The sequence below is a fragment of the Phyllostomus hastatus genome, unplaced genomic scaffold, assembly GCF_019186645.2.
Source record: "Phyllostomus hastatus isolate PE091 unplaced genomic scaffold, TTU_PhHast_1.1 phas_scaffold_501, whole genome shotgun sequence".
In the NCBI taxonomy this organism is placed as follows: Eukaryota; Metazoa; Chordata; class Mammalia; order Chiroptera; family Phyllostomidae; genus Phyllostomus; species Phyllostomus hastatus.
This window is the reverse complement of record NW_025334033.1, coordinates 43,782,069-43,926,247: the sequence shown is the minus strand read 5'-3', so window position 1 is coordinate 43,926,247 and position 144,179 is coordinate 43,782,069. Positions and strand designations below refer to the sequence as shown.

The 144,179-nt window shown below is 44.8% G+C and overlaps 2 protein-coding genes across 6 annotated transcripts; one reads left to right on the top strand and one right to left on the bottom strand.

Moving 5' to 3' along the window:
* Window positions 1-42,301: 42,301 nt before the first annotated feature.
* On the top strand, window positions 42,302-66,446 carry MAX (MYC associated factor X). 5 transcript variants are annotated; one of them, XM_045823320.1, is made up of 5 exons: window positions 42,302-42,553; window positions 43,278-43,304; window positions 50,609-50,716; window positions 63,560-63,689; window positions 64,946-66,446. In XM_045823320.1, exons 1-5 carry the CDS (start codon window positions 42,518-42,520, stop codon window positions 65,131-65,133), a joined length of 489 nt encoding a protein of 162 aa, XP_045679276.1. In that variant the 5' UTR covers window positions 42,302-42,517; the 3' UTR covers window positions 65,134-66,446. The 5 variants fall into 5 exon arrangements, with proteins under 5 accessions (XP_045679276.1, XP_045679278.1, XP_045679277.1 ...); XM_045823321.1 differs by having other exon boundaries at window positions 42,307-42,553; window positions 63,566-63,689; XM_045823322.1 differs by lacking the exon at window positions 43,278-43,304 and having other exon boundaries at window positions 42,305-42,553.
* Window positions 66,447-77,994: 11,548 nt separating this feature from the next.
* On the bottom strand, window positions 77,995-140,364 carry FNTB (farnesyltransferase, CAAX box, beta). Its single transcript, XM_045823421.1, has 12 exons — window positions 140,153-140,364; window positions 126,518-126,582; window positions 118,236-118,308; window positions 115,847-115,938; window positions 106,274-106,420; window positions 106,088-106,171; window positions 101,963-102,049; window positions 94,196-94,325; window positions 91,283-91,415; window positions 84,847-84,958; window positions 83,863-83,977; window positions 77,995-79,555 (listed from the first exon to the last, which is right to left on the bottom strand). The coding sequence occupies exons 1-12, from the start codon at window positions 140,294-140,296 to the stop codon at window positions 79,424-79,426; spliced, it is 1,314 nt and encodes a 437-aa protein (XP_045679377.1). The 5' UTR covers window positions 140,297-140,364; the 3' UTR covers window positions 77,995-79,423.
* Window positions 140,365-144,179: the final 3,815 nt, after the last annotated feature.

Below are 144,179 nucleotides of genomic sequence, written 5' to 3'. Positions count from 1 at the left end.
ATGCTACTATTATTATTTTTTTGAAGATCAGATTGTCCCAGATTTGGCCCGTGGGAGCTCCTTGCAGCTGTTTTTCTTTTTCCTTTTTTTAAATCACAGAGCCCTGAATCCCATGTGTACAGGCAGAGCTATTATATATTTTTTTACCTTCAATTTTTTTCTTTTTAATTAAACTTATTGGAGTGACCTTGGTTAATAAAATTATATTTGTTTCAGGTGTACAACTCTGTAATACATCATCTGTTTATTGCAGTGTGTGCCCACCACCAAAGTCAGACCTTCCGTCATCCTATACTTGACCCCCTTTACCCTTCACTGCTCCCACCCCCTTCCCTCTGAGAACCACCACTCTGCTGTCGGTGTCTGAGTTTTTGTTTGTTTTTCTTCTTTGTTCATTTGTTGCTTTCAGTTTTATATCCCACATATGAGTGAAGTCATATGGTTCTTGACTTTTTCTGACTCATTTCACTTAGCACAATATTCTCAAGACCTACCCATGTTGCTGCAAGTGGCAGTATTTCATCTTTTCTTACGGCTGAGCAGTACTCCATTGTACACAGGCACCACACCTTCTTTACCCAGTCATCTGTCAGAGGACACTTAGGTCGTTTCCATGCCTCGGCCACTGTGAATAATATTGCAATGAACGTGAGGGTGCATATATCTTCGCAAATAAATGTTTTCAACATTTTCAGGAGAGGGGTTACTGAATCATATAGTAACTATTTTTTTTTCCTCCTGGTAACTCTGTACTTAATTTTTTGAGGAACCTCTATACTGCTTTCTACAGTGGCTGTGCCAGTTTACATTCCCATCAGCAGTGAATTAGGGTTGTTTTTTTTTCTCCACAATCTCTCCAACACTTGTTATTACTTGTCTTATTGATTATAGCCACCCTAACAGATGTGAGGTGGTATCTCATTATAGTTTTGATTTGTATTTCCTGAATAGTTAGTGACACTGAGCATATTTTCATATGTGTTGGCCATTTGTATGTCTTCTTGGGAGAAGTGTCTGTTCAGGTCCTCTGCCCATTTTTTAAATGGATTGTTTGTTTGTTTGGTATTGAGTTGTATGAGTTCCTCATATATTTTGGATATTAACCCCTTGTTTGGAGTTGTCGTTTGCAAATGTCTCCTCCCATTCAATTGGTTGTCTTTTTGTTTGTTGGCAGTTTCTCTAGCTGTGCAGCAGCTGTTTAGTTTAATATAGTCCATTCATTTATTTTTCAGGCAGGGCTATTTTCGAGAGAGGATGTTCTGGAACTGTGGTCCAGAATATTTCTCCAAATCATGAAAATTTAAACAGCATTCAAGAATCTCACTTTTAATATTATAACAAAACACACATTATATGCTGATGAATTTCAGAGTCCCAATAGAATAACAACGTTCATTTATATACACGCCACTGTCTTTCTCTACAGCAGGCTCACTTGGTTCGACCCCCAATTGCGTCTCCTAGTCCTGACCTGAGGCCAGTCCGTTCCACAGAGGACCTACTGAGGAAATAGCAGGGCAGAGAAAAAGAGTCAGAAAGTGAGGGAAGGACAGAGGAAGGTAGAGAGGGAAAGGAGAAAAGGAAGGAGGAGCTCCTCTCCTCATCATTCAGACGGGTCTTGTACCTACAGCTCCTCGGGTGCCTCATGCACACTGACCCCTCCGGGAAGTCAGCCTTCTGCTGCTGCAGGCATCTGTGCGGGAAGTACACAGCATGTGGTGTCAGAGGTCAGGAACAGTCATCTTGGAAAAGTGGCTCTCTGGGTTGTACTGAGGGAACTTAAGTTTCCTCAACACAGAGTACCATTCAAAGGGATGGTGGGGAGAAACATTGGGTTTGGGATGCGCGTAGCCCTCCCCTCCCTGGGACTTGGCACCACAGGCCAGATGTGCTTCTGGCAGAATTGAGTGCTAGGGAAAGCCTGCAATAAATCAGCTCTGTCTTTACTAGCCAGGGGTTGCTATGGGGATAGGAATACACTGTAGGTTTTAAGAGATGTAATTTTCTGTGATTCACTGTGTATTTTTAGCCATTTTTCTTCCTGTATTATCTCCCTGTGGCAATTGCCTATTAATGTTGGTCTGCACCAAGGTTGGACTAAATGGTCCATTCTAGAAATGATGAAAACCCTAGAGATCAGTAAGTACAAGAAGGTTATGGCCCGTGGACTTAAGGGTAGCCCAAGAGAACAATTGGGTTGGTTCAGGATACAGATTAATGTGGGCCATGCCACATATCGAGTCAGAGGGAAACTAGGACCCAGGTTTCTGAACAAAGAACTGTAAAAACATCCAATACTTTTGTTAATTAAGCTCAAGTCTAACTACAGTTTATTATTCTTTCCTTTTCCTTTTTCTTTTCTGTTTTCCTTCCTCCCTTTAACGGTATTCATTTTTTCAAATCTTGGAGGAGAAACTGAGAAGAGGTGAAAACTCAGTCTACTTGGCTATTTGTCAGTAGTTGTATCAGGATTCTTGCCATTTCAGGCAACAGAAAACTCAACTTCAACTATTAAAGCAGAACGAGAGCTCACTGTCTCTTATAACTGAAAAGTCACAGGGTATGAGCTGGGCTCATGCACAGCTGTGTTCAGGACACCAGATGACATCATCAACATCTGGACTCTTTGTCTCACCAAGTTCTACTGATGTTTCGGTGTTTTGGCTGCAAAAAGATAAAACTCAGCTAATGCAGGCCTCAACAAAGTGTGATTTGTTATTCTCACATAAGAAATCCAGGGATAGGTTTCTTTTTCTGAGATAATAAGTAGCCCAGAATAGGTAGACATGACATGACTATGCAGCAGCTCAGTGATGTTATCAAGAACCCAGACTCTTTCTTCACTTCTGCTCTACCCTCTTTAGAATCCCAGGAGGACTGCTCCAGTTCCAGGCGTTCAAGGCAGAAAGAAGTAGCTGTGTCTGATTCTTTTATCCAGAAAAGCAAATCTGTCCTCTAAGCCCCCACAAATCTCTGCTTCCAATTAATTAGACATATCGGGGTGACATGCACATAGCTACTTAACCACTGAGGAGGCTAGGAAAGCATGTTTTTAGGTTTTTCTGGACCCTACAGTAGAGGCAGAGGTTTTTTGTTTATTTGTTTGTTTGGTTGGTTGGTTGGTTCATTGGTTGGTTTTCTTCATATAGTGGTCAAAGAGAAGCCATACTCAGGATTGTGGAATGATTCTGCCTTTGCATAACTGTGTCTGACTGGTTGATCCATTTTGTCATTTCCTAGCCAGGAGGGGAGAAAGCAGAAGAGAAGAGCAAGAAGCTTCTTTTTAAGGATGTGACACAGAAATTACACTCATCAGTTCTACTTCTCTTCTGCTCACATCCCCTTGGCCAGAATCTAGTCACATGATTATAACTAGCTGCAAGGGAATCTGGGAAGTGCACAATTTGGGTATCCATATGTCTAGCTAAAACTTGGAGAGTTCTCTTTCTAACACGAAGGGTGGGTGATGTATTACAGGATAATTAGCAGCCTCCACCAGGACAGTTATGGGAGAAAGGGTATGAATTGATTTATATTAGCCAACCAACTATTTCTCTCTGCCTCTGTCTCATTCTTAAGGGGCTTACCTTTATGTAGGTAAGACAGTTTCAGCATCACCAGCCTCACACCCTCCCTGATTCAAGCCCATTAGTAAAAGAGCCCAACATCTTTGCAGCTTTTCTGGCCAGTGTCATTATATCTCCTTGGTTCTGAATGGGTCTCCTGCACATTTGTGAACCAAGGGCATGCATTGCAATGATTTGATTGTTCATACCTGAGTCACTTGCTCCATTAAGTCACCAAGACCCTTCTGGGCCTTAGTTTGCTCATCTGTAAGATGATATAATAATAGAACCTCACTTGACCTACTGACCAATTTCACCTTAACAATGTCATTTTAGTCCCTGGCTGGTGTGGCTCAGTGGATTGAGTGCCAACCTATGAAGCAAAGTGTTGCCAGTTCAATTCCCAGTCAAGGCACATGCCTGGGTTGTGGGCCAGGTCCCCAGTAGGGGGTACAAGAGAGGCAACCACACATTGATATTTCTCTCCCTCTCTTTCTCCCTCCCTTCCCCCATCTAAAAATAAATAAATAAAACCTTTTTTAAAAAAGAAGACCTCTAAAAATAGGAAAATTAAAAGGTTATTCGGTAGACAGACTGTATCTCCTCTCATAGTACATTCTAAAGTAAAAATATTTATTCAGCCCTTGTGAGGTACGTGGCACTGTGCTAAGCACTTGACATACATTCTGTAATTCTCACAGCAACTCCATAGGAAGCTACTTTCACTATTTTTATTGAACAGGTAAGGATATTTAGCTCCTTACCTAAGGTCACAGCCAGCACAATGGCACAGCCACAAACCTGGGACTAACATTGAACCCCTTGCTCTGCTTTCCCTTCTTCTGTAAAAATAAGCAACACCACACATGTATGGAATCATGGAAATCTTGCTGATTGTGGCCAGTCACGAGAGAGCACTGTGACTCACTCCTTCTGAGTGAGAATCTGCTGCAAGCGGTGCAGCCAGCTGACTGCCTCCAGCCACGCCAGCTCCAGGCTCCCTGCAGCGCTCACACTGAGGCCAGCACTTCCCAGCAGCCTGGCCAAGACTTTCTTGGAGCTGTGCTACAGTCTGAGGTTCTTCCTGCCCAGCTCTCTTTCCTGGCCTCCCTCCTTTGGCAAGTAGCAGGCTTGCATTGTTGCCTGAAGGCTCTCCTCTCCTTCCCTCCTCCCTCACCCGTCACCCCTCACAGGTGTTCTCCACAGTACACTTATTACATACCTAACTCCATCTTGGCATCGGTTTCTCAGAGACCCCAAAATGACACACTTGCCTCATTGCATGGGCTACACCACAGATACGTGTGATTCCAGAGATTCTTGCCTGTCAGTGAACATATAATTCGAAATTTGGGAGTGGGGATGATTTAATGTAGACCAATGAGGAGGCTCCCGGCCTGGCACTGGAAACTGGAACCTCCTTCTCTAAGCAAGTTTCTGAACAGAGGGGAGAACAACAGCCATGGCAGATCTTAACAGGGCAGAAACCCAGCTGCATGGGGTGTGTTGGTGGGAGAGGGGGGAAAGGGGCTAAAACTTGCCTGAAGGAATACCACTGGGTCGCAGACAGATTCCACTCATTCCAATTCTCCCTTCAGAAGCTTCCAGCACTACAGAGACAAGAAATTGATTCTTTACAGAAAGAGCAAAGACTGCTACTTAACTCAGCCAAAGGGAGAAAATGATCAATTGAGCAAAACACACAGGCTTTTGAGACAGGGCTCTCCAGACTGAAGCGGGATTACTTTTGTCACCCCTGGGGACACAGACCAGGTGTCACGACTACCCCATCGCACCCCCACTGCCGCCCCCACCAAAAGGCTTAGCCGGCGATCGCTAACTGGTCGCCAGAGTGGATGCAGCCTACAAACATGTGTGCTGTGGGTTCCATGGTTAAAGTTCACAAAACTTAAAATTAGTCGACAAGAGCTATTAATTGGGATATTTCACACAAAAATATGGAGTCTCATTCTCTTGAAAAATCAGAAAACCTGACCATACTCAGCCACCTACCCACTTCCTACTTCACTCAGGGCCGGAATCCCCACAATTTCCACTTTACTGTGCCTGCGGGCACTGAAGTCACTGGCGTTCACCAGGCCGGGCGCAGCCTGCCCGGGACACTGAAACCACTTTGAGGACTTTGAGCGGTCACACTCAGGTCAGGGGGCCTGGAGAGCGCTGGCTTCAGTTAGCTGTGAGGTTTTCAAGGAAAATGAGTTACTAAGCCAATTAGTAGCATATATGGGATTTCAAGGGGGAATTTTTAAAGAAGTAGTTTTCAGACACTTCAGCACATTAGCACATCTGGGAGATTGGTCGGCAGTGACAACTGGAGAGTCAGGGCTGGGGGCAGGCACAGGCAGAGACCCAGGGGTGGAAGACGTGGGACTTGTGTCCTGCCCTCGCCCTTACTAGTGATGTGACCTTCAGCGTTTCCTTCACGCTCGGATCAGGTGCCTGGTGTTGTAACAAGAATAGTAAGAGCTAACATCTGCTGAGTGCTTCTTACCTGCAAAGCAGCCTGCTAAGTGCTACGTGTGCATCTTCTCATTTCACACCAAGCCCAAGGTCAAATGCTAGTGTTATCCCAAACACAGAAAGGTGTTGTGACCTAAGTCAGAGAGTGGGTAATGGACAGAGTCAAGGTCTGCAGCCCAGACACTGACCCCAGAGCCCACACATGCATCTGCCACTCCGAGAGCCTCCCGCCCACTGTTAGGGTTGTTGTGAGAATTGCACAAGACAATCTAGGCCAAGTGCTTTGTGTAAACTGTAAAGCACTACAGCATTGTTCACTATTAGCACTTGAACCCTACTTCTATGTTTAACTGATGCTTTTCCTAAAAATCACCAATTCAGTTTGGCCCCATCCCAATTCATTCAAATTAATGATCTTTTTTTTTTCCTTTTAAAGAGAATCAGAGAGAGCTGTAACTCCCAAACCATCATCAGTCCTGTAGTGCCCTCTGCTGACGACAGTCAGGAAAATTCTGAAATTCTAAGGCAGGTGATAACGATTTCCCCAGCTCCCTTCAACCACTGTTCCTACAGCGCCTGCTTTGTCCTGGGCATTGAACTTGCTGCCACACGGCCCAGAGAGAGTAGAGATGGAGGACACAGCAGGCCTTTTCAAGTCTACTCTCTGTGACTTCGGTATAGGAAAAGCAAAACAGAGAAAGCTACAGTCAAAGATGCCTCCACTTCCCATCATGACATCACAAGAGAGCAGGCCGGCCTCACATTGTTGTCATCATCTCCCTCTAAAGGCCACAGTGAACCCCCAAACCATGAGGTAAACTGGACTCCTGCCCAGCGGTGTTCAGGTAAATGTTTAACACCAGCTCCCTGGCAGAGGACAGCCCTGATTTGTAGTGTTTGCCACTTTCCATGGTGTAAATACTCCCGTTGTGACCAATTTCAAGCTTCCAACATGACAACTCATGACATGATTTCATGAAGATTGTTGAAAATTTAACAATGGGCCTCTTGCAAGCTGGTAGGAGCTGGCCCCAACGTACTACTTCTTTTATCTTGGGAAAAAAATATACCTCCTTCCCAGTTGACTGGACTCCAGAATTATTCTAGGTGGTGCACATGCGTGATCAGGGACCAATCGGCCTCACCCCAGCAAGGCTGACCCAAACAGAGAATGGGGGGTGCCACCTGGAGTGTCCCCTCAGCATCCTCAGGTGGCTGTAGCCCATGGTCCATTTCCTCTCCTTCCTTCCTTCCCTCCCTCTCTTTTTTCATTTCTTTTCATTTCTAACCAACTGTGGAAAGAGGGAATGCCCAGAGCATCATGACCCAGTGCCAGAACAGAACCTACTCCACCTCATCTCCAAACTTCCTCCCCATGATTTAGGGGCACAGGCCTGCCCAGGGCCAGAAGCACCCATGGCAGCAGAGGGCACCTCCTGGCTCCTGGCTCCAGAAGCTTCCCATGGTAGGAAGCTGGCCAACCCCGGACCCTGTGCCTCTCATTGTGTCACACACACAAGGAAGGAGGCTCTGCTCTGGGCCCAGGAGAGAAGGAGAAACGTGTAGAGCCGTGCATGACCTGGGGAAGCAGTTCCCAATGGTCTCCAACCAGAGAGGTGAGCCAGGCAGAGACCCAGCTCCTCCAAACCCTAGAGGATCGATCTCCTGAGGGCAATTCTCCTGAGTAATTTCTACTTAGCTGAGAAGTTTCTGGGGCCCGCCAAACAAAGCCAGAAGTATCATGACTCCAGTTATCCAAAGGGCAGCTGCCAAGCCTCCATGTCTCGTGAGGGTGGCATTTCCCTTGCTTTTTCTCCACCTGCCTTCAGACTTCCTTCTGCAGCCTCAGCCCACTCCTCTCAAGATTTTAGTAGCCCGGTGAATGGGGAAGCTGCAGTGAGAAGACTGGGTTCTCTTCTGGCTCAGCTACTTGGAGCTGTGTGCCCTTGAGAAAGCTTCTAAACCTCCAGAGGTGTGTGTTCTGGAGCCTAAATAGAAATAATCAGCATAGACAGCTGTTGAGAGGATTAAATTAGAATGGGTGTGAAAAGGACTTTATAAATTAGAGTGTTATATAAATGTTTAGTTTTCTACCTGAGAGAGGTATTTACAATGTTTTCTTTTTCTCCTTATAAATGGAACCTGCATTCTTTGTGGAAATTTTGAAAAATACACTTGAGCATTTAAAAAAAAATCAAAGTCACCCAGAGTTAATCACCACACACAGTCGGTGTTTTCTCTGGGTTTCTTTTTTCTATGGGTGCATAGACATACAATGTTGTTACAAGAAAGGATGAGGACACTATACTTACAAGTCAAGTGCAGTGGTCTCTCCCTTCACCAACCTGCAGGCTTGTGTGTCCCCTCAGCATCCTCACAGGACACCCTCCTGAGGATGGCATTTCTCTCCCTCTCTGAGGGAGAAAGAGGGTGGAGCTAGTTTCCCACTTAAAAAAACAAAAAACAAAAAACTGAAAACAAGGCTGACCAGCCCCATATAAGGAGACCTTGGAGCAGAACCTGTTCTTCCTGATGGGAGCCCTTCAAACTTTTTACTCAGCAAACCATTTGGAAGGACCATATGTCCTTATTAATCACCTTGACTGCCTCTCCTAATTTGTCAAACACATTCTCAAAAATTAAAACTGGGAGGCTTTCCGCTTAGTAAAGCACATGCTGCTGCGGCCGTGGTGTCCCGGTGCTCGTCCTCGGGCCCTGTTCAGTGTGGAACTGAATCTGCTGTAGGAAATACTTTCAGAAACCTCACACATTTTTTCTGTGGCTGGCCCATGAATCACCAGAGGGACCCATGTAGAACAAAAGTGCAAATGTATTCCACTGGCTTCTCTCAGTATCTGAAAAAATGTCATCTTTCCATCCATGTTACCAAGATTTCCCCTCCTGTCAGCCCTCAGGCAGGTGTGCCTGGACTGTCGGAAACAGGGTGGGTGTCTCCTCTCCGTGATGATAACAGCTGGCCCTCCGCCTGAGTCCCCCTGCCCCCGACTATTTCAATATTCCTGTCCAACCTGCAGGAGGGGAAACTTCAGGTCTCCAAACCTTTGTGAGGGGCAGTGGATGCTTGCACGACATACAGTGGCCTGTTGGGAGATGTCCTAAAAGCCAGGTCTGAAATGTCACTTCTGGTGGCTGCATGTGCTAGAAAAGCTTGTGGCTAAATATTTCCAGACCAGATGTGTCAGGCCAGAAGGTGTGAAAACTAGGGCGGGCACTCTCCCCTCACGCGCCTGGGACAAGTCCAGCAACTCCTTGCCGCTGCTTCTCTCCAGGTACACGGAAGCACGAGGAGCACAGAAGGTCTTCTCTGCTCCTGCAAGGAAGAAAGAGTCTCTGTGACTTCTCTCTCCTAGGAGAACGTTTAGCCCCACCTGAGGACAGGTCCTGTCTTTCTTCTTCAGAGTCCCTCACAGAGTGTGCCAGGTCACTGGTGTTTGTGGGGGGGAAAAAAACAACAACAAAAAAACCCCTGGGCCTTCACCTCAGGTTGACCTGGGCTTGAATCCTGGCTGCCCTACTCCTCAGGAAGTTTGGCCTCAAGCAAGTGCCCCTCCCTCCTGAGCCTGAAGAGGGGGGTTGTGAGTCTGTCCCGAGATTATTTGTGAAAGAATGCTCACAATTCCAGAATATTGCCTGGGGCGTACTAAGGACTCAGGGAAAGGTAAGGAGAGAGGAGGGGCTCATGAAGCAGGCCACTCAGCTCTTGTGGGCCAGGGCCCCGACGGAGGGGTCTCACTACTCTCACTCCCCTGCTGCCAACGTCTCTTTTCACTGCAGGTTCACGGCCCATTGATTGTTGATGGCAGCCCTTCCAAAGTCAGCCCGGACCAGCCAGGACTTTCCTCTCCGGTTGAACTGAGGCCAACCCTGAGGCCTTCTCCCCCCTCTTAATCTCATCAGGTGTTCCACCTAGGTTAAGGCGTAGGGCCTTCTCCAGCTCAGTTCTGGGGAAAGCCAGATCACCTTCTTACGGTCTTCTCTTTGTAAGCTCGCTTCCCAGCGCCCTGGTACAGCAGGAATTCACTGGTACCACTGGTACCACTGGTACTGGTATACATTCCAGAGCTCTGGAAGCTGCTTCAAAACAGCTCCTGCCCCATCTCTACCAACATGCACTCAGCCCCCTCCCTTCTGGAGCAGAAGTGAATGCAGAGGCAGGCGTCCCCAGGCCTGAGATAATCAGGACAATTTAATGACATTTAGAACCACCAGAACCCAGGACAGCCACTCATCCCTTATCCCCAGTTCTCTCCTCTGTAAGGCCCAGGTGTCACTGCCAGCGAGGTTGCCCCTGGAAAATTACACCTTCCCCACTATCTCCCGTCTCCCTGATGAATGCAAAGTCAGATTTTCCATGAAGAAAAGTTTTTAAAAAGCACTTCTTCCAAATTCTCCTGAGATGTGACTCAGCCAATGTCACCCTGCTAGCTTCTCAGTGTCCTCCCTAACCCTCAGGAAACCAGACTTCTGGCCCCTCCCCCAGCCCTGGGAGCAGCCAGAGGCCTGTGGGGTCAGAAGAACCCCTCGGGAAATGGCCATCGTGGCCCTCGGGGGCTCACATCTTCCGGGCCAGAATAACCATAAGGCAGAGCCTTTGTCAAAGATCCAGACCTGACAAATAGGGAGCCCCGTGGGCCCACTGAGTGGTAATGAGGGATAAACCCTTGCTGGTTCCCCACTTTAGACAGTCTCCCTCCTGGTGACTGAGGGCCCAGAGGCCTGTGCATGGGAACACAGCAGAACTGAGAGGAGCAGCTTCTGACTGCGAAACTGAAAGGGACCAAAAGCCAAAAAGCTCCAATGACTTGTAGAGGCTGGTCTGGGCAGCCACAGCGAATGCTTTCAGCTCAGAGGAGATGCAGGAGAGGGTGTGGAGACCAGAAAGGGAGGCAGCCCTTTCATTCCTCTGGCCTCCAAAGCCATGGCTGCTGATGCCCTGCTTGCCCACAGGAAGGAGGAAGTCACCTGCTACATCTGTTTCGAATACTTCCAAAGTCATCACCGAGTGTGGCCACAGCTCTGCCAGGCCTGCCTCTCCCACTGCTGGGAGGGGCCCTCGCCCTTTCTACCACCTTGTCCCCAGTGCCACCAGAGCCTTCAAGCCAAGAGCTTCCAGCCAGCATGCAGCTGGATGTCACCAGGCTGCTGCTAGAGCTGGAAGAGGCAGAGTCCTTGCATCCCCAGGGCTGTCAGCAGCACCTGGAGGACACAGTGAGGAGGCGGCCCCTGCTCTGCGGGTTTTGCTTGGGCCAGCTGAAAAAGCGAGGATTCCTGCTCACATGGCCAGTAGTGGTTTGGAGGACAGGGATGCAGAAGGGAGTGACAGGTGGAGAGAGAGGGAGGGAAGGGAACCTAACAGGCAATGCCTGCTTTTAGGAGACTGGACTATCCCCCCAGTATAAACTACCAGAACATGTTCACAGAGTTACCAATAAAAGCTTTACAGGGAAAAGTCAGTTTTTCAAGTGGCCTAGCAGTTAGAGTCAGGGATCTGGAGTTAGTCGTGCAGATTCAAATCCATGCTTTGCCTCTTCCCCTGGGAGTCACCTTGGATAAGTATCTTAACTTCTCTAAACCTCCATCTCTTCATCTATAAAGTGAGAGTTCCTACCTCTTAGGGTTGTTGTAAGGATTAAGAGAGGTGATGTTCATACAGCATTTAGCACAGTGCCTGGCACATAGTAAATTGTTAATAATTGCTACTCTTATTGTTCATTTCTATTGTCATTAGGGGTAGATGAGCATCTGAATTAACAAATCCTGGTTCCCCAACACCAGCCCTTGCAGAAGAGGCATCTCTAGTCCTAGGACAACTAAGACCCAGGAAACCAAGACTGAGAACGGCCCATGGTAGGGTGCTAATGGTTTCGCCTGCAGTGTTCGGTGGACTCGGCTCGATCTGAGAAGTTGATAGCCAGACCCACTGGGAACCCAGACCCTGTTCAGTGGCCAAGGAGGCCCTCCTACCAACATAACATGCTCCGTTGTGACAAAAGCAGACCACTTGATTTTCCTATTTCTTGTTTTCTTTCTTTCTTTTTTTAATGGTAAATTTTCTCTGCCTCCCTCTCAGATAGGGTCTGGAAGGACTGGGTCTCCTGAATTCACAGGAAGGGCCAGCAGAAGCAGGGGGAGCATCACACAGCATGGCCCAGTTTCCCAGACCTGTTCATGGCTGTAACTTAGGCTACAGGCCTTCCCGCCCCTCCCGGAAGATGCACGGCAGGTGTGAGGATGCCACAATGCACCTCACAGTCTGAGGGCTTGCTGACGGTGTCAGGTCACAGACCCAGCACTGGTGGCACAGGGCTCCCTTTTAGCTTAGTTTTCACACGGTGGCCTTTCTATCTTCATATCAGGACAGGATCACAGGCACAACGCATCAGTGGGGAGCCCCTGACTCACAGCGTGAGTTTCGAGGTGCTGCAAGGTCTGCCCTCTGAGTCTCTCTGCCACACCCCTGACCCAACACCTAGACCAGGAAGGTCAGTCTTTGGGTCACAAGGATGGCAAATAGGTTTAATTGCAACTCCAAATTTTTGAGAGCAGATTTTTTTCCCTGAAAGGTTCTGAGGCCTTTTCTTAGTTCAGCAGGAGGACAGTTGGATCAGTTAGCAAGTGTCTGTCATGGGCACTAGAAAAGAAGTGCCAATAGTTCACCATAGGTTGTTATACTGAAAAGAAATTTGTTTTTACATTTACAGTGCAACTACATGTCCAGGAGAGAACACATGGACCTGCCTCGGCCAGTGACCCTGTTGGCAGAGTCCTGGGGGCACAGGAGTCAGGACAGGGACTTTCCGATGAACGTGGTGAGGTGCCGCCGACCTGCTGTGGGCAGCTGAGGAGGACGAGCCCAGATGGAAGTGCAGATGGGACGCCGAGATGGCCTTGGAGCAGCCCCAGGCCTCGGGTTTCTGGGAAAGGAACCAAGATGGAAGTAGCAGCCTCCAAATAGGTCGCCCAGCAAATTCTAATGCAACGCCGTATTTTCCGCCTCCAAGCTCTACCCTTCTGCCAGCGTCAGGCACCCCCATGCCCTCTCCAAAGCGGAGCGGCTAGGATCCTGCCTCCCGTGGAAGTGGCATCACCTGCCTTCTGTCCTCCAGCTCCAAGCCTGGTGCCTTCACACATGCCATCCACCGCTAACCCAATCCTAAGTGGAAGGATTTTCCAAAACCTCCAATATTATATGTTGTTATACATTTATTTTTAAAATGTCATGTGCTTATAATTTTTTAAAATTAAATAGTACAGAAGGATCTAACATGAAGAGTACTCTCTGAGCCCTGGTACCACTTTCCAGAAATAACTACTCCAAAAAGTCTCTTACAGGACAGCCAGGTTCGTAGTGACACTATTCACAATAGCCAAAAGGTGGAGACGACCCAGGTGTCCATCACAGATGAGTGGATTAACACGGTATGGCCTATATGTACCATAGAATATTATTTGTCCATAAAAAGGAATGAAATGTTGACACATGCTCTAACATGGAAGATCCATGAGGGCAGTATACTGTGTAAAATAAGCCAGACAAAAAAGAACAAATAGTGTTTGCTAGCACTTTGTGAGGTACCAGGAGTAGACAAATCTGTAGAGACAGAAAGGAGAGAGGTGGTTGCCAGAAGCTGGGGGGTGGGAGAGAGAGGGCACTGGGGGGTTGTGTTTAATGGGCATATTCAGTCTGTATAATGCAAAAGTGCTGGAGATGAATAGTAGTGATGGTTAACACAGCATTGAAATGTGCTATCATTTAATTGTGCACTCAAAATGGTTAAAATAGTACATGTTATGTTGTTATGTATATTTTACCACAATTTAAAACAACAAGAGTCTGATATGCACTGTTCCACAAGGAAATACAGGGAATCCCTACCCTGCACGACAGTGCAGGACCATAAAAATCACTGAGCACACTGACACGTTCACAGATACTCAAAGAGTAAATGGGAAAATCACGATCGTTCTGTGACCTTTAAATTTTTTGTGAAAACATTAAAAAACCTCTGTCAGTTGTAAATGTAGAGAGATATTTTTAAAATAGTAACTCTAATGTTTATATAATACATTGTTATTCAAAACATTAGAAATGTTGAGAATTAATGTGTTCTATTTCTTTGTAAAAAACCTTAACCTTACCAAGAGTAGTTTAAATAGTGCTTACTTCTTTTTCTCACTATAGAAGTATATAATTTAAACACAGAGTAAGTGCCATTTACATGCCCTGGTGAATTTTCCTACTATTTTGGATCTTTCCAACATTTTATCCACTGCACTTTCAATGTGGCGAAATATCTCTAAGAGTTCTTTTAACATCAATTATTTATTTTTGCTGATGTCACTTTCTCTGGGACATCTTCCTCATTTTTGTCACGACCTCTTTCCTCATTTATAGCAAGTCCGCCTTCCCTGAGTTCCTCTAACCTCATATCTAGAATCTCTCTCATGACGGTGTGTCAACGTTCCCGAGGCCAGCTACTTTTTTCTCTAATTCCATTTATATGAGATTCAAATCCTGCAGTTATTTGCACACCAGAGTAAAAATTACTACCATGCCGCTTATAATCTAAGTCAGAAGTAAATGTTCCCCTTCAACCATAAGCAGCTTTCTGTTCCTACTGCACTTGAACTAAAAGATGTGGAAGTGACTTTAGCTTGCTTTTATATTCATCAGACTTTTTCAGTACAATTTATACTGTAGCTTCATTCCAGTTTTGATCTCATCCTATCTTTGCTTTGCTGTTGCCATATTCCAGTGTTCCAATCACATCCAATTTTACTTCCGGACTTACCACTTTTCATTTCTTTGCTGCACTTGCATCTTCGTTGGCCAACGTCCTCTTCTGAATAACCATTTCTGTGAAGTGCCATTTGGGTTTATCACTGGGAGACAAGGAGGCAACGCACCCAGGTGCCTTACTGTCTGTGCACAAACTAAATAACAGCACCCAGTAACCAGTAACCAACAGAGGTAAAACAAGTGACATAACTGTCCCCTGATCATGATGTCAACCGTTGTTTATGTAGTGGTTTGCGGACTGAAGAGCTAGCAGCAGTTTGTACATTATGCAATTACTCACATTTAGTACATAGTGATAACTGAAATTTGAGTTTCTACTATGTGCCAGGCACTAAGGTCTTAGGAATATGATGTCAGTCCCTGCATTGGCACGGGGAGGTACAAGAGTACAACACAGAAACAAAAGACAAAAGTTATATGCAAGCTGAGCCCGGTGCCTCATGAATGAACTGAATGAAAGTCTTCTATCAAAATAGCAACATATATAAAAAGAAAGTTTGGCCTTTGATTACCATCAGGGCTGCATATACTGGGAACGGGGCCAATCCAGAAGGTGTCGTTCACATGGATTCCGGTGTAAATGGTGCCCCCTGGAGTTGTGCAGTGGCCCTGATGGAAGCCCAGAGCATGAATATGAATTCATCCTGAGGGAGCACAGGAAGATCTCTCAGAGGAAAAGGTGGCTCAGCTGGGTCTGGAAAACTGAGTAGAAACTTTGTCAGGCTAATGAAGCAGGATAGGGTATTCTGGGAGAAAAAAACAACCTGAAAGAACCTGGTGTGTGTGCATCTAGAAAAAAGCAAGCAGTCTGTTGGAGCCGAGAGTGTGAAGGGGTGAACTATAGAAAATGAGGGTAAGAAGGGGGCATAAGGGCAAAACGAGGGGCCCTGTGGGCCAGGCTAAGTACTTTGCACATCATCCCAAACCTGCACTGTCCAACATAGTAGTCATTCACCACATCCAGGTATTTAAATTAATTAAAATTAAGTAAAATTAAAAACTCCATTCCAGAGTCACACTAGCCATATTTCAAGTGCTCAATAGCCACATGACTGACAGCTGTCCTATTGGACATTGCCATTATCACAGGAAGTTCTTTTGGGCCAGCTGCTCCAGACTCTCAGTAGCTTCAGGGGACTTTAAGCGGAAGACAGGCAGCACCAGCTCTTCATTTTAGCAACATCACACCCAAGTGCGCAGGGCGCGTTGGATCCCCGGGGCTAATTAGCAATGGCCCAAATGAGAAATGTGGACTGTGTGAAAATAGGCAGTTTCAGAGGGAAAGGGACGGATTCAAGAGACACTTAGGTGATAGAACCTGGTGACAGGTTCACGTAGAGCTTAAAAGAGGGGACAAATCCCAAATTTCTAGACAACCTGAATGGCTTCTGTAACTCCCATGAAGTAGCAGGCGAGTCAGCTGCTGAGACTTGGGAAGGAGACGTGGACCAGACATTTGTCCCTCCAGAGCTGTTACTTTGCTGTACAATAAAGAGGGTGAGCTGGATAATTTTTGTAAATGTTTACTCTTTCATTTCAAATCACTTTTATTTAAATACCATTTTATTTTATAATGTTTTTTAAAACATTATTTTGTATTAGTTTCAAGTACACAGCATAGTGGTTAGACAGTTATACTTTGCAAAGTGGTCACCCTAATATTTTAAGTACCACCTGGCATCGTACATAGTTATTATAATATCATTGATGATATTTCCTCTGCCATACTTTAAATCCCTGTGACTATTTTGTGCTACCAGTCTGTACTTCTTAATCCCTTCACCTTTTTCACCCAATCCTCCAAACCTCCTCCCCTCTGTCAACCCTCAGTCTGATCTCTGTATCTATGAGTCTGTTTCTATGTTGTTTATTTTGCTCTTTAGATTCCACATATAAGTGAAATCATTTGGCATTTGTCTTTCTCTGTCTTATTTCATTCTGCATAATACCCTCTAGGTCCATCCATGCTGTCGCAAATGGTAAGATTTCATTCTTTTTATGGCTGAGTAACATCCCATTGATGCACCACATTTTTATACACTTGTCTGTTGATGAGCACTTGAGTTGTTTTCCATATAGTGGCTACTGTAAATAATGTTCCAATGAACATAGGGGGTGCATATATTCTTTCAAATCAGTGCTTTGGATTTCTTCAGAATATATACCTAGAAGTGGAATTGCTGGGTCATAAGGCAGTTCCATTTTTTTAAAGATTTTATTTATTTATTTTTAGAGAGGGAAAGGAAGGAGAGAGAGAGAGAGAGAGAGAAACATCAATGTGCGGTTGCTGGGGGTCATGGCCTGCAACCCAGGCATGTACCCTGACTGGGAATCAAACCTGCGACACTTTGGTTCGCAGCCCGCGCTCAATCCACTGAGCTATGCCAACCAGGGGGGAAGTTCCATTTTTAATTTTGGGGGGAACCTCCATACTGTTTTCCACATGGCTGCACCAATCTGCATTCCCATCAACAATGTACAAGGGTTCCCTTTTCTACACATTCTCACCAGCACTTGTTCTTTGTTGATTTATTGATGACAGCCATTCTGCATTCTGACAGGTATGAGGTGATATCTCACTGTAATAGCATTTTAGTTTAACTCACGGATTAAGTCAATAACAAATTATAGCCAAATATTTCCTTATAAGTTCTAATGTCCTAAACCAGCTATTTATCAGTTATTTACCAAAAGTTTCAAGAAGACAAACAACAATCTTAAGGCTCTTATCTAAGCATTACACTCTTAAGCATTTAGTGAATAAATGCTATGTGTAAGACACAGAGGATATAATGAGGCATTAGAGACATGATCTTAGTCCACAATCTTTGAGATAAAACACTTCAAATAAAAAAATAATAATTAGATACCAATGCCACCGATTCCCTCCATGGGCCCTATTTTCTGTTTGGTGTTTGGGAAAGTGATTTGTTTTAGGTTACCACTATTAACAGATTTTTTAAGCAGCTTCAGAACCTCCCAGATACTCAAGGGTACAAAGGGTTTCATCTGTTGGCAAAAGCCTGTATAGACTCATCCTCTTGGACGGGACTGAAGAGATTGGCCTTTGCAAACAGACAGACCTGGGTTTGTTCAGTACTCTGCGCTTACTGGCTGTGTGACCACAAACAAGTACAACTTCTTTGAGCTTCAGTTTTCTCATCTATAAAATAGGAGACAATTCACCTCAGACAATCAATGTGACAATTAAGTGAGATAATGCATGAGAATGACTGGGCAGAACGCCTGACACTGGCAAGTGTTAAATAAATAGTGGTTTACATCAGTTACTTATTTTTATTAATTCAATGCCTTCGGCCTGCGCAGGTGAGCTAAACACAGTCACTGCCCCTTTCCCCAGGTTCTCCGTCAGTCTATTCTGATCAAAGCCAGGTTGGTTAAGCAGATGTGATTCCACTCCCCACTTGTCTTAGAAAAAAACTTTTTTCGTAAAATGTAATTGTGTATTCTTTATTCGGTGAGGGTGACTCTTGGCATATGGCCAGCTTCTCCCTCCAGTCACATGGAAACTGGGGCATAAAGTAGGAACCAGAAGTTAAGCTGAGATTTATTTCCATCTCCCTCTGCCAATTCCTGTCAGTAATGATTAACAGTGACAAATAAAAGGAGCACAAGACCACAGTTAGCACAGAGAAATGCATACAATAAAAATAGACTACTAAATATCCTCAGATGGTTTTTACATATTTTTAACATGTTCCCCATAAGCATAAGTCACACTATGGGAAACCCAAGTGCTGGCCATCTGGCTGTCTCCACGTCCTCCAGCTGGCCCTGGTCACTTGCATGGTTGGAAACCCAAAATGTCTGCATGCTCCCAGTGGGACTGTGTTCTCACGGCCACCTCTTGCCCATTTCTTGTTTGTGCTGAAATCTGAGTCTCCTAGGCTTGCCTGTTTACTACTGTTTTGTTTCCTCAGCTGGCATGGACCCAAAGAGGGAAATCAGTCCCTTTTGCTTTTAATTTGCCAAGGCAACTGCTGGCCCAACACAGGGCTGTTCATGCAGCAGTTTTTTTTTTCTGGGTTTTTGTGTGTGTGTGTGTGTGTGTGTGTTTTTACCAAGGGTGTGGAAATAAAAGTGTGGGGCTAATTTCTTTTCAAAAAGTAAAAGTGATCAGGCATCACCAGAGCTGGCTTCATGGGTGTGCGACTAAGGCATTCTCACAAGGCCCCGGCTCAGAAGGGTCCCAAATTTGCGGTTCCATGCTCTGTGGTCATCTTGAAATGCTCAACAAGCTTACCTTTGACTTTGTGTTTGTAGTCGAAGTCTGATAGGTCAATGGTGCCCGTGCCGGGGGCTTGGAGCTTCTACTCACACTCAGGCCTGACTTCCACCAGCTCCCTGTCTTCGTAGCTAGGCCCCCCACTCCCATCCAACTAGCTCCCATCTCTGCCTGGTGTCCCAGCCCCTCTCTGCCTTCACCCAATGACTCACCCTCCACCCCCTGCCTCTCCCCAGTCCACCACGGTTTGGAGGCGGTACGAGGGAAGAGATGCCGGGTCTGACTTCCGCACCCGCCCTCTGCTTCCCTGGAGCAGAGCATCTCTGCACACAGACTGCTGAGAGGGACCGCCTGCTGCAGGTGGATGACAGGCGCCGGCACAGGCGCAAGCGCAGAGTCACAGCTCGGGAACCCCAGGGTCCGGAAGAATCTGCGCTCCTGGATTCCGCATGCCCAAGGAAGCACGACATTAAATAGCAAATTAAAAACAGCATGGCAGATCGAGAGAGACTGCAGTTGAAAGAGAACGATTCCTATCTTAGCACCTCTAACAGCACCTTTTGCTGCATTTGAACATTTACATTTTGCAGCAGGCTCCACAAATTACCTCGCCAGTCTTGGCCGTCCTTATTCTTACGTGCAGCCCCCTCCGCCGCAGGGCTTTAATCACTGGCCATGCTGACCCACGAGGCTTCTTCGATTCTTCTCGAGCTCCCATGTACCGCTTTCAGCGCCTTCTTTTCCTGTCCTGTTCACCCCTCAATCCATCCTTCTAGACTAGCCCTACTTTCCAAATGGCCCTCAGTGTACCACGCAAAACTGTTTAACACTCTGTTTCCGTTTTCCATCATCCAGATCGAGTTCCTGGGATCTTAACTTTTCATGACCAAATGACCTTCTAACGTGTTTTGTGAAACAAACAAAAAAAAATAGGTTTCCCTCTGAAAAAAAATTATACTACCAGTTCTTTAAATGGCAGGATTTTTTCCCTTCCCCATTGACTGTATATAAATTATCAATTATTTTTCAGCAGTATTTACCAACAAGTCATGTTCCCTAGAACATCAGTCCCACAGAAGTGCCCATTAAAAGAGAGAGAGAGAGAGAGAAAGAAAAAGAAAAAGAGCCCATAGCCAATAAGTTTGGGAAACACCAAATACTCTGTTTCCCTCCTCCCCCACTCTTTTTTGTAGATTTCCATGTGGCATTAGCTTATTAATGAGTCTGGTCTGATTTTATTTAAAATAACATTTCCCAATCTACATGTCAACAGAACCCATTTTTCAGGGAGCAGCTGTTAACTGCCCGCTCTGCAAGAATGGCCTTAGATCAGGCAAACGTTTTCTACAAAGGACCTCGAGTAACTATTTCAGGCTTTGAGGGCCGTATGGTCCCCGTGCAACCACTCGCCTCTGCTCTTGTCGTTCGAAAGCAACCACAGACAGCGAAAAAATGAATGGGCATGGCTGTGTGCCAATAAAACTTCATTTATGGGCACCGAAATGTGAACTTCTTACCATTTTCACATGTTATACGATTTTCTTCTTTTGATTCTTTTAGCCATTTAAAAACCATTCTGAGCTCAAGGGCTAAACAAAAACAGACAGCGGAGTGAGCAGTCCATGGTTAGCAGGCAGGGGTTTGCCAGTCCCCGACTTAAAAGATGACCAAGAAAACAAGTTACTTGTAACAAGACCCAAGTTGGAAACAGTTTTTCTACCTTAATGGTTATAAATTCTGAATTTTTCCTAATTGATCATTTTATGCTTGGGCTATTTTTAAAAAGGCATTATAACTTCTTGTGGTTCAGATGGTTTCAGCTCCTGATCCTTCAGCCCTTGGTGGGAAATAATTATCTCATATCTGCTGCTATTCTCAGCACACACCCTCGTGGCTCAAGCAGATTAGCGCTCTGGGATGCCCGCCTCCTGCCTTTTATATTCCCTCTTCCGTCTCCGTACTGGAGTCATGCTGCTATTTGTCAGGAACAGAGTCTGGACACAGATGTACTAGTTGTGTTCTTTGCACTCTTCCCATTTGTACGTTTTTAAGATAGATATCCTCCCCTAGAGCTCAACACCAGCGCCAAGGAACTGAACCACAAAGCAGACATTCACATGCTTCATAGTGTAGCTCACTCATTCCCAGTCTTTGCATAATTATACCCACGGACACATGTTCTTGACTTCGTGACACGTCCCATTCTCCTCTTAGGAACACATGGGTGCCTCTGTTTTTTGAACTGAAGTAAATTAAAATTAAGTTTTCTGAGATATACATTATTAAGATTCTCCCTAAGCTAGCTGGAAATATCCTCAGAATTGCAAAAACTCAGTTTGAAATCACATTGCATGACTTTAAAGTCCTAAGTATGCTTATGCTTTGTTGCTCTTTTTAAATGCCTTTAGACTGGGTATGTGATGGGAATAGAACCAAACAAAGGGGAAATTATAGGGCAGCATCTGTGGGTAATGATGAAAAGGGAAGATGCGTGTGATCGCTTTAGTGTTCATGTGACTACTTATCTCTATCTAGTTTAGAAACAAATAGAAATTGCATGACTTGCCCCGGCTGGTGTGGCTCAGTGGATTGAATGCTGGCCTGTGAACTGAAGTGTCGCTGGTTCAATTCCCAGTCTAGAGCACATGCCTAGGTTGCAGGCTGGGCCCCCAGTAGGGGGTGCACGAGAGGCAACCACACATTTATGTTTCTCTCCCTCTCTTTCTCCCTCCCTTCACCTCTGTCTAAAAATAAATAAATAAATATTTTTTAAAAGAAATTGCATGACAGAAAGTCACCTATAAGTTTGAGAACCTCCATCAATTCCTGGAGGACAAGGAACAAAGCCTTCTGTTCCAAATGAGGGACACGGACGAAACCATTTTAACAAACCAACATGAAAATGAATATAATCTTAAATGAGAGGGAGGTCTCTCTTCAACCAGCCACACTAGGTCAATAAAGTCTTAAAGGTGTATATGCTGGGGGCCTGGGAATCAAGATGGTGGCAGTGGGAGGGTGGATGGGTGGCTAGTGACACTCCTCTTTAGGCAGCTCTAAGTATGTGGTTTGGCTGATCTATGGGAAGATATCTGGGGGCAGCCATCAAAGCAATACTCCAGGACGGATGCCCTTAGTATTGTTCATGTCCAAAAGCTCCCGAAAGACCTCAGACCTCACTCTCAGGAAAGGAAAGTTGATTACCTGACTCCTTGATTGCTTCTGACGTAGCACTCAAAGTAATTGTGCTGCAGCACAGCCAGCGCCACTGGCTGGGGCACTGGGTGGCGAGTCAGAAGACATAGACTTTTGCTCTGGCAGTGCCATTGACTTGCTGGAAATTTCCCTCTCCAAGTTCTACTTCAGCCATCATCATTACCAGATGCTTATTAGCATACCAAGGCCTTGTGCTATAGTGGTTGAGCACATAGGCCCTGATGCTAAACTCTGCATTTAAATCCTGTCTTTCACCTGCAAGCTGGGAGACCTTCTTCATGTTACTTAGTATCCATCTCTGTGTTTGGTTCCCTCTTCTGGAAGCAGTTTACAAGTATTTGCTATTCTTGTGAAGATCAAGAAATACCCAAATCTCTTCGTAGCTCTAGCTAAAGGGGTGAAGAGGGAGCCAGGTCCAGTGCAGGTGACAAGGAAGATCTAGGGAGCTGGGGGATGAGAGCAGAGAACCCTGATGCAATGAAACGCTGACAACAAGGAGGAGACAAAGGGCTTCCTGAGAGCTGATGATGTTCCTTTGCATGTGGTATTTCATGCACATAACAACTCTGTATAGGCTGTTATTTTGATTCTCACTAGCTGTTTTGCAGAGGAGTAAACCAAGACTTAAAGAGATCAGGCAAACGGTTCAATGACCCAGAGCTAGCAAAGGGTAGAGCCAATATCCCAACTCAGGTTCCTTGGCTCCAAAGTATTCACTTAAATACTGTGCAAGCTCAGGATCAGTGTGCCTGGAAATGGGAAACTGGTGCTTCACAGGGACAGAGTTTCTCATGGGGTGGTGAAGAAGTGCTGGAAATGGTGGTGATGGTTACGCAACGCTGTGCCGCTAAATTTTAGGCTTATAACGATAAATTATATGTGGTGTATATTTCACACACACATTGTTACAAAAAGTGCCAAGAGAATGGTTGAGAGGGTCCTTCAGCTCCCTAGGGTCAAAGGCAGATATGGAAGTCAGGGAAAAACCTAGGAGTCAGGGATTGAGACAAATTACAACGTATTTTTGCCCCTCTCTTGCACAGAAGATAGTTTGTAAAACTACAGAGCAATAATAAACGTCAGTTTATTGCTCAAAGAAAGCATTTTGCACCCTTGGAAGCCCACAGGCTCAAACACACCACTCTTATGAACCAATTCTAGGGCTTCATAGAGAAAGCATATTTAAAAAGCTGGAGATCTACCAAGGGGGAGAAACCCCATCTTTTAAATTAAGAAATCCTTAATCAACACAGTAAGGCCTGTGTCTGCGGAACAGTATTTCTTTCTTACATAATTATGACTTAAAATTCAAAATGTCCTTACTGAGTGATGAATAAAGTTAAATAAATGTGTGAAAGGGCCAGAAAAATAGAACAGACGATACCTCTGTATGTCCCACAGGAGATATTTACGATAAGCAAGTTATTTCCAGTCGTAAAACAGCCTATAAAACAAAGGTGCTGGGTGAATGCAGGTCTGCCTGGCTAAGGAGGCCGAGGGTTATCTAGGAAAAGTCAGGAAGTCTCATATAGGATGGGGCTGGAGTTGGCATTCGAAAAGTACATGAACTCTCCTTGTTTCCTTTATAGACTATCAGGAGCATCTTAAACAGGCGTGTGAGGGGAGACGGGCCGAGGGGAGAGGATAGTGGTGTCATCACCATGTCTTGCTTTAGCCTCCTATCAAGAGAGCAAAACGGTCTGAAGATGACGCACTAGTCTGGCAGGCCCAGACATGATTAACAGCATTCTCTCTGCCTCCATTCCATGCAGGCATTTGGCTGGGTCCCCTAGAAGCTGAGAATGGCCGTGTTTCCATTGGGGGAGTGGCTCCAATCCAATGCACTAGTGGGTCATTAGCAGTTACTGGAGGCCTGGGAGCTGATACGAAGTTCGGTTACAGAGTTCTTTGTAGACTGGTGTCCATGGGGCATTGGACTCTGTCCCAATGCCTCCCTACTGGCTTCTTCCCTGATAGACGGAGCACATGTGAGTACGTGGACTTGGAGAAGGCTGTGTCGTCATAGAAGAGGAAGGTCCTGGAAGGGGAGCTGTTTATTCCTAGAAGTAAGTACTGACCTTACCCCTGGGTAAGAGGCACTCCTGCCCTGGGTCTCACGCTCTAAAAATCCCTTCTCTGGCCCTCCACTGGGTGCTGCCCTGTCTCAGGCCAAAGTAATGTGCTCACTGCACACCCAAGTCCCAGCCCCCTCTTCTAGACAACATCCCCTGCCCTTCTTGCTCAAACAGCCCTGAGCCCACTTCCAGGGCCTGCACTGTCCCCTTCTCTGGGTATAAAGACCTCCAAATAAGCAGATGTTCCCAAAACCCAAGGGGCGGCCAAGGGGCGACACCTGGGTGGAGCTTGGATGTGGGGGCTGGGGTGCCTCCACTGCTGTGCACAGGCCCCTCACCACTCAGAATAGAGCCAAGATGGGAGAGAAGGGGTGGGTGGGCCCTGCGCAGGCATTCCCTGGGCTGTTGTGTCCCTGTGCGGAACCCTGAAAAGTCCAAGAACTCTCCATCTGAACCTGACCTTCAAAGTTGTTATGAAAGTACACTTGTCAAGGTAGGAGGACACAACTTATTTCATTAAGCATTTTGCTGGCTTGATATGTAACTTTTAAAATCACGGGCCTCCATTTGTTCTCTTGCCCCAAGGCCAGTTCCCAGGTTGCATCCCTCTCCTCCAGGCGAGCTCTTCTCTCTCTTACACCTAACAAGTAAATCGGCTCATCTTTGATTAGCAAAAACCTGTGTCTATTTCTAGGGGTGAAAACGTTAAAGCCAAACCATTAGTCCCCAAGTTAACTGAACTGGTCCAGAGAACCCACGTTTTCCCCAAGAGGAGTAAACAACTCAACCACAGTGTGCACTCAAAGGCAATGGAAAGTCTCATTACAATGCCCTGTCTCAGGCCAAAGTAATGTGCTCACTGCACACCCAAGTCCCAGCCCCCTCTTCTAGACAACATTCCCAGCCCTTCCCTGTTCTCTCTTGGGGAGGTCCTTGCTGATCTAGAGACAGAGGTGGGAGGCCAGGCTTCTCCCTGCAGCTGGGAAGGAGCCCAGGTTGTTTTTTTTTTTTTTTTAGCTTGAAAGAAAGATACATGTGGAAAGCACCTGTTGGCTGGGAACTCAAAGCATTTTCCTTTTTCTGTCCCTGGAGAACTTGCTGACCACCCTGGAGGAGACAAGAGGTAAATTGCTCAGAATAACAAGCCCGCTGAGGGAATCTAAATGGGCATCAGCCATGTTGCTTCTGGAAGGGAGAAGGGATGAAAGGGCTGACAAGCCCAGGAGGTCTGGAGCCAGGTTTGCTGAAGTGAGGGCGCAGAGAGGGTGCCGGGCAAGACTTCCTTTCACAGTCCTTGTCATCTTAAAGTGTCTCAAAACTCTTCAGGAAAATATCAGCTAAGGTTGTTGACATTCATGGTGGAGAGGGAAGGTGGAAGGGAATCCAGCCAGGGAGGAGGGTGGTGGGAGCAATAGGTCTGGATGAGCTGTCAGACAGAGCTTGGCCAGGGGCCTCAGGATGGCAGTAAAGCTTAAGCCTGAGAAACATTCTCCTGCCCACTCAGCCCAGTGTTGGAGAGAGGGGCCAGAGCTCCGGGAGTGGGAGTGGGCACTTGTCTGACCCTAAGAGGGAGCACCTCCTTACACTCAATGCCTGAGGCACCTCACTAGTCCACCCTCATCCTGGCCCAACTGGTCCAGCAGGTAGTTCTGAGGGTCCTATCACTACATCCTCACTGGCAACTGAATCACACCTGGGTTTCCCAAGATTTCCGTCTTTAGAGGGGAAAAGGCAGGCCGATTAGAAGTGTTTCTCGACCAGCCAACGGTTCACTCTGAGCCTGCAGCAGGCCTGGCTCCCTTTCTCTGGCAGAGTTGGGGAGGGCCCCCAGCCAGCTGGGACTGAGAGCCACTTGCCCAAACAGACCTCATCCCTTCCCTCAGCTGGCCTCTCAACACTCTCTCATTCCTTCTCTCCCCAGACAACGAGATTCTGGACCCAGAAACCTCCAGTGCTTACCTCCAAGTAGCAGGTAACCTGAGCAGAGTAAACACAGGGTGAAACTGCCTGTGCCTCCCAACCCAGAGAGGCTCTCCTGCTCCTCCTGCGTGCCAGGCCCTGAGATCTCACCAGCCAGATGCTCCTGCCACATGGAGGTGGCTACGGGGGGCTCAGCATGGTCAACGGTTCTGTGCATAGGAAAGATTGGTTTGAATGGAAACATGAAGACATCTGGGCCATAGAGCTCTACCAAAGTCACCATCAGATTCCCACCAACCTCTGCACTGCCATCTTAAAAGACAGGTCCACAGGGTACATGTCTGGGTTGCAGGCCATGACCCCCAGCAACCACACATTGATGTTTCTCTCTCTGTCTCTCTCTCTCTCTATCTCCCTTCCCTCTCTAAAAAATAAATAAATAAATCTTTAATAAAAAAAAAAGACAGGCCCAGGAAGATTTGAATGTCTTACCTACAAAGGGGATCAAGAGTCACTGTAGACCATGGAGAGTTTGACCCCTACTTTCACCTTTTCAGTCACTTACTGAGAAAATCTTTCCTTTTTTCTGGTTGTCCTAAAAATAGGCCCTAAAAACACTCTGCCCCCCATAGGAATCCCTGTCTGAGACTCTCTCTTCCTAAGAAACTCAGGGTATGGGCACAAGCATCCAGGAGCTGCTCCTTCAGCTGTGCTGATGCCAGGAGGGCACCGGGCTTCTGTTGCCTGTGGAACTGTCGGTGTGGTTGACAACAGGGTAGAAATAAAAGGACCATATATCCCTATGCATGCACCTGATCCTAGAAGTAGTCAAGCAACACTTGGCAGAGCTCATTCTTTTCTTCCACTTTCATCTTCATCAAATGCCATTTGAAACTCTAATTCAACCTCTCAAATAAAACCCAGCACATCTGCTCTAAAAACTCCTTTAAATAGTGACAAGGACAACAGGCAAAAATAATTGTATATCCACAGAAAAACCTTTGTAACAAAGACTTTATACTACCAAGAAATGATTGCAGAGGGTGGTCTCAGGCTCCACAGGTGTTTTCTAATGGTCTTCCATAACAGAAGCTCAAAGACTTACAATGTCAGAATCACAGAGCTGGACAAAGTCAGAGTTGAGACTGCTCCTGATGCAGACCCTTATCTTGGAGAAATCTACACAAAAATCACCCTCAAGCCCAGTACAAATTGAATTACCCCTAGAAACTATTATAAGCAGTAACTATTTTAACCAAAGAAGTTTAAATTGCTTATACTTTGAATTGGACTTTACAGCTATGTCTATGTTGAGTTGGACACAAGCACAATTGTTTTTTAAAAATAATTTATTGAGGTAATAGTGACACAGTTGTTTTTTAAATCTCTTTTTAAATTTTTAATTTATTTTTAGAGAGAGGGGAAGAGAGGGAGCGAGAGCACCCATGTGCGAGAGAATCATTGATTGGTTGCCACACACCCCAACCAGGGACCTGGCCCACAACCCGGGCACGTGCCCTGACAAGGAACTGAACTGGCCACCTTTCAATTCGCAGGATGATGCTCAACCCACTGAGCCACACCAGTTGGGGCTGTTCTTTAATTCTTTAAATCACCTAGTTGATTGAGAGAAGAACTTGAAAGAGTATCTTCAAGCTTTTTCACCTGCTTACAGACAAAGCTACTCCCAAGCTTACTCAATGTGTACCCTGCAGGCAAGATTTTACCACCCCACTTAGTAAATGAGGATGACCTTCCTTAATACTATAAGTGTACTAATTCAACTGTGTGAATGGAATGCTTACTGTGTGGTTATTATCATTTTGCAAGGCACATTTTTACAAGACCCTTCCTTGTGTGTTGGGACTCATTTGAGTGAATCATCACAGAATGCTTCTAAAGTGGACAGAGCCGAAGACGTAAGTAGGAAGTACTTAAAGGTATCCATCAGTATTACCCGGCAGCTCTACTGTGAACTAGGTGTGCCCTTACACTAACTTGTACTAACAGGGGTGTCCAACCCACAACCCACAGGCCACATGCCACCCAGGATGACTATGAGTGCAGCCCGACACTAAATCTCACATTTACTTTAAAACCTTTTTATTTTTTGCTCATCCATTTTCATTAGTGTTTGTGTATTTAATGTATGGCCCAAGACAACTTTTCTTTTTCCTGTGTGGCTGAGAACCATCAGAAACTTGGACACCCCTGCCAGAAGAAAATGAGAGGCTTCTAGAGGTTCTGGAGGGTTGAGTTTTAATGGAGTTGGAGTTCGTCCTTACATGGAGCAAGGTCTATCCATTGGGCCAGCTTCCCTGGACCAGGAAACAAGATGGCACCCAGACACTGCATAGCTAAGAGGCAGGCAGAAGAACTGGGAGGGTGGGGAGCCACACCTGATGCCTGCAAAGTTATGCCAGGTCTTTAAGAAGAGTGGGGAAATTCAGTGCTATGAACAGATCTTAGATATTTTCACAGAATTTTTAAAAATAAAAAATCTAGACATGGGCAGCTTAATTTCTGTTAATTGTCAGGCATTATTATCTTTATATGTTCTCTTGGCTTTTCATAAATTAGCTCCGTTCATGTTAACTTCTTCAGCTCTATTCAAGGAGTTTTACTCATGCTTTCCCTGGAGTGAATAGGGGTGCATTTTCCCTCTACGCTCCTAGACAGTGGGGAAAGAAGAGTCAAAATGGAAAGAGGTTAAAGGAAAGGCAAAAACTCAGGGGCAAATGTACTTATTCTGACAGCTAAGCATCAACCTGGCTCAACTCTCTGAGGCAAGGGTTCGGTCTGGCTCAACTCTCAGAATATAGCCTTTCCTTTGCCTCCCATGGTTCTCCCTTCTTCAAAATTCACCTCGAGGCAGGACCTTCTGGCTACGCCCCAATTGTCTGGTCTCTCCCCCTTATCCAGGGCTGGTCTTTCTTTCTTCTCGTGTCCTCAAACACTGTCTTTTTTATGGCTGCAGTTTACTCATAGGTGTGTGTTTCTTCTATGTTGTTTGTATAAGTATTCTGTAACATGACAATAATGCTTACATTGTTCTATTCAATTTGAAGTTCTCTAAAAGTGAACAGCTTCTATCTCCTTTATGGCAATATCATTCTTTATAGCAAAAAGATTCAACCCAGGTTTCTGTCACATTTATATTAAAAGATTCATCAAAAGAAAAATATTTTATTGTGTTTTTTCAAGTGTGAACTTCTTAAAAGTCCAGCCAGTAAAGAAAGTAAGAAAATTCATAATTTCATCCCAAAGAGATAACATCCGTTAACAGTTTAATTCATCCTTCACCGCGCCTTGGTCTATGCATGAACATAAATGAACAAGAAAGGGATCTTACTTCATATTACATTTCACATCTTTCTTCTTTTATTTTTATGTCACTACACAGACCTACTCGATTTCTCTGAATAGGAATATAATGTTCCAAGGCATAGATATTTCATAAAGTTATTTGTTTATTAATAGATATTCAGATTATTCCAAATGGGCTTTTAGGCCACGAGAAAGCTGTCAAGGATGACTCCCTTGTTTCAAGCTGGAGTTTCTGGGTAGATGGTTGTAATACCAATCAAGATAGAGAATACCAGGGAAGTAGCAGGCCTTGGGCAGATAAACTGTTTCTTTTCTCTGATTATTTTTTCTTTATGATAATATAACCATTGAAATCAGGAAGCAGCATCTCATTGTTGTACCCCATTCCACTTTCACTGATTGTCCCAATATCATTCTTTATTACAGCAAAAGGATTCAGTCCAGGGTCATGCAGAGCATTTAGTTGCCATGTCTCTTCAATTTGCTCCAATCTGAAATAACTCCCCAGTCATTCCTGATCTTTAAAAGCCATGACACTTTTGAAGATTCCAGTCCAGGTGCTTTCTAGAAAGTGACTTATTTGGGTTTGCCTGATGTTTTCTCGTGATTAGATTTAGGTTATGCATTTGTGTCAGGGTTATCACAGAAGAGATGTGGGGTGCTTCTCACTGCATTCTACCAAGAAATACTCAGTGTTGCTATCCCATTGCTTGTGATGTTAACCTTGATAACTTGATTAGGTGGTGTTCATCGGGCTTCTGCACTGTGTAAAGTTTGCCTAAAGTTTCCATTTTTCCTTTGTGATCATCAAGTATTTGTTGGGATGTACTTTGAAGCTATGCAAATGTTCATTCCTCATCCAACATTCACTCACTATGTCTACTATCCCTAGATGGTTCTTGACTGAATTATTATTATTATTTTTGTTGCCAAAGTGATTTTATAATTCTGTCATTATTTTAAATTCATTAGTTGACATTCCATGGTAAGGAAAAGCTTTCTCCTCTCCCCATTTATTACTCATTCATTTATTGCAGCATAGACTCATTGACTCCCATTTTATTACATGGGTTATAATCTGTAACTAGCCTTATTTATCTTGATGCTCAAATTGTACTGGATTTGGCAAGCAGGAGCCCCTTCAAACTGGTTTCTATGTGCTCTGACCAGGAATCGAACCAGCAATCTTTCACTTTGCAGGACGACGTCCAACCAACTGAGTCACACCAGTCAGGGCACAGTTACCTTCAATTTCAGTGTCAACATCATGGAGTCCATTAATTCTAGTAATCTTCCTCTCCATATCATGATGTCTCTCTCTGGTTAGGAGACACCTGTCTTTCATTATTCTCAAAATATTTATTTGATCAAGGTCCTTGTACATAACAAATCTTCTCTTACTACCATCACACCCCTGCACAGACGCCCTTATGGTCTCACCTGCCCTGGGCCCACCCTCACCCCCTACACTGTCACAGAGGACCCCTTCACTCAACTCAGACCCTGACAACCCTATCAGGTCATCACCTCCCTGCATTCATAGGTGCTGCCTCACCCTATTTGGGTTCTTGTATCTGTGACAGGCAACCCAAACCCCACTCATGCATACTTTGGCCCGTGCTAATAGTTTTATACTAACTTTTTCAGAAAGAAAGGGAAGAGGGAGAGAGAAAAAATTTCCCTGATTAATTTCTAATTTAAAAAATGTATGTACAGCCCTGACTGGTATGGCTCAGTGGATTGAGCCTGCAAACCAACGGGTCACTGGTTGATTCCCAGTCAGGGCACGTGCCTGGATTGCAGGCCAGGTCCCCAGTAGGGGGCGCATGAGAGGCAACCACATGCTGATGTTTCTCTCCCTCTCTCCCTCCCTGCCCCCTCTCTAAAAAGAAAATAAAGTATTTTTAAAAAATGTTTGTATGTATCACTAAAGATGAAGGAAGTCTGAGAACATTTTTCTAGAATAAAGGAGACTACAGAGATGTGACAGCGAAATGCAGTATGGAATCCTGGACCAGAAAAAGGCCATTATTGGGAGAGTGGTGAAACCTGAGAAAGACCTATGAATTAATTAATATGAATACCAATATCATAATTAGAATCAATATCAATATAAATTTCCTGGGTTTTATCATTGTATTAGGATTATGTAAAATGTTAACATTAGAGGAGTCTGAGAGAAAGGTTACATCATGCTACATTACAATACTATGCTATGTATTGTGTTATAACCTGCTTCACCGTGTCACTTTTCATTGTGGACACCATCCCATTGTTTACCAGTACATACAAATCTCTCCCATCTCCCACGTCAGTACATCCTGCTGTAAAGGATAGAGTGGGCTTTCCGTAAATGTTGTTGACCTTCTCCACTTGCCACGAGTCAGTTGGCTGGAGAGGGTCGGCCTGACCGACAAGAAGAACAGACTTACTCCAGCAGCTGTCAGCGTCCAGAGGACACTGTGTTCTTTGGACCTGTGACCAAACCAGCCAGGTCAGTTTCGCCTCCTATTTCAAAGCAAATTTCCTCTCATTCTCCTTGAACTGCCACAGCATTTGGCCTGTAATTGTGTTATATAGGTGCAGGGAGGAGGGAAGTATCACCTAGAAGATCTTCCTAGAAACACAGAACAATTGTTTGTACTTTATCCTTCCTGTTTCTTTATTCTAATCAATGTGCTTAGAGCTCAAACAGTTCAGCTGATCCTTGAGAGACATGGTCAAGGTTTCACAAGCCACTGGCAGTGACAGGAAGGAAGAGGGTGAGCTGGCTGCATTGTCTTCAGCCAGCAGACAGGCTGCGTGGGGCACTGCCATCCCCAGCATGACCAGGAGGGAATGGCAGGAGCTCGGGGTTCAGCACTGGCCGTTGAAGAGAGGGCTGGAGTTTTGGAAAGTTATATGACAGCTTCAGCCGCATTTTCCACACTTGCCCTTAGAAAGAGCATCTGAGAGCTCGAGGCACCTGTGTACTTCACAGCCTCAGGGAACCAGCATCTGGAACTGCTGCCCTTCACTGCCCTGACAGCCCTTGAACTCCTGTCTCTGCCAAGTGCATGGCAACTTCAGGCTGTGCTGACTATGTGAGGGTCTCAATTCACACAGGAAATTCACAAGCTGGGGTTCTCCAACTCACTATTCTACCAACTGGAGTAGGCATGGAGCTTATGTAATCTGATAGAGATAGCAGTAACTAGGCTGGGCTTGATTCAAAGGAGTAGTTTGGTGTCATGTGACTAGGTCCTTTCCAAGGTTCCTTTCCATTCTAAAGGTCTCTGTTATGTTCCTAATCAAGGCAGCAGTGCCATGGTGAAAAGCATACATTTCAACATCGAAGAGACTTGGGATCGGGTTCGGGTTCGGGTTCTGCCCCTACCAGCTAAGTGATGTCGGGCAAGTTACTTGTCATTACTCGACTTCAGCTTCTCCATCTTCACAGGGCTACTGGGAGGGGTCTGTAACCTGATGCAGGGCTAAGCACGGCCCTGGCGCAGCAAAGATGCCCGATGCCATGGCTACGGGTATCACTCTGGTTAAGAAATTTACCTTCTGGGAAAACAAACAGAAAGTTCTTCTAAAGACAAGGATCCTGCCTTCTAAAACTGTTACTGAATAGAATAACAGAGGATGTGATACTCTGAAGAGGACTGGTCAAGCAGTTCTATTTACGTTTTTACTTTAAAAAGTTTAGAGTGGCAACCATAAGGAACAGTCCTAGGAGGTAATTATAGAAGAAAAGTGAGACGGGAGATTAAATGATTGCCTAGGATCACAAAGCTTATTAATCTGTCAGCCTGTCCTTAACCACAACTTTCTCCTGTGTCTCGGTCAAGTGTCCCACTTGAGGCACCACACTGCCTAACTCTACCGTGCTCTGAAAGGTGCTGGTGTGAGGAGTGTCGTTTCATGACCCTGGGCTGTATTGATGTCAAGCTATCATTTATGAGCACTTACAATTTGCCTGGCACTGTGCTCTACTCATGGTTCATTCAGTCCTTAAAACACCCTGTGCATAAGAATCGTGTCCATGTTTTATGGGAGGAGGAACTGAGACACAGAGAAGTTAATCACCTTGTCCAAGGTTACTCAGCCAATAAGTGGCATTGTCAGAATTCCAGCAGCAATTTAATTCAGTGGGTTCTGGAAGTCAGAATGTGTGGGTGCTGGGGTCTCTGAGCTCTAAATCACTGCTCTGGGGATCTTGACTCAAGGCACTCTGAGGGACCCAACACTTGAGGCACAAGATGATCCCCCCAAAACTCTGTGTCTTGTGCTTCCATATGGTGGCGGGGATGGACTCACATCAAACCAAGAGTTGGACAGGAAGAACCAGATCCGTCTCTCAGCAGCAGACTCTCAGCCCAACCTTCCCAAACTGGGAGAGAGCGCTCATTCCGCTGGACTTGCCCACATTCAGTTAGATCAGCAAGAGGCTTTCTTCCTAGAAAATTCTCCAAATACATGATATGTGACTTAACAGCATAATATGGGGACAGCCCGTAAGGCTGACAGCTGATGGCTGAGTCTGGCAGGGAAGTCCTGTGGACTCAGACTGAAAGAGCAGAGGCAAGAAGGCTCAGGGCTACCTGACAGGAAGCTTGATTCCTGCTCAGTGATGGTCTGGTTTTTACGTGCAAGGAAAAGCAGAAAGTGCAACCTGAAGAGTGTTAATAACTCGGAATTATTAGTGGTTACAGGTCAGCATAGGAGAGCAGTTATGAGGGCACAGTGTCTGGAATCCAACACACGTGGATTTTATCCCCTGATAGAGCTCTTATGATCTGGGTTTCCTTTAGTGTGTGTGTGATTTACCCTCTCTGGGCCTTGTGTCCTCATCTGTAAGGTGGGGCAATAAGGTCATTGTGAGGATCCTTGCAAAACAAGAAGCCCAGTGCCTAGGGCATTGTAAGTGTTCACTAAATGTCTGCCACTATTAACTGATTCTAAATAAACAATATTTTTTGCAGCATTGCTTCCAAGATTAGGTAAACATTCTCAACTGAATTCTGAGGTTCCTGTTGGCCAGCTGGGCAAACCAAATTGTCTCTAAGTTGCCCTTCCCAATCCTGGGAAAATTGCTTTCCATCTGCCTGTAAAAGTGACATGTAGAAATTTTTATTTTCTGAAATATTATCTCATCACTCACACATTACTGGTGGAGATGCAAAAATGAGCACAGCCACTTTGGAAAACCAGTTTGGCAGTTTCTAATAAAGTTAAACACACGCCTACCATGTGACCCAGCAGTCCCACTCAGAGGTATTTATTCCAAGAGAATTGAAAACTTACATTCACACAAAAACCTGTATGCAAGTGTTTACAGCAGCAATATTTGTAATTGTCAAAAACTGGAAACAACCCAAATGTGTCTTCAAGTAGTGAACAGATAAACAACTACCAAGTCCATCAGTGGAATACTACCTGGCAATAAAAAGAAAACAAGATCTGGTGATACATATGTAACAACTTGGACAAATCCTAAATGCAAAGGGAAAGAAGCCAGACCCAAAAGGTTACATGCTGTATGCTGCCACTTCTGTGACGTTCTGGAACAGGTTACATTACAGATATAGAAAAGAGGTCGGGGTGATTTTCAGGGCCTGGGAATGGCGGGAAGTGTTTACTAAAAAGGGGTACAGGAGAATTTTAGCAGGTGAGAGAACTGTTCTATAACTTGATTGTGGTGCTAGGTTGTGTGACTGTATGTGTTTATCAAAGCTGGCAGAAATGTGCACTTCAATATAAAGACTGAATTTTACTTTATATAAATTAGACATCAATTAAAAGAAAACCCAAACAAAATATTGGTGCATGCATAATCACATTGTATGCCCCTATCTCCGTCACCTGGGGCAAATCCTCTCATTTTTGCTATGGGAAGGTGAGACATCAGAGGAAGTGGTACTCCAGTGGAATCAGAACCACTGCCCAGCCCCCACCTGCACTCCTAACCTGGAGCTATTTCTACCCTGGAGCTTTTCCTCACTGATCAGGTGATGCGCTCCATGATCACAGACACTTCAGGCAGTTCTCCCTCCCACCTTCCCTTCCCCAGGCATGCTTAATGTTTGAAGCCACCAATTTAAATAACACCGAGAGTTCATCAATTAACTTGTTGATGAAAAGCTTGGTCATGGGTATTTGAATTCCACAAATATGGCTTCTAAGAGCCATATTTCTTCCAAGGTCCTTAGCTTTGTCATGGGGAGGAGACAAAAGACACCTCTTTGGGGAAACCACGTGCCCTGGCACATGTTCCTCTAATATAAAAGGAAGTGGGGGGTTGTAGGCAAAATATTCTTGCTACGGTAAGCAAGAAACCAGATCAAAACTGCAGAATCTGTCACACTTCCCAGCAGTGACTTCAAAACTGCCCTTGGAATATGTTTTGCTTTTTGGAGAGCGTCACAACAAAGACTGATTGAGTTATTATTGCTTTAAATAAAAGGTATTGTCCCGCTCAGCCTCAAACAGCTCCATTCAAGATCTGTGGTTTTTGTTTGTTTGCTGTTTGTAAATTGGGCTTTAACTACATGATGGAACGTTTGTACAATCTTATTCCATTATATTGAAATTTCACCAACAAAATATAAAATCTACTGTATATCTCTAACAGTAGTAAAAGGAATCAGTGAAACAACTTCCATCACCACATTTCAAACATCTGTAAGGAAACTAACCCTAATGCTAATGCACAAAACATCCTCTGCTGCCTCTTCCTTACAAAAGCTATGGACGAATGCCTTTGGTTTTCTGACAAAGGAGACAAATTAATTCAAGGACTACAGGCAAGGTATAGGCTAAATACAAATTGGCACTTGACATAATCCCCTCCCCTCCACCGTGACCCCTAAGTCCTCAGAATTGTTGCAGCCCATTTTGAGGAGAATTCAGAGTGGGGCATTATTAGCAGGGACAGTCCTGCCAAGCACACTGTGCAGAGCTGGACCAAACAAACAGCCTCTTTGTTCTTCACCAGCCCTTGGATGTTTATGTCTGGTAGGGAAGTGCTACTCAGCCCCTGGCAAAGGTAAAACCATCTTTATGATGTTTTTTCCTGGTACTTCTAGAATTGAATTCACATTTATGAACTCGGTCCAAAGTGTGACAAGATTGATATAAACAATTGCAAGGTTCAGTGCCACAGTATTTATAGTGCACCGACCACACACCAGCTACTGTACTGGGTGCCAGAGACTTGGAGAAAAATGGGCACAGCCCTGGCTTCACAGAGCTTCTGTTCTAATGGGGTGATTGTCCATAAATAAGTAAACAAACACCAAGTTAAAATAGATGCTGATTCGCTTAGTCCATTTGTGCTGCTATAACAAAACACCACACAGTAGGTGGTTTATAGCAACAGAAATCTACTACTCACAGTTTTGGAGGCTGGAATTTCAAAGGACTGGCCAGTCCACCCTTCAGGGAGGGAAAAATAGGGGAGGGATACTCTGACATCTCTACCCCACTCCTCGGTTCCCTTTGGGGGAAGAGTGACTCATCAGCTTGGCAAATTTGAAAGGTGAAACTCACTGCCTGTGGCTCAGTGCATTCTCCCTAATCCAGCCTTGGAGAATCCAGGAGGACTTCTTGGAGGATAAGATGATGGCTATGCTGAAAAGGATGAGAAGAAAAGGGAGGTAAGTGGGAATAGTTCGAGGGACATGCCAGTCAGGGCAGAGGGAACAGCATGTGGAAATCCCCGGAGGCAAAAGAAAACATAATCCTTTAGGTAAAAGGAAGGAAAGGATTTCTCTGCTGTAGAGTGTAAGAGAACAGGAGCTAAAAGATGAGATCAGTGCCCTGGCTGGTGTGGCTCCGTGGATTAGGCATCAGTCTGAGGACCGGAGATGATAGGTTTGGTTCACCGTCAGGGCACATGTCTGAGTTGCAAGCCAGGTGCCCAGCTGGGGGCGTGTGAGAGGCAACCGGTTGATGTATCTCCCACGCATCGATGTTTCTCTCCCTTTTTCTCCCTCCCTTCCTGTCTCTCTAAAATAAATAAATAAAATATTTTTTAAAAAAGATGAGATGGGCCAAGGAGCCAGATTATGAAGGTTCTTATGTGCTAAACTCTGGAGTCCCTGTCTTATCCAGAGAACACTGAGATGGATGGAAAGGCTTAACCAAGGGAGTAAAGGTATGTCCTTCCTGATAGATCATTCTGGCTGCAGGGCAGAGAACAGGCAGGAGGGGTGGCAGTTCCTAGCCTCTCTGAAAATGTGAGAAGAGGTGGAAAGGGTACTTTGCTGTGCCTTAGAGACCTTCATTTTGGCCTGCCAGATCCAATCAGCCTGGGCTCTAGGTCGGAGCTGCGGTCAGAGGGCCTTCGACTTAGCTCCGTAACCACTCATGCTCTCCCCGCTGCTGGCCTAGGGATAGGCACAGAGCGGTACTGCACAATCCCTGATAGTTTCTCTACACCCTGCCCACGTAGTTGTAAACCACATTGTTATTAAAACCTCCTTGAATGATTCTAATTTGAGTGTGGCAGCTTCCTTTTGGAAACTGTAAGGTTGTACCCTCTCCCTGCAAAAAGAAAAGAGCAGGCAAAAGTGACCTGAGAAAAACATGGAAGTGTCTTCCTAAGGATTGTGGCTTGAGAAGTTTGCTGCTTAGGAAAGATAGTGGACCTATTAACATAGTGGTTGTCTTTTAATAGCCCTACTCTTTTGGTGAGAATGATGCTGCTCGTTTAAAAAGAAAAAAAGGAAAGAAAGAGAAATATCATTGGAAATTCCGCCTCCCAAAGGCAAATATTATTAACGTTTTTGCTGTATATCCTCTACACATTTTTCCAAACATGTATACGCAAATAATAATGTTCAGTTTTATATGGATGAATCGTACTCCAAATGCTTTGTCAAACCTACTTTTTCTCACTCACCCATAAGCAGTTGCCTGTGGATTAATCCAAGTAGATGTGTCCAGAAATACAGTCTTGGAGTCACCAAAGCCTCAGGAGCAGAGGAGTCCACCAGGCAGAGAAGCAGGAGAAGAGCAAGGGCCACCAGAGTCCCTGGAACTCAAACACTGACTGGGCGAGAAGAACCAGAAGAGGCAGGGAAAGAGTAGCCATGAAGGCAGGAGGGAAGAAGTAGAGTCCTTGGTCTTCGAGAAACAGGAATGGTCAACGGTGTAAAAGGCCATTGTCAGATCAAATAAGATAAGGGCTTTGGATTTAGCAGTAAAGAGGTAGCTGGTGGTCAGGATAAGAGTGATTTTCAGTCAAGTGGTAGAATGGAAACCAAATTGTGAAAGAGGTGAGGAGAAAATGGAGGCAGTCTGCCTGCCCGCCCTCCCCACTTACCATCCCCCCTCCTCTCTCATCAGAGCTTCTCCAGTGCTAATGTGCACATGAATCATTGGGTGTATTGTCACTGTACAATACAGATCTGTTTTAGTAGGTCTTAGGTGGGTGACGAGCTCCCGGGTGATGTGGGTACCACTGGACCCAACTCGAAGAAGCAAGGGGCTAGACTGGGCAGCCCAGTGATGAGACCCAGTCTTGATAAGCTCACATAGCACTTTACCAAAGACACTCAAGCACGCAGAGATAAAAATGAATTCCTAGGGTCCTAGATTATTATTCATATCAGAAAAAAACACTAAAAAGGAAAACTAGAGGAGATTTCCATTCTTGTATTCTAATTCTTTCCTGCATATATGCCTTGCTCATAAAATCCCTCCATTGGAGCCACTTAAAAGTGCTTCTTAAGTTTCAAACTTATGAGGATCTTCTAGTTATCTTTTAGGTATTATTTCTACTTGAATTGTATTAGGTCCCAGAACTTGCTCTCTAAGATCACAGTCCTTTGAAATTTATTGGTGTTTGCTCTATGGCTCATAACATAATCAATTTGTGTCGATATTCCATGAGCACTTGAAAGGAACATATCCTACAGTTAATTGTTGGGTGAAGTGTTTTCTGTCTCTTAGGTTAAATTTATTACCTGGGTTGATAGGTCTTCATATTCTATCAATTACTTTCTAAAAAATGGACTAAAATCTCCAGGATTTCTACCTGGAAAGCCTTTCCTCCATACCTCTGCCTCCTTCTCCAGACCTCCATCCAACAACTGGAGATTCACGTTTTCCAAAACCTGACCTGGTCTATGCAGCCATCCTTGCCCTGATGGAGCTGATAGCCTAAGAAATCTTACCTGATCACGAACACCTACCCACCACACCTCAGACCTGGACACATTTCTTGCTCCTCTGAGCTCTTACAACATTCACTGCCTGTGTAGCCAATTTAGTACTTAGTCTGTTTTCATTGCAGTTATTTGTATTCATAATTTATTTCCTTATCAGGTTTAGACTCTAGGTGGGCAGATTATCCTATTTTTTTATTTAACTGCTTTATTGAAATATAATTATTGACAAACCATAAAATCCACTCTTGTAAAGTATACGATTCAGTGGAAGACTATCTTATTTACCTTGGATCCTTTATAGCAGTGGTTCTCTACCTTGGTTGCACGTTGGAATCACCTGCTGAGCTTTAAAAAAATACTGCTGCATGGTTCTCACCCCCGAGAGGTTCTGACTTAATTGGTTTGGGGTGCAGCCAGGGCATTGAAATTTTTAATAGCCCTGGAGTGATTTTAACTTGTAGCCAAGGTTGCCCTATAGTGCTTGCCACATAACTGGCACCCAATAATTGTTGTAATCATGCCTGAATTAGCCCTAACTTCTAATATCTAGCTAATTAACTCACCCAAGAGCTACCTTCCCTGTCTCCCTCATGGCCCATCTGGTCTTATAACATAATATTCTGCTTATTATGTTTATCTCCTCCACTTAGTATAAAAGATAACTAGGAGACAAAAGCATTTAGAAAAGATGATTTGATTACTTGTAAAGACGTGCACACTTCAGCAGGATTGGATCACTGAGTAAGAAATACAGCAGAATACGAAAGAAATATAAATGTGACATATTCCCAAATTTCTGTATCAAAAGTCAGGGATACCATGGTTTTCCATAGGGAATCATGGATTTATAGGAAAAGCTCAAGATTTCATTCATTTTGGAGACCAGATGTTAAAGTAGTTCTGTTACTTTGTTTACATCAGGGCTGAAAGTGTCCTGTTATTTTCTTCCTGTGGGACTCGATGTTCACTCTTAAACTGGTGGTAGGGCAGTCTCATTTTTATTTCCACAGCTGGGAGCAGCATGAAGGCTGGGACTGTTCCAGTTCTATACATTACGGCATCCCCGTGCTGGCACATGCTAGGTGTTCAATAAATATTGGTGGAATGGATATGATCACACCTCATGCCACCGCATTTAAATAAGATTTTGACTGCATAGGGAGCTTCACGAGTTTCCTGTTGCGGATGGAAAAAGGGCTTCTATGGAAAGTAACCTCGCAGGCTGATCTGATCATAAATTCCTAATTGGGCATTTCATGGTGGGTCGTCATGTCCTAGGCATAGAACTTCTTTAGTAAAAGGCTTATCTTGGCCTTAAGCAAGACCTGTGCATTGTTTCTGTGTATCTGTGGAAAGGATAACACATCTTTGAAAAGTCAACACATCTTTGAAAAGTCCCCTTTCAGACCCCTCCTAAAGCGTAAGGTTAACCAATCCCTGCCTAACCCAGCCTCAGTTTATCCCACCTTCATGTAATCTTGCTTCACATTCTCTTTTTAATCTCAAGGGCATAATTTGAGATTATTCTCCGGAGTTTTTGAGCTCTTGCTCCCTTGCATATGTTGTCAGTTTGGCTCAAGTAAACTCTTTGAAAAATTCTCTATAGGTTTGGATGTTTCTTACCTGGAAACCGTTTTGATTTTTGCAATTCTTAGTTATGGTACTCTGAACTGGGCCACTCCTTAAACTGCCTGGGCTACAACAAACTCAGAAGAGACTTTTACTTCCATATAAACAGTTGTTGGGGGTGGGGGTGGGCGGATGTCTGTGTAAGTAGGAGCCTCATGTGTGGAGCAAGGATGATCAGTCCTGATCAATAAATATAAGATTCTCACGTCTGGGAGCTGGTCCTCAGCGAGGCGGGTCATCCTGCCTGTCTTGTAACACCACTTAACACCTGCCATTGACACCTCCCCATAACCAGATCCCAAGGGTCCTCGTGTGCACCCGAGCCGCGCCCCCTGATCCTCCACAGCAGGATCCACACCACCCACCCCCCCCCCCGCCCCCAGCTGGTGATTACGCCCCAGGACGCAGTGCAGGGCGACTCAGGGCACTCAAAAGACAAAGTAAAACCAGTCACGCCAAGCAGAGGCTGCGTTATTTAAGTAGCAGGCTACTCCCCCAGAGCCTCCACCCTATCCCCTGGGCCGGGCGCCCAGCACTTAGACGGTGCCCAGCTTCTGGAGCCCCAGCTCCCTCCACGTGTCCTGTCTTCCCAGCAGCCTTCACTGCTGCCTCTGGAGGAAACCTGACAACTCGCGGTCTAGGGACTACGACTCCCAGCAGGGACTGCGGCGCTTCTCTCCGCCCTCCCCAGCAGGGGATACGCAGGCGCTCTGGGCTCCATCAACAATCTCGGCGAGCGAGGACTGGATACAGTTTCTTATGGGATTCGTAGTTTTCCTGGCGCTAACTGGGCCGTCAGTCAAAGGAACAAGAACTACAAGTCTCAGCGGCCACAGCGTGAGGAGCCCGGTCACGTGTCAGGGGGCCGACCGGGCGTGCGTGCCGCCGTTTATCCGGTGCTGCAGTGAGGAGGTGGTTCTCGCCCGTGTTGTGAGTGTGTGTGAGTGAGAGAGCGAGTGAGTGAGTGAGTGAGTGTGTGTGTGTGGGACTCGCTTGTTGTTGTCGGTGACTTCCCCCTCCCCTCCACCCTTTCCCCTTCCCTACCGCTGCTGCAGTGGCCGCTCCCTGGGCCGTAGGAAATGAGCGATAACGATGACATCGAGGTGGAGAGCGACGTGAGTCCTGGGGCTTCTTCCTTCTCTTGCGGGTTGTCAGGCGGGGACAGCGGCCCAGACTCTCAGCGGGGCGACCGTGGCAGGGGGCCGGGCAGCCGCCGACTCCTTCTCCCCTCCCCGGGGCTGGGACCGCCTCCGTCGCCCTCCCGGCTTGCTCCCCTCCGGGCTCCTAGCTGGAGCGGCCTTCTGGGACGAGGTGGGGAGGAGACATGCGGCCTTTGGGATCCCTGCCTCCCCCCATGGAGGAGGGTGCTGAGGCCTCCAGCTCCCACCCTATCCCGCCCAGGATACAAGGGACAGGGACAGGGTGCGTCCAGGATCCCATTGTCCGGATTCTGGGGAAAGGGACGGCGCCTAGGACTTGCCCTTTGGGTCCGTGATCTCCCTCCTCCCTTGACCTGCGGATCCTAGGGGTTGAGAGTAGACATATAGGGGTTGGAGTGCCCTGATGCCCCGAGCTGGGTCCGAGGTCTGGAGATAGTGCTCCTACCCACTCCGGCCTGAGTCGCATCCCGGAAGGAGGGGCTGTGCTCGGGGACCCCCCCCCCCCCCTGTCGCGCCGCCTGATCCCGCTGGGGGTATGGGAGTGTGGGGGAAGGAGGGGGGGTCGGGCTGACTCCCCACCCGCCGCTTCCTCCGCCGCCGGCATTTTCTTTCTTATTATTGAATATGAAGTGTAAAAATAACTTCTGTATTTTCTATTTTTTTTTCTCTCTTATTCCAGGAAGAGCAACCGAGGTTTCAATCTGCGGTACGTCTCCTACTCTCCATTTCATTTTCATTTCCATTCAGTTCTAGTCCTTTTTGGGGTCAGAGAGAAAAAAGATCATTCTGTTATTTTTAATATTGTAGTAATCTTTCCTATTAACCGCTAAGGTGAGGTGGGGCCTTGTTCTGGGGTTCTAGGTGGGGGGGCGGGTTGCAAATCTTACAATTCTACATTCTCAGGTGATAAGTTCCAGTGACTGGGTGAGTGAGAGGAGCTGTATGCAAAGAAATGAATCATTCTGTAGCTTTCAGATGGGGGAATCTAGTTGTCACTATTTATGTCGGAAATGAGAACTAACATTCGGAAGTAAAGGTATTGTTTCAGGGCAGGGTGGTCGAAAGATTTACTTGGGAACAAGTAGATTCTAAACTGTGTCTACATAGTTGAGTGAAGCTGAAGCTACAGGCAGTAATCACCTTTAACCAAAGTCATGTGACTGCTGTAGACCCATAGAATTTAGTGTGCCATGGTATTCTTCTAATGCAGAAATCGGAAATGTAGAGGAGCCAAAGGTTGAATATGAAAGTGTCACATATAGCTTATTGTGGTCTGGCTATATAGGAGTTGAAGGAGAGGTATGAAGAATATAGAAAAATTGTTGAAGAAAAATGGCATTGCAGAGATAGTTTTGATAAAGGGTGATGGTTGAGACCATACAGCGTTGTCAGTGATATCTCAGGGTTTTCATACTGATTTTCTCAGTAGATGGTTTTGTGGATATAAATATGAATATTGATATGGATATAGATATACACTAATTTCATGTTTTTGGAGAATGAGACGGTGCTGTGGGCATTTCATGAATAGCTTAGAGAAAAAAAAACAGGCAAAATAAATCAGAATCAGAAAGGGAGAGAAATAAATACATCACTGCCTAATATTTGACAGCTGGGAACATATGAAGTGTATAGAACGGGGGTCAAGCGTTTAGAGGCCTCTGGGGGACACAGGCAGTGAGATAGTCAGGAACAAAGCAGAGAGCGGACGTGAGGACCGGGTGCTGGAGAACACGTGCCTCCTGAAAAGGCAGCCACTACACTCCAGTGAGTTGTAGGGGAATGAGGGCTTAGTGTTGCCAGGCCTTTTTATTTTTTAAGAAACATTAGAAACCCTTTATGTTATTTTTCTGATTTTTAAAAGGATGTGTGGGACAATCCAGTTGTTTGGGGAGCTTGTTAGAATTTGTAGGATGTCACTTTCATACCTGTGATCAAAGAATTTAATTACCACAGGATAAAAGTAAGTCCTCTCACTTATATCTTCATTTGAGCAAGCAAAGATTCTGCTGTTTGTCCAAGCATATAGGCATTAAGAAAAATTTTATTTATTGAAAACTAATATTTTCATAAAATCTAAGGATGCAGTTGTTCCAGGGGTTTTAAAAATTATCCCTGGCTAAAAGCCCCCGAAAAGAATGTCTCTTTCTCCTTGAAGTATTGTCAGATACTTAATGTTTATACAGATATTTGAAAATTCAATTACTTTTTTTCTTCTTCTTCAGCTACCTACTTTATCCTTAATATGTGGATATAGCATTTCATGTTTGGGACCCAGTCTATTTAAACATTTTTTTCCAAGTCTGCAATGATAAGGTCTGCCCCGGGGCTTGATTGGGGTAGAAAAATGGGGATTGGTTAGGCATCCTTTGCAGAATCATTATTTGAATTGGAATTACATTGGCTTTCCAGTGAGAGAAACATTTTCTTTGTGAAATTTTGGCTTGAATTTTGAAAAGCTTTCTGTTTTCCATAATATTCATCTACATGGATATTGATGTAAATTGCTTTCTTAAATTATTAAAGTGTTTCCATTCTCCTAAAATGCTAATCTCATTGTTCTGTCTAGATATTTTTAGTTTTGTGTTGAGGTGCCTAGCGTTTTTCTCTTTGATTTGGGGGAGTGGGTAAAGGGAGTGGGTTTGACATTTTGTTCTTAATTTGACATGTCCACTTGCTGAAACTTCTAAATACTGCCTGGCACAGGATAATCACAAGAGCATGGAGAGAAGAAGCAATAGACAAATTTTTTATTTTATCAAACCATTGTCATAAATATGTAGGGTAAAAAGGATTTCATTATTTTTCTCTGAGTACATCTGTTTAGTTCCTGATATTTAATATAGATAATATATTTTTTTAAATTAGGAGAAACTATTCTTAAGCTTTGCCTAGTTCAGAAGAGGATGCAAACTGTGAATAAACACATAGTTAGGAATATAGAACTTTTACAGAGTTACTTGGGAAAGGTTTTTACTGGGTCCTAATATGAAAGGAAACATTCATGTTTTGTAACATCACTACAATAGCTACAGACTTACTGCGCAAGAGATGTAGGGTACTTCACAAGGAAAGTTAGGAAGTGAAGCTAACTCTAACAGAAAGTGAAACTGAATTCGATAAATTTTTGTTGTTGCCTCAGTGCAAACGGAAAACAGCTTCTTCAGTGACCAGTAATCTGTGTTAAAGGAAGTAACCCCAAACAATATTTTTATTACCAAATTTAATCCTCAGAATCCCACTGGTGTTATTTTTAGTATTTTTTTTTTTGAATTTTAAAGATAATTTTCTGGAGCAAGTGTATTTGTTGCAATGTGGTCTTTTAATTTTACCTCTGTTTGGGAAAGCCCTTTTGGAAAGAAGAACAGTCTGCTAAAAATGTCCGGTTAGTGTGTTGGACAGAAAACGCAAGTTCTTTATCAGCTTCTCATCCTTTGAGACAGCAGCACGCTGCAGTTACAGTGTACCTGTCCGGCGTTTAAAAAGGGTTTGTGTGCTTTCACTTCTGGACCTTTATGGTGTGAAATATTTTTAACTTCTCGAGAGCTCTTTGCTTCTTTAGGAATTGCAGTATATTCAGAAGGGAATGAGCTTGGCTGCCTTTGAGACTGGAGTTTACTCTGGAAACTACTGTTTTACCTGGAATTAGTTGCTTGGTAAAGCGCTGTATGATGCGTGTACTTTGTGTCTGCTTAGAGTGTTGACAGTGATACAGAAATGCCAGGTTTGTTTCATAAATATGCTTGCTAGATTACAGGGTGTTCTTACATTTATCCTTTTTCAAGTTGCCAGTATTGAAATAATTGAAATAGTTGAAATGGTGAAATAGTTGATCAAGGAATCCAACTTGGTTTTCAATTAAAATTTCCTGATCAAAGCATTCTTACTCTCTTAAAAGGCTATAGTATGGTAGCATGTTTGGATAATAGTGTTACCAAGTTCTTTTAGGCAACACATGATTGTTTTTAAAAAGTTTGAAAACATTGTATTTATTGGATGTTAGAAATGTGTAACGGGCTTCAAGTAGGAGAGGTGTTGGGAAGTTGAAATTGACAGCTTCCTATTAAGGACCTTAGTGAGCATCTCATTCTGGCTGCCCGTTATTTTGTGTTCTCTTTTTTCATGTTGATTAAAATGAGCTCCTTAGAAATTCCATTTTATTTATTCTAGCCTCTTCCCATCTATCAGATGTAATAAATAGAACTTTTCTGATAAGCATTTTGAGCCTATGTGTTTTCAGTGTTACTGTGTAATAAGAATAACTTATTAATAACTATAAGCAACTCTGGTTCCTTGTGTGCTGAGAAATTTCTGTACTGGAATTGAGAAGACTCCCCTTACAGACAGGGTGGTGTGAGGTAGCCTGCAAGAAATGGCATTGTTCTGGAGAACCTGTGCATTCTTCAGTAATGCAGTATTTATTTCCCCATGCTGTTTGCCTACGTAGAACTTACAGAAAGTAAGGCTGCTGACTGATGTAATGCCTTGGATGAAGGTGCATTCTCTATGAAATAAGTTGGAATGAAATAACTTAAAAAGATTTCTCTCAATTTTGAACAGACCTCCTTAGCTTGAATGACCTCCTGCCAGTTTAGCAATTTCTTGGCTAACAAAATAATGTTTGCTTTCAACGTTTAACAACACTTAAGATACGTGTGCTTGTTAGTGTCAGAGATGGACAAATTGTAGGTGAAGATTTTTATTCTGGCTGCCAGTATGGAAAGTTTGGTGGAAATAAAACTGAGAGGCTGAATAAAAATCTTGGCAGAGATGTCAAAGCTGGAAGCGATTTGGTACTGGAGTTCCTGTAGAGCATCTGTGGGCCACTCTTCAGGACCGCTCAGCCTTTTAGTATTCCTGCTAGCCCGGAATGCCCTGAAGGCAGAGTTTTCTGGCGGAAACCTCAAATCCAGTATACTTGAGGAGTAGCAACATCCAGCCATTGCTCATATATGGTGCGATGGAGAGGAATGTGGGGGCCTGTCGTGCAGCCCAAGAATACCTCTGTTGTCTTCCTAGAATTTGTTTGGTACAGCCCACTTTTATAATGAAACATCTTAGTACAGGTGAGAGAAAGCTGGATCATCAGAGTTGAGCGTTATTTGTTGCAGACACAATTGTTTGGACTTCTTTTTTAATTAAAAAAAAACAGCTATAGTTTTAAGTTTGTGGGAGGATTTCAGATGCCTTATACTAGGATTCTTCACCCAGTTTTTGATTCTCAACTCTGAAACCTTAGCCCTTTTCAAAAAAGGTTGCCATCAAGTGAAGACAGTTAACAAAGCAGTGATAAGCCTGGCACCTGGCCCTCCGTTTGGATGAATTGGTTGCAGGGGGAGTGTGTTATCTGGCTGGCTGGATCTGTGGTTTGGATGTGTTTCCCAAACAGAATTCTCTGCCTTGTGTAAAGGTTTTTCATAAGTTCTTTCAAGCCAGTAGAGGTATCACTTAGTTCAGAGTTGCCTGGAATTAGGCATGTTAGTTCTGCATATTTTTAACTTGCTCTTTGAAGTGAGGCTTGGGGAGGAGAAAAATACGTCATTGCTGTGTCTCTGAGAGCTTTAAAATTGACTCTGGTGAAGTGTGGCCGCTTGGGATGGATATGGCAGCAGGGATTGGGCTAAGATTCCATTCTTATGCTAGTTAAATTGGACCTGGAATCACCACAGAAATTCCATCCACTACTTTGAGAACAACAGTCCCCAGCCCAGGCTTTCTACCAGGCAGTGGACTGCTGCCTTTCCTTGTTGAGCCAACTTCTCAAACTTGGCTGGCTCCCCAGATGAGAAGCCAAGATTTCTGCTGATGGTCCTCAGCCAAGTTCACTTACAATCCTCTAACCAAAAGACTTGTCCATTTGAGTCCTTTCAGGGCTCAGTGAATGGGAAGGGGGTAGTGCATTGTGGGGACGATTTCGGTGTTAGGTTATACTTAGCTCCACCTCTCTAGTGTAGGCCTGAGTGAAACCAAGTTCACTTGATTCTAGCCTTTGGAGATTTGCAGGGCTCTCCCAGAAAGAAAACAGACAATTAGAATTTTATTTGTATCAACAAGAGGGATTGTGGGTAACTCTAGTGTCACTGCTTCTGTGCACAGCTCTTAAGCTGGGAGGAGGGCCAGGAATCGGGGTGATTTAGTAGACAGGAGTATCTTGGGCTGCTGCTGAAGACCAAAGCTGGGCGATTAATATGCATGTAAATAAACCAGCTTAGGGAGTATGTAGCAAACACAGGAGAGGCAGACAGATGCCAAATGCCATCTCTTAGCCTTCCAAACTCAATGGGTATAGTCCAGGTTAGAATTTACCTGTGTAGGTTACTGGAGAGAACAGTAAGCTAGAAAAGGGCTATATACTTAAATATGTTTAATTCTTCCAAGCTATTTCATACTGCTGTCAGAGACATCTGCAGTTTTGCTCTAATATTGTATGATATAGTGTACTACCTCTAGCCTCAAGTTATCTGTGTAAGCTTGATCGTTCCCTCATAAATTCCATATATCACTGAAGTTAAGCAAACACTCATTTTACAGTGAATTCAGACTTTAAAATTTAGGATGGCTTTAGAAGTACTCCAGGCGCCTGCCCTGAAAATGAGTGCTATGTTCTGGAGAACCAAGGCTGTGATGGGAACCATGTGTCCATTTAAGCAGAGCTACAGGTGAGGTGTTGTGTTTGAGAAACCAGGAACTAAAATTACTACAGCTGCTCCCAGCCTCCTCTTCTGTAGTGACTCAGACTTCTAGGGTTAGATAATAGAATTTCAAGTCCTTTCATTCCCACAACTCTTGCCTTTGTGGATTTTTGTCAGTGCAACTTGTGTAGTACAAGGATTCACTTGAGGCTTTCTTGTGCTAAGCAAGCTATTTAATCTTGGTGCTTCATTTTTAAAATTCCTATGCTCTGGATAGATTAAAGCTACCTGAACTTTCTGTATAAGGGTAAATTCTCAGAGTGTATTATTTTCCATAATCCTTAAGGTGTAGATGTAATGAAGTTCTTGCTTAACTTCAGTAAGCATTTATGTTTCACTTGGAGGGAATGCCCCTTTAATGGGGACTGCTGAAGCTCTCTTGCAGTGTTCTCCAACACTGTCCTTCTGCCTGAAGCCAGTGCCATTCCTGATTTGTTGGCAGTCTTCACCCCTCTCCAGCTGATTGTTCTTGGAGTTCGTTGTGAGTCTAAGCAAGACAGGATAAAGACCTTGGTTTGTGGATATTTAGTCACTGCCAAATAATCATGAACTGCCACGGGTGCCCAAGGATATTTATTCAGAGCTTGTGCATGTCAAAAGTTGCCGCCTAAGAACTACTGTTCAGTCACAGGCTACGTGAGGGGAAGCCCGTGGCAGGGTGGCCACTTGGATCCACTTTAAAAAGAAGGGATCTCAGAATGTAGTTGGCGTCTATATTAGCTTTGTCTTAATGATCTCAGATTCATGCATCCTGGTTTTCCAGAGGTTTTAGTTTCTGTGGTATGATTTGGTAAGAAGGTCTTAAACTAGTACCTTTTAGCAAGCCGGAGACCAGAACAGGCTCATGGTGAGGCTTCACATGGAAAGAAGCACTACACCAATGCCCTAACTCTGTTCTTGGGCACCCACTATGGGGTATCACTTACTTACAGTGAGGTTGATCCCACCTTATGAAGGAGTCCACTGGAGCTTTCCCGTGGCCACCATGGACTGGTGGCTTTTCTGTCATATAAGAAAGTTGTAAGAAAAGAATGATGCTGTAGGAGAGTCACACTTTGTCCCCATGAATAACTTTTATTTTACTTATGCATGAGCTGGATGCATCGAGCTACTTTGGATGTTCCTGTCACAAGGCTTGCTCACCCCTTTCTCCCCCTTTAGCAGAGCCTAATTCTGGAGACTCCTAACTGCCCACCTCAACAAATCCTTCCCAGTCCATTCACCAGGGACTGCGCTGACAGCATATACTTCCAGGCTATAAGCCACCCACCTGTACTAAGCAAAAGGAATAACTTTGCTAATATGCTCTTTCTTCTAGGCTGACAAACGGGCTCATCATAATGCACTGGAACGAAAACGTAGGGACCACATCAAAGACAGCTTTCACAGTTTGCGGGACTCGGTCCCATCACTCCAAGGAGAGAAGGTGAGTTTATTGAGAAAGCTGGTTGGCCCTCACTAGCTTGGAACCTGCTGTGGAGTTTACCAGTGCATTCACCTGCCTGGAGAGAAATGGAGGCAGGGATATTCAGGTATTATGGTTTCCTTAATTTTTATTCTTTGGAGGATCATCACACACCTTACCTACCTTAGGAAACAACGTGAGATGCTTGTAAGACATCAGTAGGAGTTGTCTTAATTTAGTACTACTTGTAATGAATTACTCATTCAAAAATTATTATAACAGTACACTGTAGTATAGACAGCCTGCAGTAGTTTGCGATGACACAAAGGATTCCTGTGGTCAGTGATTCCCTACACCTCCATAAGAATTTCTTTCTTATGGCTCAAAGTTAATGCTTATCTTAAATGAAACGTCCCAGGAATGTATGTGAAACAGCCTGGACACCAGTGATCTCTCTATTCCAACAGCTGTTATTTCAAAGGCATGTGAAGAGCTTTTTAAGCTATGGGACCAAAAAAAAAAAAACAAACCCAAAAACCTTTAAAGAGTTATATTCATATGAGATGGAAGAAAAAAATTACTGATTCTCCCCTCCCTCCCCCCACCTACCTCACACTAGTGGCCTTCCAGAGACTAATGTTCTCCCTGGAGAGGGAGGTACCAGGTGTTTCTACATTTGAAAAAGTTGGAGGCTTTGAGTGAAAAAGCCTATGGTTAGGTTCACTCCTTGGGATTGGGAGGAAACTTCTGTTTGCAGTTAGTTTCATCCTCGACACTATGTATTGACTAGCTTCCACTTTCTGCTGCAGTTCAGTGGTATAAGTGGCCAAACTGAGAAGACAACCTGTGTTTTTTTCCGATCCGATGTTTCAAGAAGCAGCCATTAGGAAAAACTTTGCTCTTGGGTGTGCTTTGAATGGGTCTCCTGATTTAGCTCTTTGGTGGGGGTCCTGGGTTTGTTTGGTTATCCAGTCAAATTTGGAATCACTTTTGGTTTCGTTTTTTGTATGCTGCCACTCTGGTAAGTCATATACTTTATACCTCTGGTAAGTCATATACTTTATACCTTATCTGAGGTGTGGCTTTCTGGGTGGCTGAAGCATGGGGTAGGTCTGACCTTTATGAAAACAATAAAACAGGCCATGTGAATACCTAGTATTGCAAAACCAGAATTTGCCATGGGTTAGGCCTATTTAGTATAGACGTGGTTTAATGGCCTTGGACCAAGGTTCTTACCTGGAATAACAGCATTCCTGGGCGCAACACTGTCTAAAGCACCACAGGAAATCTTTATGATGGGGACAGAGACTCACCCTTTTAATCAAAGTGCACACGTGCAAAGGATTACCGTCTGTGCATGTCTGAACTGTTGATAGTCAGTGCTTATGCTATGCCCTGGTATCACTTAAAATGGCTTTGGTGAGCTGAATGGGCAGAACTGCCTTCTCTAACTTGCACGTCTAACCAGGAGTGGTGCCACGGCAGTGTTTCCAAGATGTGGCCTATGAACCACCCACATCAGAATCACTATTGAATTAGCCTCTCTGGAGGCAGGTCTGGGATCTGTTTATAAATAAGCAAGCAGTCAGGTGACTCTTAGACACTCTTAAGTTTGAGAACACTTTTGAAGAAGCAGGTCATGGGAGTTCAACTGTGCCTTTTTTTCTTTATCCAGCCTATTTCACATTGCCTTTACATTCTTCCTTAAGTCCTTAAAATCACATCATCCTAAATCCTGTGTCTCCTTTCTTCAAGGAATTGATGGTTTGAATTTGGTAGTCTTACATGCTGAATAGTTTGTCATTAATTTTGGCCTTTTTGTTTATTCACTTATTCACTCACTCCATTCAGCAAATATTTATTGAAGGTCTGCTACATGCCAAGCACTGTTCTAGAATGCAGCAGTGAACAAAATAGACAAATAGAAGTTCTTCTGATGAGGAAAAGATAGAAAATGAACTAATAATTAAAAATACTGCTGTGAGTGGCGTGGCTCAGTTTGGTTGAGCATCAACCTGCAAAGCAAAGGTTCACTGGTTTGATTCTTGGTCACGGCACATGCCTGGGTTGCGCCCAGGTCCCCAGTTGGGGCATGTTCAAGAGTCAAGCAATTGATATTTTTCTCTCTCCCCTGCTTTCTGTTCTTTAAAATCAATGAACATATTCAATATTCTTGGGTGAAAATTAAAAGAAATACACACACACACACACACACAGGATCCAGCAGAAGTAATGCCATTGAGTGTGGTTGGTAGGGTATGTGAATATGTCTCACGCAAGATGGACAGCAATTTGAATATTTCTCCTAAAATGTTATATGGTGTGCTTGAGTGTGATATTGTTATGTTACAGAGTTACATGCTTATGATTTTGTAATAAAAGACTTAGTATAGCTCATACCAAAAAGATTTAGTATGAGCTATAAATCAGCTTACAACACAGGGACTTTATTTGTGCCAGACCCTATGTATGTAGTCAGATAAGTGCTACGGAAAAAGTTGTACAGGGAAGAAAGGGTTGCCATTTTCATTAGGGCAGGCAAGAAAACTCAACGTCAAGGCAACATTTGAGCAAATATTTGAAAGAAGTGAAAGAATTGTGCATCTGTCTGGTGATAAGCAACCACTGGCAGAGGGAAGGTGAGTGTACTAGCCCAGAAGCAAGAACCTGGGAGCATTCCTGGGCCCAGCAAGGAGAACAGAGGTCAAAGTGGTTACAGTGGAATGAGTAAAGGGACAGTGGCAGGAGGTGAAGTCAGAGAAGTAAGAGACTAGGGGAGGGGAGTAGAGAAGGGGCCGGGTTTTGTAGAGCCCATCAACAAAGCCCCAGCATGGTAGTTTACAGGTGCCTTTCCCATTTCAGAACCCTGCCCTGTGTTTCAATTCACATATTGCACACTGAGCGTGCATAAAGGAGCCGGCTCTTAGCTCCGGTGGAACCCCGACCCCTTTTCATCTAAATTCCACAATCTTCATTAATCTCCTTGTCTGCCAGCACTGTTGCACAAATCTGCGGGGAGTCTTACAGAATAACTTTGGTCTCTTGACTTCCGAGTTTTCACTAAATGTTGAAACTTTTTTTTAAATGTGGTATTTGGCCCAAAGGAAATTGGCTAATTCTTGATTTGGATTGCAGTAATTAAGGTTATGACATTATGTGAATAATCATGAGTGATTATTTTACCCTGTTTCAGGGATATTAGATTCTTGAAGGGAAAGCCTCTAGTCTCCTTTGTGACTTCTCCTTGAGCATTCAGCCTATCTGTTGTATGTGTCTTAAGTCTTTTGTTTTATTAAAGAGAAACCAGTGCTTGGTTTGGATTGATTGGATCCTAACAAAGATTGGGGGATACTTGTTTTAAAAAAAAGTTTGACATGTAAGACTTCAACCCTGTTTATCCTTTGTATCCTGTATTTCTATTATGACATAAACATTATGAAGAATGGTCATCTTCTGCCTAATTTAAAAAATTATTGATAACTGTCATCTGTATTGCGAGGTAGTTAAATCAGCACAGCAGTTTCGTGAGGTATTATATTACTATTGTAATTGGACAAACACTGCTGCTGCTTGCTCCTGCCATTATTACTGTATCAGAGGTGAGAATGCTGGCTCAAGATCATGACTCCAGGGGCCTAGATTATGGACAGGGACTAGAACCCAGCACTGCTGATTGCCAAGTTTTATCTTTCTACCACACCGTAGGGGTAAGCAGTTTAAGGATACAGGTGCTTCTTGGCTTATGATAGGATTTTGTTCTGATAAACTCACTGTAATTTTTCATAAGTCAGAATGTATTTAATATACCAAATCTACTAAATATTATAGTTTAACCTAGCCTACTTAAATAAGCTCAGAACACAGTATGCAAAAAATGCTGGCAACAGAGTGCATGTAGAGTATCAGTTATTTGCCCTGGCGATCATGTGCCCAACCAGGAGCTGTGGCTCGCTGCCACGGCCCAGCAGCATCATGAGAGGATCATGCTACATGTGACTAGCCCAGGACAGGATCGATATATATTGTTTTTACACCGTCTCAAAGTCAAGAAATTGGAAGTCAAACCATCATAAGTCAGGGACTGTATTTTAAAGAAATTTTTGCTTAAATATTTATATCTTGTTTTGGGGAGGCTCCCCTAGTAAAACCAGTAATCTTGGCATACCTAGGCTGCTGCTTAGATACTCTGCTCTGGATTGGCACGTGTAGGTAACACTGAAGTGCAGAGAGTTGGGGATCATTTAAAGTTTAATTTTTCTGAGTCCACATCACTTCTCTGAGTTACAGTTGACAGTCCATTTGGGTTTTCCCATAGACTCCCATGTTAGCAAGTGGATTCGCGAACTCTGTTGTTTTAGTCTTATTTCCCATGTGGTTTTACAGCTGGACGGATGGGATGAAGTAAGAACCATCAACCAGTCAGCAAGAATAAGGGGAGTAAGAGCAAGAACAACTGTGGTTCCATTTCTTATTGGAAGACTTACTTTTCTTGAACAGAATTATTATTTGCTTTTACAGCCCTAGATTGGGTACTAGGGAGTGCTGACCAAAGGCTTGCTGGCACTGAGCTCCCCCAGTTTATGTGGGGGACAAGACCTGGTGGTCAGCCCATCAGTTGCCTTTACAAAAGGATATAATTCTGCCCTCCACCCGGTAAGTTAGCCCCAGCACCTGAACCCGAGTGACCACATCCAGTAACACTGTCTCCTTAGCTTGGCTGACTTAATGATAGAAGATTCTTTTTCAACATTGCCATTTGTAGCTGTACCATGGTTTGTAGAGATTACTCATCTTTCAAGTCTCTTGCTAAATGCCTATTTGTCATACTTAATTGCTATCTCACGCAGTTGCGCTCTGGATTTCTCCTTTCTAGATAGAGTTGTGTTAAAAAGAGGGAGTATGACCTAAAATGAAAATAAAGAAAAACAGGTTTCTTCTAGCAAGTATTAAGTTGAGAATTCTTCCATTTTGGGTGAGAATATGAGGGCACTGCTTCTGTCGGCCCCTGTCCCAGGCCCTGGCACATGGTAGTTCCCAGTGGTAACCACGGAATGAGTGTGACTGAGTGCGCCTGAGTGCGCTGGAGGAAGCAGTGGGCCTGCTGAGCCCTTTCACAAAAACAGCACCAGCTGACATGGTTGTGCTCACCTGCTTAGTTAAGAACCATGTGAGTGCTAGAGTGGCTCAGAAGGTGTAATAGATGTTATCTACTATTGAGGGTCTTGCTCTCGTTGGGAGAGAGGATTATTCCTAACAATTAACAGTAATAAGATAACATTCTGAGAATCAAGTAAGAGGTTAAAACACTGAGCTCTGTAACCTGTTTCATCTCCATTAAAGCCTGGTTTCCTTAACAGGTAGATATTGGTCATATTTCTTCCTTCGGGGCAGGGCACACAGTAGAGTGCAGAGTGACTGTTACCTGAAGGAAGGGCTCCTCTGTCCACCTGGGCCACGTTACACTGTGAGAGGCTCATTCTGGTGGACACCTGTTAAGGCAGGCAGTTTATTCAGCAGCACTGTTTCTACATCATATCTGGGCTGTAGGGAATATCTCGTAAACGAAATGCAAACCGCAGCCCTAGCCATTTCACCTCATTACTCATTAAGGTTATTACCTGGCTAGACTCCAAGTTGAGCAATTATATTCTTCTTAAATATTCTACATCTTGAATTATTGTTTATAGTTGCCCAAGTCTTCCTTAAGCTCTGGGTTCAGCAACCGTAAATGTACTGATTTAGTGAGCTCTCTGTAAACTTTATTTATGTGCTGCTGAAAACCTCCGAGGTCTTTTTAGTGCCCATGGAGGTAAGGACTGGCATTCCATGTTCTCTAAATAAGGTACCCAACTTGCCCTCCTGCTTTTTCTCCTTCTTCCCTTATTGTAGAGGTGTATGTATCTTCCTGTCTTTCCCTAGGAATGTCATTCTCAGTTTATCTGCATTCTTGCCTTTCTTCAGTGTCCAACTCCAGCCTCACTGCTGAGAAGATGTTGGGGCTCCCTAAACTATGCACGTTTTTCCTGCTCGTGTGCCTTCATGTGTATCTCCCTGCACACCCTCAGGCCCCAAATCAAATACTCCATTGTCCAGAAAACCCCACGGTTTCACTCTCCCTTTAACCTCATTGGCCCTTTGTGGGGCCTCTCCTATGTTTTTCTTCTTTCGGGATGATCTTACACCTAACTAGCGTGCGTACTCCCTGAGGGCAGGAGCCGTGTCCATCCTTCTGGAAGTCTCTAGTGCAGAGTGAGGAGGGCTGGTTCCTGTGGAGAGGACTAGAGAGCCAGGAAACTCTGCCTCATGCCTTCTCCAGCTTGAGATTTGGAAGGATAGGGATTGGTTATAAGGCCTTCTTTATTACTCTAACAAAATTACAAAAACTGCCCTGGCTGGTGTAGCTCAGTGGGTTGAGCACAGGCTGCAAACCAAAGGGTCTCCGGTTCGATCCCCAATCTAGGGCACATGCCTGGGTTGCGGGCCAGGTCCCTAGTGAGGGCCACGTGAGAGTCAACCACATGTTTCTCTCCCTCTCCTTCTCCCTCCCTTCCTCTCTCTCTCTCTCAAAAAATAAATAAAATCTTTTTAAAAATTACTTTAATACATTTTAAATAATTTAAATACAATTAAAATTTCTGGCTGACACAGTAAAAAAGTAAAATAACAGGCAAAATTAATTTTAATAATATATTTTATTTAACCTAATATGCAAAGTAAGGATGACCTCAATATGTAATATATTAAACACTACTAATGAAATATTTTGCATTATCTTTTTGTACTGTCTTAAAAATCCAGCATGTATTTTATACTTATAGCACATCTCAATTTAGACTAGTCACATTTCAAGTGCTAATTAGCCACATATGGCTAGTGGCTATTGTATGAGACATTGCAGTTCAAAGATGCACAGATACATTCTCCACCCCACACCTATTATGATGTGACTGAAATTGGGTGCCATCTTAAAGTGGATGTCAAGAAATTTGCCTCCTGCCCTGGGTGGTGTGGCTTAGTGCATTGAGTACTGGCCTGCAAACCAAAGGGTCTCCCGTTCTATTCCCAGTCAGGGCACATGCCTGGGTTGTGGGCCTGGTCCCCAGTAAGGGGGATATGAGAGACAACCACACATTGATGTTTCTCTCCCTCTTTCTCTTTCCCTTCCCCTCTCTCTAAGAAACAAATAAAATCTTTAAAAAAAGAAAAAGAAAGAAATTTGCCTCCTTTTTGTTTCTTCCCACAAAAGCTACTATTACTAAATTCATGGGTTTATTGATGGAATCTGAAAAGCAAGGAAATGATTGCGTGTATTTCCTTCTGGTCTCTCTAATCATGCTTTACATGGACTAAATGTTACAGCGTACCATTTTTCACATAGCATGATTTCCCCCCCAAGTGATGGAGTGTCTATATTTAGTCATTAGGCATCTTTCTGTTGATCATTTAGTTCGTTTCCATTTTTTTATTTTTACAAATAATGTCGTGATTACCACCTTGGTGTGCGAGGCTGTTCCCATAGATTTCCAGAAGTTGGATTTCTGGGTCTATGGGCAAGAACTTCTGGTTTTGCTGTTTGTTGCCAACCTGCTTTTCAGGAGGATTGTTTTTATGTCTTCTTTCTTTTATTTTTCAAGCAAATTATCCTTTTGTTAGTGTCTTTTGAGAGTACCAATTTACCAATACTGGAAATTTGGAAGGTGGGAGGGCGCAACTAATTTAGTAGGCAAAGGTAGTAATTTTGTATTTTGTTGTTGCTTATGAGACTAAATTCTTTTCCACATGTTTATTTGCTAATGGCATTTCCTCTTTGGGTAACTGTGTGCTCCTGTCCTTCGTAGTTAAAGTTTGTTGGGGAAGAGCCACACCTTCATTTCAAACTACCAAGGGCATAAGAATAAAGACTAAAGGTTTGAAACATGATTTGTGTTGACCCTTAAACTAATGCCTGACTCCTGGCTTTAACTGGCCCCTTAAAGGTCACAATAGTTCTGCCTTCCCCTTGTGATGACAGCACAGTCTTTTGGGGTGGCAGCAGAAGGCCTTGGCAGGGGGGTCACTCGGCCATGCTGCTCTGACCCCATGGCCTTGCAGCTTTTCTTGTCAGCATTGATGGGGCTTCTGCATTGCAATGAATTTGATCCAGATGCAAAATTTATTCTGCAAAATCTTTCATTTTTTTTTTCAAAAGATGGCTTACTCAAATAAAAATGTCCCCTGGCTTCGCTCTAGGCCTCCCTTACCTTGATGTGTGTACAATCTTGTGCAGGTTTTAGAAAACGATGACTCTATTTTCTATAAAATAACTAGTGCACAGTAAAGCAGGTGTCAGTTGGTGAGTCATAAGTAGTTCTTTCATTCCCCAGGATGTGGCATTTTGGTCTCGGGGTAACAAGGCAGCTGTAATGTTAATCCAGTAGGATCAGATTTGGGTAGTGAGGAAGAGAAAGTGATAAACAGAACTAAGATCACTGTTTCTGGAGTCAGCATCAGGACCTTTGGCAATGGCAGTGGTATTCCTCATGTTAGCCGTCTAGTGCCACTCTCCTCTTCCTTGTCTCTCCCAGTCTGCTTTCTAAAACAGCTTGGGAGTTCTACACAAGTCCAGTTTACTGTAGTGGGACTTACAACTCCAGAAATTGGGGAACTTTTACCTTATATGAAAAGTTTTGAGGACCACTGCCTTAAATGGCATTTAGTAACCTTGGTTATCCTCCTAAGCATCAGTGTTAACTACTTTAAGAATCATTTGAGTAAAATAAAAGAACAATTTATAAAATAAAATAAGCTGAGAAGAAACAAAGAATCATTTGGGGCCTTAAAAAGCTGCTAATTGGAATGAAACGTTTAGGTATGGGGCCTTCAGTCAAATATGTGGTTGATTCTTGCTGCAGCACCTGAGGTGGGTGCACTCTGTTCTGTTGGAGTGGGCGCCTCTGGAGGCCGCGTTGACCCGTTGCTGTGGGCAGGGATGCAGGTGTGCCTTGTTGCTGTGGGCAGGGATGCAGGTGTGCAGGCAGCTGCAGCACAAGCAGCAGGGGCAGGAATCTGTTGGGCCCCATGGCCAGACTGAGTTTTCTCCACTGTCCATTTAGGTTTTACCCTTCTTAGGTAATGAAGCCACAGCACTATGGGGACTGTCATTCCCCTTCCCCCAGAGCCAGGTTTGGGCACTTCTGTAAAGCTATCTTGCATCTTCAGGCTCTTCTCTGTTTGCTACTTCTCTGCTAGAAGCCTGTTTGGTTTTCATATATCTTTAAAAGAAAAAGGAAAACAGCTTAAGACTTGTCTTCATATTTACTTCAGTTTTAACTCACTCTGCACCCGTAATCTGTGCAGATAATTCACCTAAACTCTCACTCCTCTGAGAGTACCACCCTCCCCAGGGTCTTCATGGACATCCTTATGGATAAATCAGGTGATTCTTGTACAGTCCTTTTCCTCCTGCTCAAACTCTCCTCTTCATAACAGTTCTGTCCCTCTAAGTCTATTGATGTTTTTTATTAGTTTCATAGCCTCCTCTCTGTTCCGAAAATGTGGGTGTCTTGGAGGCCTGGGTCAAATTTTGACTCTACTGCCTAATAGTTATGCAACAAGAGGTGAGTTACAACTCTGTGCCTCAGTTTGCTCATTTATAACCAAAGAGAGGAAATAATATATCAGCAGGTTGTGTGAGGATGCCTGGCATTTAGTAAATACCCAGGAAGTCTTAGCTGTTGTCATTATCATCATGATCATTTGTATTAAATGTGCAACCATGGCTTTGGGACAAGACCTGCAAGGCTGTCCAGTGTCCTTTTGCATGGCTCCCAAAGGTGAAGGAGAGGCTTGAGCCAGTTTGCATTAACTCACACTGCTATGGAGAAAGGTCCAGGACCTCTTGAGTCCCTTTGGCCACCATTATTCCTACCTCAGGGTTGTGTCCAACCCATTGAAGAGATCTTTTTCTGCTCAGAAAGTCAGGACAAGAGTTAGTGCCTTATTGTAAAAACTGGCAGGAAAATAATTATTCAGGCCCTTATTGGTTACCCAAAGACAAGTGTCAACCCATGCACAAGGCGACAGCCTGTTCTCTCTCTGCTCAGTCACACTCACACAAGGATTGCCGACTCAGCTAAATGACCCTGTTGCAGAACACAGAAACTGAAGGCCCAGGGCCACTCCAGTCCATGCCATAAAGCCCAGGGCTCTTACTGGTCTCATAGTGCACTGTTCACATGGTGTAAACTCATAAAAGCAGGGAAGGGCTTGCCCACACCTTAATTCTATGGCTGCTCACATAAACTTACACAGTTTAGAACGCTGGGAGGAAGGAATTCTGGATGAATTGAGCACTTTCCGGCTTCAACCTTACACTTTTTCTTCCCTGGACTATGTGTACTTGTAAATTTTCAGGAGTTTTATATTTTGTGCTTTAAATTTTTCTTACAAGATTTTACTTGTTGTATACCTTGGGAAGAGCAAACTTCAGTTAATTAAACCATTCTTTTGGACTTGCTAAGGAGTTGGGCACTGTGAGTGGTTGGCATTGTCCTTTTGGCAGGGAGTGGAGGAAGGGCTGTGCTTAGCCTGCTGGAAGCCTGGTGCTGGGCTTATACCAATCCAGCTGCCTTCCAAGGCCTCTTGTTCCCATGGCACTCTGTGTCAGTCATTAAAAGTTATCACCCCAAGCATTTGCAAGGAAGTACTCTTATCATTCAGAGATTTTGCTTTTTACCCTTAGTCCAGATTCAAATGAGTAGTTAAATGAGAGCTAATGTTGCTTTCTGGAAACTATTAATTGAAAAAAATAGGCAAATTTAAAGCAAGTCCACCATGTCAGTATGCACAGCACTTAGATCAGTGACAGAATACGTATCATTTGGAGAGCTGGGTAGGGTCTAAGGAAAGTTCTGGTCATAAGGATTTGCCATGGAGAGAAATAATTGCATTGGTAGGTAGAGCCTGTTAATGACAGAGCCCAGGGTGCACTGTCTCCTGGATTCCCAAATTCTTCCTTGACGCTGCCGCCTATCCTACAATATTTATTTTTAATCACCATATTTAATCACCTAATATAAGTCCCCCTTTGGCAGAAATGAGAAACAGCATCTGAAGTGGCCTTGCAACCACAGTTGCAAGCCCCCATTACTAGGTCCTCTCATTTTTCCTACATAAGCTGACTGGCTTAACTTAAAAAAATACGCCTGGCTTTCCTGTCCTGGCTTGTGCTGTTCCTCTAGCCCAGAGTGACTCTTTTCCCACATGCCACCCCAGTCTAACCCAGGGTTCATTGTTTCAGGGGGCTGCATGTGTGTCTGTGTGTTCACATGCATGCAGAGCCAAGGCCAGTGCCTGGCCTGCAGTAGGTAATTGCCGCCCTCGTCAGAAACCGTCTTTCCCATGGCCTTCCTAATCTGCTTAATACCCCGTCTGTACTACCCTGTGATTTTGTCTGTGTATAGATATGTTGATCTCCTCAGCTAGATAATACATGAACATCTGGGTGAAAGAAACCATGACTAATAACATTTTGTTTCCCCACAGTGTCTGCTCAGTACCTTGCACATAATTTGCACCATATAAAAATGGTTAAATATGAACAGTATCCTTTTGAGGAAGTTGCCTTAAGGGTCCTGTAAGAGGAAAGCCTAGAAATTCTTGTTCCTGTAAGGACTGGTAAATAAACCCAGGCCTTGCAAACTTCTCTACCCAGCCCAGCCTGAGGTCTATAAATTGAGATTGTTGGGATTTAATACAAGTGGATTTAAGTTTTGTTAGCCTGAGTACAGATGTTTTCTTTGCCCCTTTCCCTCTGCTGTGTGTGCTGGTTATTTGGAACCCTGTGGGGTTATAATACAGAATTGGTCAAGTACTGACTGCCCTGCCCCGAGTAAGAAGTTTTGCTACTTCTCAGGACCCTGGGTGGCATGAATGCTACACTTGAACTACTAGACTACCTTGCCATGGGCTTCATTTCTCTTGGCTTTGTACCATTCAACCAGTTCAGCTGCTTGGCTGCCTGGCCATGAGTAACTTTGGCTGTGTTCGCACCCGGAGGGAATCATCCAGGCAAGTGTGCCCCTCCTACAGGGGCAGAGTGACCAGACAGACATCTGTTTTATTGGCTTATTAACTTACTCCTCTGACAGGGCAGTGCTTAGGCTAACCGTGGCCATAGTATAGGTGTGGCTGCTTCCTGAAGTGGCCCAATCTCATGCCCTTCCTGTGTTGACATCAAACTCTGACACGATAGTACTTTCAACCAGGAAGACTGAAAAAGTGACACAGCAGCATGGCTTAGTTGGAAATAGTTCACAGTGGGCTGGGGGTTAGGCTGAAATCCAGGACCTTGATGAAAAACTTTGTACCCACTCCCACTCTGAGCCAGCTCTAACTGAGATCTTGCTCTTACCTGCCTGGGGCAGCTGCCTGTAGTCAGGCCCTAGCAGAGACTGAGTGGCACAAGCTCTCAGTTAAGTAGTATTTTCATGTTTTCAGACATAGCCAAGCTGAAGACTTGAAAGCAACGTAAAGAACCAAAGGGGATGGGAGGAGTGGAGTACAAGTTCAGGAGTCAGACGAACCTGAGCTTAAATCCAGGCTCTACCACTGTCTAGCTGGTGATTTTGAATAAACCAGTAAACTTCTCTGGGCCTCGGGTTCCCGTGGAGCTACCTCTGAGTGCTGGTGAGGTAAGCTGTTTAAAGCGCTTGGTAGCTTGACAGGCACAAAGAAGACTCTCAGCTGCGATAACTTTGTTTCCTCAGCCTTGTCCCCCCTCACCCTCCTGCTTCCCTTCCCCCATGCTGCTCTTACAGAAAGACAGAGTTTCCTCACTGCTTGGACTAGGTCTTTATTATGTCCCCTCTGCTTTCCCTCATATTGCAACAGGCATCTCGAGCCCAAATCCTAGACAAAGCCACAGAGTATATCCAGTATATGCGAAGGAAAAACCACACACACCAGCAAGATATTGATGACCTCAAGCGGCAGAATGCTCTTCTGGAGCAGCAAGGTAAGCACCTGAGCTGGTGGGGCAGCTGGCCCTGCGATGCTCTGGCCAGGCCAGGGCTTTGCACCTGGGCCTGCAGAACCAGAAGCAGTTGTGGAGTGTGTGCTCATAAGCGGCCACGGCCCTGCTTCTGAGTAGTTGAGTGTTAGAGTCATCCTGAGGAAGGATCTCAGCCGCCAGTGAGGGAGCAGTGGAGTCTAGGGGTTGGACCTCTGGAGACTTTTTTTCTGACCTGATCTCTCTCTCCTCTTGGGGCTTAGGTGCTCTGCCTGTAGTAGGAGTCACACCTGGCATCAGGTGTCTCAAAAGAGCTAAGGTCCTTGGATTGGAGTGTGCTTTGTAAGCACCAGGAACTCCAGGCGTTCAGGGACAGTGAGCTCTCCCCAGTGCCAATGGTAGTCCAATCAGGGCAGCCTATGGGCCAGGCCCATGCTGTTCTCCAATGCTCACATCCGCCTTTTCCTACAACCACAGGGGAAAGCGAGAGCTGATCAAGTTCTTTGTTCCTGGGGAATTCACTTCTCTTCCTCCCTCATGGAAGATGCAAGTAAAAAGAAATGCAAGTAACCACTTGGGTTAGAACACCTGAAATAAAATGAAATTAAAATAAAATAAAAGGGTTGACCTGGCAGGCTCAAGATGAGCTGAACTGAGGGATGGGCAGAGGGAGGTGGCAGCGGGTTGGTTACCAGGCCGAGCAGCCTGCATGTAGGGGCTGTATGTCGAAAGGCTCAGGTATTCTGTGTGTATTGGTGACTTGCTTGCAAGTGTCCAGCTTGTCTTTCCAAGTGGATCTTGTACATGAGAGCTAAGCCAAAACTTTTCTTTGGATGATACATCTCACGTCATCCTTTCCTGCTGTTGTGTGGCCTTCACACCCCTATGGATCCTGGCATTGCCAGGCCAGCTTCTCCTCTGTCACTGCACCTTTGGGTCCCCCAGGGAGCTCATGCTCCTATCTCTACGCTGGGCTTCCAAGGCAGGATGGTGACATCGCACACCTTCTCTTTAGGGTTAGGTGGCATTGCACAGTGGCTGGCCATATCTGTCTGGTGGGCTCCAGGTCTGGCTTGGAAGGGAGGAAGGAAATGAAGTGTGCTGGCGGAACCGCCGCCAGAAGGGAGTTATTTCTGAGCCACCCTGAGTGAGCCTCAGCAGCCAGCAACCCCTTCGGAAGAACAGGCTGGACCCTGACCTGAGACTCAGTTACTCCCCCAGTCTCCAGAAGGCTGTAACCCGCTCGCTTGGTTGCCTTTCAGTCCGTGCACTGGAGAAGGCGAGGTCGAGTGCCCAACTGCAGACCAACTACCCCTCCTCAGACAACAGCCTCTACACCAACGCCAAGGGCAGCACCATCTCTGCCTTCGATGGGGGCTCGGACTCCAGCTCAGAGTCGGAGCCCGAAGAGCCCCAAAGCAGGAAGAAACTCCGGATGGAGGCCAGCTAAGCTCCGCGGGGCAGGCCAGCAATAAAAACTGTCTGTCTCCTCCGTCGTCTCATCCTCCTTTCAGTTCATCCTTAGAACCCTCAACCATCTAAGAGACTCTATTTTTTTTTCCTTTCTCTTTTTTTAATTTTATTTTTACATAGAAGCTCTTGGACAACAGCTCTCGTTCTCCTTCCCCATTTCCACTATTTTTTTTTTAACGTTTCCCTTCAGGGATTCCCTGTCCCCACCAGGAATTTTTAAACCAAAACACCCCAACTTGGCAGCTTTTTCTGTGGAGGACAGACGGCCGGCCGGACCTCTGAGCACATGGTGTCCTGACCACCTACCAGCTCCTCCAGCCCTGCTGGGCACAGGCCCAGAGGAGTCCCGCCCCTCCCAGGCCTCTCCTCCCGGGCCACCCTCACCTCTGTTTGATAGACTTTGTGAATCTGTGGACTGCTCTACTTTAAGAAGATGACTGGTTTAAGAAGTAATCAGAGTTACCCCCTCTTCTTTTTAAGGATTTTTTTTTCCTAAAAAGCTATTTATCGCTCCTGTTGAAAGACCAAATCCTTGAAGAAGTTTGCGGTGTGAGAGGAAGTGGGGACAGATCCGCAGCACAGAGTCCCTGGCCTGTCTCCCTCCTGCGTCTCTCAGCCAGCCGTGGGGAGGGCTGCGGGACGCTCGTGTGGTACGCATGGGGCTCGTCCGCAGTGGAGTGGGAGCCGCCAGAGGTCGCTAGGGGGTAGGGCAAGGAGGGGGGACCGGGTGGGGTAGAGGTTTTGTATTGAGGGCCAGTGATGATGTTTTGATATTTATTTCCTGCTACTGAAATTTGAATCTGAGTGAATTGTCCCTATTTCTGATGATGTCGGTATAGCAAAGCGACAGATTCATAAAGTAATGATCAAATCTTTCTTTCGTTCGTGTGTATTTCTAAGAAATAGAGCCAACTGATTTTGTATGTAAATACCAAGAGCAATTTACCTGGTACTAAACCCGCACCCCAGTGCGGCCCCTTCCAACCCTCACCCCACTCCGTTTCCTCCTGTTCTGGAACCTGTCCCTATTGTGTGATCCAGCCCTGGTTCTGGCTGCGGTCAGCAGATCCCAGTGAAGGGTTTTGTGTGTTTAGGCCTCATTTCTTTGTCTTTTCCTACGCTGTTCCTGGCATTTGCTGATTTCTAGTGTATACTCTGTAGTCTCAGTCCGTGTTTGATTCCATTCCATGGAAATAAAAAGTATGTTGTACATACTGCCGAAGAATTGTCTTGCAAGATAAGGCTTCCCCCTTTACTATAAGACTATAAATAAAAACTTATTTTATCCTTCTTGGTGGTGGTGTCTTCTTGCCCTTGCACAGGCCAAGGTAGTTAAGAGAAGAGCCCTGTGGAGAGGAGCAGTTCCCTTTTTGTTCTATCGGCTTAGCTCAGCCTGGGCAGGGCAGGAGGTGGGTAAACTGGTGGTGGTGACTTTGCTCATTGGATAGAAGCATTTCAAGTTCCAGCAGGTTATCCAGGGCAGCATTTCTAGATCCCGTTCCTGCTAAATGAATGACTCTGGGGGAGTTGGTAGCCCAGAGCTGTGGGTTTGGGTTTCTCCTGGGAATGAATGCCCAGTTCAAAGGCGACCGGTGTTCTCTAGGACCTTTCCGCTTCTAGCGTTCCAGTCTAGTTAGAGGAGGCAGCAGAGCTGGCAAGGGCTGGAAGTAAAGGAGGCTTCAGCAGCATCAAGTTGACTCGGCTCGGGCTAGGGACCAACATGAGCCTGAACCTGTTTGACCTTAAAGAGGATTTATGGCCATAATACAGCTCAGTTTTGGTGTGGTTTTTTTTTTTTGCGGGCAGGGGAGGGGGAGGGTGTCGGGAGGTCTGGCTGACAGGAAGTATTGCTGTACCTGGACCAGAGGCGAGAGTAAAGGCAAATTAGTTCTTTGCTTTGTCACTCTCTTTAGAATGGTAGTGCTGGGGCCCCTGTCAATAGGATGTCAAATCTATAGTATCTCTTTTTGATTAATGGGAGTTGACAGGTGGGTCATGTTTCTACAAGAGACATTTTGTAACATGATCAAAACAATCCCACCCCACCCCCAGCCACAACTGCATTGAGGGCAATAAGGATGTTGCGGGGCAGAGGGGGCAGGGAGCATTACCCTATTGATTAAAGGTACTCCATTTCAAGACAAAAGAAACAGGAATATGAAAATTAAAATGAAAAGTTGGGTGATTTCTTAAGCCCTCACAGTTAGCTTGCTTTCTGTCTCTTTTTCATTGCCCATGACTACATCTCTTTGTATGTCTGACCTTAATTATAAACTCCGTATCACACAGTTGGCTTGGTCAGGGTAGGCATGAGAACCAAGCTGTGGACTCTGAGCCACGCTGGTGAGATGGAAGGAGTGTAAAGCAGGGCGCCCGGTAGGCAGAGAGCAAACAAGAAGGGGCATTCGAGCCAGCCAGCGTGGGGATAGGGGATGTCCCTGAGAGCCAGTATATTGGCAGGGCAAGGGGTTCAGTTTTAGGCTTCTCAAAAATTCAGTAAACCAGTCGGAAGGAAAGAGCCACCACGGATAGCCGATTCGCCCGGGACATCTGAAGCACATGACTGACCGGCTGAGCAGACTGGCAAGTGGTGGAGGAGAGGTGGTGCCGCTGGGAGCAGCTGCCTGGAAAGGGAGGCAAGGTAAGAGACCCAAGCTAGAGATGGTGCTTTCTAAATGGGACAAATGAAAGTTACAGCCAAGTTCGTTCTGGTATGTGTGTTTAAGGAAGCCAGTGTCCGTACCCACCAGGACACCAGAGTTTGACTGTGCTGTATACAGCAGTGTTCTTCTCTCGTTTGTCTTTTCCGTTGCGTTCTGGACAGTGCTGCATAAAGCCAGAGAACCTGGTGATTTGCTCGGTTACTAAGGCAGGTAGCTTCATTGAGGGTCGTGTTCAAAGCACCTCTTTCTCTTACGCAGTGGTGAACTTAATATTTTCCGACTTTTACAATTGCTGCAAGTGAAAAAATACTTTAAATGGCCTAGCTTTTTAAATTCTTTTTTTTTTTTAATTCTTGATATGCTCATCTCGTATCTAGAGGAGCAACAACTTCAGCAAAGAATTACCTCAGCTCACAGAGCTATCTTATCTGGGAAAGGCTGAAAAAACAAGACTGAGTAGGTGATAGAAGAGAGAGGAGTGTTCTCTGCGTGGCCTCTGAAGCCAGACTGCCCGAGTTCAAAATCCTGGCTGTGTCCGTCATAGCTGGGAAACCTCCGCTGAGTCACTTCCCTCGCCCTGGTGTCCTCATCTATAAAATGAGTGCAATAATAGTACTATTCTAACCTGGCTCCCTCGCCCCTGGGAACATTCCAGCACTTTTTCCCTCCCGCTCTTCCCCTCGGGCGCATTACCTTCACCTTTCTCCTGAGTTCCAAGGGCCCCTTCTTTGGTCTCTGGAACTTGTTTCCTGAGCCATTTCTTCTATAGCTCATTTATACCTCTGTGATGTTCTAAATAAACTTTATCTTACTGCTTTAGAAAATGCTACTAACCTCATAAGATGGTTTTGGAGTTAAATGAAACATGCTTATAATGTGCTTGACCTTGGGACCGAGTGAGCACGCAGGTAGGGGCCAGCTGCCATTATCTGCACAAAGCTCATGACCAGGGCTGAGTCCACACGATGGAGAAATGGAGCCCCTGCAGCCTGCTCTGGAGTGTGTGAGCACAGACTTCTTGGGATCTCGCAAATGCTTCCCGCTGCTGAGATGTGCCCTATCCTAACAAAGCAGAGGGAATAAAGAGACAGCAAGGGAACTCCAGGACTGGACTGACGCACTCTTAAAAACCAGAGGGGCTCCGATGGCTGCCTTACTCAGATCTGGTGTGAGCCTGAGCGAGGCTCTGCCATTCCCTCCTCCCGCCATTCAGTGGCGTCTCTGAACTTGCGACATTTGACATTCTACCCAGGAAGAATTGCTCAGAAGCCCCCATCATATTGCTACTCGGAGTGAGGTCCTTGGCCCATGCCCAGGGGTGTTGGCTGAAAGGGTCCCTGGGCACCTGCTCCCCTGACCTAGAGCACGCTGTGGCCCAGCAGCCCAGAGTCAGTTTAACAAGCTCTCCCAGGTGGTTCTCATGCACCCAGGTCTGACTCCCCAAAATAAAATAGGCCAGGGAACAAAAGGAAGATGTTGAGGAAAGTGACACAGCCCTGGCTTCCTGAGGCATAATATGAGGACAGTAATAGCACAAAGGCGTGAAGGCGTAAGTGTGAAAGCCCTTGTGTCTAACAATTCCTAGGTCTGTTTGCCTTCATAGGTCCCGGGCAGTGCAACCACTCCTGTTTGAGTTTTGTTGAAATATGGAGTGAATAAACTCCATCCTTCAGTGCATTAAAGTCTTTAAAGGGGAAGTAAGTGTATGTTGAATACCAAAGGGTGGTAACCAATAAATAGGCTTTGCTTGATTTGCAAGGTCTGAAGGAACTCGTGACAGACCTTGAATCTGTTTGGAAAAAAGCTGGATTTAGGAAGTGAAATACACCCTGCTGGCTGGATTGGAACCATTAACCATTACCACGCTGCATACTTGCACTGTTCTCCATCCCGGTTTCAGTTCATGTTTCTGCAGTCCCTGGTGGTCCGCACCATGCTAGGCACAGGGATGACTGCAAGCCTGTCTCGTGCCTGCCGGGCGGTTCCCACTGGGGCCTGGTTAAGATAGGGCTTGAGCCCTGGCTGGTGGTGCCCGGTGGGTTGAGTGCCAGTCTGCCAACTGAAAGGTTGCCCATTTGATTCTGTCGGGGCACATGTGTGGGCTGTGGGCCAAGTCCTCAACTAGGGGTGTGCAAGAATAAACCAATCGAAGTTTCTTTCTCCCCACCTTCCCCTCTAAGAAATACAATCTTTTAAAAAATACATAGGGGTGAAACCCTCGTTACTCAGACTTTCCGGGGTGAGGGGGGACCAACTGCCCCGTTGGCTCTGTGTGGTCTGAGGAGTGGGCCCCGAGCTCTAGCTCGCCCTGGCTGATGTGCATGTGCCTTGTGCACATGTGTGCGCACACGCCCAGTAGGACAGGCGTGTCTAGAAGAGAGCCAAACAGGTGGCCCTGGACAATTCACAACCAGCCAAGCAGGTTCCCTTCTGTGTCCTGGGCTGGTGCCAGCTTCCCCAGCAGGCCCCTCTGACTGGCAGGCCCCGTGCAGGGTTGTTTTCCTCAGGTGTCCACTGCAGGGTGGGGCCCTTGTGCACCCACAGCCTCCGCTGGGCAGGATCATTCAGCAGGGTCTCTGCTGTGAATTTTAAATGACAGAAGAATCAAGGATCCAGTGTTAAATCCGTGCCAGAACCTTCCACTCCGGTGCTGAACATGGTTAAGGTTTGAGTCTCCTGCCAAGAAAAACACACCTGACAGCTACCGTGGCAGGCCTGTCGGGGAAGGTGCGCACTCCACAAGCCAGCTCCTGCCGGGGCCCAGTGAGCTGTGCGGAGTCTGGTTCAAGAAATAACCAGTACAGTTTTACTCCTATGTGGAATCTAAAGAACAATATGAACAAATAAAACAGAAACAGACTCCGGGAGCAGACTGATGATTGACAGAGCTGGGGCAGGGCGGGGAGGGGGAAGGGGACGGGACTTCGAAGTGCAGATTGGTAGTTACAGACAGCCACGGGGAGGTGAAGTACAGCATAGGGAAAACAGTAGTGTAGTAAATATGTACAGTGCCAGGTGGGTACCAGAAATGTCAGTGGAACCCTTTGTAAAGTATATAATTGCTAACCAGTATGCCGTACGCCTGCAACTAATACAAAAGAATAATATTGAATGTAAAAACATACATACTTTGGGTAAAAAATAACCAAGTGGGTGTGTAGAGCTGCCACCCATACCCATGGTCACTCATCACCAGCCAGAGGAGTCCAGCTGGCCATGTGGCTCCCACACACATGCTGGAGAGCTTCATTGTGTCATAGCTCCCGGTGCCATCAACAACTTGAAGGTGGCAGGGACAGATCTGGGGCTAGAGGACAGCGGCCAATGGCTTTAGGCCAAAAGGCCACAGCAAGGCCAGCCAGCTAAGAGAAGGAATGTCACGTCCACAGCACATACCTACTACAAGGCTAGCGGTAGACTGCCCGAAGGGGAACTCGGGTTCAATCAGCCTAACTTTCTCACCCGGGAAATGGGCCCAGGGTCCCCTCCTCTGCAGAGTGCTGCCATGAACACACTGGCTGGCATTCCAACTGGGAGCTCCCATGAGGCCAGGGCTGGTCTTTCGCTTGTTGCTGCACCCCTAGGATAGTTCCTGGCCTGCCACGGGTACCCTGTATTTGATACAACGGGTACGAAATACACAGGTGTGTGTGTGTGAGTCAGTGCACCTCGGTTCCCCAGTGTATGTTCATCTCTGCACTTTGAGTTCAGCTCTGGAGTTGCCCCTGCATGAGTTCAACCCACGGTAATCGAGCATCACGTATTAGCCCAGCACTCTGCCAGGCATGGGGAGTTTCAGGGCAGCTAAGGAAGCCAGGGCCCTGCCTCCAAGAAGCTGAGGGTAGACAGAGAACAGATTCTTGCACATGGCACAAAAGTGCATGTCAGGGCTCTGATTGCCAGCAGAGTTCAGAGGTTGGGGCCCTTAATGAGAGAGCACTGGCATATGGGAGGGACAAGGAACAGGGCTAGGCCGTAGCTTCTCGAGCTCTCGTTATGCCGTCCTTTCTTCCTCCCTGTAAGAGCCCAGCCTCAGGCTCCCTTGCAGCTGGCAGGGTGGCTGGGTGGAGGCTGTTGATAAAGAGAAGGTGGGTCAGAGCCTTTGCTCTGCATGGGCTGATCACTTTTCACATTCCAACACATCACTGGCCTCCTTGGTGTCTAGGCTCATGGCAGCAACTGCTCCTGAAAGAGGGGAAGTACTCAAGGGCAGGAGCCTAGTGAAGCATCAGCCTTCCTGGGGAGTGTGGCATCGATCTCCCAGGTTCCCATTTCATGATCACCATCGTCATCCCTTCAGCAGTGACGCTATCTGTAGGGCACTCACCATTGGTCTGCCGGGCACTGGCCAGCATGCCTGGGCATCAGAGCCCCTGCAGCCCTAGGGTCTACCCAGCCTTCCTCTTGAGAGAGCTGTGACGTGGATCCTGCTGACTCTGGTAGCTGAAGTCCCAGGGCCCTGTCATCCTCTTTGTCCCATCTGCTCAGGTATAGCAGATGGGACATGAAGTCTCATATCCAAGATGACTAACATGCGGTACTTTTTACTTGGAAGAATGTAATGTGATCAAAGGTTGAGAGAATAGTACTGAACCCTAATGCCCTCATTGTCCAGTGTCAGTGGTTATCAACCTGCAATGCTTCCTGAGAGAAAAGGGGTTAAAATGTGTTATTTTTACTAAGAAAGTATGGGTTTGTCAGAGAGACACAAACCAGTTAAAAGAGCACCAAATGACCAAAGCCAGGACAATCTGAGCAAAAAATAAACCAGTATTGGAACATATCTCAAAGTATAAAACAAATATTTATGAGTCCATCCTAATGTAAATACATGCTTGAATAAATGAGTAAATGGAGAATAAACAAGACTCCCATACAGAAGAATTCCAAATAATTTACATAGCTACGCCCCCGTCGAGGGCGTAGGCGTAACTCCCCATTCCCTAAGTGTGGCTGTGCGCAAGGACTTTGTTCTTTGGGAAGGGGGAGAAAGAGGAGCCTGAGGGAGGGCACCTGACAAACACTAGCTCAGCCAGGTGATTCGGGTGACACCGTCAGTGACCAGCCACTGATAGCGACCAGTGACCAGCCACCACGCCGATAGCGTGTCGCCCTTGCCAGGATGCAAGGAGGGGGCATTTCCCTCGGGTCTTCCCCCAAACCTAGAGCTCTAGTCTAACCACGAGGAAAACCACACAAATTCCCATTGAGAGACATTCCACAAAACCCCTGACCAGTGCTCCTCAAAACTGTCAGGGTCACCCAAAACAAGTCTGAAGAATTGTCACAATCAAAGCAGCCTTAAGGAGACATGACAGCTAAATGGAATGAAGAAGCCTGGATGGGATCCTGAGACAGAGAAAGGACATTAGGTAAAAGCTAAGGAACCTGAATGAAGTATGGACTTCACAGTTAATAAAAATGTATCAATATTGGTTCATTAGTTGTAACAAATGGACAGTACTCGTGTAAGTTGATTACAATAGGGGAAACTGGCTAAGAGGTGCAGATTGACAAAAAATGTTTATTTAAAAAAGTGCATTATTGTTCTTGTTATTTTGTAAGAGCTGTGTTTCCACAGGGGAAGGAGGGAAGTGGAGGGCAGGGGAAGTTTTCTGTTTAGTGGGGTTGGCGAGGAGTATTCTGTCACACCTGCCCAGTTTTGTTCTTGGATGTGCCTGAGAACTAGGAGGGAGGAACGTCAGCTGCCAGACCCGTGCTCTGGACCTCCTGCACCAGCTGGTGGAAAGCAGAGGCGAGGTGGTTATTGCAGGGCAATGAAAGAGGATGTCCAGGAAATGGTCAGGCATGCCGGGCCAGCCTGGAGAAGGCTGGCTGCCACTGGGGCTGCGGTCGGCTCCCAGAAAGACTGATTCACCATGGCCTTACTGTGAATCATGCAGGGTCACCATCTGCAGCGGAGTGGCACGCATTTAGTGCAGGGAGCATCAGTCTATGCCAGAAACATGGCAGAAAGTGGGAGATGGGTTAAAAGGGTGACGTGAGCCCACCCCTGCTGTTTGCTGTCACCGTCCTGGTCCAGGTCAAAGATGGGGCCGGCCTTCGAGGCCTCAGTCACCCAGCCCTGGAGCTAACCCATGTATGTTTAGCTATGTTCCTCCCCGCATCCCCGAGACCACCCGTTTCACCGTCCTTTAGAGAGACCTGGAGTGGTGGAAGGGCATGGCCTTGGAGGCAGCAGGTCTGGGTTCAGGTTCAGACTCCACGACTTGATGCCTAGGAAACCTCGGGTGATTCACGTAAGCTCTCTGACCTGTTTCTCTAGTTGTAAAATGCAGATAATACACCTGCCTCGCCCACCTCATGAGGTTGAGTCAAGGATGACGTGAGGAGAGGCAACAGACCAGGAAGCATTCTCGTTGGGATGTTGTTTGGGTGGATGTGGCAAGGATGGTCATTGTTCAGTCACCAAGTGAGAACCTTCCTGCACAGCCAGCTAATCTGGGATCAAGTTTTGTATGACTTAGGGTGTTTTGCTTGCAAGTAATAATAAATCCAACCCCAACTGGCTCATAGTTGAAAAACCCAGAGGCAGAGGAGACTGCGGGAGCAGTATGGTCGGGGTTTGGTCACGTTTCTCAATCTCTTGGGGAGTCTTTGTGTGCGAGCTTCTAAAGCTGGTTTGCTTTTAGGTAGGAAAACAGCTTTTTAGAAGTCCCAGGCCACACATCCCACCATCACTAATAGGAATAGGTGCTTTTTTTTTTTCTATCATAATATGTGTAGGGCTCCTTCCTTGGGTCTATTTCAGGCCACTTGCTTGGCTCTGAATCAGTCACTGAGGCTAGGATAAGCCATGTTTATTGGCTTAGACCTGGGTTATTACTAAACCTGAACAAATTAATGCAGCAAAGAGAGGTGGATTAAAATGATTGGCTTAGGCCAGTCAGGGCTTTGCCCTGAAGGTAGGAGGGGGTCAAATCCATGCAAGCCTATTGTCTGCCACAGTTGGGAAGGGGAGGAAAGGGTGCCAACAATGACCACTACAGGTTTTTATCGCGGTAAGAATTCTCAGTGCTGGAGAACAAGGGTGATTAGCCAGCCTCTCCAGCTTCCTTTTCCCCCTTTTGGCTACAACTCTAATTTGCATTTTAGGCTTCATTCTTCCCAGTTCTTAGACTGTGTTCCTCTTGGAGCTCTGTTTCCCGCTCACCGAGAATGTGGTGAGGACCCAGGGCAATCAGTGCACTGTATCTGGCCATCGGACTGCTTCTCAGACAGGCTCTTGGTTTGAGCAACCCAGGGAAACACAGTGATGCTCCCTGGGAAGGAAGGCTGGGACTGTGCTCTTGTCTGTAAACGTGCCCCTAAGAGGGTGTGAGGTCTGGAGCTCTTGAAGCTGGAGCTAATACAGAGAGACAGTGCGAGGGGGAGAGACCTACTGAAGTCACTCACACAGCCAAGCTAATTCCTTGGAAATTTCCGTTTACCGTCAACACATTTCCTCTTTGCTTTAAGCCAGTTTGGGTCAAGTTTTCCAAGTTGCAACAATGTCTTAAATCATACAATTCTCCTTCCTGTTCAAAGACAATGAATGCCCAGAGCAGTGCATGTGGGTGGCTAGAACATTTGCCCAACTTCACCATTTGTCATTTGACACTCATAGCCCATGAAAAGCATCCGAGCCATGGAAGAATGAATATGGATGAGATTTAGTCTAGATCAGGGGTCAGCAAACTGCAGCCGATGGGCCAGATCAGGACCCCACCTGTTTCCATAAAGTTTTATTCGAGCACAGCCACACTTTGCTCATGACTGCTTTGCACTGCAATGGCGGAGCAGGGTTGAGTAGTTGCTCTCAAAGCCTAAAACAGCTAGTACTTGGCCCTTTACAGAGGGGGTGTGTTGCCTGCTACGTGTGTCCCAGATGGAAGCAACACTGAGTGGCCCTCCACTAGAGACCTCTATACCACATTAACACCAGGTTCGATTATCATTACTAGGAATGCAGGCTTTCACAGAACTGAACCTGTCCCAGACAGTGAATGGGAGACATCCTACGTCTTTAAGGTTTGGTTTATGCAGTGCCTACATCTTATTAGCCCTGGTCATCGTGTCTCAGAAGCCTACAGGCGTACGAACATTCTTTTTCCACCCCAGGCCATTACACCTCCCCCTGAACTGGGACGCTAAAAGCTACTGGCATATACCAGTGGTAGCCCAGTGACCCGCTTCATCAGGAGGTAGGATCGATGTAAACAAGGTGGGAATAGAAGTTTTTCAGTTTTCATGCTGGAATGGCAGCATCGTTATCTGCGCATCTGCATCTACAGCTGATGGATTCTACTTCTACCAACAATACAGTTCACCCCGGGGGCAACTGGGCAGCTCCATTTTTCATTCCCAGCTGTCAAGCCCCCACCAGAAGTGCAGCATAGACAGTTAAGTTTGGTGAAATAGCCAAGGTCACCCCCTTGGGTTGTCTAGACTGAATCTCGCTGCTAAGTTAAATCACCAGGAAGCACCACAGCAAGGCCTCGGGCTAGCCCCCAGTGGAAGGCCATCTCGGAAGAGTTATTTAATATGGCCTCTGCTTTCGTGCCAGGTCTTCCTGAGAAGTGGCTTCCTCAAGAGCACCTCTGTATTATCCACACACAGTGGCCGGAACCCACTCGTGGCTTCCAGCTCCTTGAAGAGCAGGCAGTGTAGGAGCGAACACTGCTGACTAGGACAGTATTGTTATCTCGGGGGAGCGTGCACTGGCTTGTCCACAAGGCTCCCCTTCTGCCCCCAGTAGGGCCTGGCAGCCTTCCCAGCTTACACGGCACTCAACCCAGGTGGGGGATGGACCCAAGGGGGAAGTCGGGGCTCATCTAGATGAAGAGATCTATAATAGTTTTGTGTGTCTTTACTGATGGGGGACATATTTGTTAGGAGTAACCCACCTTGAGTGCTATATGAGTGCCTTCTACTTAAGGGTCCACGTGATAAATCTGAGAATTTACCTGAAGGTCTCACTTGAATGCTGTTCAGGGCAGGAAGCCCTCCCAACAGAGGGGAGCAAGAAGGAAGTCCCATGGGTGTGCCAAGAAGAGTCTTATTCTGAGGTAGGAGTACCAGTAAACGACCCTCACTTCTGTACTTGGCCAAACTTTACCTGCCTTTTGGGACCCAGCGCAAATCTTCCCTCCTTAGTGTAAAGACTGAGGATCCCTCCTGCCTTCACCACACCCATTACCCCCCCCCCCCCCCCCCCGCAGTTTATCTCAGAATACCTTGGGGCTGTTGACCATAAACAAAAAGCCAGATATTTCTCCAGCAAAATGGGCTCATTTGGGAAAAGCAATTGTAATCCTGTGTATGAGACAAGAAGACAAGACTGTGGCAAGTCACAGGCAAGTGAAGTCGGCTAAAACAAAAGAGGAAGCGCTTTCGCAGAGGGGAAAGGAGACTGGGAAGGGCTGCGAACACTCTGGGCCTTGCTCTCTGCGCCCCACGTAGGGCATGAGAGCTCCCTCTCCTGGCCACCCTACTTCACTTTAAATGAGGTTTCTGTTCATTAATTTTCTACGAGGCTGCTGGCACACTGCACGGACAGCAGATAGGAGTGGAATTTTAGAATCTCTGGTAGGGTTGGTGTTTTTGTAGTGATGGGGGTGATGCATTTCAATATGTTGCTCTGTAGTCCAAACCCTTTCTAGCAGAGCAAAAATAACATGCAGGCAGGAGCTGCATTCCAGGATGTGGATTTGGTTTATGCTCTGCCTCTGAGGACAGCCTCTTCTTGTCCATCAAGGAGGGTCAGGTCACAGAGCACCCAGCTGCTTGGTCTCTCTTGGCCAGAGTCTCTTGGCAGATGAGGAAGAAGGCTGGGTGACCACAGGATTCTGACCTGTCCCCGTGACAGCTCCCCTGCGTCTGGCCAGCACACGCACCCACCCACTCATCGCTGAATGCCTGCTTCAGGACTCAGGAGCACAGTCCTGCTTATAGTCACGTCGAGGAGACAGACCCCTGGACAGACCATGAAACGCAGTGTGCTGAACGCTGGGACAAAAGTAAAGCTAGCCGCTCCAGGGAGCCTGGGACACAGCTCTTCCCAGTCCTTATTGGGCCCGCTGTGTCTTCAGCCGGAGAAGGTCTGTGAGGGCGGAACCCAAGTCGGACCTCTTCATCGTCACTAACGCGCCTGGTGTGGAATCTCGCTCTCAGGAGGAGACTGGTGATGGTGAACAACCTTCAACAACTCCCAACACTGAGTGTTCTGAAGGAATTTTCTTAGTGCCAGTCACAAACGAGAGACATCATAGAAAATGTTATTCCTTTATTATTTCAAGGAGATAATACATAGTCCAATACACCAAAGCAATAGGGAATTAGAGGCAGCAAATGGCCAGAGTTTTTGAGAAGAGCCTCAGGCTGCATCTCTGAGCTCTCATCTGCCCACAGCCCATGACTGCCTTTGCGACAGCCCGGTCAGCCACATGGAGCATGCTGTGACCACAGCAATGGACAGATGACCCAACTCGACACCCCACTGACAAAGAAAGGGTTCCATGTGAGCAGCAGAGGCTGAACACACCAGGCGACACTCAGCCCTGCCACAGCCAGGTTCACGCGGCCTCCTACCGCCAGAGTGTCTAGCACTTGATTTGATTTCTCTGAGCCTGGCGTGGGCAGATCGTGAATAAATCCTGAGTCGGAAATTAAGGTGAAACACTTAGTAGTATTAATACTCTGGATGAGAGGAGACAACACTGTCTTTGAAGAGCATGGGCTGGGGCTCTGGTGGAAAAAGATGGAAACACGCAGAATTGGCCACAGGCTGCAGGAGCTGCCTTGCAGCCATCAGAGGGGCTTTTCATGGTACATGATGGGGTGGGGTGAGGGCGTGGGCCCTGGGGCTGCTTCCTCTGGCACAGAGTTGAATTCGACGTTAATTTTCCATTCATAATTGGTTTCCCACACCTGGGGCTGAAGCAAATCCTGCCCATGCACTGAGCGTGGCCTTCCAGAGACGTGGCTCAGTTCTCCCGTGTGGAAGAGGAGGGATCAACTCAAGGAGGCAGCTCTCCCCCAGCCCGGCTCTTTTCCACTGCAAACGAGGAAGGCGGGAGCCTTGGGCTCCTCCTAGTGAGGCCCCACTATGGTTTCTTTCTCTGGAAAATTCGTCTTGCCATGGAGCAGATTTATTTGCCCATGGGAGGGCACCGTCCTGGCGACTTAATGGTGGCGTGCAAGTGGGAATCGCAGCGGTAGATCCTCATACTCGTACTCATGGACGTCATTCGTTTTGATAGAACTGTCCAGGCTGGAAAGCTGGAGGGGGAGGGGCTGCTGCTGCCCAGCGCGTACTGTTCCCCAGCCAACCCTGGCCAGGCCCAAGTGGGTTTAGATGCTGCACGTGCTGATAGATTTTTGGTTTGTCGGGAGTGGAAGGAATTTTTTGAAAACCATGTCACTGTGTTCTCCAAACCCAGAGTCATCGGTTTTGTTCTGTTCGACAAGAACGGGCAGTCACAGCTCACAGTGGCCGAGGCCTGTGTGGCACAGAATGCAGTATGTATCGACACGTATAATCCTCGGCCGGAACAGGCGAACACGGAGCTGCGGTGAACACAGAGACTCAGGACCCTGCGTCCTCTAGTTGGTGGAAGGCTCTGCCGTTGCCTCACCCTCGTGCTCCTCGAAACCTGGGACCGGCTTCTGTAGAAAGTGCATGGTGGCCTGGATCACCTTGTCCGGGCCAATGTTGTACACAGGGTGAGTGGGCTGCTGCAAAGAGAAGAACAGAAGCCAATTAACTGCCCTGACAGTCCTCGGAAATGTGACCCATTAAAGTGCTTGTAAGAATCTGATGTAAGGGATCATCAGAGATTCACACAGAGGTTTATCACACAAGGCCCTAATGTTCAACAAGAGGGTATTGATAAAAAATATTTTATAGTACATGGGACATAAAGGAATATTACAGAGCCATTAAAAACATGCATTAAATAGTTAATGATGTGGGCAAATGCTTATATTAAGTAGGGAAAACAGTATGCACAATATTATTCCATACTTTTTAAAAATATATTTGTAATTCTGAGTTATAGTGTGTGTAATTCAGGGTAAGGACATGTTAGGTACACCACTTGGGAAAATGTCATTTTTCTGAACAATGTTTTATCAATCTTTTATGTGTCTATATTTTAATTAAAAAGATACACTTAAAAGTAAAAATATATAAAAAATGTTTTTAATAGATGTGATGTACCTGGATAGGCAAAAATTGGTCAAACACCAAAATAGGAAGAGTGACATAGTGATATATGATTGATTGTTTTTAATTTTTCTTATTTAAACTTTTATATATATTCCCATTATTAAAGTAATAAACATGTACTTACATTTATAATAAAGAAAAAGAACCACAACCCTATTTCACAGCAAAGGTGTCAGGCCATATTAAATTCTTTTGCATTATTCCCCCACATCACAGAAACCCACGAGAAACTTCGGGTCTGAGCCCGGGCACAGCCCCGGCCGGCAGTCAGGACTCCCTTCCCCTCGGAGAGAGTGCAGATGGGGACGTGGCTGCCGGGAGATGTTCAAGTGTTTTAAAGGATACTGTGAGCCACCCCATGCCAACCATATAGAACTTCAGATGAACTGAATAACTTTATAAAATTTCAAAAATGACTCGAGAAGAATTTCTTTAAAACCTATATGAATAGGTTTTGAAATATGAAATATTTGAAATTTTTGAAATATGAAAACCTAAATGAATAGTAACAACTGCTTATTCTGCTACCATCAATCCCCCCAAAAAGCACACGGGGCCTGGATGGTTTCTCAGGCAAACGCTGTCCAACCTACGAGAAACAGGTGATCTCTGACACAACTTTTCTCAAAGGCTGAAAAAAGAAGGTGGGGGAAATACCCATCTAATTTTATGAGGCTATAATATTATCCTGAAACAAACTAGAAAAGACAATGAAACAAAAATTTAGATCAATATTATTAACATACATGCAAAAATTCTAAATAAAAATACTAGCCAAAAATACTAACAAAGTGAATCCAGCTGTGTGTTAAACAAGCATACACACACACATACTACAATGACCAAGAAGGACTCATCCCGAGAGCATAAGGTTAACAACAGAATATTTATTAATTAAACATACTATATTAGATTAAAGGAGAAAAACCAGATGCAGAAAAAGCATTCAATAAAGTCTTACACTAGATTATGATGGAAATAAACAAACAAAAACAAGTTAACAAACCAAGAATAGAGAGAAACATCCTTAACCTGACAGAAAGTACTTATCAAAACCCCACAGCCCTGGCTGGTGTGGCTCAGTGGACTGAGTGCCAGCCTGCAGACCAGGAGGTCACAGGTTCGATTCCCAGTCAGGGCCCATGCTTGTGTTGTGGGCCGGGTCCCCAATAGGAGGTGTGTGAGAGGCAACAATCAGTGTTTCCCTCTCTTTCTCCCCCACTAAAAATAAATAAAATATATTTTTTAAATTTATTTAAAAAAAAACACAGTAAGCATCCTACATAATGGTGAAATTATAGAAGCCTTCCAATTATAATCAGAAGCAAGACAGGAACGGCCTCTGTTACTACCTTTAGTCAACACTCTTGAGGGCGTCTTAGCCAACCTTAAAAGGGAAGAACAAGAAATAAAATTCTTAAGCTCAGGCAGGAAAATGCAAAACTGTCCTTATTCGAAGATGACATTACTTTCTAAATGGAAAATCCAAGAGATTCTATGACAAACTATTAACAACTATGAAGAAAGGTCAGCAAGGTTGCTGGATACAAAATTAAAATATAAATATCAGTAGTATTTCTATACATTAGTAACAACCAGTTACAAAATATAATGGGAAAATAAATATTCCAGAAATAATAAATGCAAAAATTATAGATTTCTTAGACATATATATATATAACAAAAGATGTGCTAGTCCTTTATGGAGAAAATGATAAAAGACCATTGAAGGACATGGTATGTTCACAAACAGAAAGCTTAATATTGCGAAGTCAGTTGTCTCCCACTACTCTTAAATTCAATGCAATTCCAATAAAAATTCCATTAGATGTATTCTGTGGAATTTGAGAAGCTGATTCTATACTCACAGGAAGAAGCAGAAAGCAAAGAATAGCTGATGCAGTTTTGAAAAAAAAGACCAAGGTGGATGGGCCCTGCCTACCAGTACCTAAGACTTCCTGAGGACAGTGCAGAGAGGCAGACGGACCGAAGGCACAGAGCAGTGTTGGGGAACAGTCACTCTGTATACAGAAACTGCGTGTGTGACCCACGTAACACACGCCAGCTGGAAAGACTGCAAACTTCAATGAACGGTGTCAGTCCACTGGTTGTCCATATGGGAAAAGATAAAATTATATCCAACCCTCAGAACAGACAGACATTGATTCCAAGAGAATTAAATATCTAGATGGGAAAAGCAAAAGTTTATACCATCTTGAAGGAAATATATCTATGACCAGAGCCTAGAGAAAAATTTTTTAGGTAAACACCTACCCTGCAAAAAAAAAAAAAACACTATAAAAACAACAAAAGCAAATGAAATTGCTCCCTTTAAAATTAAAATGGTCTATTCAACTAAAAAAAAAAATCCCACTAAAAACAAAGTGAACCTGGCTGGCGTAGCTCAGTGGATTGAGCGCGGGCTGTGAACCAAAGTGTCGCAGGTTCGATTCCCAGTCAGGGTACATGTCTGGGTTGCAGACCACGACCCCCAGCAACCGCACATTGATGTTTCTCTCTCTCTCTCTCTATCTCCCTCCTGTCCCTCTCTAAAAATAAAAATTAATAAAATCTTAAAAAAAAGTGAAAAACCTGGAAGAGATTCACCACACACACACCACTGACCAAGGAGCAGTATCAAGAACAGGCAGAGAACTCCCACAAATACATAAGAAAGAGCAAACAATTCAAATTGCAAATCAGGAAGAAAATGAGCAAAGCATATGAGCTGGCAGGCAACTGACAGAGGACATGGCACAAAAAGACACAACGTCTGAGAAGATGCTCAACCTCATTAGCACTCAGGGAAATAAATGCAAAACACAACCGTGACAGCATTTCACAACTATCCGTCTATCCAATGGCGGGAAGGAAATGTCTGGCTGTGGAGCCACTGAGGGCTCCGTGAGTGTAAGACCCCACAGCCGAGGTGCCATGCCATCCAGTGAGGATGGAGGCGTGGCTTTTCCCCAACCCAGCAAGCCTCTCCCAGAGAATCTCACATCAGAATGTTCAGGGCCGCACTGAAAGCAAAAGCTGAAAGCAGCTCAATGTTAACCAACAGGAGACTAGAAGAATAAGTTGGGATACATTTGTACAAGGGAAGACCATCCAGGAGTTAAAATGAATACACTAGAGCAACACATATGAACACGGATAAGCCTCTTAAGTATAATAAATGGTCGATGAGAAAAGCAGTGCCGAGTAAGCGGCACAGTAGATACTGTTATAAAAAGGTTGAAAACATACACAACCACTCTCTGTATTGTTTAGGGATACGAGCATTTGAAGTGACAGCACAGAAACATCTGCAGGTGTGATAAAGGTCAAATTCAGGGCAGGGTTAGGCTGGGAAGGAGTGGGGAGAAGATGGAGAGGGTTGCATAGAAGGCAAACATAGGGAAAAAATGTTCAGACTTGAAAAAGCTAATGGCCGTTAGTTACTCTGTGTGCTGGCCATTGGTGCTTCCCCTGTCGGGAACACGCATGACAGTCTGCACGGCCCGTCATCTGAGCGCTGTGGCCCGTCTGCTTAGACTCAAGCGCCAGCCTTAGGAGTGTCTCCGGACGCGGCTCTGAGACCAGGCGGCTCTAGGGGGGGACGTGGTGTTGAACACCCTGCTTGTGGGGGGGCTGATGAGTTCCGAGGGCAGCAGACAAAACACGTTACACAGATTGTGATGAGAGCTACAAAGGGCACAGAAAGGGTGCTGCAGCAGACCTTTTGGGAGATCTCATTTACAGATGGTGGGCTGAGCAGGCTTCTCAGGAGAGAGGGCATGCAAGGGGGGGGAGGGCCCTCACCCTGCCTTACCAGAGCGTTTTCAGGCACACCCAGGACCACATCGTGCAACATGGCTCCACTGCCGAAGTGCTGAGCTATGGACAGGCCGCTCAGGCAGTAGCAGGTGTGGTAGAAGTCCCGCGACCTGCAAGCACAGGGCAGCTCTGAGTAACTAGTTACTCCTCTGCTCCCCGCCCCCCCGCCCCCCCCATCACAGCCTCCAACAGACGCAGACTCAGAGGCCATGCACTCACACGCCCCACCCTGCCCTCCCAGCGCAGCTCCAGGAAGCCTGGTTTTCCGCAGCTGCGTTTTCAAAGCCCCGTCCCGCAGCCCTGCCGGATGGCAGAAACTGCCACTTTAGAGTCAGTCCCTCTGGCTGTATTCCAGGAAGGTCTCTCCTGGGTGGTGCTAGCGCTAAAGTAATATATTCCTTAAAAAAGAAAAAAAACGACACCAATATGTCTAGGAATGGGCGGAGTGCCTCCTGATACACTGCAGGGGACCAGCCTTCAGGTGGGCCTTGCGCTGGATGCTGACAGCAGCAGGTGTGTGCGTGTGTGCACACGTGCGTGGCAGGTGAGAAGCAAAGGGAACAGAACTTATTTGATTTCCCTTATTTGGCACCTAAATTTAGTCTATTCTGTAATAGTTGTGATTATAATCTCTGATTATGATATTCAAGGGTTTTTAAACCCTATATCCTGTTCTATCTAAAGCAGTTTGGTTAAAAGTAAAAAAAAGAGGAAGAAAAACTATCAACCCAGCGATTTCTTTGCCTGTCTGGAGAGGGGAGTGCGTGTACACTTGGGGAAAGGACGGGCACTGGAGGCACCAGGGTCAATGGCACTCAAAGAGGGTGCTCCAGAGTTGGGGTGCTTCTTCCCACACCACACCAGCAGTAAGCAGCTGGATGGAAAGGGACACCTGCTGCGGTCTGGCTCTGAGTGGACCTGAGGTGCACACCTGTCTGTCCCCTCTCCACCCCTCACTCCCCGGAGAGGAGGCACTCACTTGCCAGGCTTGTCCAGAAGCCCCCCGGCAGGGCACTGGCAGCACATGAGGATGTACTCCTGCAGGGCCTGCTGATGAAACATCCAGTGGCTCATGCTGAGGGCAGGGTCACCTGGAGAAAGGCAAAGGATCAGTGCGGGCCCAGGCCTGGGGAAAGTCCAGCCCAGTATCGATGACTCCTCTGTGTTTTATTACCCGTGACATGTCCCTTCTCCTGAACCCTGACACAGGTCAAAGAGCAGCAGTGCAGAGTGGCTTTTGCTTTGTTTGAAATGCACCCATTACCTTGGACAACCACCTTCAACCATGTCTGTGGCAGGCACGGGCTAGCTGGTTAGCTCGGCTTTCCAGACTGATCTCTGTCGCTGCTGCTGACTTGGCCCACAACTCCTTACTCTGGGCTGCTAAGATATTTCCTCTAGCTCATCTCTGAAACTTGTTACCCAAGCTCTATTTAGCTAAGAGAACTCTTAACAGGGCTGGTAATGTCTGTTTATTCTACTTTCCTAAGCCTGAATTTAATCTACCTCCAAAGGGAATTCTCCAACTTTTCTCTTGGCTCAAAGATGGTCCTGAGAAGCATTGCTAGGAACTGCCGTCTTGCATCATATCGGCAGTTCTGGTAATCATGCTAAAGTACTGTCAAGCACTAGGCTTCTTCACTCTGAAGCCCAAGCGGCACCGTCAAAGGATTCTGTGGGCCACATGGTTTTCAAGTGGGGAGGAGGGACAATTCACCAAGAGACAGATGTGCGCAGAAACCTTTACATGGGGATTGATTTCTTAAAAATACACATATGAGATGTGCATGAAGTCCTTGGTCAGTTTTACACTTTGATACCTGGGCTATAAAGACAGCAAACAATGGCAATCGAAAGCTATTTTTTTCTTTCTTCCAGGCATTTTTTGGACTCTAAGTGATTTTCTATATAGTTACTGTGCTTTTGTACAATATCTTAACTTTTTCATTTAACATTATAGGTATCAACCTTCCTATTCCGCTTCATAATCTTTATAACCATCATTCTGAAGAGTCACATAGTATTTCATTAAGTGGAGGTACAAGGTAACTGTATTAATATAGGCACTGGACAAAAATTAATATATATGAGCATAGAGTCTTCTATGATAAAACTTGTCAATGTTTATAGTAAATGCACTACATAAAGAGAGAGATATATCTATATCTCTCTATCTATATATAGAGAGAGAGACAGAGAGAGAGAGAAAATATACAGAAAAACAGTTTTTAGATTTCTTACGAGAGAGTAAGAGATGGGGCAGTCAGAAAGTGATTACCACTTCTTGGTTTGAGCATGAGATGCTATGCAGTGGTTGGCTGACATTTGGGGGTCACCTACAGAAACCACTCATCCTCAACGCTTATGCTCAGCCTCTGAGATGTGGGACCTGAGCCCAGTGCAAGGAGAGCACTCTCAGGTCCCTGTCTGAGGCTCACTCCATGCCCAGACGCATGCTCTCTGAAGCACTCACACGATGTTCATTACCTCCCTCTTTCTTCCTTCCCCACCTATGAGCACAGTGGACTTTGTAGAAGATACACACATCTATGATGGGCTACCTCCCTTTACTTATTTCCAAGGTTGTTTCAAGTTCCTTGCAATTGTTAAAAAAGGTTGCAATGCACATCTCTGTGAGTCTTCTCTATGTTAGGATTATTTTCTTCCAATAGATTCCCAGGAGTGGAATTATTCCGTTGAAGAGAATAAACATTTTTAAGGCTTTTAATAGATACTGATAAGCTACTTGAAGAATTTATATAGCTGGCAGCAAAATTTAAGATATTCCCGTGCTACTTCCAACATTACTTACTTAAAAAAGTCATCAGCATTTAAAATTTTAAAAAGAAACAGTACCTGATTATTTGTGTTAATTTATATGCTTTTGATTACTAGGTAGGGTGAAACTGTCCTATAACTTTTGTTTGCTAGTTGCATTTCTTTTTGAGAGTGTCTGTTGATCCTTTGTCTTCCAAGAATCAATTTTACCAATCTAGCTTTCTATTATATTTACCCACATACTACACATACTTTCACCTTGTTTGGGTGTATATGTTTTAAAGAAATTACACTTGCATGTATAAAACCCACATGCTATAATCACACTGTTGATTTTGCCTTTGTAACTTCTTCTTTAGAGAAGCCTATTTAATGGGTACAGGGATTCTTGGGAGTGGGGAATTCATGAAAACTCTAACACTGATTATGGTGATGGTTGCACAATTTTGTGTATACACTAAAAACCATTAAATTGTATACTTTAAATGGGTGAATTATATCTCAAGAAAGCTGTTATTTTTAAAGACATATTTATTCAACTTCAGGATAACAGCATTAAGCATCTGTACAAAATATACCTTTATTCATATCCAATGAGAATTAAAAGACTTATTTTAAGGTAAATGATAACCCATCACAAAAATTGGAATCTGAAAAAAAATGCTATGTTTACTATTGAGTGGATTACAGAGAGCTTCAGTTACCTCCTACATTACTGAAGTCTGCAAGCTGGAAGTTCATAATCTGGACAAGGGACTTCCAGAGACCTTGAGTTTGCACCCCAGCACGCAGCATCATACTGAGATGAAGGGAGATAGGACTGCAGGGTGACACTGGGCACTGGAATCAGGCTGTAAGTCCTTCAGACCTCTGCCTTCAACCACAGAGCCCCATTATAATGCCAGTTTGCATTTCAAAGTTTCCTTTCATCTAAGAAATCAAAAGTTTTTCCAAACAGTAAGTGACAGGTATAGCTCAGTTTCACAGGTGGACAAATATATGCCTGGGGTATGTCCCAAAGAACAAGCAAGCAACCAGTAACTACAAATCCAGACAGAAACTCACAGGCCTGCTGCTTCCACATCCCTCCGCCAGTACAAAACAACTCACGAATTCAGTCAGCATTTGATATTCCTGAGATACTAATAATAACTCGAGCTTCTGCTCAAATGCTGTCTTCTACCCTCATTACGGAGCCCACCCACGGGGAACTACCAACGACGGCCCCTCGCAGAGTCAGGGTCCAGCCCGGGTTCACAGGCCGACGTGTGTCAGTCCCTTGTTATCTTTTCAGTTAGAGGCATGATCATCGCCTTTTAGAAGTGTCACTTATTCATTTACTGAAATCAAAGTAGTAATGCACATGGCCAAAAAAAAGGGCAGAGCATAGAAAATTTAAGAAGGAAGTCCCCTCCCTCTGAGTCCTCCTCTCACCCAGAGGCACCCACTGTTAAAGGGGCTTTGTGTCTGCTTCAGGGAAAGCTGTGTGCATGTCAGCCTGTGTGCAAGCACAGACGGCTCTAGGCCTGGCCTTTGGTGCTTTCAGTGTGTCCTGGAGAGCTCTCTGCATCGGCCCATTGTCGGCAGCCACTGTTTGAAGAGATCATAACTTATTTAACTTTTGACCTTTTCACGGGCAGTAGGGTTGTTTGCTATTAAAACTTCACTTCAGCACTGGCCACTGTGGCTCAGTTGGTTGGAGCATCATTCTGTAACCGAAAGGTTTCAGGTTCAATTCCTGGTCAGGGTGCATGACTGGGTTGTAGGTTCAATTCCTGGTCTAGGCACATACGAAAGTGATCAACTGATGCTTTTCTCTCACGTTGATGTTTCTCTCCCTTACTCTCTCTCTCTGAAAGCAATGAAAAAATGTCCTTGGGTGAGGATTAAAAATAATTTAAAACTCCAATATACATCCTTTGCTAATATCTCTGCAGGTAATGTTCTGCCAGTGCACTTGCTGGGTTCAAAAAATCTAAACAGATGTCTCCAAACTACCCTCCGTAAAATGATGCACCTATTTCCACCCCTACGAACAGTACAAAAGTGCCTGTTTTCTTCCGCACTCTCCCCAACATAGGGTATCAAGGTTACTGATCTCTGTCAGGCTGACAGCAAAAAAATGAACAGTGTCCCACTGTTTTTATTTGCATTTCTTTAACTATCACCTTTTCGTTTGATTAAAGGCCATCTGTGTGTGGTGGTGACAAGCAGGGCGTTGACACTGTTTAGGTAGCAGTCAGGTATTTATAAAGCAAGTCACTTGTCCCGCTGTACTGTTTCCTCAGCTGTAAAATGGGAATAACAACAGTGCCTCTTTCGAAAGGTTGTTCTGAGGGTCAAGTGAGAAAACGTATGCTAGTCCCTGGCACAGTGAGCGCTCCCTAAGTCTCAGTGGCCATAGTAGCCCCAGTTGTAGAAGTAATAATAGTAGCAGTTCTTTTTCCGTCTGTTCAGATCCTCTGCCTGTTTTTCAACCAGGAAGTTTGGTTGTTTCTTATCGATTCAGATGCTCTCTCAAATTAGAGACATCAGCCCTTTGTCATTTGTCAGAAATATTTTTCCCACTTCGCTACTTGTTTTGTTTATATCATTTCCCTTATTTTTTAAATAAAGATTTTATATATTTATTCTTAGAGAGGGGGTAAGGGAGGGAGAAAGACAGGGAGAAAAACACTGATGTACAAGAGACACATCAATCAGCTGCCTCTCACATGCCCTCAACCAGGGACCTGGCCCACAACCCAGGCACCTGGCCCACAACCCAGGCATGTGTCCTGACTGGGAATAGAACCAGCAACCTTTAGGCATACAATCCACTGAGCCACACCAGCCAGGCCTCCTTTCTTCTGTAAAATAACTTTGGTGTTTTTCTTTATATAAAAAATACAAAGTAATTGTAGGAAAATTAGAAAATGCACACAAAAAAGAAAGAAAACAAACGTCTCCTGTCATTTTACAACGCAGATACCTTTTATTAGATTTTGGGAGCCAACTCTTCACTAAAACTGGAATTATACGCATACTGCTTTGAAACATAACTTTGATCACAGTAAATGCTAAATATCTTTCTACACTGTGTCACCTTTTGACTCCCAATGCCATTATTTTGCCCACCATTCAAAACACTTCCCTTCTTCCAGACCCTGCCTGGCCCGAGCCCACTGCTTCTGAGAAACAGCGGTGGCAGGCCCAGCACGGGCCTTCTCCTGGCAGTGGAAACGGCCAAAGCACCGAGAAGCTCAAGCAGTCTTTCCCACAGGCACGCTCTGATGTGCCCAGTCCTCTAGGACGTGTGCTGCAATAAACAAAATGTCAGCCCGGGCCCCCCTTGGAGACGTTGGCAGGTGGTGCTCCTGTTACAGCTCTCTCCACATTTTCCTGGCAACTGCGGGATGACTGCATCTCAGCCCTGCCAAGGACAGGTTTGTGAAAGGCTGACGGCTTTACCAGGGGCTCAGTCTCCAGTTCCAATGAAAAGATCACTAAAGCCCTATGTTATTTCTGGTTTGAAAACGTTGGACTCTAGGGAAGTTCCTGACTTCCCCACTATAGTGGTCCAGCCCAGACTGGGCGGGCTCAAAAGCCCAGCCCCAGCCAAGGGCTCTGAGGACAGGCTGAGACAGGGAGAGAGCGAGGACAGGCCACAGGCTCTGTTCACTTCAGTTCAGTCTCAAAAGTGGCCACAACTCAAATGAAATTAAGAAACTAAAGAAAGAGGCTCGGAAAGAACAGCCAAACAAAGAGAAAAAGTGTGTGTGTGCTGGGGGTAGGGGTGGGCAGTAGAAAAGAATCTCACCACCGGTCTGCATTTGAGCGACTGATTGCCCAACTGCAAAGTCCAAAGAAAAGCTTCCCTGGGGCCAAGGGATCTCTGTCCAAGAACAGATCAGCGCCCAGCAGAGTAACCAGGCCTGCCCGCCCCACCCCCACCCCACACTGGCTTCCTCAGAGACATCCTGTTCTCACACAAAATAACTGGGAAAGATAACTCAGGATGCAGCAGGTGGCCTGAGATTTCAAGAGATAATATGGGAAGGCTCCCAGAAGCTTTGCTTGCTCTGCTTTGGTTTTGCACTCCCATCAGAGAGGCCACAGAAAAAACATGTGCCTCTCCACACAAGTAGTGCAGGCAGAACAAACTTCCATTTCAGATTCTTCAACATTTTAAAATACCACATTTCTTATGGTGGCAGTTACGCAGCCAGACAGACACGGTGGGTCTTTTCTCTGTGGGTTCTGGTTCTCTGCCCCTTTATACAGTTCCCTTTTCTGTCACTGCTGTGACCACGTGCACGGCATGGGTTTTCAGTTCTGATATGACCCTTTCAGAGCACTGCATCGGAAACTGTGGCTTCACACCCAGCTGAGGTGTCACTCAATGTGGGGCCCGGGACAGGCACCCACCCCCTCCCAGCCACAGCCAGCGCGAAGCAGCCTCGATCCCTAAACCACTGGAACTAACTCCTAGTCTGCACGTGCATGCCTAAGAGAAGGTTCCAGGTTGGCAACTGAAACTCCAGGATAGACAGAGCTATTTCTATCCCTCTGAAAACACGCTCTGGCTTCCTCACTTGGTTAGCAGTCTAGGGAAATCACCTAGCCCCCACCCCCACCCCCAGCAGGTCCCAGCTCACCTTGAGCATGCAGTGCCCGGTGGAGGAGGGGCAGGAGCCCGGCCTGCCAGAAGGAGTAGCAGCCATCCACCAGCTTGTTACAACGGCCCTGGAATCCACCTTCAAACCGCATCTGCCGGCTTGTCACCCATTGCTGAGGAGGAGACAAAGAGGGAGAGGGAGGCAGTGGTCGGCTAAAAGAGACACAAAGTCCAGCAAGACCAGCTCTCCAGAGGCTGATCTGGGGAGGGAGAGCTCCCATTGGAGTTATAGCGCTTTGGTTTCTCACCTCTTTCCCCTCACTGCCAGACCTCGAGTGGAATTTATTTAGGCCAACCCTCCCGAGGCAACCAGCACTTATCTCCACTCAGGGCCTAACACAATTTAACCGCCTTTTCCCAGGTTCCATGTGGATGCTAGTGCTGAGAGCATAAAGAGACCAAGCTGGCGTGTAAGGACACCTGCAAATGTCTCTTAATGAACAGGGCTTCACTAGGAAAGTTAAGGCAAGACCACCAGGAGTTCATTTCTAATCACTTTCCCTGCTCAGGGAAGTTTATTAAAAGCAGGATTTTGTGCTACATCTCATTGGATGATCTCAAACTGTTTCTGACTTTTACTTGGCTCCTAAGGAAACTCATCCTAGGTCTCTAAGTAAGTCACTCGCAGACTGGAAGCAGAAGTCACTAGTTCCGATTAGCAATGACGGCTCTGTCTGTCTAGTCTGGCCTCTCTCCGGGGAACCTGGTTGGCTGATAGAAGAAACTCTTTTTCTTTGGACCTGTAAAATGGCTCCCGGTGTCACTCAGTGGTCACGTATGATATTACCATTTCTCACTTATCTCCAAGTTTTCTAAACACACTCTACTACTGAGACCAAGATCTTCACAGGTTGGGCTGCTCAGAGCAGCAGAACCAGCTGGCTGGGCAGATAACGACATTCCCATTTCCCTCCCAGCCCCGCAAGGCAGTTGAGGCCACCAGCCAGGGACTCCCAGCACTGCCTTGGTAACTGAACGGCACCAAGCAGGGTATTCCCCCGTACCCACATTCTCGCTAGACTGAGTTCCTGAAAGCAGTCACAAATGACCCTTGCAGAAAGGGAGGCAGGGGGAGCAGGTTCCAGCCCTTCTTTAAGTAAATGGTTGTAGGGTTTAGATTGTATCCCTACTTAAGGGAACACCCACCCAGAAAGAGTCACAATCCCAAATTCTTAAAAAGAAAGGCAAAAAAAATTGCATGGCAGACGTAGGCACTAAGTAATCCCCAGTCAGTCTTCAATGAGCCAGTGTTTTGGGGTCGATGCCGTTTAATGAAAGTAAGCTATGCGTTACTCAATAAAAGGGATAATTGCCACTATCGTGGGAAGTCCATGCTTCATTTTTGCTTATCTCACATATTAAGTGTTTTTAAGCCAGACCAACTAATTTTTTCCAGTGTCTAAGCCCACGTATTTATTCTGTTGACTCTATAAAATCCTTCAGATATGAGCCATAGTTCTCCCAAAGCAAACGGAGGGGAGGAGGCAGTTTGGGGAAGAAGGATACTAACATTCACTGAGCACCTACCATGTGCAAGGCTGTTTATATATGCGCTTTCCTCTAACCTTCAAGGCACTACTGTCTCTACCTTACAGAGGGAAAACAGGTAAAGCGAAAATAGATTAGACAATTTTCCCAAGGTCACAAAGCTAGGAAGAGTAGACAGGGTTCAAATTTGAATACTGTCTTTGTAACTGGGGAGAGAGAAAGAGAGAGAAACCTCGATTGTTTGCCTCTCTAATGTGCCCCATCCGGGGACTGAACCTGCAACCCAGGCGTGTGCCCTGACCAGGAATCAAACCAGTGAACTTTCACTTTGTGGGATGACACCCAACCAATTGAGCCACACCAGTCAGGGCAGGAGGAGATAAAACTTTCATGTTTCATGCCTTGTTAGTAATCAGATTTTAGTGGATTTCAGAGTCCTGTGCACAAAGTTGGCCATTTCAGCATGAACCATCAAGCCTTTCACAGCCTTCAAAAAGAGCATGTTATAGGAAGCTTCCAAAGAATGAAGACAAAAGCTGCTGGTCATATCTCTACAGAGTGGAGCAGAAACTCTCCAGGGAGTTCTCAGTGGGTCTCCTGACAATGCCTATGATAAGAGCCTCACACACAAACCTGGAGAGAAAAGACAAATATCAGTTGCACCTGTTTGCTTTAAGGTCCGGGTCAGGGAGTAAATGCTCCCCAAAGACATCTATCTCCTGGGTGGCTGTGCGTGTGTTTGCATGCTAGTTCTCTGACAACAATTTAATGATAATCTCGTGACCCCTCGAAGCTGACAGCTTTCTGAGTTCATCTGGAGTTTTGGTCAGGAGCTTGGAGTCCTGACATGAACGTCTGGGCTGCCTGCTCAACACAATTGCCCAGCTCTGCCCAGCACATTTAGATGTAGTTACTAAAAGTTCACATAGTGTGGTAGGAAATAAAAGCTTGGCTTCAAAATGCCTCAAAGCTTTTCTCAAAACTTTTTCTCTTGGGATATTCTAAGACACACGATAACCCCTAATTTTAAGAGACTGAAGCTACATTTTTCTTGGAAGTCTGAGGAAGGTGACCTGGCTCATACCAGATGTCTGAGGGACTCGGGAAAACTCTGGCATTGGCCTAACACACTGTGTAGGAAGTTCAGAGCAGGAAGATGGAAAGGCAGGAGGAAGGGAGCTGAAACTGGGAGCAGATGTTCATTCCTTCCACTTTCTCTGAACAGTGTGAGCACTCTAACAACTCTATGTAAAGCTTCGGTACAGGACTCCTCTCTGGGTTCACCAGCTCCAGGCTGGAGCTCTGTGAGCCCCTCCCACAGCCCCACCTCCTCCAAAGCCTGAGTAGTCACTTGGCAGGGGGCGGGGTCTGGGGTCTGGGAGGAAGACAGTCAACAGGCACTCACCAACAAGTTCTTCAAGTTTAAGAAACGTTCCTTCTTGAGGATGACCAGTGCGGCCAGGCCACAGAAAGTATAACCACCGTGGGCTTCCATCCCTGGCACGCCGCCAATTCCCCCTTCCCAGTTCTGACACCTAGGACGAGATTGAGAAAAGGAGATCAAGGGGTGGGTGTCAACCAGTGAGCAGCCCGGTTGCATGGATGCACACACATGCAGGACCCTGGGAGGCAAAAAATGTGTTCACTCACATAAAGGCATAGACTATCACAATTGTGAATGGGAAGCTGTCACCTAATTAACTTTCAGAAATGCCTTTCCTCAAAAAAAGGAATAAAAGGAAACTCAGCAATAGTCTACTTACGTAACATATATCTCACCAACTACTTTTTAGAAAAAAGTTAGAAAATCATATATGCAGTATGATAACCATCAAATTAAAATAAAATGGAAAAAAATTGCTAATTCTGGTTATCTTTTAGTATAGGTTCATTGCTAATATTTTTCCCCTTTATTTTCCTATATTCTCAAGAGTTTCTATAGTAAATAAATATACCCTTATAACTGTTTGAAATAAACTTTAAATGATAATTTTCTATATACTCAAATTATTCACTTATTATTACAATTATTATTGTTTGAAGTTAGACTATATATTAAGAGTATATGTCCTTGTCATCAAATCCTATTAAATCCCATCCTAGGCATAATCTTTGGCCCAGAAATATAGGGTCATTTCTAGGAATTAACCCTACAAAATAAGAATATTTCCGAAGATCAAATTATAGGAATGTTTACTATATTCTCATTTATAGCAGCAAAATACTAGAAACAACACAGGAGCCCAACAGTAAGAGACTAGTTATACACGTTATGGTGTATCTGTACAACAGAATACTACAGTCATGTAAAATGGTATAGAAATATATTTAAAGATGTTCCAAATATATTAGATGAAAATGTTTTAAAATGATAATGTACTATATGATTATTCTGGAATTCTGGAAAGACATTCACTAAAAGAATTGTTGGTATTGGGTTACAAATGGTGTAAATTTTCTTCTTTTTGCTTTAACGAACATGTTTTACCTATGAAATAAAGAAACTTTCAGTATATTTTCATGTAATAACAGAGAATTTTCTTCCAATGATCTTGAAGCATGTACATACGAGTCATACTTCCTGCAGGTGCATTTGCCTCACAGTACAGGCGCCCAGGTGGGCGAGCACTTAACCTAAAAGCTGGCAGAACTTCCAGTGGGAGAGAAAGGAAGCAGTAATACCTCCTGCCCTCCAGGCCCCTCTCTCTGGGGCCAGGCATCCTGGGAACTCACAGACCTTTTACAGGGAAGCCACAGGCCCAGGGGGATCACAGTGCAGACAGAGTGCAGAGTCAGACACTGGCTACCATTCCCCGTACAGATCCCTGAGCACCACCCAAAGACACACTCCAAGTTTTCTTTCCACTACATTTGGCTGCATGAAGCATAGAAATGGCTCAAGTTAAAGTTCTAATGAGTATAGAATACACACACAAAAGACCTCTTAAAATTTTTATCTTAACATATTTTAATTACAAAAATTCAGTTTAAAAATAAACAATGAAGAGTAAGTCCCCTGCCCATCAGCCTCCTAGTCCCTCTCACCAGCAATGACCTCTGTCCGTTTCTGCATCCCAGTCTCTCTCTCTCTGCACACACACACACACACATACACACAATATGCATTCCACTTTCCCTCCTTTTGTTTTCACATCATAGAAGAAACTTAGTAAACTTTTTGGGGAGTGTCTTCTAGCTAAACATAACAGATAGAACACAAGAGTCCAGTAAAACGAAAGTAAAGCAATTTTAAAAGGGATAAAACCACCACAGTAAAGAGAATATGAATACAGACAGGAGCTAAATTTTGAAAGCTGCAAAGGAGAAAGAGAAGAAGTAACTGACTCAACAGAATAGAGAAACCTACACCAGCCCAGGGAGTGGGGAGGAGACAACAGAAAGCAAGGCAATTGCTCCAATGAAAGGCCCAGGGACCGGAGACACAATGTGCCTCCTAAAGTGGAATGTGTGTGAGACAAGTTGATTGGGTGCTCATTTATATAAGAATCAGTTAGACCTGCAGGTACCCAGCAAGAGTACGCAAACCCAGTAGAAGATGGTGTTTGGGGGGATCTGGATTCAGGATATCCAGAACAGCTGAGAGCAAGAAGGAGGCTCTATTCTGAGCAGGGGGTTGAGTCTACAATCTGAACAGAAAGATGCCTAATTTCTTTCTCTACTAGTATTTCACAAGGCTGGCTGCCAACTTCATACCCCAACCAAGAATTTGGAAGATTCTTCTCTAAAGAAACTCATATGCTCAAGGGAAAAACCTACAGATATTGATATGTGAGAATTCTCCAATGCATGGCTGACTCCTAGCCTACCCTGGCACACAGAGCTCCCCATCAGATTTTAGCACTTGATGCTAAATCTGAACACTGGACATTTGAGCAAAGTCTCCAATATGAAAGAGAGAGACCCAGACAAACTAACAAAAATAAACTGGAGTAAATAATGTAGGAAGCAGAAGTAAACTGTTTAAAGTTATATCTTTAGATAAAATATAATACAAAGTAAAACCAACGTAGGTATAAAATATTCCTGAAACAAGAACAGGAGAGTATATAAGAAGCATTCTTTGTTATAAATAAAGATAAAATAAGCTCTGGAAAGTTTAAAATAGAATTGCAAAAATAACAACAGGAAGATTGAAAGATAAAAGGTAAGGGAATCTTTCAGAAAGTATATAGAAAAATTAAGAGGTGAAAAATAGGCAAAAAAAATGTTTGAAAAAGTAGACCAACCCTAATAATAGGATGTTATAAAAAGAGCAAATACAGAAAATAAAGGGGAAGAAATTATAAAATAGATAATATAATAAAGTTTCTTAGAACTGAAGTATACAGACTTCTGGTCAAGATGGAGGCATAGGCAGACACGCTTTGCTTCCTCAGGCAACCACAAGAATTACAACTAATCTCAAAACAAATAACACTCAGAACTGCCAGAAAATCAAACTGTTTGGAAGTCTGACAACCAAGGATTTAAAGAAGCTACATTCATCCAGACTGGTAGGAGGAGTGGACGCAGAGTCAGGGCAGAGAGGCGAGGAGATGTGGCGTGGCACGAAGAGGCAGTGGTGGAACAGGTAGTCCCACATTCACAGGTGGTGGATAAAAACTGGGAGGGATACCTTGGGAACAAGCAATCCCAGCCCCAGGCCAGGCTGCACATCCAAGGGTTTCAGTGCTGGAAAGAGAAATCCCCATAACTTCTGGCTATAAAAACCAGTGGGGGTTGGGGAAGCAGAAGAAACGGCTAGATTTTCAGGAGACCCTGACTGAAGAGAGCACATGGACTTAAAACATGCACAGACCCACCCACTCTGGGATTCAGCACCAGGGCAACAGGGCGCCAGTTGCATATAGAAAGTGGATGAAGTGACTGGAAACAGGGTGAGTGCTGGGGAAACCTCCAGAAGCCAGACAGCAGCACTGCCCCCTCTCCAAACCCCTCCCCACCCCACCACAAAACCACAAAGTGGTAAAGCAGGTTGCCTCACCCTGGTGAATATCTAAGGCTCCACCCCATACAACTTAACAGGTGTGCTAAGACAGGGAGTCAAAGCAGCTCTACCTAATACACAGAAACAAACACAGGGAACCTGCCAAATGGAGGAGACAAAGAAATGTAGCCCAAATGAAAGAACAGAACAAAACCCCAGAAAAAGAACTAAATTAAACAGAGATAGCCAACCTATCAGATGCAGAACTCAAAACACTGGTGATTAGGATGCTCAGAGAACTCACTGAGTATGGCAACAACATAAAGGAATAAATGAAGGTTACACTAAGTAAAATAAAGAAAAATCCACAGAGAACCAATAATGAAAGGAAGGAAGCCAGTATTCAAATCAATATTTTAGAACATAAGGAAGCAATAAGCATTCAACCAGAACAGCAAGGAGAAAAAGAATTAAAAAATGAGGACAGTATAAGAAGACTGTGGGACATCTCTAAAAGTGCCAACATCCAAATCATAGGGATGCCAGAAGGAGAAGAGGAAGAGAAAGACATTGAAATTTTTATTTGAAAAAATAATAAAAGAAAACTTACCTAATTTGGCAAAGGAAATAGACATACAAGTCCAGGAAGCACAGAGAGTCCCAAACAATTTGGACCACAGAGGGCAACACCAAGACACATCTTAATTAAAATGTCAAAGGTTAAACATAAAGAATCTCCAAAGCAACAAGAGAAAAGCAGAGTTACCTACAAAGGAGTTCCTGTAAGACTATCAGTTGATTTCGCACAAGGAACTTTGCAGGCAAGAAGTATTCAAAATGATGAAAAGCAAGGACCTACAACCAAGATTACTCTATCCAGAAAAGCTATCATTTAGAATGGAAGGGCAGATAAAGTGCTTCCCAGATAAGGTAAAGCTTAAGGAGTTCATCATTACCAAGCTATTATTACATGAAATGTTAAAGGGATTAATTTAAAAGAAGATCAAAACTATGAATATTAAAATGACAACAAACTTACAACTATGAACAAATGAATCTAAAAAACTGAGAAGAGGACAGAATCATAGATATGGAGATCATTTGGATGGTTATCAGCTGGGAGGGAAAGAATGGGGGAAAAGGACAGGGAATAAGAAACATAATTGGTAGGTATAAAATAGACAGGGGCTATTAAGAATACTACAGGAAATGGAGAAGCCAAAAAACTCATATACACAACCCATGGACATGAACTAAGGGGCAATTGCTGGAAGAAATGGGGGTACTGGGTGGAGGGGGGCAAAGGGGGAAAAACTGGGATGACTGTAGTAGCATAATAATAAAATATACTTTTAAAAAGAACTGAAGTATATATAATTCCAGACTGAAGATACCTACTGAGTACCCAGAAAATTAATTTAAAAAAAACCCCATATCATTGTTCATTAGTATGAAGTTTCCAAAGAGCAAAAATAAGGATTCCAAAAACTTCCAGTGGTGGGAGGTGGGACAGAGAAAAAGAGAAACAAAACAAAAATACAATGGATTGGAAATACATTGGATTAGGAGTCAGGAAAACACAGTCGTTACCTTAGAAGGTTTCAGTCCCTTAATTCTTTGTATTTCAGCTCTTTAGGGCCATCTAACAGAACCTACTGTCTACAACGGAACACCACCATGTCTGAGATACAACCCAAAAATTGCCTCACATACGCAGAATCAGGAAATACGACATATCAACTTCAAGATACCTAGATGTTAAAATTGCCAGACAAGGATTTTAGAGCAGGTATTATAATTATACATTTACCTCAGTGAAGTGAAGAAAAATATATTTGTTATGAATAAAAAGATTGCAAATTTCAACTGAGCAACACAAAGTAGAAAAAATGACCAAACTCAGGCAGTCTAGCTCCAAAGCCTATACTCTCAGTCTCTAAACTGTAGCTACCCCACTAGCAAGTACTACATACCGAGTCCTCAGTAAATGTTGGTTATTGTTATTATCAGCCTTTTAAACAGTGACACTGGAAGCCAAAAGATAATGGAGCAATGCCTAAAAATTCTGAAGGAATATGATTTATACAGTTTCCAATTTAGAAATCTGTAACCAAATAAACTATCAGTCAAGTGTGAGACCAGAATAAAGATATACATAAAAGTTTTAAAAATGTATCACCATAACCAATGTCACCCCAATAAATTTAATTAAAATTTTTTTTAAAATGTATCACCCAAGTGCTCTTTTGGAGGATCTCCTGGAGCATGCGCTTCACTGAAAGGAGTTTGCAAACCCAGAGAAAGGAGGGTGGGGCTTCAGCACAGGGGAGAAGTGGAGTGAATCTCAGGCTGAAAGGAAGCACCTGGACGCCTACTGCAGCCAGCGGGGCACAGTCTGTCCAACGAAAGCAGGAGGGCAGTGCGCTCCAGGTAGGATAACTCAAAACACACACGTGTGTGTGTGCGTACATGCACATGCACACACACACACACACACACACAAAGGAGAATCGATATGTTGCCTGGAGTGTTTGACTGTATTGAGAGTAATTGTATAGCTCTGCCAGAAAATTTGGGAATGAATTCATGATACATGCGTTTTTAAAAAGAGGTAATAAGTCTAAGAAAATTAAAGTTATACAAAAAACCCCAAATGTTATCATAGTATATCATCTGGTTTAGCTATAAATTACATTTTCACAGTAATAAATATACTTCAATAAAAATAAAAATGTGAAAACTAAATGCAGTTTGTATATCTTTTCATAATATACATATGTATCTACTATATGTCTTGTTTTATTTTTAATGATAAACTATTTGAAGCATCCAGGAAAGTATAGGAAATAATATATAGAACATACATGCACCTAACACCTATCTTTCACTTAACCACGTACATTGCAGGGCTTTTAAAAAATATTTTGAAGGAATGAACCATTAGAGATACGGTTCAAGTCCTCAGTGGAGATGTGCGGGCCTCCCCAGTCCCATTTCCTCTGCTCTCTCCCCAGATGTAACCACCACCCTGAACTTGGTGTTTATCTTTCCCAGGCATGTTTTTATATTGTTATGTATGATTCTTTCCATAAACAATATAGAACTGTTTTGCGTATTTTTACATTTTAAGTAAATATGCTGATTGGTATGTTTAACAGCCCCCCTTTTTTACTCAACATTGTTGAGATTAGTCCATATTGACACGTCGCTCTCATTCATTAATTTTTAAAAATCATTTTTCAGTTTTTCAATTACAATTGACATATGTTAGTTTTGGATGTACACCACAGTGATTAGATATTATATAACTTACTAAATGATCATCCTGATAAATCTCACACCCACCTGACACCACACCTAGTTATTAGAATTTTAGTGACTATATTCCCTATACTGTACTTTACATCCCCATGACTTTTCTGCAACTACCTACTTATACTTCTTAACACCTGCGCCTTTTTTACCCATCCCCCTAACGATTCTCCCATCTGGCAACTGTCAAAGTGTTCTCTGTGTGTGAGTCTGTTTCTGTTCTGCTTACTAATTTTGGATTTTTAGAATCAATTGTTGATAGGTATTTATTGCCATTTTATTTTTCATATTTCTTTTTTTCTCTTCTTCTTAAAGAAGACACTTTAACATTTCATATACTACTGGTTTGGTGGTGATGAACTCCTTTAGCCTTTTCTTGTCTGGGAAGCTCTTTATCTGTCCTTTGATTCTAAATGAGAGCTTTGAGATTCATCCATACTGATACATGTAGCTTTCATTCATTCATTTTAATGGCTATATTATATTCCAGTGTGCCTATATCAAAACCTACTGGTCCGTGTTGTGCTTATGAACATTTAACCTGTTTCCAGCTTTTTCTCTGTCTCTTTCACACATCCATGCGATAGTTTCTGCGGGAGTGGGATTATTGGGTCATTAGCAAGGGCTACTTTGAGATATTACCAAGTTGCTCTTGAAAATGGATAAATCCACTTCCACTCTCACCATGACTGTCTAACCAAGTTTTTGACCCTTGCCAATCTAAACTGTAATACAACATTAAAGAAAGTTTGGTGCGGGTACCTTTTAAGGTAATTTTGAAACTTACAGTGCTACAACCCTAATACATCTCTTGTAATTTTATTTTCCCTTCTGGTCTTTTTTTCATTTTCTTTATTTTTCAGAAGAGTTTGGCCGCAGCTAAGAGGCCAGGACAAACCCAGCTCCTCTCACCTTGCTATCCATTCGGCAGTGCCCTCGAAGAGGTCTGGAGTGATGATGTTGGTCAGAGAAGCTACTGAGGTGGCACAGTACGCACTTCTGGAAGCACAGAAATAGAGGGAAAGTGTTAAGCTTTAAGGAAGAGCCTAAATAAGGCTCACTGAACCTCTTGGGCAGATTGCTCTCTCTGCCTAGTAAGCTGTAATCACCTCCTGTCCTCACTCTTGGCACAGGGTCAGTCCTCCTGGGTCTCCAACCGAGAGGTTTGACATTCTATTTGGATAGAGTTGCTCACAGCATGGCTTCAGTGAAAAGAACATGACATTCTATTCTCCCTACCTCCACATGGTCAAATCTACATCAGAGGAAATAACAGCCATAGCGATTCATGTCAAAAGTGACTGCAGCTCTTCTTTCAAAGACCTATAAGGGCTCCCAAAATTCCATGGTGTCGTTCAGGTATTTCTGATACGCTCACTCACTCAGATGTCAGTACTGTTTCAGATCCAAGATTTCTGTCTGTTTATGGCATGGAAACATTAAAGCTTGACTACGTATTTTTTTTCTACAACACATTGCAAAGCAGGCCGCCAGGCCATGATGGCTGCTTGGATCAAAGAGGGCTGGACAAGCCCACTCAGATACCTTTCTTAAGCCTCTGGAGAGAGGAAAAAAAAAACCCTTGATTTCAAGCACTCCACCAGTACAGACACACATACACACACGTTTTTAAATGAAAAAGAAAGCACATGTTTTTATTCTCGTAATGCTGTCCTACTTGATTTGGAAGGATTCTGCCAGCCCTAATTCTTCTCAAAGCATTTACTTCAGCGTCGCCCTCTATGATGGAACACGTCTACAAACTGTCCTTTCCTCCCTGCTACGGTCTTTTCAAATGCCAGTATCTCAGCTCCATTTTATCTTGAAGATAAAAATTCTGCTTACAAATCCTTTTTCTAAGACCTCCTAAGAAATTACAAAAGGGAGGAGTGAGAAGGGTCTAGTTTCTGTATTAGTCAAACTTACTGAGGATTTCCAAAGAAATCCCTGCAGAAGCTTGAGCAGCATTATCCTACCAGCATTTTTACAGCCTGTTCACACTGGCCAAAGGCACCGCAGAGGCTGAGTTATGCCAGCAGGCATCGGAAGCACGCAAGAGTCCTAGGTGCCAAATGTTGCCATCTACCAGAAGCTGACTTCGAAGGTCTGATCTAATTTCCTTTAGGTCTTGAGCCTCTCAGCAGGGTTCAAAAGTATTTGCTCTTAGCCCTGGCTGGTGTGGCTCAGTGGACTGAGTGCTGGCCTGCAAACCAAAGGGTTGCCGGTTCGGTTCCCAGTCAGGGCACATGCCTGGGTTGCAGGCCAGGTCCTCAGTAGGGGACATGTGAGAAGCAACCACACATTGATGTTTTTCTCCCTCTTTTTCCCTCCCTCTCTCTAAAAATAAATAAATAAAATATTTTTTTAAAAAGTATTTGCTCTTGAATCCTAATGTAACCTCTGAGGTAGGGAGGAGGCCAAAAACAGTTCATCTCTCATAAATGGAAGAACTGAGGCACGATGCCAGAAGCCACTGACTGGTCCTGACTGGTCCTAGATCTCACATTGAGATGAGGAGGGAACACAAACGCATCTTTTTGGTGGCTTCCTACTGCCTTTAAACTCTGGGCTTCTTAAGATTTCAGGGCCCCTCACCTGTTCTCCACAGGTGCTTCCAGCCCCATCCTCCCACGGCCCCCAGGCCTTCTACACTTCAGCAACACGGAATTCTTTCTGGAACACACTCAATGCTCTGTCATCTAGGCATGTGATAAAATGCCAAAGCGATCTTGCCAGGGTTTGTTTGCTTTTGTCTAATAATCTGAGAAAGTTTTAAAAAGCTAAATTTCAAGACTGCATATTTGATTGGAATATCTATAGAACAGGAATGAAAATATAGTGACTTTGAAGGGAAAAAAATCTTGTAACTTTTTCCTTAAGAAGCATCAACACAATACTGCATTACTTTTCCTCAGTAGTTATATTGGCTTTGTTGAACTATACAATGTTTAAAAAACAAGGTAAGAGGCTCAAAATGGAGTCACTTATGCTAAACCAATACTGACTTATAGTCTGGGCTTCCCCAGATGTGGAATCTCACACCAGTCCATCAGGAACTGCCTGATCAGCACTGGTTAGGTCATCTGCCTGCTAAGTCCCCGCCATCCCCCGAAGTGACCTCGCCATAACCAGCCCGCCTTTGCCTAGTGCCCGTTCCTGGTCCCCGCTCCCTCCTGCCTATAAAAGTATTTCATTTTATGCAGCTCCTTGGAGTTCCTTTCTATCTGCTAGGCTGTGTGCTGCCCAAATCAAATTGATTTTTGCTGAAATAAACTTAAAATTTTTAATGTGCCTCAGTTTATCTTTTAGCAATAGATACTGAGATATTGTGATATAGTAAATATAAATGTGGTCTTCTGCCCAGTTCCTGGCACAGTGGTCCTAAAACCCTTGGAATATTCTGAGTTACAGGTGTGATAGGAGAGTCTTTTGTTTTTACAACAAGCCCCATTCTGCTGTATCTGAGGTGCCTCCTAGAAGACAGGGACCAGTGGCCAGAGGAAGGAACGATGTGATTAGAAGGTCAGAACTTTCAGCCCCACTGTCCAGAGGAGGCTGAAAGGGCTGGATATTGGGTTAATCACCAATGGCCAATGATTTCATCAATCATGCCTATGTAATGGAACCCCCAACAACCCTAGATGAAGGGATTCGGGGAGCTTCTGGGCTGGCGAATGCAGCCAGTGCCTGCTGGCGGGTGGCACACCCCAACTTCATGGGGACAGAAGTTCCTGCACTCTGGAAACTTCCAGACCTCTCCTTATCTACCTCTTCATCAGGCCACTAATTTGTATCCTTTATAATATACTCAGAATGAACCAGTAATAGTAAAGTGTTTCCCTGAGCTCCGTGAGCCATTCTAGCAAATCACTGAACCTGAGGAGAGTATCACAGGAACCCCCAATTTGTAGCCATGTCAGGCAGCAGCACAGAAGTATGGATAACCAAGGGACGTGACATGCTACTTGTGAGTGGCGTCTGAAGTAGGGGCAGTCTTGTGGGACTGAGCCCTTATCCTGCGGTGTGTGTCCTCACTCACATTCGTGGTATCACAAGTGTCGTGAGTAGAGAAACAGTTTTTCTGGTAGACACCTATGCTAATTTTTTGATTTGAGCTGGCAAGTTTCAGATGGAAGGAAGTCCTTTACTGGAGGCCTCTGCAGCCCGGTTGCCTACTTTTATCCGCAATGCATTTCATGCTCCACGACCGCCATGGAGCGGTTGTTTCTCTTCCCCTACATTTTCAAACCAATGGCTCACCCAGAATGTTAATCCACTCGTGTAGAAGCAAACACATTTACAAAAAGGCAGTAAGATGGCTTTGATATAGAAACCTCATAAAAATAAATTATTCAGGCTAAGTAATAAGACTTTGGTATAAAATCTCAATGATCCGCTGCCATTGAGAAATGACTTGTTCAGTGAATTCTCTCTACGCTTCATTAGCAATCATCTGCCAGGTGAATAAGCTGCTTACTAGGTACATCAAACAATTCTTAAGTTAAGTAATAATTTTGCACCAACTCCTTCTAAGCAGTTAATGCAAGTCTACTTCACTGGGCTCCACTGGCCCAGAAGGGTTCTGCACCTCCCGAAACTGTTCTCGTGCGGGTGTTAAACGTTGTCTCGATTTTATCAAACCCATTCAGAAAACATTTACTAAGTCCCCTTGGCCTTTCTTCTCCCTTCCTATCCCAGAGAGGTGAAAGATTATATGACCCCATATGGTTGTTATATATCATGGTATATCCTTTTATGCCAGATGAATGTATTTTTAACTTTTAAAACAAGAGCAGTTGATTCTGTTTCTGTCTTACTTATATTTTGATATTTCCATAAAAGACATCGAGTGCTCATCACACTGAGGACGTCTGTATCATCTCTGCAATGACTGTGATACTGCGTCACCAGCAAGTCATTCTGCCTGTCATTCTGTGACAGGGCGGCAGGTCCACCAGGCTCTTCCTTGGATCTGGCGCCTCTAATGCCAAGCCCTCAAACCCACCGATGGGGCAGCCCGAGAAAGACCCCACTCACCTCACATCCACCTCACCTCCAACGTGCATGAGGAAAGAGCCGTCAGGTTGCTTCAGAGAGTACAAATACTGAAGAAGCTTCTGTCTGCGAAACAAATGGGAGAGAGGCCAGAGACGGTGAGGTCAGTGCAGTGTCAGCAGGAGGGGCACCCTTCTGCGTTTCCGTCACTGCTGGCTTTGGCTGTACCTGTTAATGACGTCATAGGCCTCCTCAGTGCCAATGATGCACAGGGCATTGACGGCCGCATATGTGGGTGCAAGGTGTGGGTACTGGCCGGGGCCCCCTCCAAAGCCACCGTCTGGGCTTTGACACAGCTCCAGGAACTGACACACGCTAGGTACACAGCCAAAGGGAAAAGCACAGTCAGACATTGATTTCCAAACATGAAATTCCACCAGAGTCCATGCCTTTCCAAAGGTTCCCCAGTCCCTCAAAAGGAACAAGAAAAAAGCTCTGCTCCCACCTACTGAACATGTATGAAAAGCAGTTAACCCCCACGAAAGGCCTCACTCTCTACCCTGCTCTCATCGGCACTGTATGCCTTCCATCTGAGTTTCACATTTAAGCACGTGCTTAGCCATGATGCAAGAACATAAGGCCGGGCAGAAACAGACAACCTATCATAGGGCTGGAGGGACTGTCATGCTTCTTGACCCAATCTTTCCCGTGCTTCTCATTCAGCTGCTTCTTTCCACACTGACCACCCAGGTTTAGGTCCATCACAAGGCCTGCCAAGAATATTTAAAGAGACGTCTTCTCACTCCCATCACCAACCTATGCCCCAGTGGGCTAGTGATTTTTATTCCTTTAACCAACAAGAAACAAGCTTTTACGGAGTCTGCCTCCGTGGTTAGGAGAACCATGCTCACCTCCACTGGGGAAATTGTAAGTACTGCTGACTCGTGTCACTGAATGCAGCCCCATCTATGGGTTCAAGAAGAGTTTTTCACACAGTCCACAGAGGCCCCAACTCCCTCCCTGAGGGAGACTGTTCAGTGAGGGCTGGCCTCCAAGCCCGTGCCAACAAACCCGGCATCCATCAGTTTGCCCGCAAGTCACATTCTTGCTCCAGGTTAAACCAAGAAAGCCCCTATTCGACCAAGGTCCTCCGAAGTCCCCCAGAAAGGGGTACCCCGGGAAAGTTCTGGTCATCGAGTCCTTTCCCCACAACCCAGCTGGGACCACAGGCTTCGTGTGAGGACAGGCCTCCATGTAAGAGGACGAAGTGCAAATCTGTGGCCTTCTAGTGCTCAGGCAGCCTTCTCCTCCTGGGCTCCCCCAATTCTCTCTTATCTATGGCTGCCAGAGAGACTCTACATGTAGAGTCTAGTTAGTCTCCACTAAGACTCGGTTTATTGCTGCTTTTCTACAACGTGTCTGATTTCAGATCTTCCCTTATCTGGGCAAGGGGGCAATGGAAAAGGCAGCTGACTTGCTACTGAAGTAGCAAGTCCTGAAACCAACGCAGGTCAAAAACAATGCACGTTACATTCTGTTTGCACCTAAAATTTTGCTGTGAGAAACACAAGGATGGAAACTGAAGTTGATAATCACAGAAGGAAGACAGTTTTGTGGCATGTTTTTAATAGCAATTACTTTTAGTAGAGAAAACGAGTTGGTTGCTAACATATTTTCCAAACCGTCCTTAGTTTTTATTGCATTTCCCAGAAACAAATAGCTAATAAACACATGTCCTGACAAACCCTGGCTGCACTAGCACATAAAAAGTGTTTTTTGTCACAAACGGTTTTAGCTGATATAAAACTTAGCACATTAGAGAGAGAGAGAGAGAGAAAAAAAAGCAGAGTCACCTAGTTATCCAATCGCTCTCCCAGCTCCTAAGATAGAAGGATGCCGAAGGCAACCCTCCTGACCCAGTAGCCTGGAGGGCGGAACGAGCTGGGATCAGAATGTACCAGACACCTCTAAATCCTCCCTCCACGCCAGCCGCCGTCAGCTGACAGGCTGCATCTGACTGTCCATGGGGCTGTGCTGGGGCACGAGGGCTTGGGCTTTTCTTGACTTCCAGACACTTCGCATTGTGGGACATTCTGATCCAGAGGCCAGCACCTTAATGAACTGGAAAATTGACCTTGAAGCTACCAGCTGTCATCAGCAGGATTCTTAGCAGTTCTGAAAACCAAAGCATGATGGGTACTTCTATCTCTCAAAAGGAGAAAAACTTAATCTTAGAGACCAGACATTCACCAACTCACACTTCGTAAAAAGCAAGTATTCATAAGTCATTCACACAGTCGTATGACTAAAAGATCTAGCAAATCAATTTTCTTTCAGATCAGCAAAGCACTTCATTCTAGATTACATGACCAAGATTGTGGGAAACTATCTTCTAGATCAGAGATTTTCTTTTTTTTTAATATGTTTTATTGATTATGCTATTACAGTTGTCCCATTTTCCCCCCTTTATTCCCCTCCAACCTGGGCACCTCCTCCCACCTGCATTCCCCCCGCTTTTAGTTCATGTCCATGGGTCATGTATATAAGTTCTTTGGCTTCTATATTTCCTATACTATTCTTAACCTCCCCCTGTCTATCTTCTACCTACCATCTATGCTACTTATTCTCTGTACCTTTTCCCCCTCTCTCCCCCACCCACTCCCCCACTGATAACCCTCCATGTGGTCTCCATTTCTGTGATTCTGTTCCTGTTCTAGTTGTTTGCTTAGTTTTTGTTTTAGGTTCAGTTATTACTAACTGTGAGTTCATTGTCATTTTACTGTTCATATTTTTTATCTTCTTCTTAGATAAGTGCCTTTAACATTTCATATAATAAGGGCTTGGTGATGATGACCTCCTTTAACTTGACCTTATCTGGGATGCACTTTATCTGCTCTTCCATTCTAAATGATAGCTTTGCTGGATAGAGTAATCTTGGATGTAAGTCTTTGCCTTTCATGACTTGGAATACTTCTTTCCAGCCCCTTCTTGCCTGCAGGGTTTCTTTTGAGAAATCAGCTGACAGTCTTATGGGAACTCCTTTATAGGTAACTGTCTCCTTTTCTCTTGCTGCTTTTAAGATTCTCTCCTTATCTTTAATCTTAGGTAATGTAATTATGATGTGCCTTGGTGTGCACTTCCTTGGGTCCAACTTCTTTGGGACTTGCTGAGCTTCTTAGACTTCCGGGAAGTCTATTTCCTTTGCCAGATTGGGGAAGTTCTCCTTCATTATGTTTTCAAATAAGTTTTCCATTCCTTGCTCTTCCTCTTCTCCTTCTAGCACCCCTATGATTCGGATGTTGGGACGTTCAAAGATGTCCTGGAGGTTCCTAAGCCTCTCCTCATTTTTTTTGAATTCTTGTTTCTTCATTCTGTTCTTGTTGAATGTTTCTTCCTCCCTTCTGGTCCACACTGTTGATTTGAGTCCCGGTTTCCTTCCCGTCACTGTTGGTTCCCTGTACATTTTTCTTTATTTCACTTAGCATAGCCTTCACTTTTTTTCATCTAATTTGCAACCATATTCAAACAATTCTGTGAACATCCTGATTACCAGTGTTTTGAAGTGTGCATTGGATAGGTTGGCTATTTCTTCGTTGCTTAGTTGTATTTTTTCTGGAGCTTTGATCTGCTCTTTCATTTCAGCCATTTTTTTTTGTCTGGGTGCACCTGTTACGTAGTAAGGGGCTGAACTTTAGCTGTTCACCAGGGCAGGGCAACCCTCTACATTGTGATGCTGTATGCGGGGGAGGGGATTGAGAGGGAACAGTGCCTTGCCCTGCTCTCTGCTGGCTTTCAGTCACTTACCCCACTTTCCACAAGCAAATTGGGTCCTTCTGGTGCTGATTCCCGGGTGGGTGGGTTTGTGTACATTGTAGGACCCTGTGGGTCTCTCCAAGGAACTCTCCTACGAGGCTGGGAGTTTCTTCCACTGCTGCCTCAACCCCCACAAGTGTTTTCAATCAGAGGTTTGAGGCTTTATTTCTCTGCACTGGAACCCTGGGTTGCAAGGCCTGTCTTGCTCCCCAGTTGTTCCTCCCGGTTTATCTGCATGCAAATGTGGGACCTGATCCACCAGCTGCCACCTTGCCAGAAGTCCTCTCTGCTCGGCTGCCTGTCTCTGTCCCTCCTACTGGTCTGGGTGAATGTTTCTTCTTTAACTCCTTGGTTGTCAGTCTCCATAGACTTCGATTTTCTGTCAGTTCTGGTTGTTTTTTGTTTTTAACTGTGTCATTGTCCTTCTTTTGATTGTTTGAGGAGGCAAGTGTGTCTGTCTACCTATGCCTCCATCTTGGCTGGAAGTAGATCAGAGATTTTCAAACCCAAAAAGTGTGTATCAGAATCACTGGAGAGCTGGTAAAGAATACACAGACTCAGGATTGCTGAAGCAGGAAAGAGCCTGGGCCTCCATAGCTTTCTCAAATTCCCAGGTGATTTGGATACACACAAAGTATGAGTACCACACATTTTTGCTGAGCAATTAGAATCACCTGGGGGATGCCCAAAGCCCAGGCCATGCTTTACACCAATTAAATCAGAATCAGTGTAATTGGGACCCAGGCAGCAATATTTTTAAAACTCCCCGTTTGACTCTAACGTACAGCCAAGGTGCTAGCAAGTGCCTCTGAACTTGAGCATATGTAGAATCACCTCGAGATCCTGTTAAAGTGCAGATCTAATTCAGTAATGCTAGATGGGCCTGATGGCTGTGTTTCTAGCAAGCTTCCAGGTGATGGCAATGCTGCTGGCCTGTGTGTCACACTTTGGGTAGCAATGTGACAGATCAGCACTGTCCAATAGGTAGACACTAGCCATCAAGGCTATTTAAATTTTTAATTTAAATAAAATTTAAAATTTAGCTCCTTGGTCACACAAGCCACACTGCAACTGCTCAATAGCTACCTGTCACTAGTGGCTGCCACAGAATATAGGACATTCCCAGTATCGCAGGAAGTTGCACTGGACACCACTGCTCTAACATTCAACTATTAAAGGGTGTGTAAAACTTACAAGAGGGTCAAGTTCAAAGCAAGGGTATCAAAGACGTATTAGCAGCCTCACAAGGAGTTTACTCAGACTTTTAGGGGACAGCTGAGGTCTGACCCAATGTGGTCGACTCTGGACATCACTGTCACTAGCTGGATGAAGAACTCAAAAGCACGTAGAGTGAATAATAAAATAATACAAGTGGGCAGAGAAACACCTCCACGGTGAGAATTAAAGTAGAATAATGTGAAACAAATCAGAAGGCAGTTAGAATAAAACAAACGAAATAGGTACCAGTAGCAATGTCCGTGCTTAGGGATGGCAGGGGCGGGGATGAGTGACGTGTACAAATGTAACATGGGAAAGGACCGGGAATACAGCAGAAAAGGGCCCGGGGTCAGAGTCCATGAGCTGTGAACAGTAACGAGAGCGCCTGTGAAAAGCATTATAAACACAGTATTGGTCAGAACCGCATCTGGCTCCAGCCTCCATTTTCCAACTCAAAGGAAGTTTGGATGAGAGTTGTAAAAATGGCTAAATATAAAAATTATTAAAAGGCTGAATATTACAGGCAACCACAGTATAAAGTTACCCAGCAACATACCTCAAAAATACAAAGGGTAACTATACAAACTTTCTGGTAAATAAACAAAAACCGAAGCTAATCTGCAGCAAGATTTTAGGTTAGATGTAAGAAAAACGTCAGCACCAGAATAGGTTACCACAGACAGACTTAGGGTCTAGGAAAAGTTACAAAGATTATAGCTTTGGAAATAGGAATGGTCATCCTCGAGCAGAATGGCACAGGAGTAGATGCAAATGCAAGAGGAATGAGTTCACATCGAGCTTCTTCTAGCACGAAGCCTTTCAGATTTCATACTTAAAACAGCTTCTGCTTACACTACAAGGGAGAGGAAAACTCCTGGCCTAGGCAGACCCAGAGCGATGAACAGGTGAAAGGCAGGCAGGCTTTCACTGATTTCAGGAGGCAGGGCTGCCCATCATGTTGCAGGTGCTGACCCTTCATCAAGCACCAGCAGTGCCCTGGATGCTGCTGTTTGGGATGTGCAGTCAAGTCTAAAGTTGGTTATTTTACAGCAGGGTTGCTCCACCTTGGTGCTATTGACACTTTGGGCCAGATCATTCTTGGCTGTGGGGACTGTCCCGGGGAGGATGTTTAGCTGCACCCCTGGCCTCCACCCGCTAGATGCCAGGTGCTGCTGGCAAAAAAAAAAAAAAAAGCCCAGAACACAGATAAGGTACCCTCACTAAAGGTAAAGAAACAAATCATAGTTAAATTTAAAAATTAAAAGGAAAAAATATTTAAGGAGTTATTCAGGGGAGAAACTGTTAATAACCTTTGGAAAGGGAAATAATAAAACACTGACACATGAAAATTTAATTTTAATCCTTGGGAAAACTTTACAAGTGGAAAAGTCCTAAAACAATTTTTAAGTTAAAGGCAATTTTTAGATCATACAGAAGCTAAAACTCTAACTCAAGGGTGCAGTGATCTCCCTGCGGTTTCCATTTTTTTCCGTACATTTTATTAAAGTGGCTTTCACCTGGCTGGCGTAGCTCAGTGGATTGAGCGCGGGCTGGGAACCAAAGTGTCCCAGGTTCGATTCCCAGCCAGGGTACATTCCTGGGTTGCAGGCCATAACCCCCAGCAACCGCACATTGATGTCTCTCTCTCTCTCTCTCTCTCTCTCTCTCTCTCTCTCTCTCTCTCTCTCTCTCTCCCTCCCTCCCTTCCCTCTCTAAAAATAAATAAAATCTTAAAAAAAAAAGTGGCTTTCAATAACAAAGTATGGGATTCTCGTTAAAGAACACTTCCTTTGCCCTGGCTGGTGTAGATCAGTGGATTGAGCGTGGGCCTGTGAACCAAAGCGTCACTGGTTCAATTCCCAGTCAGGGCACATGCCTGGGTTGCGGGCCAGGCCCCTAGTAGTAGGGCATGAGAAGCAACCACACATTGATGTTTCATTCCCTCTCTTTCTCCCTCCCTTCCCCCCTCTCTAAAAATAAATAAAATCTTAAAAAAAAAAGAACGCTTCCTTCAGTGCTAAAATTGTGAACAAAAGCAAATATACTTAGCCTGGTTCCCAAAATTTATTTTGGGTAAACATGTATACATTTGTGGATATAATGTCCTGAGAGAGGCAAGCCAAATTCCTACCTATGAATACACTATTCTTGAGAGGTCTGACAGCCGCAGTAAAAACTGGCCTTGCTGGCCCCAGTCAGCAGTCCCAGTAGCTGACAAAAGTGATTTTGTCCACTAGAGGGAACTCAGTGTGGCAGTTTTTTCTCCTGAACAAATAGAAGCACAACAGTGAACAAAACAGGAAAGAATAAAGTGTGTGTATGTGTGTGTCACATACTAGGTGAGGGAGTGGGGAGAAAAGAGGACAGGAAATAATAAAAATCCAGAGCTAAACTCAGCCTCTAGGTCACCTTAATGTTTGCACAAGGAAGAAAAAAGCTGGTGCACATTTTCAAAGCAACTCTTTCCCCTGTGCAAAATAAATAAGAAGGCAATATCCTATATTAGGTAGTCTAAAAAAACAAATCCCCATATTTTTACAGAAGTCATTAAGATTTCTCTGTATCTTAATAAAAATCTTTCCTTATAGGTCAAAGCCACAAGTCTCTGCACATAACAAATATTATCAGAACCTAGAATTAACTGCCTGCTAGGAGAGGCTAAGTAATTCTTGGAGAGTTCGTTAAATCAATGCTCCACAGAATGACAAAGCCTTCAAGGCTGCCATGAAATCCTCACTCAGTTACTGTCAAGTTGTTCTTGAAATCAGCTTTTCAGTTTTAAGACATTCTTTAACTATAAAATTAAGGTTCATTGTAGAAAATGCAAATATGTTTAGGAGAAAAGAGAAACAAATCACCTTTAACCCCACTATCCAGAAACAACAACTACCATATGTATATACATCCTTCTGGCTTTTCTGTGCATGTAACCACCTATATTTTTAATCTAGAAAAGTGAAATCTTTTAAACTACCTTTTGCACTTAAATCATGAACACCTCTATAAATATACTAATTTTATATACAAATATACACATTTAGATATAATTTTTAAGTGTAAATGACTTTTAACATTAGTTTCAGGTGTACAACATAGTACTTTGATATCTGTATATATTGCAAAATGATCACCACAATAAGTCCAGATTAGCATCTGTTAACTTTTCAGTCTTCAAGTGGCTGCATAGCATTTCACTGTATGCACTGCATCATAATTTATTTAAACTTTAAATACGCTTTAAACATCCCTTACTGTGACTATTTAGGTTGTCTCCAATTGTTAAGTGTGAAGAGCCTTTAAAGGGGTCCTCTCTTCCTATCAGATGCCGCAGAAGCTGCTCTGACACTTATTTCCTCAGAAAAGGCTCACAACCCATGCTGACCCAAGGAACCCCTAGCACTATCCTCCCTCTTCAGGTTGGTCCATATCTTCCTCTAGGGGGCGCCGGTGCTTTACTCTCACAATCCCCATGTTTCCTTTTTCTTCTCTCCTATAGGACTTTCCCATTCCCCTACCGAACATCCTGATTGTGTATGTGTGGGGGAGAAACTTCCCAAACAGGCCACAACCCCCAGCTGGTATTTCAAAAACACACGGCCTTTATTTTGACAATTAAATTCCTAGTGCTGCAGGAACTGTATCCAACTCCACTTTGAGCTAGAAGCAACGAGGCTGGTAGCAGCATCATGATGGGGAAGACAATGCATATTTTTCCTCTCCCTCGAAAGGCATCATATATATCACAAGGGTTAATGGTCTAATTCTTTATTATCTTCCCTATCCACATTCATCACAAGACACCCTGCCCAGGAAGGCAAGAATGGGAGGTTATTGTTAAGACAGAATGAATGAGACAATGTGCAGTTCTGTTCTTCTGACCTGACAGTGTGACCCAGGCAGGGCACTGTGACCAGGGAGGGGCACAGGCTAGCTTTCATGCATCCTAGTACAGCCACCCTGTGTGCTGTGGGAAAATGAACCTGGCTGGGGGCCTCCTCTCCCGGGCTCCTCTCCCACAGGAGCCCCAGGGGAGTGGATGAACTCAAGTTGCTGGTGATGGGACGTGTTCTCTGTCACTGAGAACTGGGGCACTGGCTCCAATTCCTGGCTGCCCTCTCCTCCCCCAGGTATCCCTAAGGCTACAAGGATGACCAGTTCCTTCTTGAAAACATATATTTCACAAGCTTCTAAGGATGAGGTACACCACACTGAGAACACCATCTGTGCCGGCAGTTCGGGAAGGCTCTTAGTTGCTTAGATCTCTGATCGTAAGAAAATTGTGAGTCATGGCATCTGCATACCAACACAGCAACCCCTCCAGTGCCAACAAGAGCTTCGTCCCCCAGGCTCTGGCAGGGAGGGACTTCTGTGGAGGTGTTTATGGAAGGCAAAGGCATTTTTGTTCACTGGGTTGGCACATGCTTCCCCACAGAAGCTATTCAAATGCATACTGTACTTTCTGGCAAAATCACGTCTCCCAGAGTTGATGATAAAGACTTTTCTCAAAGACCAGAACAAGAGCCAAAAGAAAAGGCCATAAAGAAATCAGAATCCTTCGCTTGGGAGTTCAAAGACTTTTTCTACCCACGAGCTTACAATGGGCTCCTAAAGTGGAGGAGTTTCGGGAAGTTACTGGAGGGAGAAAAAAGCATGGGTTTCTTTGAAGCGCTCTGTGATTTTCATTTAAAATAAACAGAACCGAAACAAAACGAGAAGCACCCGAAGTACAATTCCAGAGAGCAGCCTAGATGGCCCCACAGCCAGACTCACTCTGTCGCCACCATCTGGGGGATGGGTTCATCCAGCAGTTCCAAGCTGTGCAGGATCCAATAGCAGAGCCATGGGCGGCTGGCATCCAGACACTGTGAAAGGCACAGGGGAGAAAACACACCCTTTATTCAGAATCATTCCGAGACACTGCTGACAAGGAGGCATCTGTCTCATTCTGGCAGGATGGCAAGGGCTTGGGGGAGGGCACCTGACAAACAATCAGTGAATGAAGGACACTTGGCTTTATCGCCTTAGCCAGGAGCTGAAATAGCCATATGTGAGGAAAGGACAATGGGACATAGACGTTTACCTTGAACCCAATGGGTCCTTCCCTGACGGGCATCTAAGGAAGGCTGAGCAGAGTAAGGAAGTTCTCACATGCAAGGAAGTTAGGTGCTGCTGTGTTCTCAGTGTAGACCCAAGAAGAGATATAATCCCAGAATAGAATGTCCTGGGTTAACTCACTCACTGATGATGAAACGAGTATTTAGTAACCATCTACTTTGTGCCAAGCACTGTATGAGATGCTGGGAGCACAACAGTGAATAAAATCCTGTGATGCTTGGAATACAGAATGTGTGTGGTTACCTGCAGAGGAAGAGGGCCCTAGACAGACACATCAGTACGAATTACCTTCTGTCTTTCTGGAACAGGTGCAATACAGCACATGTGTGCCTGTACCTGGGCAAGTGGGCAGAAACAGCCCCGAGGAAGACAGGTAAGAGACTGGCTGACTCTCCTGGAGAATCTGGGAAAGGCGTCCAAAGGTGACTTGTGACCAGAACTTTATCCTAATTGAGCCATAAACATGTATGGAGCATTCAAGGCCAGGCAGACAGGTAGTATTGCTGCCCCCGATTTACAGATTTAAAGTATATAAACGAGTATATAAATATGAAAGTATATAAAGTATATAAAAGAGAGATGAACTTTTTCTAGATTACGATGACAGTAAATGTCAGAGACGAGACAAGAGCCCAGGTTTCTGGGCTCCCACGCCAGTGTTCCTCCCACCAGCCCAAGCTGCCCTCTTCATAAATGGGCTGTGACCAGCTTCCACCTGGTGTGGTGACCGAGGACACTGCTACGGACTTGGTCTGCCTGGGTGTGAGTCCCAGCTCCTCCTTTTACTATAGCTATTTGCCTGGGAACAAATTGCTTCACCTTGTCATGCCTGATTCCTTATCTGTGAAAAATAAATAAATAAATAAAACTAACTACTCCATGAGGTAGTTAGTTGTAAGGATAACAAGGAGTTGAGATAATTAGATGAGATAATGCTCAGGAAGCTTTTAGCACACTTCAGTGAGTTGCTAGCTGGTGTGGTATTAATTGTATCGGGACTGACTGGACCCTAACCATGGAGGACTCGAGTCAAGGACTGAAAGCTTGGAACGCAAGGCCAACTCTAGCCTGCGGATGTGTTCTGCTTGCTCCAGTAGGGTTTTGTTCGCTTGTTTGTTTGTTTGTCTGGAATTGGTTGCAACATTTTAGCATTTGGAGAGTCACATAAAAATCTGAATTTCTGGCTTCATTTGGGACGGAGAAGGAGGGGGAGAGAGAGAGACCTGGCAACCCTGGTCTGCATTCCTGGGTGGCAGCAAAGGGCAGGAACAGAGCGAAAGTGTGGGGCTTCTGATTCGCTTCAGTCTCCCCGAGCCCACTTCCCCCACGTATGCTACCTGGTTGGGCCCATAGGCATTTGAGTTGGTCAGTCCCTGTAGTAAATAATCAAATGTACAAACCCCAAATAAAAAGCAAATTGAAAGCAGGGCTGCTCTGTGCAAAGTGGGACAGGAAGACTGGGCCCTCCTGTTCACACTCACCCTCTGCCCACCACTCAAGCCCATTCTCAACACCCTCCCCCTCCTCCACCACCACTGCCTGCCGCTTGAGGCCCCTCCGTGGAACCCCAGGGACTGAGGGATAGGATGTTTACAGTGGGCATGTGTGCAGTGGGCATATTGCAGTGGTATTCTCTGGGATTTATATACTGATCTTTTGGCCAGCCTAGGAATTAGATCGACCTATAGGGCAAAGGGTTAGGGATAAATAGGTAACAGCTGCCTTTTAGCTAGCTGTCATGAGTTATCTAGAAGATAGCACATGACCCCTTTGGCTGTGACTTAAGAGGAAGAAAGCCATCTGGGTGCTCCATGAGCTCAGAGCGAGGACGAGACAGGAAGAGATCCAGCTCTGCCCTTTCACAAGTGGGAGCCCCTGCTCTGCCTGGCCTGGGCTCCCGTGCACCTGGTCTCTGCCAAGGCCACATTTATAATGAGTGAACCCGCAACAGGTCAGGCTCATGAGTCTTTTATGTTCAATAGGAATAAGGGAGAAAGATCTGGCTGATAATTTGACAGGAAGAGCTCCTGGACAGTATAGTTACCTCATAGGCATCTGTCAGCTGTCGAAGGCCTCTTTTCAGGTAGTGGAAGTGCTTCTCCCTGTGCAAAACCAGCCTGGAAAGACAAAGAGCTTGTAAACTTATTCTAATAGCCTAGGCTTCCATCCCACTGCAGAACACACATGAACACACATGTGCACACACACTCACTCTCAGCTTCAAGACATCCAGCCCTATTCAATGAATGGGTAACCAGCCACTGCTTTAGCTCCAGGGGCGGCTAAATCAGAGAAACCAGTCCGGCATCTGAACAGCCCAAAAGGGTCTAAACTGTGCTGGCAAATGTTTTGGGTGTGATCATCCTCTTCATGTCAGGTGACTTTGGGCTAAGCAAAAAGCCACAATGAATTCATACACCAAGGCAGTGACAAGCCACCCAGAAAGTTTTTCCAGGGTCCAACTCTGGCTCCCCATCTTGCAAGCAATTCAAATCTGAGGCTCGCCACCTCCCTGACTTGGTTAGCCTCCGTGATTCCAGTCATTTCTCCTGGGGTCACTTCTCTGAGGTTTGAAGTTTGCACTCTGCCTGCCCCTCAGTTATCCGTCTATTATTCCTGCCCCCGAAATTCCACTCCTACATGCTGACCCACAGCCCCAGCCAGGGGACGGCTGGTATTCTGCAGCCAGCTGCTCCCCTGGCCTCTGATGTCAGCAGCAGAGGCTCCAGGATGGAATGTGCCGCCCATGGCCACCTGCACGGGCAGGCAAAGGACGGGGGCTGCGCTTCGTGCCTCATCTCACTGACAAGGCCTGTGTGCATACAAAGAAAAGGGGAAAGGTGGGGTGGCGAGGCACTCACTGTGCTTGCAGATTTCAGAAATAAAAGAAGAACCATTCTCTTTTCTAGGTACTCAATTCAACAATTGTCTATTGAACTCCCACTACACTGTGCCCAAAATAAGGGCATGAATGTAGTCTTTACCTCAGAAAGTCCTCCAGTTCAGTATCAGAAATGAAATAAGGACAAGAGCAGTCACAATGTAAGGGGAGGGTGGGTAGGTCTCATAAAGGAACACAGATCAAACCCCATGAGGCTGTGCAGGGCACGGCAGCTCACTAAGGAAGGAGTGACCAGGAAGGGTTATGTGGAAGAGGGGGAACACGAGGTGGGCAGCCCTGGAAGGGGGAGAAGTTTTACAGGTAGAGATGGCCAGAGGGGAGCAATGGTGGGAGGGCGGTTCAGCCGGGTGGGGTGGACGGAAACGCTAACGTACAGACCAGAGTTGTCCAAAGGGCCTTCAGTGGTGATGGGAATGACATCTGTGCTGTCCACGAGGCAGCCACCAGCTGAGTGTGGGTATCAAACTGGAAATGTGCTAGTGCGACTGAGCACCTGATCTGTAACCTTTGTTTAATTTTAATTCATTTGTATTTAAATCGCCGCTGGGGACTAATGGCTACTTACAGTGCAGCACAGGTACAGCGTGTAAGAGGAGTGGCAGGTCGGGCATTTGGCCTCAATATTAGGAATGAAAGCAGAAAGGAATGGTCGGAAGGCAGCCGAAGCCCTTCTTACAGAGGTTGGGGTTCCAGCTGAGAAATTTCTACCCAAATTAATAGGCAAACAGAAGCCCTGCAGGTTTTGAGCTGAGAAGAGAAAATGGTCAGAACAGTGCTTTGAAAACCTGTCTGCCAGCTGCAGTAGGTATTCAAGACGTGTTTACAAACTGGACTCAATGAGAGCACTAAGCGCGGAGAGAGATGAGATGGGGAGACTGGTGAGATGAGGTGGGAAAGAGGGGAAACATTCTCTTTTCCATGCATTCCGTTCGACCACTGTTTACTGAACAACTGTTAAGAGTCAGCCAGGTGAGAGATACTTAGAGTACTTAGGCTCGAACTAGCACAGTGATTCATGATACGCTGACTTCTGGACAGGTGGGCTTTAAGGCATTGCAAGTACATGCAGGTGAGGATGTCAGTCGCACTGTTGGAAACACATGTGAGACTCAAGAGCAGGAGCCAGGTAACACAGACAGACTGGGAACCGTTTACCTGCACGCACGTGACTGGGGAAGCTGCAGGGGTGGAAAACAGAGCAGACAAAGTCTCAGGGCAGAACTGTGGGATGGCCCATCCTTGCAGCAGGACAAGGAGCCAGAGGAGACAAATAAAGAGAGTTACATAAGCCGGGGAAGGACATAGGCAGTGCTGGGTCACAGGCAGTTCAGGAGGAGGGAATTTCATGGGGTATGTAGCAGTGGCAAATGCTGCAGCAAGACTGAGGAAAAAGAGAACAAACCACAGAGGGGCTGGCAACCTCCAAGAAAGGCCAGGGGCTGATGGGAGCAGATTCCAGATCACACAGAAGAGGAGAAGGTCAGGCTCCATTGCTCTTTCAAGGAGGTGCAGAGGCCAGGACTCAGTGAGCACCCACTCTGTGGGGGCCGAGGGGCCGGGGCCAGGGTGGATGCTGACAGCATCCTAGAGCTGCGGTCTGGCGATGAACACAGGCAAATCAGTGGCAAGTACGGGCCTGTCCGACAAACACTCTGATGGAGAAGGCCACGGGCTCTGGCAGCACACAGGAAGGCACGGAGGTTCAGGACAAACTTCCCAAAGGACACAGCACTGAGTCAATGAAGGAAGGACACCCAAAGGGTATGATTCAGCTGGGCAAAATGAAGGGGACACTGTGGCACATCCCAGTGAGTTTGGTTTAGTTCAGCTGGAGCCAAGGCACAAGGGAGTGAGTGGCGAGATGTCAGACTGGAGAGCTGCAGAGGTGGACTTCCAAGTGCACTGGGGAGGTGATCTTAAACTGAAGGGCAAACAGGAGCCGCTGCGCTACCACACGGGTGGACGCCTTGAGAACGCTGTGCTAAGTGAAAGAAGGTGTCACGAAAGATCCCATATTGTACAATTCTGTTCAAGTGCAATGTCTGGATAGGAAAGTCCTTAGAGACAGAAAGTAGATTGTTTGCCAGGGGCTGAAGGCAAGGACGGGGAGGAATTGGAGGGTGAGAGCTGATGGGTTTTTTGGGAGCCATGAAAACATTCTAGATTGATTAACTGTGGTGATGCTTGCACAACTCTAAATGTACTAAAAACCACTGAATTTTTACATTTTAAGTGGGTGAATTATATGATATGTGAATTAAAGCTGTTATCAAAAATTTTTTAATAAAAATGTTCCAAGAGAATCACTGAACTATTTCAGGCACGGGAAAGACATGGTGAGATTTGCATTTTCTAGCTCGCACTAGTTTCAGCGTACCGAATAGGTTGGGGTGGTCATAAGGCCAGTGGCAGGAAACCAAACCCTCAATCTAAGTGAGTCTGTGGTGGCTGTAAAGGAAGAAAGACAAGAGCAGTGGCCTGGAGGGTGAACACAAGCGGTTCCAACAGAGGAGAGGTGAAGGAAGGGGAGAAGCTGAAAATGCAAGAGCCCGGACAAAATCCACCATGGAGGGTCCCCGAAAAGGGGGCAGGAGGGGTGGGATGGAGGCTTCAGAAGGGCAGGTGAGTTTGGCAATCAGGAAGGATTCTGCATTCTTGGAGACAGAAATGATGGGAGAGAATGTTCGGTTAGACGAACCTAGGGCTCTGAAGAGGGGAAGAGGGAAACCGTGGAGATGAATGGGGGACAGCCTCAATTTTCTCAGGAATTGGGAGACAAGACCAGGGAGAGCTATGGACTGGCCACTGTGGCGAGTGTGTTGGGGAATCTCCATGAGATGAATGAGGGTGAGGAAGCAGTAGTGAAGGCCCAGCTGAAGCTAAGTAGTATCAACTTTTGGTGAAGCCATTCTGCTGGCTCTGTGATATGGTTGTTTCCCTGCAAACCTTGCTGGGACCCATTAACAGAAGCAGCGATGGGGATGCTGTGGTGAGGACGGGTAAGATGGGAGGAGCAGAAAGGCAGAGTTGTGAAGGAACTGAATGAGATCAGAACTGAGGAAATAGCTCACGCTACGCACTGGCCCAGGCTCAGCAGGCTGCAACTGCTGAGAAGAACCAAGAGAAGACCGTTAATGAGGGCAGGCAGGGATCCACTCGAGAAGCGAGAGGAGGCTGAGAAACCCAAGCCAGGTGAAGGCAAGCACAGAGCTCTGAAAGGACCGATTCACAGTGGGGTTTTCTATAGGTCAGTTCTTTTTACCTAAAAATCAGGCAAAGGAATTCGGATAGGCTCAATACCTTGTGAGGCTAAACCACAGAGGGAAGGAAAAACACTCAGTTCCAAAGCAGAACACTAGTCACCTCATTTAGAAGTGTCAGGATTAAAGGTGTCTTGTAAATAAGCATAACACTGGGAAAAGGGCCAGGTGAGACGGGGAAGGTGCTGGGTGCCGGCCTAGCCCGCTGCCTGTAACCCTGTAAGCCAGCTCACGTCTGTCTGCAGCATCTGTGCCTAGCACAGAACAGGTCTCAACAGCTATTTGTCAAACGAGCAAAAGAAAGAACAAGGAATGGCAAGGTAAGTTTCTAACCAACAAAAAAAGACTGTTTTTCCTGGACATACATCCCTCAATAGAAAGAATGATGAATCTCCAAGGGAATTTAAAATGCAATTAAACAGAGAGGCCAAGGAGAGGGGTGATTCATCTCAGGAGCATATCAGCTTGGGCTCGGGGGCTGGTTTGTCAGTTCTCTCCCGTGTCTGTCCACACACACAACACTGCAGGAGACCCATCGGCCAGAGGTTAACCTTTCCTATGGGAATGAGCACTTTTAGTGGGCTGAATTAGGCAACCAAACAAGAGAACCTCTAGATAGTGCTGCTGAAGGAGTGAAGGAATGAATGAGTTTAAAGGAATCTGGCATGACAGGCAGCACGCTTCCTCTCCCTAACCTGGACCATCCCTGAGAACCGTGCCTTTGGCTGTAACAGGAGAGAAGACAGGGACTCAGTCCATTGTTGGCTCCTGGGAAGGTACTAAACCCACTAAAGCCACGGGCATCTCCAGTCTGAAAGCAGGCCTCTGGCACTTAAGTAATAAGTCACTCGAGGGAGAGTGGGAAGGAAGATGAACTTGTTTGTAACAAAGGACCTTGTGCAGAGCAGTGTGAAGAGCTATATCTTCTAAGTGATGAGCACTTGGGGAGTTCTAAGACAGCATCACATACAGAAATGGCAGAAAAACATGGAAGTAGGCCTTGAACTCAGAGCATTTTACCTTCCAGGCAACTGTCAACACTCAGCATTCACTGCTCTGCTAGCACAGTCCATTAGCAATATTCCTCAGGTCCAAGGATCACCAGGCATTTTTCCCAAGAAAAAAACCATTTTAAAATTATATCTGAGTTGGGGGTACAGGGAGAGAGAGAGAGATGAAGAGAGAGAGGGACTGTGTGTGTTTAGTTTATACATTTCAGGTTCCTTACTAAAGGTAATATAATAAATGGAAAAGGGTCAGTTCATAAGTGCGTGGGACAGTAAGACTAACTATGGGGAAGGAGAGCTTAACTACCATGGGAAAGCAGGATGCTGCTAAACAAAACTATGAAAACAATGGTCAAAAAGCTCCTTGGGACAGACCCACTTATCCAGGACAGCGTGCATGTGCTTCACAGTCTTACAGAGAGACTAAAATCGCTTCTGGGATGGGGAATAACTATAGAGTGTACTGACATCCAGTTTCAGCCTTGAATTTCAGCTGAATCTGCTATTTGGCTGTGGCTCTGGAAAGCTGAATAGGCAAATGCCTCCTGCAGCATCATTCCTGGTATTCCTGGTCCTGTGCGCGGCCAGAGGTCCTGGGAGTGTGTGTGACTCTGTCACATCTGATTGGCATCATGACCTCAGAAAGACTAACAAGCCGTGACATCCAGACTTACTGCTAACACCTGTATATTCACTTTAGCTGATAATAAAGGCTTGTTCCTACAGCATAATGTCAGACTTTTGAAATCTGGTGACTGAAATGTTAAATACTGAAATTGTGATTGTAATTTAAAGTTCTGATAAGTTTTTCAGATTTATTCTTATATTCTATAAGTTCTGTGATGGTGATATTTGGCTTCAACCTTATATTGATATGTTCATTTATATACTCAGACATTCGGCCAAAATGTGTAATATCTCTAATATTAACTAGCATGTGTAACATAAGATACTCATTAGCATCCTTTAAAATAATCATTTTCAAGGCAACAATAATAAAATGGGAAATGTCAGATTCCTAAAATAAACCGGGAGTCCTGATATATTCTGTGTCCACAAAGGGTCCACACCCAAGAGGAGCATTTCTGTTCCTCTCCCACATCTGACCAGAGACGGGTCCTCTTTCGTCCTCTACCCTCACTCCCGAAGAACCACCTCGTGCTCCCAGAGTATACCTGCCTTTCTCCGTCACAGCGCGGTAAGAACAAATGTCCACCAGCTCTGTTATGATGGTGGGTGAACAAGGAATGCCAAATGGCCAAAGGTCCCTTTGGCCACACAAAGGACCTATGCTCACAGAGCTGAGGACAGCAGACAGTGACTCAGAGCCCAGCCAGGTGAGTCACCGGGGATGTGCCTGCTACCACAAATCCCCTCCTACGGCAACCAAGCGCCTGATCGCCAAGTCCCAGCACCGAGGTCTGTATTGGGCAGAGAGTGTGTTCTCTCCAAGCTATTTAAACAAATAGTGTCATTTGCTAATCCCTGGCTGTGGCTCAGGGGGAGAGCAATAACTCATTATTGAGGTTTGAGCTTTGAGTAAATGTAGAGATTCAGTTTAGCAGTTTGGGGAAAGACTCCTCTTGTTAATTGACATTTTCCTTCTTTCCTTCCCCAGGGAAGAAAGATAAAGATAACATTTTTACTTATCTTTCCTTTTTTCCAATTTGCCTTTTCTGATGATTTTCTGCCTTGGCTAATTTTCTCAGAGAAAAAAATTTTTTCAAGGAAATAGTGGCAAAATAGAATGGTGGCAAAAAAGACACGAAGTTATCTCAGGCTAGAACCACTTGTAATGGCCCAGGAGGCAGAAGACCCCAGAGCCCAGCCGGCCAGGAGGGAGCCTGCTGAGGAGGTCTCGGGAAGTCGGGAGACAGGACACAGGCGGTTTGGCTGCACGTGAGACCCCCAGCTTCCCATCCTGAGTGAGCCTGCCAGCGGCCTGACCAGCTCTGTTCAGAGGCTGTCAAGGGAAAGGGCTGCATCCCTGACATAGAATGAGGACCCAGCACAGTTTGGGACTAATCCGTTCTGAGGGCTGGAAATATGACACAGGACAGTTTGGGAGAAATAATTTATGACTAGAAGAAAAATGCTAATAAAGGAATGATATAACCTCATGCAATTCTACTGGGATACATTACAAAACTAGAAAAAAGCAAAAATACAGGTTCACATTCCACAGGGTCTGGCAGAAGTAATGCCTGCATGAGTGTGGTTGGTAGGATAATAATATGGGTGTCATAACTTATAGTTTTAATTTGAACATTCACTTAAAATATCATATGATATGCTTGAGTGTGACAATGTTATGTTACAGAATTACATGCTTATGATTTTGTAATAAAAGGGGGGTGTTATTTGTGCCAGACCCTGGATAATAAGTTTCTGCTTATAATCCCTCTTCTGGAATTTGTGACATCAAAGAGCTTAGGAGACTTCAACCTGCTTAGTGCTGAAGAAAACAAAAGGCCTTATATTTCCCACTTGAAATTTCATCCTTGGGATCTGCTGCACAACTACCAACAAGGGCCAGGCTGGGAGAAGTTCAAACTTCTCACAGTTTCACAGTCAAGTAATAACATACATCAAAGAATCCATCATTTGCCATCACCCTGGACCCTACATCTGTTTCAGAGTATAATATGAAAAACCTGACAGTTCTCATCTGAACACCAGCAAGCAGCTCACAACTAAGCAACAGAAACCTGAACTGCCTCTCTCCATCTTCAGCCCGCAGAGTTTGGGCCTCCAGGGGCATCCCACGTCACACCTGCTGGCTCAGTTCAAGTGGAGCATCTCTCAACTGCGTTCTAATAGAGGGAGGAGTTGGCAACATAAACACATCCAGGGAGCCACAAGGTCAAGAAACCCCAGTCTTGCAGCAGACTCATCCCCCGCGGCTCGATAAGCTCACGGTGGAAAGGAGAGCCCTGGGTGGATGGCTCAGCTGGTTAGAGTGTCGTCCCCATACCCCAAGGTTGCGGGTTTGATCCCTGGACAGGGCACAGACAAAAATCAACCAGTGAAGTGGAGCAACAAATGGCTGTTTCTGTCTGTCTCTGTCAAATCAACTTTTAAAAAAGGAGGAAAGAAGAAAGCCTCCCACAGGAGGTGGCATCTCTCAAATCCTCTCAAACTGCCAATCACAGCTTACCTTGGTACAAGGTGGTTGAACTTGTAAGCACTGAAGACCTCTTGGATCCTTTCTTCTACTTTTGCCTGAGAAGGATGCAGGGGTTGGGAGAGAGAAAACAAACACAGATGAGACTTCTATCAGCTTTTTCTTCCTGTTGCCACGAAGGCCCACTGGCTGAGTTGCTCGGGTGGTTTTGTACTTCACAGCACTAGAAGGCTGCACGCAGCAGCCCTGCGGGATGACAGGCGTGTACAAGGAGGGAGAGATAGAATGCCCTGCACCATGCTGGCGTCACAATTGACTTTTCCAGTACACTGATCTGTAATGTCCAAACTAACAGCAGTCTGGCTCCCTGGCACTGGTTACCCAGGGTGCGGACAAAGACAGATACATATTGCTTGAAAGATTTATTCTTGTCTGCTCGATGAAGTTGTGTAGGTGTTCATTTTACTGGCCATTCTCACATACACAATTAATTTGTGCTAAGAATCATACTTATTATTGTTTAAGTACAGACTTATTTTTTTAAAGATTTTATTTATTTATTTTTAGAGAGGGAAGGGAGGGAGAAAAAGAGAGAGAGAGAGAGAGAGAGAGAGAAACATTTAATGTGCAGTTGCTGGGAGCCGTGGCCTGCAACTCAGGTATGTAGCCTGACTGGGAATCGGACCTGCAATGCTTTGGTTCACAGCCTGCGCTCAATCCACTGAGCTACGCCAGCCAGGGCTATTGTTTAAGTACAGATTTAAATACAGAGTGAACAGAATTCAAATCCCCTAAGGGATTTAAAAGAACATCAATCACAGACACCCCAGAGAAATAGCGTATCTGCTCATTGGTTCTACATCACTCACAAGGCTAAAATGAAGGACCTATGAGAGCCAGATCACCAAAGAAGCCAGACCACCTGTGTCCTCCGCAGCCCACACCATAATGTAGTCACACAGGACAGCTTCTGTAAGAAACGGTACAGCAGTGTAGCGGTGGGGGGGTGGCGAACAGGATACAGGGTTTCACCTTCCTCAGTGTCCCCACTCTGTAGGGAGGCATGTCCTTGCTGAGATTTCAAGATACATAACACATTGTATGTGGGAAACGTATTTATACGTTTTACGTTGACTGGTAGTAGAGCACAAGATAAAAACTACCCGCAAACAATGTGATAATAATGTCCTCTCTGGGAAATTTTTTAAATGCATTATTTGTTTCTGAAACACCCACAGAGTCAGGGCCTCTCGTCCCTTTGACGACTGTGCAGAGATTTGTGATGACAACGGCAGCAGTGATGTGAATCATCTAACACGGCAGCCAATCTAAAATTCATTTATACGTGGTTTTAGGATGTACTTTGATATTTGCCTTTGAAGAGAAGTCTGAGGGATGATCTGGTTAAGGACGTACAATACTTCAAAAAACGGCCTGAAGTCACTATGAGAACTTGACTCAGGAGGAATAAGAAAATCATCCCAGATTTCTCATCCTTTCCCCATTCTGGACACTCGCAAGGTATAACAAGATGCAGAGTGAGGGGGGATCCCCAGAAAACCCCCACAGCCCTTGGTTGGCAGATGTGCATTACAATGGCAAGGGGACAGCCGTGTCTTTCCTTAAAAAAAACTGTAATACCACCTCGGGGCAATAGGTGTGTATGTGACTTTCAGAACGTATGGTGACTTATGACATAGCCAGGGGCTTGTTCAGTGCCTGTGCAAGAGGCAGGGAGGTGGTTCCCCCTGCATCTCTGAGTCACACTTGTCCTAACTGGAGGTGGCAGGTAGAACAATACAGGGAAACTGGCAAATGTAGCCCATTGTGGGAGGGGTCAGGATTTAAACTAAGGGCAGGCAGCCATGAGGGGAGAGCCACATTGCTGGCAGTGAGCAGAGCAGCTATGTGGTTTGGAAAGGGTGTAGTAAGCAGGGATCCATGAGGAAGGAGAGCCATGATGTAGCAGCCATGTGGAGGGAGGAGTAAGCAAGAAGCTGTGTCGTTTGCAGTCAGGATCCCACCACGCGCCCTGGTACAGTAAGAAAGGGGACATGCTGCCGCTCTGATGGTCCCCACCCTAGCTGACTCCAGAGCCACCAAGGACCCCGCCTTTGTAAGATGCTGACCTATTGCCTCATGGACCCAGACTCTATCCAGACTCTTGGGACTGGTGCCTTTCCTGGACTTCACCATGGTCCCATGCCAAACAGCACATGTTTTCCTGGACTATCACACGGAGGCTGATGACAACGTACCCCAGATCCTGAAGGAGGGAGCTGCTGTGAGACTATTTGCACAGCCGGCTTAAGCACAGATAAGGATATGAGGAACTTTGGGGGCTTTGGCTTATAGCCTTTGGGGGAGCAAGGGAAGGGCTGGGTCTCATAGGAGAACAGGGCTCTGAGCTGAAGTTCTCCCAGCCCCCTTGAGGTTGGAATGTTGTAAATAAAAACCTGTTTCTTCCAATGCTGATTATTGGGTCATACACCAAGGCGGCACGTGGATGGGCCCCTGTCTGCTCGGTTACAATGGGACTAATACAAAGCACCAGCCTAAGGGGAACACAGACTGCACTTCTCAGCTGCGCCTTCCTTAACTGAGAGCTGAAAGGGACAGAAACGCATACAAGAAAAGATGTACTGGTATAGTTAAGAGAATTGATGAATTCTGAATGAAACAAAAGCAAGTGGGCAGAAGACTCATTTCCTTTACTTAAATACCAGCTGATTCAAATCCGTATGACTTAATAGTCAAAGGCTAATGGATGAGGCCATCTTCTCCTTAGCATTTTGACACTTAGACGCCTGGGAGGAAAGCTTCCAGCCAAGAACTCCTTGATGAAAAAACTTCAGTTCCTACTTGGGCAACCCCAGCAGCTAAGTACTAGATGAGGAAAATGGAGTTTTATTTCTAAACTAAGACATTTAACAAAAACACAGAGATATGTCATAAAGCAAAGTGGAAAATGCCTAAAATATTCCCAGTACAGTGTCATTTCTTCATGATTTCCTAACCACACTCTTTAGAATGAACAAGTGCTAGTCCCAGGCAGTTAGCAACTGACTCGGGTCTGAAAATCTAAATTATGAATTCTATTAATGCCTCAGAATTACAGGTCAGCTTTTCATAATGGATAAAAAAAATCACTTTATTTTTCTTAAGAACTGGTATGATTTTCTAAGCTTTATGAGATAAAATTCACATACTATTCAATTCACCCATCTAAAGTGTATAATTCAATGGCTTTCAGTATCTTCAGAGTTGGGTATCCATTACCCCAATTAATTTTAGAACACGTGCACTACCCCAAAAAGAAGCCCTGCTCCCCTTAGGACTCACCCCAAACCTCCGTCCTCCCAGCTCCTCCCAACGACTAGTCTGCTTTCTATCTCTATAGATTTGCCTATTCGGGATGCTTCGTGTAAATGGAATCACACAATATGTGGTCCTTTGTGACTGGCTTCTTTCAGCACGATGTTTTCAAACTATCCACATTGCAGCGTGTGCCGGCACCTCATTTCCTTTCATTGCTGAGTATTATCCCATTATGTGAATACGAGCATATCACATTTTGCTTATCGGTTCATCGGTTGATAGGCATGTGGGTTGTTCCCTCTTTGGGGCTATGATGAGTAATACTGCTGTAAACATTTCATTTCTCTTGGGTATATACTTAGAAGTGGAATTGCTAGATCACATGGCAACTCTGTGCCTCGCTGTGTGTGGAACTGCCAGGCAGTCTTGCACAGCAGCTGCACCATTTTGCACTCCCACCAGCAGTGCATGAGGGCTGCGACTTCACGTCCTCACCAACACACACTATTACCTGTCTTTGACTGCAGCCCTCCTGCGCTGGAAAGCAGTATCTCATTATAGTTTTGATTACCTTTTCCTGCTGGCTAATGATATTGAACATGTTTGGGGGGTTTATTGGCCATTTGTAGATCTTCTTTGGAGAAATATCTATTCACATATTCTGTTCATCTTTAAAATTGGGTTATTTGTTTTTTATCACTGAACTGTAATGTTACTTTATATATTCTAGATATAAGTCCCTTAATGGATACATGACTTGCAAAAATTTACTCTCAGTCTATGTATGTTTTAGGAACTGGTGTATTTTTTCTTAGAAAAAGATCATCTAAGAACACACAGTGTAGGTTTTAGAGTACAGCTTTACAAATAACACTTAGCGATAAGCCTGAATTGATTTTTGACAAATAGTAACGGATTAATACAGAGATTTTAAAGCACTCATCTGGGGAGGAAAATGCCAAAGTAATCACCAAAACATGCAACAACCTTTTTTTTGCCTCTACTTCTCCCCATATAGCTTGCCAGTGTTATATAAAAGCATTCTTTAAATGTTCTGATTTGCATAGCGGGAGGAAAAGACAAAAAAACACACCAATAAACCAAAACTAGCTGAATATAAGAGTTAACATAGCAGGCCTGAGATTGCTGTTTGAAAGGCTGGCCCGTGGCTGGTGTCCGGGAGCCTGGGTTTCAGCCGAGTTCCCACCCTTTCCCCAGACTGCAAAGGGCGGCTCACTGAGCCTAAGTTGCGTGAACATGTGGACTGCGCTGAACAGCTGCTTTTCTCCCGGAAGCACGGAATTCTGAGAAGTGCTAGGCGGAGGGCACCTGTGTGACGGACCTCCAGCAGAACTGCAGGCACCAAGTCTTTCACAAGCCGCCCTGGTAGACAGCACTTCACATGTGTCCTCACCATTCACAGTTCAGCGGAGGGATCAAGCCCGTCCGCTGTGCGGCCCGTGGGAGAGGGCTCCTGGAAGCTCGGGCCGCGTTTTCTCTGGGCTTCACCCCATGAGCCTCTTCCCTTTGCTGATTTTGCTGAGCAGCTTTTTGCTGCAATAAATCATAACCGTCAGTATGACTGTATGCTGAGTTGTCTGAATCTTTGTACTGAATCACCAAACCTAGGGAGTGGCCTTGGGGACCTTCATCACGTCAGTAAATTTAGAAACTGAGCCTCTGGGACAGAACTAAGGGAATTAGTCATAACAACTGCACAACACCTATAAGCAAGACCTATAATTAAATTCCTTTAAAAATTATCAAAATCCTCACTTATAGGAGAACTCAGAGCTATTTAAAAAAGAAAGCTAAGTCGTGACAAGCTCTGAATACTAGATAGCTCTCTAATCCGAACTCAGAAAACAAAAAGCAGCTTCAGTACGGAGATGCTAAAGCATGGCCACTGTCCCTGGCCTCTCATTTTATCTTGAATGTCCATGCTTCCTTTCCATCCCAAAGGAATGGACTATTCTACCCCAGCTAATGTTTCCTTTCTGCACGAGAACCCTCACAGGCTAGGCGGTTACCAACTGGGAACAACACAAAGGCTGATTAACAGCCTTATAACAACAGACAATTTTCTTTTGCATAAATAGCAAAGGGCCCATAGGTTCATTTCCCTTGGGCACGGGACACACATAGTTCATGACCATCTTTTTTTGCTTTTTGTTTTTTGCCCATTACCATTTAGCCCCCTTATTATGCACCCCCATCACTACACTCCTATCCAGGTCCATGAGTCCTTTTTTCCTTTTCACTCAATCCCTCCACCCCCCACCCCCAGCTGTCATTCTGCTGTCTATGAGTCTGTCTCTATTTTTCTTGTTAGTTCAGTTTGTTCACTAGATTCATATAAGTGAGATCATATGGTATTTGTCTTTCTCTGACTGGCTTATTTCACTTAGCATAATGTTCTCCAGGTCTATCCATACTGTTTTGCAAAGGGTAAAATTTTCTTCTTTTTTATAGCTGAGTAGTGTTCCATTGTGTAAATGTACCATTGTTGTTTTATCCACTCATCTACTGATGTGCTGTTTTTTAAAAATCCTCACCCAAGGACATGTCTATTGCTTTTAGAGAGAGAGGAAGTGGGGTGGAAGGGAGGGAGAGAGAGAGAGAAACATCAGTGTGAGACAGAAACAGGCTGGGCTGACATCTTTGGGAGTGGGTGGCTAGGGGGTGGAGGGATTGAGCAAAACAGAAAAAGGGTTCATGAACATGGACAACAGTGTGGTGGTTGCAGGGGGAGGGGAATAGGGTTTACAGGGGATAAATGGTAACAGAAAGAATATGATAAAAATAAATATTTTTTTAAACAGCACATAAATACAGAGCTTATGGATCTATAAAAGGATTAAAAATGAAGAAGTAGAAGTATATACAGTCAACTTAGGATAGAAGTTGCTCCCAGAAAGGGTGAGGGACAAAATGTTAATTGTTTTCCTTCAAACAAACAACCAGAATAAAAAAAGTTAAGGTGTTAGCAACTGCTTATTCTAGGTTATAGGAAAATGGCTATTAATTATGTTATTGTTTACACTTTTTGTTAACTATAAATCTCTTAAAAAAAAAAAGAAAAGAAAGAAAGAAAAAGATTTGAGCCCTGACCAGTGTGGCTCAGGTGGTTGGGCATCATCCCACAAAGTGAAAGGTCACAGGTTCAATTCCCAGTCAGGACACATGCCTGGGTTGCAGGTTCAGTCCCCGGTTGGGGCACATGTGAGAGGCAACCTCAGGGTGTGTGCAAGGCAACCACTTGATGTTTCTCTCTCACATCGATGTTTCTCACCCTTTCTTTCCACCTTCCCCTCTCTCTAAAAATAAATAAAATCTTTTTTTTTAAAGATTAGAAAGTGCTTAGTTTTATGATGCCTTATCTCCCAAGCTTCCCCACATCCTACACAGATGGGCCACAACAAAGAAACTGTGTTCTGAAAGTTCATTGGTAAGTCAGTCATTTAGACCTTATTTGTTTTGCCATCCAAACAATGTCATGCCAAACCGGATCCAGGCCAGCCCTCCCAAACCTTTTAATGTATAACATAACCGTTAATTCTGTTAATTCAACAGCACATCTCATTTTCTCCAGTCATGAAGCAATTGGTCACCTAACCCATGGTAAAAAGGGAACACAATGGTTCCGAGTTAGAAGTTTACACCTGCTTCTGACTGGACACAGGCTAGGCGTCTCTAGGCACAGAATGTTTTTAAATTTGCTCAAGTCAGATTACACACTTTGAGGGCTACTAGAATATGCCTTCCCAAAATATACCTCTTTGGCATATGGATTATTTTGAGGTAAAGACCATTTGATAACCAAGAGACACAGGAAAAGCTCTAAAAACAGGGCATAAAATTTCATATTGTAAAGAAAATTTCCTTTTCTAAAAATATCTCCCTCTCTGTACCAGAAGTGGAGAACTCTTAACAACTCTAACCAATGGAGAAGACTCAACGTAACTCTACATCACAAATCTTACTAAACAACTCTTGTCTACCCCACTTTTCCTGTTCTCTCCCCATAACTTAGCTCTCCTACCCAGAAGGCCCATTCCCCTTTTCTTTGTTTTAGTCTAAAATAATATAAAACCCCAAGTTCTAACCACCCCTTTGGGTGACTCATAGATGGGTGCTACCATGTGTACTTACAACATGCACATGTTAATACACTTCTGCTTGTTTTTCCCTCGTTCACCTTCTTTGCCTAGTCTAGTTTACAGGGCCCCAGCTGGAGAACCTAAAGCGGGTAGAGGAAAAGATTTTTTCCTGCTCTACTATATATTTATATTTACATAGTCATACATGCACATATATCTTTAAAATATGTAATGAAACTAGTAAATATATATACCAGCATGTGTATGTGTCATCTGTACACATGATAGAAACTGATAGGTATGTTAGTGTGTGTTTTCTGATGATAGATTGCGTCAGAATCTAGGGTCCAGAGATAAAGTGATGGCCTCAAGTCCACAAGACTAAAGGACCACAGTAATAAATAAATGCAGATCTAACCATCTATCTTCACTCTTGCCAGCTCTGTTTAAAAGATATTTTCTGAAATTTTTCTAGAAATCCAACCAACAGAACCACAGAATAATCTCCCCTCGTAGGTGAGTCATAAGAACCAGCTAATGCATTTGGGGCTTTCTCTTTCACAGGTTCTCTCTGAAGCCTGTCTCATGATGCACCACTGACTTTCCTATCACGGACCATCACTTCTCTTCTTCCTACAGTTCTCCCTCTCCCAGGGGAGGACACTTCCAGAAAGCAGGTTTGCTGCCTGAGAGTCATGTTAATTCTGGAGATGTGGTAAAAGAATCATTAATAAGTGAAATATAAAGCAAGGATTCTTCCTAAAAAAAAAATCTCTGGGTGGGGGGAAGTCACTTGATAAGCAATCTTTACAAAGTAACTCTTGCTGTGGTGAGTTCTTTCAATTCTTTATTTTGAACACAAAGTACCAGTTGAGGTTGACACATCCACCTGAAATAAGGTCTGGTCATGGCTGCTTGCAGAGGTAAGCTGAGTCTACCTTTACAGAAGAAGACAAATTAAACACAGATTTAGTCATTATTCCTGGGGACATGAACTCACACTTCCACATGTAAGTTGCCATTATAAAATCTTTTAAAGATCACTTTAAAAAGTAATAATGTGGTTAAATTGTGGCAATCACAGATATACACAGACTGGACACATTGTAAGAGAATTCTAACTGTAGCTTGTAGTAAAATAGTCAATGACAATGTCTCACCATACTCACAAAGGGTGAATTTCAAAAAACTGCAAGTATGGTTTGGAAAAACATATCAGCTCATCCAAAATGTGGCCCCAGTAATGATAAGAATACTGAGGTCAAATATGGATGTGAAGAGTTTGAAGAAAAGTATTATGTGAATAGGAGGAAGAGGAAAACAGTATTTCCAAATTAATGTAACTTTGCCCTGGCCAATGTGGCTCAGTTGGTTAGAGCATCATCCCATAACGGAAAGGTTGCAGGTTCGATTCCCCATTCAGGAGTGTACCATCCCCGGTCAGGGCATACGGGAGGCAACCAATCAATGCTTCTCTCTCACATCAATGTTTCTCTGTGTCCTTTTCTCTCTCTCTAAAAGCAATGGGAAAAAAATGTCCTCAGGTGAAAATAAAAAGAAAAGAAATAAAAAATAAATTATTGTGATTATCATAGAGTATGTGATTTTAAATAGATCTATGTACCTAAATTTAAAATGTAAATTTTGTAAGTAGACATTTGATTTGTTTGCCTACATACCTAAAACTACATGTATTTTCAAGTTGACCCAAAAAACACTTCGGGGGACTTTTTAATAGGGAAGAATGAGGAAATTTTTGAGATTTGAAATTGCCTTACAGTTGGGCAATATATGCTAAATTTAATAAAATAAAATTGATTCACATAGCTACCCTACTGACTACCTAACCAAGCAGAGCTCTCTTTCCTTCTATCAGATGCAGAAAAAAAACTGGTAAGTTTGATCATATTTAGTGGTTTGTTTCGCCTCCGTTTAATAATCTTTTGGAGGCTATGACTTGAAACAAGTCAACAGCAAGAGTCCCTCCTTCAGGAACTGCGGTGGCTTAATGCCCATCACTTCAGGCCGGGTCTTTGGCCTGGCTCCCGTCCCACCCCACTGCCAGCAGGCTCCCCCCTCCAGCTAACCCAAGTTCCCACCACAGCCAACATGCACCCTCCGTTCATTCCCGGGAGGTCTTCCTTCATGAGGGCTATTTTCCACAGGGATGGCTCCCCGACCCTGGTCCCATGAAAGGGAGTTTTCCAGGGGGCCTCAGCCCACAACAGACAGTTTGGAGCCCCCTGAAATCCTGGATCAATGCGGTCATAATTTAGCATTGAATTACATGCTTTTATAAGTGATTCTGTGATTGCTTCAGGCATATGGTTATTCTTTCCTCTAAGAGAAAAAATTCTGAGAGCAGGGACTAAGACTAATAGTTCTGGATTTCCCTCAGAGTTGATTGTCACTTCACTGAATGTTGTCTAATGACATCATGCCATTTCAAGGGAAGGATGCTTTTACCCCTGTTCAAGGGCAAACTGCAAGAAAAAGACAGGAATAATACCTTCAGTAAACAACTGTTTTTAACAAGCTGCTACCTCTGAGACTGCACCAGTGTTGACCTACTGACCTGAATCACAGAGCATTTGCAAAGGGGTGACGGCAGATGGAAAAAAAAAGAGAGAGAGACAACCACTAACAAAACAACTCCATATTGCTTTAGGAGCTATAAAAGGTGCCCCACGCCTCAAATCCACCAGTAAAACACTTTGTCAAGGTAGAGTCATTCAAAAAATACCCAGAACCTGACCTAAGACACTCTACAACACCAGCGTTCCACTGCCATGGCCCTGAGTTAAGCAGCCATCATCTGTCACCTGCAGTATTGCAACAGCCTCCTAACTAGTTCCCCTACCCTCTCCTCCTCACAATCTACTTCCCAGCAGTGACCTAAATGAGCCTGATGAAATGCTAGTCAGAGTGTGTCAGAACCTTCCAATCGTGGATCAGTCTGGGAGGTAACAGATGGCACATTCAAAGTGGGTGCTTTGAGATCTTATGAAGGAAGGAGTTACAAAGGCATAGGCAGGTGCAGCGAAACCACAAAAGAGAGTGCAGTACTCTGGGGCTGGCAACACAGGGGTACTTGGTCCCCCTCCTCCCCTAGGCCAGAAAGTATGAAGAGAAGGAGATAAACACAGAGAGCCCCACGAAGAAGGCACCTTATAGGAGATGTGACCTTAAGTCTAGAGACACACCAGCCCACGCGACCCTGTAGGAAGGGAGTAAATGTGCGATCTTATTTTTCTCCTTCTCTGTCACCCCCTATCCATTACTGCCCTGGCCAAACACAACCAGGAGCCGTAAGGCAAGGAGGCCTGTCAAGCAGGTGCACCTCCTGGAGCACATCCACAGAGCAGGGTGGAAAAGGGTAGAGTGAATCTAGGGAAGGAAACAGAAGCCATCCAGCCCAATGGCTTCCCATCTCAGTCAGGGTATTTGAAAGTACTTATATAGGGCCCTCCACAGTCCAAACTCATCTCCCACCCTCCTGTTTGCTAACCTCTCCACTCGCAGTGGCTTTCCACTCAGCAGGCACACTCTTGCCTCAGGTCCTTTGTACTTGCTGCTTTTTTGCCCAGAATGCTTTTCCCCACAGACACACATATGGCATGCTCCCTCGCTTACTTCAGGTCTCAGCTAAAACATCATGTCATCGGAGGTTTTCTCCTGCCACCTTATGTAAAAACTACCCCTGCTCCCACCCCACCCATTCCTGGCACACCCTGTCTCCCTTATCCTGCTTTTTTGTTCTCTGCAGCATTCCACTCCAGTTAACATATCTAATAAATGATAGATAGATAGACAGACAGTTTACCCTTTTTAAATTAACTGCATCCTGGCCTAGAACAAAAGTTTCATAAAGCCATCAACTTAGCCTCTTTCGTTCACTGCCTTATGTCCAGTGCCCAAAACAGTGTCTGACACATAGAAGGCACTCAATATTTGTTGAATAAATTTAAATGAGTTAACGAAAACAGAAGGAATCATACCTAAGGGTTCTTTCCACTACTTACAGGTTTAACTTCAAAATCAAATTGTTTTTTAACAAATAAAGTCTGCTGGTAATCAGATAGGGTGCAGGTGATAAGTGTTTGTTTTATTGGCAATGGCACAAAATGGAGCTCTGACAGTAAATCTCTATGAATAAATTGTTCAGTCAGAACCAAAAGAATGACAGTAGTGCCTTCTGTAAACAACTCCTCCTCACAAGGTTGGTACTTCTTATTCATATATCATTATCAAACTCCTGACCTAGTACTTCTCTAAGCCCCAGTCCTCTTGCCTGTAAAATGTGTAAGGTTTGAATGATAGGATGTGTGGAAGGCCTTTAGCACAGTGTTGGGACCCAATGAATGGGTACTATGGTGATTATTCAAGCATTGAGGCAACCATGAAAATGAGACACTACATTATCTTCCCACTATCTGGAACTGTTTATCCTAGACTTTTAAAATGCGAGCTGGAATAACAACAAAAGGAAATCTTTTATTTCCTTTCTATCTACCCCATAGTTGGGCCTACATTTGAAAGATACCCTCTAATGCTCCATATCTGAATCTAGTAACCACTCCCCACCCAAGGCTTGGCCCAGCCTTTTGCAGGCCAGAACCTTGTATTCGTTTCTGCATCACTCACTTTTGCCTAGGTACTTAGAATGTAAGGGCTGGTGTTTTCCTGGTAGAACTAAGCAGGGCACTCTACTGAAATAAAAAGTAGTATAGAAAAAAGAGAAAGAGCAGATCAGTAAGGCTGCTGATAATGTTCCTTTTTACTTACCCCTCTAACCATGGAAGTCTCTGTTCTGATTTCTAAATACACAGGCCAACTTCTATTCCCTTTTCTCCACTAGTATTCTATCCACAGCCTTATGTGCTAGGTCACTTCAATTAACTACATAAAAGTTGACCCAATAGTCTTAAGTCAGATACAAAGAAAAAGGCTTGATCTGAATCAACTCAACAACTCATCACTTAGGAATACTGCAAAGATCCTATAGGTTTTTTTATTGACAGGAGATTTCTTGGCCATCTTTTGTAAAAGACTTCTGTAAAAGGACACACTGGTGGTCTAACTAACCTGGGGGAGCTAGATTAAAAAGATAAATGTTTCCTTTTCTACCCCAAGTTCCCTGAAGCATAAATCTCCAGTATTAACATTCTCTCTGCTTCTACATGTGTAACTGTGTAGTTAGTCAGGCCTTTCCTTTTGTTTAAACTAATTTATAATTATATCGATAGCCATAATATACAATATAACAACTATCACAACTAATTTTGCCTCAGAAGAGGCTTTCAATTTCAGATATGAAAGTCCAAGCAGGTCCCTCCAAGATTAAGCCTGAGATTGATCTTACTAAAAGATCTTTTAGTCAGCAGCCTGATGTTTACTTGTTAAGTGCTAAAAAGAATCACCCTGACCACTTCTCCTGGTGACAGACGGGTAAACATTTCCACAATAACTTGGGAACAGTCGGGGAATGAGAAGAACAACAAAACTATAGTTCACTACTCATTCTCTATACACTTTTCAAAGCAATAGGTCCAGTCCTACTTCGAGGACTCAGTGAATGAGAAGAAGTCCAAATTTTATACTTTTATTGTAAACACTTTCCAAACTATATTGTTTTCCTGTCTGTCTTCCCCAAGCAGGCTGTGCCATGCTCATGGTGGACACTGTTTTATTTCTTTGCGTTTCCAGCGTTGAACATTGTGTTCAACACACTGCTGGTGCTCAAATGATTGAATGACTACTCAAATGACTACACACGAGGCAGGCCCCAAAACTGGCACTGGAAGTCAGAAATTAAACAGATCGTGGAATGGCATGTCCTCACTCTGGCAGCTTCTCTTCCACTCTGTCCCCAAAGTACAGGTAAGGTGGGGAAAGTGTACTACCCATCCGAGAACCTCCCGATGTCCCGCCAGAAGGGAGTGGGCTATCTGACCCACTCGAGTTGCTTGTGACCTCCAAGCACAGAACACGATTCTCTCCGCTCCCTAAGACAGAGGGGACCCAGGTACTGTCCTTTCCGCCAAGGCCAACCCTGACACGACCCCTCCCCACAAACGCTCCACTCCCTAGACCTAGCCCCGGCGTCCAGACCTTCCCAGAAAGGAGGCTCCGCGCTGCACTGTGGGAGTCGTAGTTCTGCGATAAGTTCCGTACACTGGCGGCCCAGGGGATGGGACTCTCACTCCCAGAAGACCCTGCGCAGGAGCCTCACCTAGTCCTGTCATCTCACCTGTTCTATGGACGTGACTGTTTCCACCGAGTCGTCCTGCAACCGCTCCCTCGCGTGCTCGGACCTTAAAGAGTACAGCGGCTCTGACCAGACAGGAGAGGAAGATGGAGGGCAGTAGCAGGTGAAGGAACTCGGAGTAGCCATGATCAGTAGAGCAGCGGGTGGTGTGTAGGGCTCAGCCTCGTCCAACAACTACGCGCATTGAAACTCGAGCGGGTTAAGGCGCTATGGCGAGCGGTTAGAGTCAAAAAGATTTGAATGCGAATCTCTCTCAACCTGCAAGTCTTCGGGGAGTGAGTTACTGAGATGCTGCCGCCCCCCAATGGTTAGAGTTGCTGCTGCAAGAGGCTCAACTTCCTGGAGGGCAAGGAAGGAAGGATGTGTACAATACTTCTGAATTTCCTTTGAGAGACGGTGGAAGGTACCTGGTTCGTTATGCAAAAGAATACACACACCAACATACTGCTCATTCTCAATTATAAGCTGTAGTTCGGGTGCCCAAAGAAACCAATGATTGTAACTTTGAAAGCATTTCTGACAGCTCTCCTTCCTGATTGCCTCAGTCACGCTATTACTAACAGAATTATTGTACATCTTTGGGTCTGTGACAGCCTCCCCAGGAGAAGTCAGTAGCTTCCCAACAAAGGAACTGCCATCTCAGCACTCGGTGATGAAGAGAAGGGGCATTGTAAATCTCTCCTATTCCCTTGGGGGTTACAGTGCAGTAGCAGGAACTAAAATTCAGTAGCAGGAACTAAAATTCAGAAGGAACAAGTATAAATGAAAAAACAAAGGCAATATTGTATTCATTCATTTATTTATCTGTTTTTTATAGAGCACCTACTCCATGTCAGGCACTGCTAGGTCCTGGGAACACAAAAGTGAAAAGAACAAACAAGGTCCCTGTTTTGGGAAACTTACAGTGTAGTGGAATAGACAGAACTAAGTGAATGAACACATAAATATACGAAGACTTGTGATAAATGGTATTAAGGAAAGCAGGGTTTATGAGAAATTAAAGTAGAATGGGCCTAACTAGATTGGGTGGTGAGGCCAAGCCTCTTCACATAAGTGACATGTAAGCTGAGACCTGAAGGATGACAAGGAGCCATCCATGTGAACAATATGGGGAAGAGTTCAAGAGGAAGAAACAGCAAGTTTTCTTGCTGTTTATTGGAGACAATATGCCATAAATGTACATATGTATGTTTATATTAATTCTGATATTTAATCTGAAGGTATTCAGAATTTCAAAAGCCCTGTTGAATGGGAAAAGTCATATACACCTCCATAAAAATAATTTGAAGTTGTGATATTGGGAAACTCCTGGTACCTTTGCACAAGCAATAGAAAAGAATCTTTCAGGGCCCACATCCAAAGGACTACACCAAAAATATACAACCAATACGTTAAACTATCCAGAGCACAGGGGGTTGTTGGGGGATGGGAGAAGAGCAGATGACAGACTTCCCACATAGACTTGGACACAAGCTCGATTTCTTGCTCAGAGCATTTCCCTCTGTTCCCACTCATTTCCAAGTCACATGTTTAGGACCCAGGGAAAGGTGGTGTGGTATTGCACAACCAGCCATTCCCCTGTTCTCAGTATCTGGTGTCAAAAAGAAGCACTCAGAAAGATTCTAAGCATGAGGCCAGAATGGCCTAAAGGCCTCAAACCATGTCCATTGCGAGGGAGGAAGAAACTTTCCTCTACTTATGATTTTTTCAGCTGATCTAATAATTAAATTGAGACATATTAACAAAAGAAAATGACCAAATTTAATTACATGTGTACACATGGGAACCTCACATACAGAAGAGATTTAGAGAAAGTTAAAATGGGGCATGTATGGCATTCTGAGCTAAGTATGAGGTGAGGTGTCTTGGGGCTTCAAAGGGTCATTGCTGGACAAGAAGAGCAGATGTTCAGTAATTAGTAGTTATTCCTATATGTATCTATATAGATACATTTTTTAAAAAAGGTTATCTCTGATCACCTCTTATTATGAGCAAGCCTCCTGATTCGAATTCTTCTAGGTACTTAAAGGGGTGGGGAACAGAAGTTTCTCTTGAGCCCTCAGGGTCACAGTTACCCTTAGCTCAAAATAATCCGCATACCACACAGGCATACTTTGGGGTGACTCCTTCTGAACACCTATACCATTTTAGTGCTACTAATGTCAAGTTAAGTCCTGGAAGTAGTGGAATGTTATGAAATCTGAGAATAAGTGAGACTGTGTGGGTTAGGGTCACCAATATGGCTGCACTGTACTCCCCTCTGTACTGGCAATCTACTGTCTTTCCCTTAGTTCTGTTTTAGAAAAAACTGTCTGAAAGAGGTCCAGGTCATATCTAAGGATTCAGCCTTCTTCGCAAAGAGTTGCTTTGCTGGCTAGAAATTTAAATTGAGCTACTGAAAGAGGAGATGGAAACATTTTGTAACAAATTGTTACATCTATATCACAGGTGTTCTTAAAGCAACTGCAAATTGTATTCAAATAGAAATCCATTTCTGAAATGCAAACTCCTCTGCAGTGGGGACTGAAGGATATTAACAGGGGTATGCCAAGAATCACCTGCAGTATAGTATCTGTTCATTCAGTAAATATTTATTGAGTATCCATTATGTGCTGGGCACTGAGCTAAGTGCTGGGGAGACAGTAGTGGACAGGCCAGACACAGTTTCAGCTCTTATGGGTCTCATGGTTTACCAGAAAAAAACAACCATTACACAATCATTACAGAACCATTTAATTGAGGGAAACAGCATGAGGGAAAAAGAAGCACAGAGTGTTGTGAGATTGCATAATAGAGGGGACTACAGGCAACATGGAAGATCAGTAAAGGCTTGCATGAGGAAAAGAGTTCAACTAACCCAGGGTGATGGGCCATCCCAGGCAGAAGAAACCCAGCGACAATCAAAAATCAGGTGAAACAAGGAATGAAAAAGGTGGGGAATTTGTGTTCTGTGTAGCACCAAGAAGACTGTTCAGCGCTGAATTGACAGTGGCCCACCAGTTGTCCTTCTTCTGGGTTTAATAAAACCATTGGTTGAAAAAGCAGAATAAACACAGTCATTGGCTGTGTGGCAAAAAATGATGTACTTACAGGAGAAAGTCTCAGTAATGATAATTCATAGCAACTCCAGCTTGGACTGTAGATGATTTGAGTTTATGTTACTAAAATGCCTGATAGTTTCCTGAATTACACTGTGAATTATAATTGTTTTGTTAATTATACAAAATTATATGGATAGTGCTATTTTGTACCTCCACCAAGAGTAAAAAAAAAAAAATTTAATGGCCTAAATGAACCACTAGAGGTCGCTTCTGACCCTAGTGTAGGCCTATAAAGCCAGCTTCAAAACTGCTCTCACTGCAGTAACTCGCAAGGAGACCGTAATGTCAGCATGAATTGTTTCTTTTAATATCTTGTGGAACTATGCAATGCATATCTTGGAAAGTTTGAAAAATGGAAAGAAATCATCTATTATCCCACTAGATAATTAATTTTCTCCCATACAGTTGCTCTTCCACCAGCCCAGACACAGTGTCTTTCCAGCTCCTACCTGGAGCCAGCCCCTCCCCCTCCTCCCCTTCCCTTATGTCCCACCCCAAGACTTTATTCCACCATTTCCCTTGCCTTTCCCAAAACATCATATTGTCCCTATACTTGATTATTCCCATCACCTTCAAACAGGCTTCTTCTCCATTCTTGGTGGGGACGCGGGTGGGGGGAGGGGTGCACCATTTTTAACCCTCATGATTCCACTCCTCCTCCAACTACCTCCCCCTTACTCATTTCATTTCCTCCTTACCAGTGTCTCCATTTCCTCTCCTCCAACGGCCTCTTGGACCCATTCCAGCCTGGCTTCCCCATCAGTTCTTGTGAAGTCCCGGTTGAACTCCACATGGTGAAATCCAAGGGCCAGTTCTCAGTCCTAATCTCAATTTCCTAGCTGACTTCCTGGCAACATTTCACATGGTTGATCACACTATTCTCCTTGAAATACCTTCTTGAGTGTCTT

What these genes read in the sequence shown, in the direction of transcription:
- MAX (XM_045823320.1), top strand. Translation starts at nt 42,518, where the DNA reads ATGAGCGATAACGATGACATCGAGGTGGAGAGCGAC. An exon ending in ACATCGAGGTGGAGAGCGAC is followed by an intron (nt 42,554 to 43,277) that starts GTGAGTCCTGGG and finishes CTCTTATTCCAG; the next exon opens with GAAGAGCAACCGAGGTTTCA. An exon ending in AACCGAGGTTTCAATCTGCG is followed by an intron (nt 43,305 to 50,608) that starts GTACGTCTCCTA and finishes TCTTTCTTCTAG; the next exon opens with GCTGACAAACGGGCTCATCA.
- FNTB (XM_045823421.1), bottom strand. Translation starts at nt 140,296, where the DNA reads ATGGCTACTCCGAGTTCCTTCACCTGCTACTGCCCTCCATCTTCCTCT. An exon ending in GGAGGTGAGGTGGATGTGAG is followed by an intron (nt 102,050 to 106,087) that starts GTGAGTGGGGTC and finishes CTGTGCTTCCAG; the next exon opens with AAGTGCGTACTGTGCCACCT. An exon ending in CCGGGCACTGCATGCTCAAG is followed by an intron (nt 84,959 to 91,282) that starts GTGAGCTGGGAC and finishes GCCTTTCTCCAG; the next exon opens with GTGACCCTGCCCTCAGCATG.